General features: G+C 41.1%; 4 protein-coding genes across 4 annotated transcripts in view; 1 reads left to right on the top strand and 3 right to left on the bottom strand.

Annotated features, from left to right (window-relative positions):
• C1d (C1D nuclear receptor corepressor) overlaps positions 1-12,149 on the bottom strand; it is a 12,359-nt gene extending 210 nt beyond the window's left edge. The window contains exons 1-5 of the mRNA XM_051200577.1: positions 12,128-12,149; positions 5,174-5,320; positions 4,043-4,109; positions 3,683-3,738; positions 1-1,328 (exon numbers count right to left, since the gene is read on the bottom strand). The exon at positions 1-1,328 is cut by the window's left edge and continues 210 nt beyond it. Of these exons, the coding sequence (XP_051056534.1) occupies positions 1,164-1,328; positions 3,683-3,738; positions 4,043-4,109; positions 5,174-5,311 (426 nt within the window). The 5' untranslated portion in view covers positions 5,312-5,320; positions 12,128-12,149 and the 3' untranslated portion in view covers positions 1-1,163. The remainder of the gene's footprint in view (positions 1,329-3,682; positions 3,739-4,042; positions 4,110-5,173; positions 5,321-12,127) is intronic.
• A 17,648-nt stretch (positions 12,150-29,797) lies between these two features.
• On the bottom strand, positions 29,798-52,795 carry Dnaaf10 (dynein axonemal assembly factor 10). The gene is made up of 8 exons (XM_051200579.1): positions 52,505-52,795; positions 47,707-47,807; positions 46,145-46,275; positions 44,386-44,487; positions 41,058-41,173; positions 39,914-40,048; positions 34,307-34,404; positions 29,798-30,913 (listed from the first exon to the last, which is right to left on the bottom strand). Exons 1-8 carry the CDS (start codon positions 52,685-52,687, stop codon positions 30,706-30,708), a joined length of 1,074 nt encoding a protein of 357 aa, XP_051056536.1. The 5' UTR covers positions 52,688-52,795; the 3' UTR covers positions 29,798-30,705.
• A 307-nt stretch (positions 52,796-53,102) lies between these two features.
• On the top strand, positions 53,103-61,888 carry Pno1 (partner of NOB1 homolog). Its single transcript, XM_051200574.1, has 7 exons — positions 53,103-53,340; positions 53,460-53,609; positions 55,457-55,540; positions 55,709-55,769; positions 55,954-56,071; positions 60,632-60,702; positions 61,188-61,888. The coding sequence occupies exons 1-7, from the start codon at positions 53,137-53,139 to the stop codon at positions 61,253-61,255; spliced, it is 756 nt and encodes a 251-aa protein (XP_051056531.1). The 5' UTR covers positions 53,103-53,136; the 3' UTR covers positions 61,256-61,888.
• Positions 61,889-65,746: 3,858 nt separating this feature from the next.
• Ppp3r1 (protein phosphatase 3 regulatory subunit B, alpha) lies at positions 65,747-106,775 on the bottom strand. The gene is made up of 6 exons (XM_051200647.1): positions 106,515-106,775; positions 84,990-85,029; positions 73,892-74,068; positions 72,915-72,974; positions 72,356-72,540; positions 65,747-67,840 (listed from the first exon to the last, which is right to left on the bottom strand). The coding sequence occupies exons 1-6, from the start codon at positions 106,515-106,517 to the stop codon at positions 67,793-67,795; spliced, it is 513 nt and encodes a 170-aa protein (XP_051056604.1). The 5' UTR covers positions 106,518-106,775; the 3' UTR covers positions 65,747-67,792.
• Between the last annotated feature and the right edge of the window lie 37,404 nt (positions 106,776-144,179).

The raw sequence follows: 144,179 nt of genomic DNA, 5'->3' as shown, positions 1-144,179 counted from the left end.
TACTTTAAAACTAGCTAGAAATTCAGGAGAATTAAAATGGCAAAGAGTGAAATAACTACAAATGTTCATAAATGTTTTTGCACTTCAAAAAATATCTGGTACCAGAGCTAAGAGATTTTTCTGCATCTATAATTTTAACACGCCTTACAAAGCCCATTATAACTTAAGACCTTTTCAAAATCTGCTACCATGAATCAAAAAAAAATTCATATATTCAAAGTTAGTTGTGAGACATTAACCACAGACAATTTCAACAACTCTTATTCTGGAAAATTAAAGAACTTAGCTATAGTTGGGATTCCTACACATGATGATGGGGGCTGAGAGCAGCAAGGCTATATGGGCTCAGTCACCAAAAGGGCTTAATAATATTCCATAAACAAGTATTCTGGAAAAATATGTCAGAATATAAATACAATGTGATTCCTCCTGTGCCCAAGGGACAGTATTTAATAAAGAAAGTTGGTCATAAGTGCACATGGCCTAGGGTAAGGATCCTGCCTTCCTCATCTAGAGAATATGTTTACTTTCTCTGTGGATAGCAAGAAACGAGTGAGTTACACAGCTACAACCTTGATTAGGGGGGAATCAAGCCAAAGCCAGCCAGGACATACAGCCCTATTGCCTATCAGTGGTGATGAGAATATTTTATTTTAAATGGAACATGATGAATTAAAGTACAGCCTTAAGGTTATCAATTTTGCACTTTGAATATCAAGGAAGCAATTACTCCAAAAATCACAGAAACATGTTGAACTAACTAAACAGAAAAACAAAATGGGTATTTAAGTTATCGCATTTATCGTCATTAGTAAAAACAGATGTCCTTATAACTCCAGTCTACAGACAGCACACTTCATAATATCATTACTCATTTAAAGCACTACAAATGTTTACAAAGAACATTTGGATTTCACAATTGCTTATAGAATACCTTACAATATTAAAAACATCATGATGCTTTATAGGAAAAATCAATAAAGACAACGTAATCTTTCTCAGCAAAAAAAAAAAAAAATTCAGTATCACAAGTTTAATGTGTAAATTTATACATGAATTCAAAAAGGAATCCATTTAAACCTTGCATTGCCACATAACTACCTACTTTGTAAATTGATAAAAACGATGTACTTTTTTAAAACATGTACATCAGAACCAGAAGGTTAGTGTTTACTTTTTCCTTTATTAGCAATGTTTGGTGTGTTTTTCTGTTTGGGTTCCCAGAGCGCGTTTTTGACAAATCTCGAGGCAGCGCCTCTGTCCAGCTTGGCAGCCTTTTTCTTGTCTGTAATTTCTTTGACTCTGTTCATGTAAACTCTGATTCTTTCCTTAGAGATAAAAAGAAAGAAAAATAAAAGGCAATCACTTCCTGAGCTGTTTGCTATTGCTGGGTTTTATCAAGCTCTTTCTCAGTGAAATGAACAGTGAGTATTTGTTGTCCACTAAGTTCACTGTACTAGTGAGAGCACATGAACAGGACAAACACGCCCCATGCGCTCTTGGAGCTCACAGTCTAGGGGAAAGACGTACTTTAAACTCCCTTCAGTGGACAGGGGGGATGCATCCAGCACTTGGAGGGCAGAGGCAGGAGGATTAAGACATCAAGATTAGCAAATCTGAGACCAGCTTGGGCTCCACAAGACCCTGTCTGAAAACAGCAACAAAGATCTAAACATTTTAAAAGTGTTCTAAACTCTTCCAGAGAAAGGCTCACACTCGGGTATCACTATAGCAATAAACAATAAATTAAATTCTCCCATTATTTTTCTAAACAGAAAAGAGGTAAGGCAGTATTTATATCTATTTTATGCTACTGTCTAGTGAGTGTCACAATTAAAATAGAATGAAATAGGAGATCTTTTATTCAATTCCATAATTTTGACTGGTAAGTAATGTGAAGTTTTCTAATAAAATATACAGACTTTAAAAGTAAGAAACATAGTAGGTTTCTGGACCACTTTAAATCTCCTGAGAATATTGCTTGGAATAAATAAATCTTATACTTCAAATGGTAAAATAAAGTTGATGAAAACCATAAAATATAATAAATGGCTAATCACCATTCAAAAACAAGTTTCAATGAAATAAAATAGGTACATGAACATACACAGTAAAATACAGAACCTTACAAGTATTTCATTATCAAAACTGGGAAATTGCTCAAAGTCCTCTACTGGTTCCTTATTCAATCGTGTAAAAGCTACAACCCTTACAAAAACTGCACCCAGGTCTGCTCTGGGACCCTCCCCCTACCTATTGTCCTGCCTACAAACATTCATCCACTTACTCCCTACCTTCTAGTCTGTTCAACTTTGTGCTGTGTTTATTTTACGATGGTTACTATGTGTTTCCCTTCATTGTGTGTGTGGCATGTGTCACATTCCTCTGTGGCATCATCTCACTTGAAAATGATGCCTAGCTTAGTAGGCCCTCGAATATCGCTGGATGAATAAGGTGACTATTCTCCCACTTGTGATGTGGATGATGAATAGCACACAGATTTCCTCTAATTCTGTGATCAATTATAATGTCTGTTGCAAGGTCACAAAAGGGTAATAGACTTAAGAATGTTTTTTATTTGCCAATCCTTATCCAGAAAATTAATGTACTCTCCATAAAGTAGATTCTGAAGGAGAACGAAGACAAATGGTCTATCCTTTTACAAACTCAATATTGAGTACTGTAAATAACTGTGTTGAAAAATAATTTCATAAAAGGAGACTATTAGGAAGCTAGAAAGACAACCTGTATTTCTTAAAGTCAGTATCACAGGGCAAATAAAATCTATAGATATTCCTTTATGCCTTTTTCTTAAAATTATTTCACAACTGCTACATTTAAGTATAAATTTACTTTTTCCTCAGGAACCATAAAAGGAGAAAATATCCTGGTCTATACATTTTTTTTTAATGAAGATAAGAGGCCTGAATTACTCATTTTATTTTTAAGTAAATTGCCTATGTGCTTTACCAAGATGTAAATAACACACTCATTGGCTACTATAAGACTTAAAAAGACAAGGATACAATGTCAAGTGTGTTTTGCATATACATACACATATTTTATGTGCATAAAGAACAAATTCATTAAAATTCTTATTCATAAAGCCAAGTCAGTAAGGTAAGTCTGATTTCTATTTTTCTCCTTCGAATTGGATGATTTGATTTAATATTTGAAGTCAGCAAAAACTCCAAGATATTAGATCTTATTTAGTGTACTTATACATCTAAATGGAATACAGAGACAAACCCAGAAGATTTACTACAGGTTGTAAATATGTCACTGATGCGGAATTACTGGACAGTATACATATAGCTGGTGCCAAAAAAGCTTTTAGCTTTGTTGCTGAACTGAATTCTTTACTGCTGAGAAAATGAGTTAATGGAGGAATTGAAAAGGTAGGAGAGAATTTCCCCATCTTTGCTAGTAAATCAACTGGAATACACTTTTAAGAATTGTCTAAGAGTTTTTTTTTTTTTTTTTTTTTTCCTTAAGTAGCCCTGGAGATGAATAAAATTTTAAGAATTTATAGGAAAAATAATATGAAAGTTATAAATAATTACTAGAATTATGCCACTCTGCTCTAATTCTGATCTCCCTAACCAGTGTGATAATGGCCATATGACTGAGACTGTAGAGTTACAGCAGACCTATAAACAGGCATAAATCACAGATGTCTTACCAATTCTTGTTTCACTGGATGCTCCTTAGGGTTAACTCCTTGAGTTGCCAAATAAACTGTGGGAGAAAGAGCTGCATTAAATAAAATGGTATATATAATAGTAAGTGTTACAATAAAAGAAACCCCAGTTATTCCAAGAAGGAAAGTTGCACAGCTAATTCAATTTCAAATTATATAACTTCTATAAAATATTAAGTTTGTGTGTAGCTCACAGGCATCCTACAGTCTCACATTTTAAAAAAAATTGACTAATAAAATTACTATAAAGGATAATTCTATGTTAATTGCTATCTCTTAAAAAACAAATCACCTTTGACACAATAATATACTTTCTAATGAACTACAAACTAACATACTTACCCCAAAACATTGAATTTAATGTGTATGCAGAAACTAAATCCACCTTTGCTTGCTCCAGTGGGTCCAACTAGTAAAACAGAAAGAGACAAGAAGATGGAACACACGCACTTTGAACACCAACAGACAACATTTCTAACTTTCCCAACCACAAAGTATCAAAGGCATGTGTTTCTCACTTCCTATACCAATAATAAAAGAATCTAGAAATAATTTATACCAAAGTGTTTTCCAAACCAGTGATTCTTTTTTGGTTATTTCTGAGATTGTATTTTAATTACGGAACTTCTCCCTTTCCCTTCTTCCCTCAAACTCTGCTGATAACCCACCCTGTCTCCTACACATTCATGGACGAACCTTTTCATTAGTCGCATACTTGCATGTATTTGTATGTACATACAGATACCCAAGTATAACCACTGGGGGTTTTTTGTTTTTCTGTTTTGTTTTTGGCTTTTTGTTTTGATTTTGCTAAAAATTTTCCCTGCAAAGTATTATTTTGGGTTAAACAAAGAATTTTTACAGTCTGAGGAAAATTCTTCTAAATAATATCAATTTCAGAGTTATAATCTGGGCTCTATGCCAAAAGTCATTATCTAACATAAGCATTATACAGGATTCACTTATATATAAGAAGCAGAACAAGATGCATAGGCAATACCAAAGACAGGAGAAACAATTTCATTACTGTCTTTGCACTGCAGATAACTGATAATATCACTATAATATCTAAAAGACCAAAGATTGTCTCAAAAAAGAATGCTATGAGTGTCCTTGCTTTTCAAAATCAAGTTTCCAATGCAAAAGCTTTGTAGGATGTTCTGGCTAAATGTACCCTAAGACTTCCACACCTGAAACTGCAGCAGGAAGACAGACAGTGCTAATGAACTCTTTCTGTCACAAGCTTCTGTCTTTGAAATTCATCTGCAGATAACAGATTCTAAAATACCTTCTGCTCCCGGATCCTGGTGGCTCACACCTTTAATCCCAGCACTTGGGAGGCAATGGCAGGAGGATCTCTGTGAGTTCAAGGCCAGCCTGGTCTACAGAGTGAGTTCCAGAACAGCCAGGGCTATACAGTGAAATCCTGTCTCAAAACAACAACAACAAAAAACAAAAACAAAACAGAAATACCTTCTGCAACAACTCATTTCTAGAAACAGACATCATGGTCTTCAACATGTCATCCACAGCACCCAGGGAGCTCTCCAAGGCTGATAAAGATTCATGAATTTCTACAGGATAGTCTTCATTCATTTCTTCACCTGCCATTTCAATCAACTGGAAAAAAAAAAAATTCTCAGAATTCATATTTGAGACAGAGCTTTAGAAAGAAAATGGAAAGTATATTTACTTTTGGGTAAGGTTAGTAAGTGAATCTTACCGGACAGTTGTGGTGCACACCTTTAGTCTCAGCGCTTGGGAGGCAGAGGCAGGTGGATCTCTGTGAGTTCGAGGCCAGTCTGGTCTACAAAACGAGTTCCAGGACAGGCTCCAAAGCTATACAAAGAAACCCTATCTGGGGGAAAAAGAAAAAAAAGTAAAGAAAAAACAAGTGAATTTTAGCACGAAATCCTAGAACAGCCACCTTCCAGCATCTCTTCTAAAATGCACTTCCTTCCTAGGAAAGGGGAAAGAATCTGTCCAAGCCACACATCAAAAGCTCCTAATACCACATATCAATAAGCAAAACTTGTGTTCATCCAGATTCAGTGGCACATGCACTTGAGAAGCAGAGGTTATGGATTAGGAGATGCAGGACACTCTCAGCTACAGGTAAGTTCTAAGTTCAAGGTCAGCCTCCACTACATGAAACTCCATCTCAGAAATAAATGAGAAAAACAACTACATTTTTGGAAAAGCATTCTATTGAAGACAATTAAAAAAAAACTGATTAAGTCTGATAAACAAATCCTCTAATGTATGCTGAAAAAAAAAAATCAACAAAGTGAGTTTTTCTGAAACTTTTAGATATTATTTAGATTTTTAGAACTTAGTGTGACATTTTGACAGTTCATTGTATTAAACTTAAGAAACAAATCCTAGATATGAAGAGTCTTTATCCACTATCACTTCTCAAGTTCATGTGTGTATTTATAGTCCTTAAGCATCTTAACAGCTGAATGCCGAGATTTCAGTACTGCCCACTTGAACACTGATCTGTTACCTTGGGAGGAAAAAAAAAATCACTAAATCTCTCTGGGCTTCAAATTTTTCACTCATAAAATAATTGGTCTAATTATCTGTAGAGTTCATTATCATAAAATTATGGTAGTTTTCCTGTATGTGAAATGATATTATAGATGTATAATGTCTGTCATTTAAGGATATATACTGAAGTACACAGTGATAAAAATCATGAATTTGCTTTTTACAGAGTAGCCTTCATAAACTAAAGAGAAAAGAACAGTTAGACAGCAGTTAAGTCCCATATTGAGTCTTTGAATAGACTCAGTTCATGAACTGGAGGAAAAGGAAGTGTAACCTAGAAGGTTTACACAGCTATTGCAGGAGAGAAGGAAAGGGTAGGAGGTGCTCACCACACAGCTGCACAACAACATCCATAAATCTAACACTGACAACAAAGGCTGACATTTCAGATCATTTGATTACGTTACAGAATGTCTTTAAGACACTCTAATTTCAGTGGGCAGAGCGGGGTAGCTGCTTGGGAATTGCACAAAGGGCCCTAAGAATGCTAAGTATACACCCCACCTCTAAGCTACACCTCCAACCTCAAAATATCACAATTCCTTCTATGTTTATCTAACTCTTTAAAACATATCTATGTGAAAACACATAGATCAGGTCTAAATTCAAATAAAACACTAAGGCAATATACCTGCAGCACAAAGGGAAACAAAGCGTCTGCAAATCAATTTAACAAACAAGCAGAAAGTACACACAACCCCAAAGAAAGAAGACAAAGAAGCCAGCGGCTCACAAAGGAAGCCAGATGACTATTAAACAAAGGAAACTGTTCAGCTTCACCAAGGAAACAAGAACAAGATGCCACTTTTCATGTGCCAAACCACATGTAATGTACGCAAAGGTGGCCCCAAACAGGTCCTTTTCAGCATTAGCAGTTTGATTTAATTAAGCATCTTTTGGATTTGATGCTCCATTTCAAAATCATATGTTTATGTTCTTTGGCCCAGTAAATTTACTTCTCAGAAACGTACATTTAATTGAAATAGCAAAACCTAAGAAGTTTAAGAAACCCTACCTTTAAGAGATAAGACCTGACTGGCAGTTTTGTGGCCATAGTTGGGGGTGGAGTTCAGGATGATTGGGGACTTTGGTGGCTTTTTCTCCCCCTTTACCTTGGCCTCTCCCTGTCACACACAAGAGCAGCAAGGAAAACTAGCCATGGTCTGAAACCTCCAAAACTATGATCCCAATAAGCCTTTCTTCTTTTTAAGTTTATTTCACATTTCTGTAGCAGCAACAGAAAACTAAGATACTTACACATACATGTAAGCTTTTTAAAACATACAAAATAAACTATTAACTGTAGCTCCTTCCAGGAAAGGTAAGGCAGCGGAAGTGAGGCAGCATACCTTATTACATCCTCTGAACTATGACTGTCAGAGATTTGTGTAATGTGTTATAACAAATTTACAAATGAGTTTCACATGTTTGACATTCTGAAATTGATTGGAGATGACAGATGCTACTTAGCGGCCATAGTCAAAACTTAGATTCTTTAGCCCCACTACATCCAAAGAACCAAAATGTCTTTCTTTTCCCTAGAGATGAATTTTCTAGTCAACATAAAGGTATATTCTTTCTCGATCTCATTGCCTCTTCCAGCTTGGCTTCCTGAAATGTCACCTCCCACCAGTTATCTCAAAGGTGCCTCCACAAACCTAACTTCCCTTGGTACCCACTACTAGCCAATTCTCAACCATTTACAGAGCACTCCCCACACAAGTATCCAGCACTGACAACACATCACCCTGATGCCTGGAACACACCAATGAGCGGAAACCTGCTACACTGAACTTTTGTGCTTAATGCAGATATGCCTTCATCAGCTAATCACAGAAATACAAATCACAATGACATGGGGAGATATAGGGTACCCTGACACTATGAACTAGCAGACATAACAAGGCCCGAGGAAAGAAAACCCATCTTCAAGAAAGCACTCTTCAGAGGAGTGAAGAAGACAAAAACAGCACAGGGACATGAGGGAAAGGGGAACACGGCAACACGGCAACACCTTAACTAGCTTCTGATACTCAGCCTCACTGAGCCCGCAATGGCTCCTTATCCTTTCGGGACAAAACCCACTTTTACACAACATGAAAGCAATTTCAAAGTCTGGCCCTCTCATCCCCCAATCTTAATTCCTATCTTTCCCTCACATTAACACCACATGCAGCCTCTGCTTCTATCCTTAATCTACATGAGTAAATGCCTGGAGTTCTGTCAAAGACAGAATCAGCTGTGGGTACCAGGAAAAAAGAAGACTTGCTAAAGAACCCTTCCAACAACTGGCTGGGTCAGGGTAGGCAGTCTGAGGAGTTGGGACTGGAGTGGGGGTGAATATTATTAAAATACATTGTATGCATGTGTGAAATTCTCAAAGAACTAATATATTTAAAATACAGCTGACTGGGAGGTGTCTGAGGGAAAGAAGAGAGGAGATCAGCAAGTAAAACAATGGAAGTTCTCTGCAGGTTTGTGTTTTAACAGGGCCATTCTTGCTGCTGTACAGGACAGATGAAATCTAGGAGACTAATTATGGAGGTGTTGTATTAGTTCAGATGAAATGACAGCATCAGCTATCTACTCAACTAGGCAGAAGGAACTGAAGTTGGAGAATAGCAGTTCAGTTTGGGCTGGATTTTGTAGGCAAAGGTAGCAGAATCCACTTATGGGCTAATCATGGGGTGTGTGAATAAGGAAACAAGAGTAGAGCTGTTACTACCCAAGACATGAACTGACATGATGGTGCACACTTACAATTCCAGCTCTTGGCGATCTGAGGCAAAAGGATCGATCCTGAGTTTAATGCCAGCTAGGCTATATAGTGAAGCCCTGTTATAAACAAACAAGCAAACAAACACACACAAAATCTCCCCCAAAACAAGATGGGCAGGCTTGTGGGAGTGGAAGAGTGTTCAGATGTTTGCTCAGAGTCATCAAATCGAAGTGCAGAGTGGGAAGCGTAAGTACAAGAAGTCTAGAGTTCAAGGAGTAAAAAATTGGAAATTATCAATAAACAGATGGTATTTAAAGTCATAAGATGGGAACCAGTCATTACAGGAATAAATGAAGACATAAAAAAAGAAGCTGGCAGGCAGGTGTTGGTGGAGCACAACTTTGATCCCAGCACTAGGGAGGCAAAGGCAGCCGGATCTCTGTGAGTTTGAGGCCAGCCCGGTCTACAGAATGAGTTCCAGGACACTCCCTGTCTCGAAAAACGAAGGAGGAGGAGGAAGAAAAGAGGAAGAGGAAGAGGAGGAGAAAGAGAAGAAGGAGAAGAAGTAGTAGTTGGCACAAGGCAAGAGTCCTGAGGCACTACATATTGTGTAATTTACCCCCAAGACCACAAGAGTCATTTGAATCTATACTGATACTGCTCATCATGAGCACCAAAACACATTCACTAGCCCAGAAAAGTGTACAGCTTCTACACACACACACACACACACACACACACACACACACACACGAACGACAGTTAACTGGGACCCAAGTCTGGAGAATCTTACTTAATATGTCACATTTGGAACTTACAGATATTAATAGTTACTACATCAAGCCAGGAGAAAAATATATGGTAACTAATATTCGGGAGCTATTTCCATCTCTAGCAATTAAGAGTTCCACACAGTTAGCACAGTAGTGAGAGAAAGAAAATCCGACATATACTTAATTGCTTTTTGAACAAGAGAGCAATGTGAAGATTTGGCACCATAATTCTATTCCTATAATTATGTTTTCTACTGCATTATCTTAGAAAATAATGGTGTAATGTATATGTAAGTTCTCAATAAATACTACTGTCTTGGTCGAACAGTCATTTTATTACTGTTGCCTGAAACTTTCAGTAAAATCTGAGAATATATAAGGCTTCCTTTTCAAAAGTGTATTAACCTCTAAATACACATCACAGCAGTTAGAGAAATGGCTAAGTAGATAAAGCACCTGCCCCCACCCTAAACTTGAGAACTAGAACTCACATCTCCTGTACCCTCATAAAATATAGGGCAAGTATGGAAGGGGCCCAACACTCAGAAGGCAGAAACAGGGAATCACCAGCAGCCTAGGTAGACTGGCTAAAGTTAGTGAGTCTCAGGTTCAATGAGAAACAATATGGAGCGCCACTCAATAAACAAAGTGGAGAATGATGGAGGAAGACGTCATCTTTGACCTCCACATACAAACACATGCACATGCACTTGTATATGAGAAAACACACACAAAAAAAGAAAGTCCAAAAGTCCAGTAATAAAAGTACATAAATGACAAGGCTAGAGACGATGGCTCAGCAGTTAACAGCACTTTATCTTCCAGAGAACCCAAGTCCGGTTTCAAGCAGCCAGATTAGGAAGCTCACAACCCCCTGTAACTCCAGCTCCATGGGATCTAACCTTTTTTACTGGTCTCTGCTGGCACCCACATACATGTGGCATACATACAGAAAGAGGCATGAGCACATACACATAAAGAGAAATAGTTTAAATATATATATTACAAGGGGTCACATTGGAATCAACTTCTATTCAATGCTTACTTCAACGAGTTTTCAAAATTAAGAGTTAGGAAGCCACAAGGACTACTTTCTTCAAAGCATGGGACTTGTTGATTGCAATTACCGCTAAAGAAGTGATGATAATAAGGATATGATGGAGGTTAAGTAAATAATATCAGCATAACTCTTCAAGCTGTACTCTATTAGTAGAACACTCAAAACATTAGCTAATAATTTAGTTATTGTTTAGTGAACATGAAAATAACCGGAAGTCTAACCTATGCATAATATTTAAAGCCACATACAAAGGGTTAAATGCTTGGAAACAATAGCTGCTATTACTGACATAGCAGTTTAAAAATTTATTTAAAAAAATGAGAAAATTGTGTCGCTATAGGTAGTAGAAAACATCTATAACATCTCTGATTCGAAGAATTTCTATTAGTTTTTAAAAAAAAGAGAACCATTCGCATTGTCATCTTATCTGATAACAAAACAATACGGCCTGTCAATTTCACCAACCACGAGTAGTTTTCTAAAGTTTAATAAGGCTTGGCTGTTATTTATAAATAAAAAGTATATGGTTGATATTTAGTTCAGTGTACACTTAGCCTAAACTGTTAATGACTAGACCACAAACATCTCACCAGGGCAAATACACATTTTCCAAGCCAAAATAGTGCTCATCAAATTTTAAGTCATTAAACCTATCTTCTAACAGAAATTTGAGTCGTACTGAAGTTTTCCCAGATCATAAAGAAAAATTAATTTATTGGCATTATCAGGGAGACAACAGCAGGGAGTCTTGGCCGGCATGGTGGCGCATGCTTAATCCTAGCACTTGGGAGGCACAGAGAGGCGGGCCTCTGAGTTCGAGGCCAGCCTGGTCAACAAAGAGAATTCCAGGACACCCAGAGCTACACAGAAACCCACTCTCGGAAAATAAATAAATAAAATAAAATAAAGGACGCCGTTATCTCAAGTGAGCTAACACTGCCACCGCAAGCACTCCGATCTTGGGCACAACAGTAAGGACTGCATGAAAAAAAAATTACTCTTTCCACCTTCCATCTTGGCCTTAATCCGTTTAGATTTGAAATCAGCCAGACACAGATGGCGTTAGGCTTTCACTCGTCGCTTTTCAACCTTTGAAAAGCAACATTAAAAATCGAAGCAAAAATGACAGAGAGAGAAACCAGGGGGGAGCAAGGCAGAGCCTGAGAGCCGCCACTGACAGGCCAAGGGGACCGCCGGGACCAGCTAGCGGCACCGGGCCCCGCTGGCTACCCCTAGTCGGGCACTGGATGGACGCGATCCCGGGACGCGGGAAAGGGACCGCGACAGGAGCACGACAATCACCCGGACCCAGCTTTGCACTGTACCTCAGCACCGCGGACACCCGTATCCAGGACAGACGTCGCACGGTGATGACGACACGACACGCCTCCGCCTGCCACGCGTACGTCGCTCTGGGTCCCGCGCGTGCGTAGTTGGGTCCCGTGGCTCGTCCGGCTGCTCGCCCGCTGCTGTCCCATCCTAATGGTAAAGGCTGAGGTTCTTAGAGCCTCGGCCCGGTGGGGAGCGAGGAAGGACCCCTGGCGTCTTGTTTAGATTAGGCTCCTGCCCTCATCCACACGCAAGTTGAGTGTTCCCTACAGCTTTGTTCAGGTCTTTCCCTTGACAGAAACTGGGTCCAGAGCTCAGGTTCAGCTTTTGAAGGGTTCCCCTAGACAAGGGCCTGCTGCACCTCTGCCAGCCGCCAGGCCAAGGGTTGCTTATGAAAGTACAGTAAAACAAATTTTAAGTGGGGGTGTAACATATGCAAAGTTTTACTACTTTATTTCTGTTTTGAACCGGTCTCAGATAATGTGCGCCCCTCTCCTCACCCCCACCCCACTCCCCAATACGTCAGTGTGCTATGCTGGATACTTGACACAAGCTAAAGTGATCTAAGAGGAGAGAACTTCGATTTAAAATATGCCTCCAGTGTGGTGGTGCACGCTTTTAATCCCAGCACTGGGGAAGAGGCAGGCAGCTCTTTATGAGTTCTGATTTACAGAGTATGTTCCAGGACAGCCAGAGCTGTTACACAGAGAAGAGAAACCCTATCTCAAAGACCACAACCCTGCTGAGTCATCTCTTGTTCCTCTCAGTTTAAACATTCATCTAAGATAAAACACCTAATACTCTGTTTTCAAAATTGATTATTAATATCCAGACAGATCTAGACAGTTGTCAGTTCCAACAATTTATCCTTTAACACTACCTTTTAAAGTTACTGATTTTCTTTTAATCACCACTAAGTTACTTGGGTTTTTTTTTTTTTTTTTTTGGTTTGTTTTTGTTTGTTTTTGTTTTGTTTTGTTTTTTTCCAGACAGGATTTCTCTGTGTAGCGCTAGCTGTCTTGGAACTCACACTATAGACCAGTCTGGTCTTGAACGCAGAGATATGCCTGCATGTCTCCTAAGTGCTGTGATCAAGTATGTGCTAATACTACCTGACTAATTACAGATTTTACACGTTGCTGGGGTCAGTTTCCTGCCATGAAATTATCTCAGACTATTATTAGAAAAAGCTATGTCATTTTTGTAAAGCCTTTCTATTTTTGTTAAACTTGTAATCTGAGTACAGTAATTTGGCTTTGTGGTGGTTTAAAAAAGCAATAGCGTAGGCTAATATACCAAGGAGTAGCACCATTTCAAAGGATTAAAATTAGGAGGTATGGCCTTGTTGGAGAAAGTGTGTTAATAGAGGTAGGCTCCGAGGTTTCAAAAGCCCATGCCAAGCCCAAAGTCTCGTCTCAGTCAGTCTCAGTCAGTCTCAGTCAGTCTCTTCTCTCTCTCTCTCTCTCTCTCTCTCTCTCTCTCTCTCTCTCTTTCCCATGTCTGTCTAAAAACTGTAAGCAAGTCCCCAATTAAATGCTTATAAAGTAAGAGTTGCCTTGGTTATGTCTCTTCACAGCAATAGAACAGTGCCTACGACAGACTTCCAGAACTAAAGTAATTTGTTTTCTGGATTCTGAGCCACACACACGCATTGCTCCTCAAATCAAGGGCAATAGGGCAATCACAGGGAATGCTTACCATTCATCTGCCAGCCCTTTACTCACCACTCCCTCCTCGCCCCTAACAATGCTGGAAAGAGAAACTTCTCACCCACTTCCTTCCTGTCCTATAACTATTCCTATAACTTGTAAGTGAACAGCAAGCTCAGGTTGCTACACAAACCTCCTATGCAGGTTTTCCCCATGTTTCCTCCTTGCTGACATTACAATTAAAGAATTGCACTGCATACGACTGATACATAATTCATACAACAGGAGACTGACCACATGAGTTCAATGTCCAAACTAATATATAGCCTGTTGATGTCGCGCCACCAGTGTTGTAGCACATGAGAAACTGGAGTGAAAGTTTCTAAATTCCATTCCCAATGTCTAGAACACCAGTAAGATCAACAATTAATAAATGGGAACTCATGAAACTGAACGGCTTCTGCACAAGAAAAGACACTGTCATTCTGACAAAGCAGCAGCCTACAGAATAGGAAAAGATTTTCACCAACTACACACCTGATAGAGGGCTAATATTTAAAAACTAGATGTCAAGAAAACAAGTAACCCAATTAAAACATTAGGTACAGGTCTAAAACAGAATTCCCAAAGGAAGAACCTGAAATGGCTGAGAAACACTTAAATGTTCAACATCCTTAGCCATTGGGATTCAAAACAGAACTACTCTGAGATTTCCTCTTATAGCTGTCAGAATGGCTAAGATCAATGAAACATGTGACAATGCATGCTGGCAAGGATGTGGAGTAAGGGGAACACTCATCCATGCTGGTGGGAGTGCAAACCTGTGTCAAGTTCCTCAGGAAGATGAGATTTGATCTACCTCAAGATTCAGCTATGCCATGTGTATTAGTTAGGGTTTCTCTATAGTAATGACATTTATGGAGTAAATATATGTATATATGCATATATGTGGTTATATGATTGTTACAGGCTATGGTCCAGCTAATCCAACAATGTTTGCCTATGAATGAAATATGCAAGAATCAATTGTTGTTCAGTCCAGGAGGCTGGATGTCTCACCTGGCTGTCACTATACACTAGGATCTCAAAGCAGTGGGCTCTAATGCCAGTAGGCTAGCCACTGAAGGCAAGAACAAGCAAAGAAGAAATTTTCTTCTTCCATGCCCTTATATAGGCTCTAGCTTGAATTCTAATTGGTCTTAATAATAAAAATCCAGAATCAGATACAAGGATTAATGCTGAAAGAACAGAAGAGAGTATCCAGCCATTAGTTCTTACCTCTACTGAATCCTCAGACCAGAAGGGTGATCTTATCCCTATGAATCCTCAGACTGAATGCCTGACCCTGTCTCCAAGAATCAGACTGAATGCAATGAGCTCCTGTCTCCTCCTGCCTTATATTCCTCTTTCAGCCCAGCCATATCACTTGTTTCCACCTCCCCGGTGCTTGGATTAAAGGCTTGTGACTCCCAAGTACTGGGATCAAAGATGTGAGCCACCACTGCCTCCATTTGTTTCTCTTTTAGACTGGATCGATCTCATGTACCCTTGGGTGGCCTTGAACTCAAAGACATCTGCCTGCCTCTAGCTCTCTAGTGCTGGGAATAAAGGTGTGTGCCACCACTGCCTGGACTCTATAACTAACTAGTTGCTAGCTCCCTACTCTGATCTTCAGGCAAGCTTTATTTGTTAAAGCACTCACAAAGTATTAAGATAATAGGCTGCCAGCAGAAGGTGTGGTCCAGATTAAAGGTGTATCTTACCACTTCAAAAGATCTGGATTAAAGGTTTAATTCCCAGTCTTAAAAGGTCCCCAATTATAAATGGGCCTTCCCATTTCAAATGATTTAATTAAGAAAAAAAACCTAGATGGGTGTGGTGGCACATGCCTTTAATCCCAGCACTTGGGAGACACAGGCAGGCAGATCCCTTAGTTTGAGGCCATCCTGCAGAATGAGTTCAGGACAGCCAAAGCTACACAGAGAAACCCTGTCTTGAGAAGAAAAGAGAAGAGAAGAATGTGGTATATTTGCATAATGGATTATTACTCAGCAGTTAAAAATGAAACCATGAAATTTGCAGATAAATGGTACTAGAGAAAAATTATCCTGAATGATGTATCCCAGACCCAGAAAGATAAACATGGTATGTATCCCCTTATGTATGGACATCGGCTGTAAAGTCAAGGGTAACCAAGCTACAATCCACAGAATCACAGAAGGTAGGTAAACAGTATGGGACTAAGAAGGACAGATAGGTCTTGTTAGGAAAGGGAAATAAAATAGATAGTTATGGATGGGGGTTGGGGTTGGGGGTTGGAATGGGAGCATCGAGTGGGGGGGGGTGAGATGGGAAGGAATGAAGGGATACAAGGAGAGATGGCCAAAATGAAGGGCCATTAGAGGGGTATTGTGGAAACTTAATACAGTGAAAGCTTCCTAAAACATATACATATATTGTAAGACCCTAATTTCGGGGTCCTGATGGGCCGATGGCCCGATGGGAGAGCCCTGCGACACAAACACCAAAACCAGGAGCTGCAACAAGTAAGAGGTGTTTATTGAATGAATGCACACTCAGGTGTCAGCAATATTGGGGAAAGCCACACACCCCTCAAAGGGTTCAGGCTCTTTTTATAGAGAATAACCACAAATCAGCATACATGCATGGGGCACAAGGTGATTGATTACAAAGCATGATCTCATGTTTGAGAGATCACCCAGGTGTGACCTATTTTTCTTCAAAGGAAAAAGGAAAACCACAGAATGTACCTTGGAAAGTCCCAAGACTGTCCGTTGGTCAGGTGTGACTCAGACAGGGCTGCTCATCTGGAACCATTTGTTCCAGGGTGGGGGCCTATTTTCTTGTTGTGGGCCAAGACCTGTGAGAAACTTCTTATCCCTTTTTTTTTTTTTCTTTGCAAACTAAAGTCTTTCATACTCTGGCTTTCTCTTGGCTGTACATTTAGACCCTTCAGTTATTCCACAAAGGTTTGATGATTCAGTAACTGGCCCTATTTAACAAAATCAACCTAGCATTAACCATTAACCCCATCACCATAGAAACCTTTCTTGGTTTCATAATTCCTGATCTTTCCACCCATGTCAACATTCATTCTTTGTGATTTTCTATATTCTGCTTACAAGAACTATTCTTCTTACCTCCCCTGCCCCTTTCCTGCATCCTTGCTCTGCAAACTAAAGTCTTTCCAAAAGGAATCCCATGGGAATCCCTAAGCAACCCAGGATGTTTTCAAGACTATAGCCTGCTCTCCACAAACTGATGCCAAGGCCCCATTGCTGAAAATGACACTTACATAACTCACTGAACATGAAGAAGTCAAACTGGTGCCTATGTAGAGCCTTCATCATGTGTTCTAGTGTCTTTGGTACAGGAAGGTACTCTACACACTACCAAAAAAAAAGAGAAATGAAAACACAACCCAGCCGCAAACCCTTGGATCGACAATGGTGTCCTGCCTGTAAGACATGTTGATACAATGGTGGCACAAACTGTGCAAGTAACCAACCAATATCTGATGTGACTTAAGGCTCACCCATGAGAGAGAAACTGTATCCAACCCTGCTTGGATGACCAAAACTACTGGTCTTTACAAAATAAAGTAGCAGGCCAGGTAGTGGTGCTACACACCTTTAATCCGCATTCAGGAGGTACAGGCAAGCAGATCTCTGTGAGTTCAAGGCCAGCTTGGTCTACAAATTGAGTTTTAGTACAACCAATTCTGTTACACAGAGAAACTCTCTCTCTCAAAACACACACACACACACAAAGTAGCCTTTAAATGACTCCTAATGACATTGTGCTATACTCAGAGATCAGTGCCTTGCTCAGCCACTGTCAGAGAAACATTCACCTGCAGCAGATAGGAACAAATACAGATGTTAGTATTCAGGCATCTATACTGGCCTGCCTTTGGGGTTCTGACAGGATATGTCCTCAGCTGCAGCCACTAAGAGCACCACCTGTGCACATCCACTGTTCCCTTTTAAAAGGGCCCTGCCCACCTCCCACCTTTCTCTCTTTCTCTCCCCATCTGTCTGTTTCTTTCTCTCTTTCTCTCTAATTCTCTGCCTATCTCTGTCTCCCCACCACAACCTCTTTTCTGCTGCCCCTGTCCCCATAGGCCAGTTTCCTCTCCCTGCTTCCCTCCTTTTCCCATTCCCTTTCCCCCAATTAAAAAAAATCAAAAACAAAAACAAAACCCTCCCCATGAGCTCTGTTGCATGGAGCCTTTCTCTTGAGTGCTGCTTGTTAAATTACAATGACAGAGACCAAAGCCAAATATTATGCAGAGAATAGATCTTGGAACACTCAGCCCTAAACAGGACATCTTTATCAAATCCTTCCCCTCATTGTTCAAGGAATCCTGAAGAAGAGAAGGCAAAAAGAGTCCTTAACCTTGGAGCTAAATACATCCCTATTCCCAAAGCTCAGGGATCATCATGGAAGAGGGGATGGAACCCTTTTAAGAGCCATAGGCAGTGGATGGCTACAATGAAATAGTGTTGTCTCCATGTGAAAGGCAGTTGCATATGAACTCACAGCGACTGTGACCAAAATGCATGATTCTTTTTCAAGATCAAGCAAAATAAAACCACAGTGAGGGAGAAGGGTCATAGAATTACACCCCTAAGGAGGGAGTTATGGGCAACTTATGGCTGTGGGAAGGGGAAGATCATTTTCTTCAGGTACATGGCTCCTAGAGCTTCTTCAGAAGATGGCCTATTCTCGACCACATGTGGGCAGCACCAATTACGATTTGTGGTTTTAAGAATAAAAGCCCAAGAAATTGGGAGGGAACAGAAGTGAGGGGAAAGATATTGAAGGGATGGAGATGGGGAGTGGAATTCATCAAAACATAAAATGCATGTAAGAAACTCTTACTTAATTTTATAACTTTTTAAGTGTTAGTTTTAGTTTTATTTGTATAAGTGTTTTGCCTGTGTGTTTGTGTACCACATACATGCTCGGTGCCAACAAAAACTAGAAGGGGGCATTGGTTGCCCTGTACCTTGAGTTACAGGTGGTTGTGAACTGCCATGGGGGTACTGGAAATCAAACCCAGATATTTTGCAAGAGTAGCAAGTGCTCTTAACCTCTAGAAATCTCCTTAGAATCATGTCTAAAATTTTTAAATGATAAAAAGAAAAACAACCATTAAAAATTAAATATTTTTTATTTTAAAGAAATTGATTTGATGGCCTAAGAAGACTGTTCAGTTGGTAACATGCTTGTAGCCAAATTAAGGACCTAAGTTTCAATATCTGGCACCTGCATGAAACCCCAGGCACAGGGACTCATGCCTGTAATCTCAGCACAGACATGGAGATGGGCTCCTTGGATTTAATGGTCAGCCACTCTAGTCAATCAGTGAACTCTAATTCTCTGAGGGTCCTTACTTCTAGTAATAAGATGTGGAGGACTGCCATGCAGATCTTGTGGGAAGGTTCCTACCCAACAACATCCAAAAACAAGACAAAACAAACAAAAAATTTGTTGACATAATGAAATAAATATATGCATTAATTGGAACGAGCACTTCCACTTCAGATAGGTCTGTACAATCTTTGCAAACCTGTCATCTCCAGTCAAGACCAATGTGAATGTGCTGAATTGATGCTAAAGAATAAAAACTGAAACTCTTCATTCCAGAAACTGAAGACTGATTGTCATCAACAGAGTGAACAACGTGTGCTGTGCAGCTGCATACACTGTGCCTGAGCCTGCAAAATCAGGCCCCAATTCAGTCTGAGGATTTGGCAGCCCGGCCCCTGCATGCACTCTGAGATTTTGTAGAGGTAATAAGTCTCTAGTGGTTGGCTGCTCTGCCTCTCTGAACTTTCAGCTTTCCCCCTCTATCCTCCATCTTTGATCCCTGGTTCTATTTAATAAGACTAACTAGAATTACACCTCACATGTGGTTGGCGCTCATGTTGGAAGCCCTGTGCTAAGGTCCTCCCAAGACTAGGAAGACAAAATAAGGAGGGCAGCCTTATTTCATTCCTGTGTCCTCAGTCTCTAGCTTAGTCAGCGTTCTATTGCTGCGAAGAGACACCATAACCACTGCAACTCTCATAAAAGAAAGCATTTAATTGGGGTGGCTTACAGTTTCAGAGGTTCTACAACAAGATTTGCAAGTTTGAGAGTTCTACAACCATATTTGCAAGCAGGAGAGAGGGAGAGAGGGAGGGAGAAAGAAAGGGAGTAAGGGAAGGAGAGAGAGGGGGAGGGGAGAGAGAGAGGGAGAGACAGAGAGCACTACTGGACACTGGACGTGGCTTGGGCTTTTGAAAGCTCAAAACCCATTTCTAGTGACATACTTCCTCCAGGACCTGTGGTGGTTTGAATAAGAATGCCCCTCAAAAGCTCATAAATTTGAATGCTTGGTCACCAGGGTGTGGCACTATTAGAAGGTATGGCCTTGTTGGAGTAGGTGTGGCATCTGATGGCTGTATTGGGCAATGGTACTCACAGACACATGCACATACTTAGAAATTCTTTTCTTTAATGTATTTAAATGTTTTAAAATTAAAAACACTGAAGTCAGTTGATATTGTTTAACTGTATTGTAAGTTTGTTCTGTATCTCAAAAGTTCCACATTTTCTCTGTACGTTCGTGTTTTATTTTAGTGTTGCCGTATGGTAGGAATCACTTAATTTGGTCTGTGAAGTACTGAAAACACTGTCGTTACATTGGCTCAGCCTCTCCAGTAGGATCCTTATTGCTTATAGGAAAGAGGAAAGAAAAGCAGAAACATGAAATGAAAAGCATCTGTGAGCTGCTATCAGAACTGGATTTTGTCTTCGGGCAGCTGCTTTCCTGATGCCAAGGCTGTAGGCTGCTCTCACGGTGAGCACTGAGTTTCCTGGAGACATGTGAACTCTGGATGCCATACTTTTTAGAAGACCCTGTGAAACTATCTCGAAGTGCCATAGCACCTCCCCTACATAAACCTCTGAGGACACTTGTCTGAACCATGAATCATCTTAATGGAAGAGACTCTTATCCAGTCTCTATAGGGACATGCTAACACCCCTCTCCCTCATGACTTGACCCCTCTGTGGGATCTTTGGCTTCAGTAACCTAAACAGAAAAAAAAATGGGCAAGAGAGAGAGAGAGGGAGGAAAGGAGAGAGAGAGAGAGAGAGAGAGAGAGAGAAAGAGAGAGAGAGAGAGAGAGAGAGAGAGAGAGAGAGAGCGCACTACTCTGCCCTCACTGAGAAGACCTGGAGGCTTCATTCAGGTTCCAAGTGCTTTAGTAGATTACGGCTACCAAGGCTCCTGGATCTGCCTTCTTAGAGCACAGCACAGTGATAGCTTGGGAGTACAGAGTCCTCTTCGCTGGGCCTTTGTTCTGGAACCTTACTTTAGTCAGCAGTGGGTCTAACCAAGAGTTAACAGGATCCAAACCTCCTTATTACAAGCACAGTCACTCTCTGAGTGTGAATGTTTATCTCCTGCCAGATAAGGGATCAGTAGATCCTTATCTGTGGCCGGAGAGCCAGCGGCTCTGCTGCTGTTGCTGCCTGGCTTATTCACTCCCCTTACGGCCAGGGAGCTGGCATAGCTTATGCACCTTTCTCAGGTTCTACCTACCCAAACCAAGAGGTTCCTAGTGTCTCCGAGGGCAGAAGCACATCTCAAAACAATGCAGACTTTCAGGGAGGTCACAAGATTTAGGTCCCGGTCTGTCTCCAGACACATGAATTGGAAGCAGGGTCTCTGAGGCATCTTCCAGAGCTGACATCCCCCTGGCTTTGAAAGCTGAGGTGTGATAAAGAAGGGACAGTGAAGAAGACAATGAACAGAAATGAGTGCCTCTGGCTTCCTGTGGGACGGTGAACTGTGTCATTTTACTACAAGGTTATCCACAGCACCGCAGGCCAACTTGGGGGCTTTATTCAAGCTCGCTAAAGGATAATGGCTTTCTCCCATGTAAATCTGAGGCAAGGAAGGTGGGGAGAAATCTGGGTGTCATCCAGGAAGGTTAACGGATGGCGTGAAGAAATCTTTAATTGAGGGCACCACTAAAATCAGAACTTCCAAGCAAGTAAGTGGTGGGAGGTGAAGGAATATGACATTTATTTTGTAAAATAGCTAACTGCTTTTAAAAGCAAAGCCAAGTCATTTCCCTGGAAAGAAACCATTCCTGGTGGAAGTAATCAGATCAGCTCTCTGGTGCAATGATGTGAATTTTGTCCTCTAGTCTCTCGTTGCATCAAAACAGGACAGATGCTCTGTACAAAGTGGGTTTTTTCATGCATTTACATTTTGGAGAGAGATTATTCCTAAGATAATGTATTTCTTGGGGTTCAGTTTGACTTGGGTGCTTTCTGAGAATTAAACTGCAGATTTTCCCAGCTAGTTTGAAAAGGCTAAAAATCATTTTCTTTTTGTAATCAGAGGTCTGCAATGCAAATATTGTCCACGAGGGGGCAGTGCACTCTGGGTATTCAGTTAAACTAGAGCTTGGGATTTGCAAAGCCCATCTCTAGGGCAAAAGTCACCAGTACACACATGGTGAAAGGTCTTACTTAACACATCAACATTACTGAACTTCATTGTCTTTTGGATTATCCTAAGGGTGGGGGTGGGGAATAAGACAGATTTCTCTTTCATTGCTCTTAGACCTTCACAAGCAAAAAAAAAAAAAAAAAAAAAAAATCTTGTAGAGATGCAAAATGTACCCACTAAAGTCACCAACAGCAATGATTTCAGGCAGGTGTTAGGAGACTCTGGGACAGGAATGCTCTACTGTTGGTTTAAGTTTCTTTTGCACGTTTATGGAGAGCTCAGAAGCACTGCGTTCCTCCCATGCTTTGTACCTGCTTCGGACTGCCCTAGTTGCAACAAGCACTTAGGGGTTGGAAGAAATTATAAAGTAAATGTGAATTTTCAAGGGAAAAAACTTCAGGTTAGAAGATGAAGTTTCTTTTCATATTTCTACTGATATGCACAAAATAGAATGTATATGCTCTGAAATGGAAGAAATAAAAGCATGGAGCATTTGTGTCTTGTCTGTACTGGAATAACGGAAGGGTGATGAAGGAATACTGGGTACTTACTCCCAGATGATGACAAAGACCAAGGGAGCACTGAGTACCAAACCCCAGATGATGGGAAAGATGAAACAAACAGCACTGGATACCAAGCCCTAGATAGTGTCTATAAAAGCATGAGTTGTTCACACCCTAATTTTTGTTCCTTGGTTGAACTCAGCACGAAGACCATGTTTGATTGTCTGGCTTATTTTAGCAGGATATGTTTGCAACTGTCTGGCATCTCCTGATATCCCCTACCCCACCTGCCTCAGCATCAGAACTCCTGGCTGTCTGCTTACTGTTTGATTATGCACCATCCTATCCCATCCTATCACTGATTTGAATGCCTACTTCCCCAGCCAGTGGCACCAAGCTGAAAGCTCAGAACCTTTAGGGGGTGAGGCTTAGCTTGTGGGCTTTTTGTTTGTTTGTTTTTGTTTGTTGTTTGTTTGCTTTCTTGTTTAGGGCCCAACACCCAGCTCCCAAATAAATACATAGGTACTTATTCTTGCTTACAAATGCCTGGTCTCAGCTTGGCTTATTTGTAGCCAGCTTTTCTTAACTTAAAATAATCCCATCTACCTTTGCCTCTGGACTTTTATCTTTCTCTGTTTCTGTATATATTTTCTTTCCTTTTTACTCCATGGCTGGTTGTGTGGCTGGGTGACTGGCCCCTGGCATCTCTCTCCTCCTTTTCTCCCTCCTTCCTCTTCTCCTACTTCTGTTTATTCTCTCTGCCTGCAAGCCCCACCCATTTCTCTCTCCTCCCTGGTGATTGGCCTTTCAGCTTTTTATTAGGCCAATCAGGTGTTTTAGACAGGCAAAGTAGCATAGCTTCACAGAGTTGGACAAATGCAACATAAAATAATACAACACATCTTTGCATCATTAAACAAATATTCCATGGCATAAATGAAGGCAACACATCTTAAATGAATATTCCAGAACACTAGCTGATGGGAGATGGGAGTAGCAGTAAGCCTTGAAAGATTTTATATCTGGCTGGTGGCTCTGGTCCCTCTCTGGTTCCTGGACTGCTTCCATGTAAGCAGCCTCTCCCACATGTTCCTGCTGCCACAGAATGTTGCCGCTCTGCCAGGTCTTCTCCAGCAAGGTATTCTAATACCCTCTGAAGCCACGAGGCGAACTATGTCCTTTGTCCAGTCCAGCCAACTTGTCTGGAGGGGTGTGGCTTAAGGAAAGAAATAGCCAAGAAACAGAAGATAGAGTTGGGAGGGCATTCAGTGAATACTGTGATCAGCCCCAAGTTTACTACTCAAAGTGTTATATACCTCACTCAAAAGGGGGGGGGGGGAGGCAAAAGACTTCTTTACCATGATAAAAGGAACAAATAAATGGAATTACCTCCTTAATGCCCAAAACATCAAATAACCACACCCTAAACCAAATATCCCCTTGCTTAGGTAAGACACCCATTGACCACACCTCAGGCAAAACATCCTCCAGTAGCCACACCTTAGGCCAAACATCCTGTCTTTTAACCTTGAAGGAACAAGGATAGACTCAAACTCTCTGACCTTATATCAAGATGGAATGGAGCCACAGTAAGGATTCAGGCATTTCGCTGCCCTACTTACCCCCCCCCCCAGGTCACCTGGCAGAATGTACTCAGGCAGGACTCTGGTCAGCCCAAGGTTCCATGAGTACTAGTCTGCAGGCAGGTGTAAAGAACCCCTTTAAAAGTCAGACCCCTGCTACTTACCTCTCTTCCTCTCTCTGTCTCTCTCTCTCTCTTGCTTTCAGTTGGCCACCAGCTACCTTCTTCTCTTCCCTCTCTCCTCTTTTGTTTCAGGTTCCTCTATGTCTCTTCCCTTCTCCCTCACTCCCCTTTCTAAATAAATTCCTCATTGAAGCTCTATCTGCCTGGCATGTTATTCCCTCTGCCTTGCTGCCTCGGTCACCCTCACCTGCTATGGAACTTGCTATGCTCTCCCACGGGGTCCCTTACCTTGGGACCCCACTCACTTGGGACCCTCACCTAGGGTCCTCACCCCCACCCCCTCTCAGCCTTTTATTATTATAACTGGAACAAAAGAACAACAGCCACTCCTGTGGTCCTCTATGATCCTTCCTCTCTTGAGCTTTGTCTACCAGGCAGAATGAATACAACAGCATGTGCATAAGACCATTATTGTACAAATGGATCTGTTTTAGTCTCATTGCAGTGTATGTGGCGCTATGACCAATATGAAAGCAGAGAGACAGTCTTTCAAACAGCAAGGAGTCTTTATCCTTATTTTTCTATTTTGTTGATGGGGTGGGTGTGGGCATGACGATGGAAGTCTCGGTGCTGTGTTAGGCAGTTAAAGTGAAAAACACATAATGAAAATGGTGAAGAAATGAGGGAGAGGAGTTGTCATGGCAGCCAAAGTACATGCCAAGCTCTGTGACAAGAGTGAGGAAAATCTATAATTTGGTTCTCAATTATTTACAGCTGAATGTGATTATGATGGTTGAGCATGGTATCAACTTAACTGGAAGTGGATCAACCAAGGGCCATTCCTTGGGACCCCTGCAAGGGCTGACTGAGGGTGAAGTTCCTTAAGAGTGGGCATCAGCTCTGGTACAAAGGGCCTGAAGGAGGAGCAGTTCTGTTTCTCACCGGCCACCTTCACTTCCTGCTAGCACATGCATCTACTCTGCGGTCGCTGCTGCCACTGTCATCAGGGCCCAGCTTCTTTAGCCTTCAAACATGGACAGAAGACCAGGGATGTCCTGGAAATCCTTCCAGATAAGGACTGCAGAGGCAGAACTGAGTAGTCTAGGCTCTTAGCCTCTCCAGCATGAGAGTAGCCATTGTTAGACTACCCAGCCCCACTGTATAAGCCAATCTAACAAATCCTCTTTGGAATGTACCATCAATTCTCTTCCTCTAAAGAACCCTTGTGCAGTAATCCTAGTGAGTAGAGATACCTTGAGAAAACAGGACAGATCTTTTTAATGGCTTGTTTTGTCATTTCATCATCTTTCTCCTTCACTCTATGTGGAAGCCCTGATGAGCTGTCTGGTTTTGAAGTGGCTAAGTTGGGATGTTCTACAAAGTTCAATTGTCCAACAATCTTTTAATGACTGCCCTATCACAGTTGTGTAAAGACAGCTGCATTTGGTCAGATACTTGGCTATAGCTATTTCTAAGTTTTTCTTAAGAGCAAAGGTAGTGTTTACGTTAAACCTTTCTTTATAATTTGTGAACAAAAATAAAACCCCACCGCTTCATTTATGTTGACATTTGATGAAAATAAGAACCAATAGCCAGGGCACTGCAAGGATGCCCTGCATCTATGCTGTCTAGGCTGTTCTTGGTAACAAGTTTTTCTCTGATGATGGGTTGAGGACAAACAGGTCCTCTTATCTCCAGACCAGTGGTTCTCAACCTGTGGATCCCAATCCCTTTAGAAATCAAATGACCCTTTCATGGGGTCACATATCATAAATCTTGCATATCAGATATTTACATTATGATTCACAACAGCAGCAAAATTAGTTATGAAGTAGCAATAAATAACTTAATGGTCGGGGTCAGCACAACAGGAGGAACTGTATTAAAGGGCTTAGGAAGGAGGAGAACCACTGCTCCAGACCCTATACAGTGACACAGATCACGGAGTCCATAGAGGAGATGGGGGTGGGTGCACTGTCAAAGAATTTCTCAATATTCAGGGGTGTGTAGTGAGATAGTCCTTCTGTGGCACTGACCACGCCCATTGGGGGGTGGAGCCATGGGCGGAGTGACCTGTGGAAGGATGTTGGAGGGAGAGCCAGGAAAAGCTCTCTTGCTGGCGGGACTCGGACAGGAGAGGATCGGGTTGAACTTCCTGGTGTTCATCTGTCTAGGTTGTAAGTTATTTCTCCTTGAATAAACATCTATTCAGCCTATTTGTTTATCCTGATCCTTATTTAACCGCGTTAGGGGTGCAATGTGCACAAGGGTCAGGACTACTGCCAAGAGGTCCTAGCTGGTCTGAGAGCAACATGAGGCCAAGTCCTCAGGTCTTTGAGGATTAGTGTCAATCTCTACCCTGTCTCACTGGGACTGCTGCTATGACCTAACTGGGAGAATTCTGTGCAAAGCAGCCCTGGCAGTCTAGTGTCAGGATTCATGCAGTGACTCTACCCAACACAACGAGTGATCAGCCATCCAGGGTGAGGCTTCCTGGGCAAAAAGAACCAGTGGGGCTCTTCAAAAGCATTGCTAAAGACTAACAGCCTCCACCTTTTCTTTAACTAGCCATGGTTCCTGATTACAGAATGCAGATTATAGTATGCATGCATAAGCCAGGTTTATCTTACAGGAGTCACTTACTCCAGAGTGCAATCTGGTGATCAAAGAGAAAAGGATCGAGGTCCTAGCCCCCACAGCATAACTCACTACTACAGCTGGCAGTCTCTCTGCTAAGTGTCTAATTCTAAAGAAGCCAACAGACTTGCAATAAAATGCATATAGCATCTTAGGGCCTCCCTGTTTCAACATGAGGCCTTTCAGCTTTACTGATGTCTGGACAAATTATTTCTTTTTTTTATTATTATTATTTTATTTTATTTTATATAACAAAGTCCAATTAAATGAAAACAAACATTTATACACAATATTAGACAAATTATTTCTAACCACTGTCAACATCTGTCTCTAATTTCAAACACAGGAAACCTTCCATACCGTTACACACCATATTGTACAGTGGCATGCACAAGAGGGTGTACCTGTTGTCAAAGAAAATCATTTGGAACTTTTAAGGCTCATTCCGTGTTACATATGTTCCACTTGGGACATTTGTATCTCTGGTTCAGGGCTGGAAAGACATAACTTCTTGGCATTTTCAAACATATGGACTAGGGTGAGTCTCATGACTCTTTTTGGTTCATTTGAAAGCAGTCCTGACAATTGTCATCCTCACAACTGTACCCCAAAGACAGTTTATTAAAAGACATTACTGCAAAAACAGTGGAACAGTAGAAATCGTGCATCACTAATTGTTTTAGTCACTATTCTACCGCTGTGAAGTGACACCATGACCACAGCAACTCCTAAGAGAGGGCATTTGATTGTGAGGTCCAGTCCATTACCATCATGGTAGCAGGCATGGTGCTGGAGAAGTAGCTGAGAGCAGGAGGGAGAAGAGGGAGGGAGGAGAGAGAAACTGAGCTTGGGAAATGCATTTGGAAACTTCAAAGCCCAACCTCAGTGACACACTTCCTCCAACAGGACACACCTACTCCAACAGGGCCACACCTCCTAATCCTTTCAGTTTCACTTCCTTCTAAGCATTCACAATGGGGGCCGTTCTTATTCAAACCATCACATTAACAGTTACATTTTAATGTATTTGTGTATGAGTGCATATCATGTGTGTGGGTGCTTGTAAAGCCTAGAGGTGTTGGATTCCCTGGAGCTGGAGTTACAGGAGGTTGTAAACTGCCTGACATGTGTGCTAGAATCAAACTCTGGAGGAGCAAATCAGCCGAGAGCCATCCCTTCATCACCAACATGCTATTCACAGAGGACAATATTGCAACAATGGACACCAATGACTCTGAATTGAAAAGGAATTTAGAAAACACTAAGACAATTTAAAAAAAAAAATAGATCAGGAGTTCAAGGCCAATCTGGGTTCAAAATGTTTAAACAAGTCTTGTGATGGCACTGCACATCTTTAATCTCACTACTCAGGAGACAGAGGCAGGCCAGTCTCTGGCAGATCAGCATCAGAGTGAGTTCCAGTACTGCCAGGGCTACACAGAAAAATTGTCTGGAAAAAACTAAGGAAGGATGGAAGGAGGGAGGAGGGATGGAGAAAGGGAGGAAATATGACGGTAGTACTAACTATACCAAGTTATTTTTGCCCATTTCCTCAAGACTGCATAATAAACATATACAAATTATAATAAAATTAATATCTATTTTAGTGCATACTGAACATGTATGAAACCTTAGGAACAATGTCTGGTACACACACATACACATACACCAATTGATAAGAAAATATGTTATCTATGTCATTGGTGACATTTTTCCTCCTCTATGGTACAAGATAAATTCTACAGCTGATGACATCTTAGATTTAAAGAAATATATATATATTGTTCTACTTAAACTTTTCTATATTATTAATAACAAATATTCTAAGGTATATTTTCATATATTTTCCTTTTTTTCCCTTTGAACATGGGGGGGGGGGATAATCCAAGCAGCCTTTTTATGTTTTTCAAGACAGAGTTTCCTCTGTAGCCTTGGACCTTGTCCTGGAATTCTCTCTGTTGACCACAATAGTCCCTTAACTCACAGAGGCCGCCTGTCTCTGCCTCCTAAGTGGTGGGATTAAAGGCATGCACCACCACCACCCAGCCAACCAGCCTTTTTTTTTATTATTATTATTTTATTTTATATAACAAAGTACAATTAAATGAAAACATTTATACACAATATTTGGGAATTTGGGCCTTGTTCTTTCCAAACTACTTCCTGCTCCAACCAGCCTTTTTAAAGGTTAATTTTATTTTTACTTTGATATTATACTCACTACCATGTTCCTTTTGTATTTGTATGTGTGCATTCATGTATGTGCGCTTATGCCTTCGAATCTGCCAGAGGCCAAGGCTGAGTGTCTATCTCTTTTCTTGTTTTTTTAGACAAAAGTCCTCAGAATTCAGGTGTGCATCCTTGCACATCAAGCACTTAGCCCACAGAGTCACCTCCCCAGGCCCCAGTAGCTCTGTCTTATGAGTTTTGTGTATTATGAATGCTGTAGGAGGCTCTGTTTTGGACAGAGCTGGGGGACACAGGTTTAATGAACGTCATTCCTCCTGAAGCTCAGCTTATGATGTGGGACACAGTCACGAACAGCGACCTTAGGGTACGAACTGAGAACTCAGAAAGGGGAAAACAAAGCAAACAGTCTGGCTCTCTCACTACTGTGAAAAGAATCAAAGCTTCCACAGACTGGAAAAACTTGTTTATTTAAAAAATATATTTTAAAGGTTTAAAAAAGCACTCCAATCTTCAACCGCTCATCGCAAAAAACAAACCAAGTCCCACTAACTCAACAGCTGTGTCTGAGTAAGAGAGAGATGGTTGTAAGTCACAGTATTTTACCAGCTACACTGCTGAAACGGTCTGCAGTCTGTCCAGTCAAACAGTGTTTTCAGTACTTACAGACCAAATTAAGTGATTCCTACAATACGGAAACACTAAAATAAAACACAAATGTACAGAGAAAACATGGAACTTTTGAGATACAGAACAAACTAAAATACAGTTAAATAGCTACTGACTTTGGTTGTTTTTAATTTTTTTAAAAATTTAAATACAAATTTTTAAAAATCTCTTAAGTGTGTGCATGTGTCTATGAGTACCACTGCCTGTTACAGCCAGAAAATGGCATCCGATGGCCGGCAGCTGGAGTTACAGGGCATGGGAAGCCACCCGATATGGATGCCGAGACCCAAGCCTGGGTCTTCTGTAAGGGCACCAGGCACTCCCATCACCGAGTCATCTCTGTAGTGCCATCTCCAACTGACTACACGGCCCAAGCTAGGCTTGAACTTAGGGACTAAACTCATCCTCCTGCCCTGCCTGTGAAGTAGCTGGGACCAAGAACAAATACCACAGCACCTGGCCCAACAGTTTTTAGTAGAAATATGGGAAAGGAACCAAGCCGGCCCTGTGTGTGGGTGGCACCTTCACGTGCAGCAGCAGGACAGTTGGGCCACCAAACACCCAGGGAAGCTGGACGCTGACTGGCATTGTGCCATCGGCTGTCATTCATCACCAAATCCAATGTCTTCAATGAGGCCAGAGGATGCAGAACATAGTTCAAATTGTGTGTCAAGTTCAAAGCGTTCGGTCAAATGGTCTGGAGCTTGGTAACAATCAGCACGCGCACCGTCTGGTCAAAGGAGCTACAGATGCAGAGCCCCCTTTTGTCAGGACTCCAGTCTAAACTGGAGATGGGCTGAGTAGACAAGGTCACATTCTGCAGGAGGCTGACGGAACCCGCGACTCCCATCTCTACTCCCTCGGAATCCTTCTTTGACCGATGAGCAGGGTACTCACTGAAAACAAGATCAAAGTGGTGAGAGAGCAATGCCGGCGTTCACTGTTTTATTTTCATATCGAAGCTTCAATAGCGTTCTGTTTCTCAACTGACTGCAGAACCAGCACTTACGACTTTCCAATGCTGACCTATGTGAGTTACCACACGGCCTCAACCTGAGCCCTCAGCCGGCACACCTCAGGCAGTGAGTGCTTTTCCTGAAGACTTCAACACAGCACCTCTGCCCAGCACCTGCCTGTGCTTCGTAAACACTGTAGTTGGGACTGATGTGGTGCTCTCTGCAATCTTTTACTGTAATTCTTTCCTAAATTTGGATTGCTAGATATCATGGGCAATATGTGCATAAGGGAAAATCTGTGAGAAGCATTTACAAAAGCTCATTTAAGGATTGTTACCACACGCTGATCCCAGAGTCCACCATTCAGACCTAGCCTGAAAACCTTGTCTGTGCTATCACTATGGGAATGCCACTGAGGAGATTTTAAAACCACTGCATTCACAAACTAGAAAGCAATCTTGAGAATATATGGGGGGGGGGGGTTTCCCAGCAAATAAGTAAATCAACTTTTTTGTTGTTGTTCTTGTTGTTTTTCAAAATAGGGTTTCTCTGTATTGCTTTTGAGGCTGTCCTGGAACTTGCTTTGTAGACCAGGGTGGCCTCGAACTTACAGAGATCCGCCTGCCTCTGCCTCTTGAGTACTGAGATTAAACAGAGGCACTCGCCACCACAGCCCTGCTATAAAACAAACGTTTAAGCTAGGAAGAGGGAAAGGCTAACAACTAAATAATATGTGACGTAGATCTGAAAGGTGGAAAAATAAAGAAATAACCTTCTCTATAGACAAGCTCTCAGGCTCCAGGGCAGGGTTTCTAACCTTCCTGACCCTACAACCCTTTAATACAGTTCCTCTTGTTGTGGTGACCCCAATCATAAAATGACTTCTGTTGCTATTTCATAACTCTAATTTTGCTACTGTTATGAATCATAATGCAAATATCTGATATGTGACCCCTACAAAAGGTGCAGCTCTTCACAGAACCCCTCAGAACCCACTGCGTATCAATTATGACATTTTGTGAATGCAAAAGCCCAGCAAGAAAACAAACAAAAAATCCAGACCCAGAGTTTAAGACACAAAGGGATCAGACACAGGAGAAGTGGAGGAGAAAAGATGGTAGAAAATACCTCCTCTTCCTTTTAGACCCAACAAATTATTTTACTTAAAAGGATCAAAATGAAGAAAAAAAAAAAAAAAAAAAAAAAAAAGAAAGAAAATGTCCACACACACCCTTAACTAAATACTTTCCTACTTTCCCCCACATTTCTTAGCAAAGCTGGCAGTTACTTAGTATTAAAACCTACGGGCCACATGTGGTCATACACACCTTTAATCCCAGCACTAAGAGACAGAAGCAGGTGGATCCATTTACATAGCCAGTTGCAGGGCAGCCAGGGCTACATAATGGGACCCCCATCTTTAAAACAAAACAAAACAAAAACAAAACAAAACAAAAAAACAAAAACAAAACAAAACAAAAAAAAAAAAACAAAAAACAAAAAACAAAAAAAAAAAAAAAAAAAAACAAAGCATAACTGGTTCTAAAATCTTTCCATTATCTGTTATCTTACAAAGTCTGAAAACTCATCTGCATTCCTCTCTAGGGATGCCTGGCAAGTGCTGCGTGAAGCTTACAGTTTGACTACACTATCAAGGCAGAGTGCTGAGTGGGAACCAAGCTCAAGTGCGTTTTATGATGACAGTCACCTGAAGAGAAACTCCTGGAACCAGGGAGATCCCTCTGTGGATAAAGCACTTCCTCCAGGGACATGCGTGCTGGGGTCTGGGTCTCAGGAACCACGTGAAAGCACAGGCTGCCTCGGTGCCACCTGTGACCTCAGCCCTTGGGAGGCCGGCAAATGGCCTGGCCACAATCAGGGCGATCCCAGTTCAACAAATCAAGTGAGGCTGATCAAGAATGAGACCTGATGGTGGCCTTGGGCCTCCATTTGGACACACAGTGGTTAATTTTAGGGGAAAGAAAGCCAAGAAAAAAAAAAAACTTCAAATGCCTAAGTGAATACAGACTAAGCCTTATTAACGTGAAGTTAAAAAAAAGAAAAATCTAGCTGCCACCATGCCCACGTATGGAAAACTGTTACTGGCCCCTTCAGCAGTCTCAAGAACTGGGAACTCAAGGAAACGGGCACAGCTTAGCTAATGAGACCTATGCAACCTAACCATGAAAGAATGAAGGGTGAAGTTTCCAGGATCAAACAGTCTATCTACCCAGCATCATCCAAACACCCCAAACATGTCCACTGCTTTTTACTGACAGAAAGCACACTATTTAACGAAACAAGGATGGATGGAGTGCATTAAATTCCACTGATGGTTGTGTCCATCAAAAGGAATCACAAACTCGTTAGTCAATGGCTTCAATTCTCTAACAAGTCCTACCCTACTGCAGCCCTGCATTTCAGCTTCTAAAAGCAGCTTGGAGAAGGGTTGTTTTTTTTTCTATACAGTAGTAACCAAACTTGAATTCTGAAGTGTCCTTCAGTTGTGAATGTAACATTTTCTGAGCAATGCTTAGGGGTTTTAGTTGTTGCTAACAAAGTTTCCAAACGTTCAGTGTATACAAGACCCATGAAACTGGCAGCTAAGCTAGCACCCAGTGCCCTAGGAAACACACACGGTGACAGCTTCTGCAGTAACTCACCCTGCCCAGGAGTACAGAAAGGAAACTCAGTGCTGAGCGAGCGAAGCTTCATCTGCAGGAATCAGGAGCCTCTGGCTGCTTTCAGTTCTACCACAAGGATTTTAACAAACTACCAAACCCAAGCAAAGTATCCCTTTCCCCCACATCCACAGGTAATGTTCTAACGACTAGTAGTATTTAACAAATCAAATTTAAAAACAAAAGCTAGCAAAAGCTATTCCCCACTATCACCCTTCTCCTTTCTTCCTTTTATTTATTTGAGACAGACCCTTACTCTGTAGCCTAGGCTGACCCGGGACTCACTGTGGAGTCCACGCTGGCCTGAAACTCAAGGCAATCCTGGCTCTATTTTCTGAGTGCTGGGATTGTAGGCATGAACACATCCACCGACAATTTCAAATTTATGGGGAGGGGGAGAACCCCTACTCTTCCTATGTAGCTCTCTCACACAAAGGCATTAAGTATGATAAGTATATTTACTGTGTCAGAAAAGGGTGAATTTTTATTAAATGTAAAATACATAAGTAAAAGAAAATATTTAGGAAGCCAGTTACATAATAGCACTGAAAATGAAAATCATACTGAAATGAATTAAACTGAGTATTGAAGGAGAAATAGAAAGGTTCATGGACTCATATGTCACACCCACAAGTAACTTAAGAGGACTTACTACTTCCAGAGGTGAAGACCGCCAGCGCCTCCTGCTGTCAGAAAGAGTTCTCTGTTCTGAGGCAGGTGTCGAACCTGCCATATGGTGGATTTATGGGCCTGCTCAGACAAGACACACATAATGGTTAGAGATGAAACTGCAGCCCTGGAGAGAAACCTCGAAAACAAAGAGCGGTAAGCACCTTTACTTTGGCTGTTAGCAAAGAACGTCTATGGCCGCTTTAACTGAAGGCGGTCTTGCAGAGAATAGTCTAAGGTGGCAGTGGGCTCCTCGGGGCTTTTCTATCAAATCATCAGGCATTACCTGATAAGCCTGCTTGGGTAAGTGACCTGAACCTTCTCCTTTGCAGCTTCCAATATCCGTTCCTTTGTCTGTTTTCAGTGTTTTAACTATAATACGTGATGAGAGTCTCTCTTCTCATCCTCTGTTTGCTGTTCTCCAGGCTTCTTGGACCTGGCTGGGGACCTCTTTTCTAGACACATTTCAGTGGAAATGTGTCTTTGGTACAGTAATTTCTTTCTCCTATTCTCTTAATTCCATGATCTGGTCTTTTCATGGTATCCCAGAGCATCTCATGATATATACATACAGACACACAGGCACATACACACACACAGTTTATTTATTGTTGATCTTTACTAAATGACCCAATTCCTCTACCTGATTTTCTCTCTGATTTTCACCAGATCCATTGTGTGCTGAGGCTTTCATTGAGTTTTTAATTTGGCTTATTAATTGTTTTATTTCCAATATCATTTCAGTTTGGCTTTCCTTCAGCAATTCTCTTTACTGAAATATCCCCATTTATAAACAATCCTAGATTTAAAAGACCCTAAAGACTCTACCAGAAAATCCATAAACTTAATAAAAACACTTTCAGCAAAGTAACAGGATATAAAATCAACACATAAACTTCTACACCCTTTCAATTTCTAATAATGGTCTTTCAAAAAAGAAATTGGGGCAGGAGGAGAGAATCCTGTTCACAGGAGATAGTCTAAAAGACCTGGGAATAAACATGACCAAGAAAGTGAAGAACCTCTGCGGTGAGAACAAGACTTTGAAGAGAATACTAAGGATGGAAGGACTTTCCATGCTCAGACTGACAGAACTGTTACAGTAATGGCTACATTATGGAGGGCTACACACATTCAAAAACCTCTCCCATCAAATTGAAACCATTCTTCCCAGAACTACAAAAAACAACCCCAAAAATCAATGTAAGCACAAAATAACTTGCATAGTCAAAACAGGAAGAGTATGGCTGGGCATGGTAGTATACTCCTTTAGTCCCAACACCTGAGAGTGACAATGAGAGGCAAAGGCAAAGGGGCAGAGGGACAGAAAGGCAGGGGCAGAGATGCACAGAGGCAGAGGGGCAGAGATGCACAGAGGCAGGAGGATCTTTGTGTGTTCAAGGCCAGCCCTGTCTACATAGTAAGCTCCAAGACAATCAGGACTGTATAGAGATTACCTTGTCTCAAACAAACAAACAAACAAACAAACAAACAAACTCAGAGTAATGCTGGGTATTATAGGTGCAAACTGAGCCATTCTATACCTGAGGCGTCAGGAGCTGCACAATGCTAGAAGAAAATCAGACACACAGATGGATGAAATACAATAGTGGTAAAAGTGACGTCAAAAGCACATGGGGACACATGAACACACACACACACACACACACACACACACATACACACCTTCTTCAGCAAACAGAGCTAGAAAAACATGGTATGAACACATGTTTTTTAGATTCATATCTCTCATCCTGTGCAAAATCAATTAAAAATGGACCAAAGACCTTAATATAAGAACAGAAACTATGAAACTGCTGAAGGAAATAGAAATACTAAGCAAACAGCTGATGATATGGGTATAAGCAAAGACTCTGAAAAGGTCTCACTCTAATAGCATAGACCATTACCTCAGGAATTGACAACAAGAACACTTGCTGTTAAAAAGCCTCCACATAGCAATGGAGACCAGTCAGAGTAAAGGGAGGGCTTACAGAACAGGAATTCATATTTGCAAAGAACTGTATAATATTAAGCAATAAAGCAAAAAGTCATTCCATGGACAGATCGAATGGTCAATGTTTTCAAAAGGAGAAAAGCAAATGGCAAGAAATCCTTGAACTGTGTTTAGCAAACTCAGTCACAGAGACCATCATGAAGAAAACAAAGTAACCAACCTCTTTCTGACTGGGTTGAAGACCTGCTTCACCAGATGGGACCCACACCTGGCACCATGAAAGGGACCAAAAACCTGTGGCCACACAGGTCACAGGCCCTAGGGGAGAAGCTACTACTATTAGTCTGTTAAAAGGACATAGCATTTAAATGACTCATTCTGAACCCATAGATCTCAGCCCTCATCAGAGAAGCTTTTTCTTGCCGTAGATGGCAGTTAACACAGAGCCCTACAACTGGCAACTTGTGGAGTGCCCATGCTGCCTTCAAAGCTCAGAATCTTCCTCTAAGAGGCAGAAAGTCTTTGGCAGCCAGAGATGGTGGATGGCTTCTAAGAAACAGTGTTTCCTGGACACAACCGGGCAGACATACATACAAATATCCACATCAGCTATGAGAGCATGCACACATGACCTGTATAAGCTCCAGACAGACAAAAATCCCAGCATGGGCTCAGGGGCAGGTGGGCAGGAAGTCCCACCCTACATAGAGTTACTGGTGTCTGATAGCTGCTAGATGAGGGAGAGTTAGCTTTCTTTAATGATGTGACCTCTAGTGAGGTGACACACTCTAGGGCCTCCACATAGCTCCCATGCTCAGGAGTGTTTGGACTGCTGAGCTGTGGTGGTGCACACCTTTGATCCCAACACTCAAGAGGCAGGCAGATCTCTGTGAGTTCGAGGCCAGCCTGGTCAACAGAGTGAGTTCCAGGGCAGCCAAGGCAACTCAGAGAAATCTTGTCTCCAAAAAAAAAAAAAAAAAAAAAAAAAAAAGACAGACAGACAGACAGAAAGAAAGAAAGAAAGAGAACAGTTAGACAACACAAGCTGAGCTCAATGGATGTTTCAATGAGGTAAGTAGGGAAAAGAAAACAAGAACAAGAAAGTGGGCAGATAGACAAGGAGATGGAGGATGAAGGAGGAGTTGAGGGAAAGCGAACATGATCAAAACATACTGCATGGAATTTTCAGTTAATAAAAATATTATGAGAAAAAGAAAACAAACAACAAATGATGACAGGGACGTGAAGAAAGAGGAGCCCTGGCTGCTGGTGGCAGTGTAACAAGGTACAGTGGAGATTTCTTAAGGTAGAATCACTGTGTGACCCAGCCATACCATTCCTGGAAACAGACCCAGAGACTCTATGTCAACACAGTACACACACAATTACACACCCGCTCCTATTACAAACTAGCCACACAGCTGAGGAATAGAACCAGTCTAAACATCTATCAGTAGATGAATAGGTAGAAAAAATAATGTACACACATACAATGGAATTTTATTTCATCATTAAAAAGACAAATACTGAATGTTTTCCCTCAAATGCAAACTCTAGGATTAAACTGATATGTCTGTGTAGACCATGCAAGCTGGAAGTTTAGTGTGAGGGGAAGGAAGGGTTGTTAATGATCAAGTAAGAAAGAAAAAGTGAGTGTCATGGACTACACAGGACATAAATGCAGAAGAGGGGAGAATTTGATAGGGAAAAGGAGGTAGGCCAGACAGAGGTAAGCAAGGACATGCAGAAGACACTGGGGGAGTGGGCTGAATAACAGCAATGCATAAGGACATACTCTTCAATACGCTATATCTATTTTGTAACGAATACCTTTCATATTAGAATGGCTTTTGATATATTTTTGTCATCATTTAACTGTGTTAACATTCCATATATATATACATATATATATATGGAATATTAGGAAAATAAAGATAGGCAAGTGGAAAAGACTAACAGTTTATTGGTACCTCACTCACACCAGCAAATTCAGTCTGGTTCACCTTGGGGGGGGGAGGGGCGGGTCATGAGGAGTGAGAGCTGAGCGAGGGAGGAGATCCAGGGAAGCAGGAAGAAACAGGAGAAGGCGACTGCTTTGTAGAAGCAGTGAAGCAGCTGTGTGAGCTAAGCCATTTCACATCTTAGTGACTACTAACCTTGACACTTAATTTTCAATTATGTGTACATGGGGTGTGTGTGTGTGTGTGTGTGTGTGTGTGTGTGTGTGTGTGTGTGTGTGTGTGTGTGTGTCTCCTAGGGAGTCTGTGCATGCGTGCAGTGCCTGAAGAGGTCAGAAGATGGCATCAGATCCCCTCGACTTGGAGCTACAGGGCGTTTGTAAGCAGCCTGGCATGGATGCTGGGAACCTGACTCAAGTCTTCTGGAAGAGCAGTGAGTGTTCTTAATTGCTGAGCTATCTCTCCAGTCCTGAATGATTCCTCTTGTTTCAATATTCATTTGAGAGCATTACCATTAACATATTAAAACATGAATCTCAAAATATACACTTTAAGTGAATGAGAAGCCCCAAGTGATAAGGTTCATACTAGCCAAATGAACTTGGGAGAATGCTACTGTATACAGATAAGAAGTGGCTTGCAAGCAAAATACGGAACAATTTAAAAACAGTAGATTGTAAAATATATTAACTATGTTCTAAAATGACAATGGCAAAATAGGATTACACTTTGTAGTTACCTTGTTACGAATTTAGTTCATCTGACTAGCAATTTATGTTTTATAATACTAACTACTGTATTATAACATGACACAAGAGTACAAAGGAGGAAGTTCTGTGAAATTCAACAGCATCCACAGTGGAGGAAGGAATCACACAGCATCCACAATGAGGGGTAGCAGAAAAGGAATAAAATCCCAGGGTATCTACAGTGAGGGTAGCAGGAAAGTGAATAAAGTCCCAGGGCACCCATAGAGAGGGAAAGAATAGGAAGTAACTTCTTATTTCCTGAATAAACTGCACATTTGACTCTTATGGGAATAACCAACCGACCTTTAGCTGCTTTCCCTCTTATGTTTGCAGAGAGAGGGCCACATTCCTCATCTGTCTCTTCCACGTGTCAGGATGCTAACATAGAATTTATGTAGCTGCTTTATTCTAGACATCTCCTCTTTTTTGTGACAGGTTACTTTCCTTTTGTTTTTCTTCCTTATTTATTTTTCTAATGTTGTAAATCAAAAGCCCTTCCCACTTCTCTCAAGTAGAAGCCAAAGTATAAACAACAGAACATTCTTGAATATCTGTTACCTCTTAACCACATTAACCAGTATTTTAAAATAAGTTCACTTAATAAAACATCAGAATATAAGATAAAATTGAATGAAATATATAGTGAAAATGTTATTTCTAGAAAGTACACTACTAGTTATTAATAAGTGTATATTTATTAGAAATCAGGCTGGCATTTCCTGATCAAATTCTTGGCATCAGCAAGGTTTCTTTAACTAAAAAATAAGATTCCTTGCTAATCAAGATAGTTACTGTAATCAAAAAGTATAAGCTGGCAACCTTGGGAAAAGTAACCTGCCCAAAAACACCTAGGATCCCATAAGCACGTGACAGAGGGTGCCTGGTGCTCACTCTCCCCATCACCCTCTTCACAGAGTCTCATTTACCTTTTCTGTAACGGAAGCAAAGCCTTTGGTGGGATGCTGTGTTCTCATGTCAAAGACGTGGAACTTGCCTTCCAGAGATGTAGCTACTAACTTATTCATACTTATGTCCTTTCTGTCAAACTCCAAGCCACACACCTGAAAGCGGAAAATACATGTTATTGATAGGTTCTTTCTCTACTTTTTTTTTCTAAAGATTTATTTACTTTTTTTGTGCATTGGTATGTTTTGCCTGTGTGTATGTTTGTGAGAGGCTGTCAGATGCCCTGGAACTGGAGTTATAGACAGCTGTGAGCTGCCATGTGGGTTCTGGGAATTGAACCTGAGTCCTCTTAAACACGGAGCCATCTCTCAAGGCCCTACCTTTTAAAAACTGTGTACGGGTGTTTTGCCTGCTTTCATATATGCACACCAGGTGTACACGTGGTACCCAGAGAGGTGAGAAGAGAGGATCAGAATCCCTGGAATTGGAGCTACTAGTAGTTCTGAGCCATCATGTGGTTTCAGGAATCAAACTCCACCCTCTGAAGAGCAGTTAGCGCTCTTGACCACTGAGCCATTTCTCCAGATCTTGTTGGCTCTTTTAAGTTATCTGAATGGCTTAAAATGGTAAGACCGTGCACTTGAATAGCCATTAAACCTTTTGAATCAATATAGCCAAGTATATTTTCTGTTAATTTGATCAACAAAACCATCTTGGTTCCTGAGCTCAGTAGAAGATCACAATGCAATGTACAGGTAGGTAAGTCAAGGTTACCTTTAGAAACCAGAAAGGAATTAAATTCTTTAACAAAGCTGCACAGCTTGAGAACCAAAGCCCAATGGCTCTTGGTGAAACTTTCCCTATTCTGTTTATTTGCTCATTTTGATATCCTCTGTGTGGTCCCCGTGGTCCTCAGATGGACTGTACACTCCACTGACCCCACAGGCACTGTGCAAACCATATCTGAATATGAGATCACTTTCTTAAGACAGGATACATGGCCGCAATTAGATTCAAGATAGTTTGGCCCCAGAAGTTTAACTTTTGGCAGAAGACTGAGAGACATGGGTTAAGAGAAGGGGTCTGAGAACTTCGTAGTGGCTAGACGTAGACAGTAGACACAAACATCTCAGAGAAGCTGGACAGCACAGAAATGCACATTACCCCATTTTTAATGTTTGTCTCCCACCGCAGTGACATGTTTCTGAGATCAAATAGCTTGATATCCCCATTGTCATAGCCAGCACAAACAACACGTTCTTCTTGATTGTAAGCATTGCCTGGAAATCAAGATACATTTCAGGTCTTCACAAATCCAAAAACTGTTACACATATAACTTGGGACAGATCTAAATTTTAAAAATTATACTGGGGATAACTCCATTCATCAATCCTAACAGGTGATGAGGACTATTCATTTATTTATTTATGGAGGACTATTCATTAAAAAAAATGCTTACTTGGTGCCGGGTGTTGGTGGCGTACATCTTTAATCCCAACACTCGGGAGGCAGAGGAAGGCAGATCTCTGTAAGATTAAAGCCAACCTGGTCTAAAGAGTGAGTTCCAGGACAGGCTCCAAAGCAATACAGAGAAACCCTGTCTCAAAAAACCAAAAGATAGATAGATAAATAAATAAATAAATAAATAAATAAAATGCTTACTTGAAATTCTATGGCAAAAGTCTACTTGAAAGTGTTTACGGGATTCTAAGTAGAAAGGAAATTCTCTCTCAGGCTGGAAATATAGTTCAAGGCTTGTCTAGCAGGTGCAAAGCCCTATGAGTCATTACATACCTGCAAAGACAGACCAGCTATCGTTCACAGATAGTAGGGCCTGGGAAGATATATATACTTAATCTTTTTCATTCCTTGGTAGTAATGATGTATGGATGTAAATACTTTTTTTTTAAATTATTTTGCAGAATATTTTTCTGGTTATTTTATCTTTGCAGGAAACTTAGTAATCAATTAGAGTGCACCTTTAGTGGTATAGATAACCATATCTGGAGTTTAGAATGTGAAGTTAACTTCAGCATGCTTAGTTCCAGGACGGTTTTCCTACATAGCTCTTACCGAATAAAAAAATGTGTGGGAAGAGGAAGGTCCTATCAGTGTGGGAGGTTATCTGGATGCCTGACCCCAAAGTCTTCGATCTCAACTCCCTCCAGCTTCCTACTTATAAACTAAAGGCCTGCATTTCCACTGTGAGCTCTTTTTGTTTTTTGAAATTCCTAATATTGTATTGCACATTACTATTGTTTTATCATAATTAGGGAGGTACTGAACATTTCAAGGAGATGAATTACATGGCAGACATTTATTTGCACAGCTTTGGTACAGCAAATGAATTTATAGGGGTCAAAAGCCTGGGGACGAATCTACCCACACTTTGTTTTGTTTGAGATTGGCATATGACAATTCTATGGTCGAGAAGGTAGAAACTTAAATATACATATATGCCATGGGGCCAAATAGATCATACCAAGTTCCTTGCAAATGATGACAATTTTGTGGGAAAGCCTTTCTTTGACTTTGGCATGAAGCCAAAGAAACTTCCAGAAACATCCTCACTGATCAATTTTGTTACTGCAGATTATTATTTCCTTCACATGCAGTTTAAAACTGTTCCTGACTTGATGTATGCAAATATATTCTTTTTTATTAATTTATATTTTACATTCCAATTTTAGCTCCCCCTCCCTTCTCTCCTCCTGCTCCTCCCCCAACCTCCTACTGTGAGCTCTTGATGGTACCACTATCTTGCTCTTGCTATGTCCCAAACCGACCTCACCATCTTCCCTTACCACTCAGAATGCTTGTGCAACTTTTCAATGAGCAAGGTCTTTCCCTCCATGACCAGTCCCAAAAGGTCATCATCTTGGACAGAATCCTTTTCCTTGTTCCTCATTTTATGGACACAGAATTGCAAATCCTATTTATTCAGTACCTATCATATGAACCATTTTTACTGCTCCAAACCTTCTTTACCTGCCTAAACCTCTGAACTCACTCCCACTATGCCTTTCACCACCCCTTACTGTCATCACCAGGGACATCTGCAAGCTCAGACCAGATCTCACTGTGTCCAGACAGACCTTCCTTCCAAGGCCGACCACTACCTCCAGTCCACTCAGACACCTGTGGCTATGTAACAGTGGCTAGAGCCATCTCTGTGGTCACTTCTCCATCACCCCCTTCTGATGCACTTTGCAGTTATTCCCTATGCTGAAATTTCTCTCCCAATTTTAGCAAAGGAAACCCCTCCCTCTGTCTCTCTACATGGACAGATGCCTCTTGTGATGTTCTATTACTTCTGTTTTATCTGTAAGGAAACTGAATGTAGCCCTTCTTCACTAAACCAAATGCTTGAGGGCTCAAATGTGACTCAGTTTCATTATTGCATGACCACAGTAGTTATTATTTGGGTCCAGAAGTTTAAGGCCAGCTGGAGTAACATAGTGAGATCTTGTCTCAAAACAACAAAACAAATAAGAACAAAAAGCTCACAAAGCCAGGTATGGTGGTGGCACATGACTTAATCCCAGCATTTGAAAGGCAGGGGTAGGAAGATCTCTGTCACTTTGAGGCCAGCTTGGTCAAAAAGGAAACACACGTTTAAAATTAAATATATGCCTGCATATGCCTGCAATTGCAACTAGCCTGGGATCTTTTATAGTCAAAGGCAAGCACCAAAACTGACAAGATCAATACGCATTATAAGTAATAAAGGGTCACAGTTATGAGACTTAACAAGAAATAATTATGTAATGGCACAACTATTTTCTAGAAGTAAATACACTATGTAAAATGTAATATGAGGTTTCTTAGGTTATCATTTGCATTTGAGGCTTCACTTAGCCTTATTAATAGCATTTTGTACCAACAGGTCAATAATATCAATTAAACAAAAACCTATCATAACATTAGTAAATATTTTCAACATTCCATAATCTATGCAAATTTTAAAACAGTGGTTCTCAACCTTCCTAATGCTGTGACCCTCTAATATTGTTCTTCATATTATAGTAAACCTTAGCCGCAAAGTCATTTTCATTGCTACTTTGTAACTGGAATTCTGTACTGTTATGAATCGTAATGTAAATAAATATCTGTGTTTTCTGATGGTCTTAGGAGACCCCTGTAAAAGTGTCATTTAGACACCTCAGAGGAATTGTGACCCACAGGTTGAGAACTGCTGTTTTAAGAGCTTTAGTGGTATTACCTCAAAGGCTCCTTGACACTATTAAGCAAATTTTATTAGTGCCACTGTGTAAATACAATAATCAAGAAACATTAAAGTTTGGTGACTTTCTCTAAGCCACACAATAAATAGAACAGCAACAATGCAAACCCTAGTCTACATCTGATGTTAGCTACTATGATTCTTGCCAGGATAACCTCTCAGAATAATCTATAGAACAGACTACCAGAGACTATGGGGAATTTCCTAAAACACAAACTTCAGATGCAATTATTTCTTCAGTAACTTACCAAATGCCACAGTCCAACAATCTCTCTTGTTTTCTCCTTGTGCAGGTTCCATGTTAGCAACAGGATCATCTTTTTGTCTTGGGTCCCACACCTTTACAGTGCCTGTCATGAAGAAAAGGGAGTTGGCAAAGTTCAATAGTGGCTGATCACATTTCCTGTTTGCATTCTCTGTACCAAAGTGTCATGTGTCAATAGTGATGTTACGACATTTGAAAACTATTTCATGTTTTTTTTTTTTTTTTTTACTTCAAACTGGTTAAGCTGTACTTGATTGCAGCTATAACCCATATGCTATATAAAAAATGATTTCTAAATTAATAGCTACACAGAGAAAATCCAACAAGTGTTCCTAGGCTACCTGTAAGTTATGATTGACAAGGCAAAGATAAGTGTATAATTCAAAACATGCCTTATTTTCTTGGGTAGCACTCAAAGTAATGTATGTATTTAGAAGCCGGACGTGTCATTTTAGCTTTATGTTTTCCTTATTACACATATAAGCATTGACATTTTTCTTAGTAAGAATAAGCACTGTTATGACATTTTTATATGGAGTTTTAGAATGTCATGTCAGTGGCAGTTCGTGGCAGTGTGACCAGCATGTGTGAGGTCCCAGGATCACTTGCTCGCATCAGAAGAAACACCACCACCCATTTCACATGTGATTAAACTTAACTTTCTATCACAAAAGACTGAGGAGGGAACTTTTAAATAAAATTAGCCTAAATTTAATTTTAACCCTCTTATGGCAATTGATATCATAGGATTACTACTAGTGTCACTGCCTAGAATCAACATAAATGCATGAAATGAGATGGCTAAAAGCATACATCTGAGCAAGAACAGGGACTCCCTGAAAGAGAAAAGAAACTAAGACTTCTCTCCAGGGATAGAGACAGTCATTAAAAAGGCTCTCTCCTTCATGGAGACGACTCCCACAAATCTGACAGAGATTACCACTCAGCTACAGGGTTTACACAAACTGTTAAAATCTATAGTAAGTTTTCCACACTTGAATTAGCAAAGAACATAAAGACAATTAATAATACAAAATTAAGTCTTTTGCTTGTTTTTCAAAACAGGGTTTCTCTGTGTAGCTTTGGAGCCTGTCCTGGAACTCTTTCTGTAGACCAGGCTGGCCTTGAACTCACAGAGATCCAACTGCCTCTGCTTCTGCCTCTTGGGTGCTGGAGTTAAAGGTGTATGTCGCCACTACTGGTTGAAAAAATAATTTCTAACATATCACTGCTTTGGAGTAACTATTAGAAAATTATATCTCATTTTTATTTTAAAATAATACTTTTAAAGAGACCGATACATCTCCATGTGAAGTCACAAGGCCTGGCGCCTTTTGGGAGTCACTGAGACCTGGTCTGCTACTCACTATAGTTGAAGCTAAGCTGATGTCTGGGCATCTCTGCAGTTGACTGCTTTTTACAAAGAGAAGGGAAAGCTGCCACCCATAGCACATCGTTGGCTGCTTCAGAAGCCTGTAGAGACATTCGAAGTCTTTCAATGTCAGTTCATTATTGGTTGCTGAACTAACCCCATACTAAAATACTCAGTGCTGACTCACATGAAAACACACAAGCCTGAAACAAACAAAGGATGTGCAATAAAACTTGTTTTTTGAAATGCAGATGCACAAATGGTAGATGCAGAATGAGGTAACCAAAGAAGATCTCATGTGGAGAGGACAACCCATCGCACAGAAGTTTCCATTAGATGTCTGTTTGATATTTAAAATATACTGACTCACCATCCCGGCTGCCGGTCACAATTTCAGGCGCTCCTTCCCCAATTCCAAGTCCACCTATACCATCTATAGTGTTTATAATTTCCTTGTGGCCCTTTACAGAATACACTGGCATCTCTGGAGCTTCCAAATTCCTAAGCACAAAAACATAATTATTTATCACATGTGGCCTAAAAATCAGTTCAGAACAAAATAAATAAAAAAAAAAAAATTCAAAATTGATCAAAGACTTTAACCTAAGACAGACACTCTGAAAATGCTAGAAGAAAACATAAGTAAAACACTGGGTGATACAAGCAAGGGCAAGAATTCTCTGAAAAGGACGTCAATAGCACAGGAAATAAACCCAGGAAACGGACCCATCAAGACACAAATGGATAATGTTATATACAATTAAAGTTTATTCAGCCATGAAGAAAAGTGTAATCTTGACATATTTTAAGAACGTGAACAGAAGTGGAAGCCATTATGTTAAGCAAAGTAAGCCAGAATCAGGAAAACAAATGTCATGTTCCCTCTTATACATGGAAAATAAATTTAAAATTATACACACATACCCACATGTACATGTGTGTGTGTGTATATATATATGTATGTATGTATGTATGTATGTATGTCATTAAACTGTAAAGGCTGTCCAGTAAGATGGCTCGGCAGATAAAGGCACTTGCCACCTGACAGCCTGCACTGATTCCCACATCATTTAAGTATAAGAGAAAACAGACACCCAGACACTGACATCCAATAAAATTCTAAACAAAACAAAACTTGAAAGGGGATAAGAAGGGAGGAAGTGGGCAATGGAATATATATGTATATATAATAATGTATCTAGCCAGGAGTGTTAGGGAACACATTTAATCCAACACTCAGAAGGCAGAGGCACTCAGATCTCTGTTAGAGGACAGCCTGGTCTACATTGCAAGGTTGGGGCAGCCAGGGCTATATAGAGAGACCTTGCCTCAAAACAAACATATAAACAAAAACGAATGGACCTGTATCTGAAAGGAAGAGGCCCGCTATCAGGGAGCAGGGACCCAGGGGCAGGTTGTAGGAGAAGAAAACAAATAAGAACAAAACATATTGTTATATACACATGAAAATGAAGCAATGACAATCTACCACTCTACATGATGAACCCCCAAAATAATAAAAAGTAAATAAAATACAGAAGACACTGGCCTCTCTTTCGACTTCTCTGAAACTCTATGACAAAGTATGTGAAAGGGGTGAATGAATGTGAATTTAATAGCTAAGCAGTTAAGATCAAGGAGAAACTATACCAATTTCGTTTTGATGTTACAACTCTAAAGTGGGTAAACCGTGAATTTAACTAAACAGTAGCACAATCTAAGTGATAAAAAGTCTTACCAGGCTGGGTGTGGCAGCCCACTGCGCTAATCCCATCACTAGGAGGCAGAGGCAGGCAGACGCCTAGTCTAGTCAACACAGTCAACATAGTGAGCTCCAGTCAGGCCAGTGCTACAAGGTGAAGCCCATTACAAAAACAAACAAGCCCATGGAAGAGAAACTTATCCCACTGGTGTACTGCTTTATAATCTTACCATATATGAAGATTTCCATCAAAATCTCCAGTAGCTAAGTACCTCTGCTGCAAAGATGCAGCGCCAAATGTTCCACATTTAATGGGCTTAGCTTTTTCAATCTGGACAGAAAGGAGAGAGGACATTTTATTCACGAAAGCAGTTATTCATAACCACAAAGTCTATAGAGCTTTTCTGGGGGTGGGGGAAGGGTAAATACATTACATATAAAAGCACTTAAGCCAGGTTGTAGTGGCACATACCTTTAATCCCATCACTCAGGAGGCAGGGGCAGGTGGATCTCTGTGGAGGCCAGAGCGAGTGTCAAGATCAGCTCCAAAACTACACAGAAACACCCTGCCTCCATAAACAAACAAACAGACAAACAGAAAGAAAAAGGCACCCAAAACATTTTCTGATAAAAATTATTGTATTCTTTCTTTAGTCAAGTTTATATAATGTAAAAAGCATATCACTACCAAAAAGAAAAGTTTTGTCTTGAGACAGGGCCTTACTATGTAGCCTTGGCTGGCTTTGAACTTGGAGGTCCTAGGTCACTACCTTCTGAGTGCCAGGATTAAAGGCAGGCACCACCACATCTAGCTGTTTTTCTTTTGGATTGGGAATGGAGTCTATTTATTTCTATGTGTACAGGAGTTTTGTCTTTACGTGTGTCCATGCACCATGTGTATGCAGTGCCCTCAGAAGCCGGAAGTTACATGTTTACAGATGTGCCTGGCTTTTTATACAGTCACTGCAGATTAAAACTCATGACCTCACGTCTGTACAAGTACTCCCTAAGCATACACGCAGTCCCAGGGATACCATTTCAAAATGAGAAGTGATGGCTCTTACTCATAACCAAGCGTCGGGCAGACTTCAAGCTCTTTTCCCTAAGGAATGCTGCCTTCAGACCAGTATGTGATTCCAACAAACATTTCATTACACAGACCCATTGTGCAAGTCTGAGTCAATAGAAGAATCAAAAAAAAAAAAAAAAAAAATTCTAAGCCTAGAAAAGTGAACAAAATGGTGAAGGAATGAATGAAAACTAATTTCAGATTAACTCCCATTCTTTTTTTTTTTTTTTTTTTTTTTCAAGATAAATACATACTTTCCTCGGGGTTTCTGTATCCAAAACAAAACAAAACAAAACTTAAGTATTACTAGTTTATTGTTCAAGAATTAAACTCAAAAAACGCTTTGCTCAGGAGGCTGAGCTCTGTTGTACCTGGACTTCAGAGACCAGTCATGTTTCCTCAGCTCTTATTTACAGAAATCAGTAAGCAAGGGGACACTGAACACACAGATTCATACAGCACACAAGAGGACTCACTTTCCAACACTGTTAAATATTGTTTTCCTATGGAAAGTTGAGTAGAATTCAGTGGTAACTTTGATAGAATACTAATTGGTTAAAAATAAAATAACCATCTATTTGGTTAAAATTATTTTCCACAAAAATCAGCATATAAAACTGATAAATGTATGATACTGAGCATGACCATCAATAATAGCTTACTTGGCCTAGTTTTTTATATTCTTTGCCAGAAGTATATGTTAGCATGACTAAAGAAGTCCATGATCAATAACTGCCACAGAGCTATTTTCGTTCTGCCTGTGGGCGGGTCTACTGCAGCTTGTCAGTATTTCCTCCTCCACATCCTGGCACTACTTAATTAACATTGAAAGATTTAGTCAGGCTAATGTTAACAAGCAGTGAAATCAGTAGCTCAGGCAATAAAACACCATAACTCCACTAGCTCACTACCAACTTTCAACCAGGATTTGGTTTTTTTTTCCCCCTTCAGGGCTCTCTCTGTCATACATTACCTGTGTGTACATTAGAAAAGTTGAAGTCTCATATAAGAAGGATGAAGGAACACTTGGCTAGACACTGTTAGGTGGCCCAACAAAGTATTCAGCTAAGGAAGGAAGCCCCCCCCCCATCCATTTATTTATTTAAATGTTCTGTATGGGTATTTTGCCTGTGCATTAGAAGCACGATTGGTGTGAAGGAAACTAGAAGAGACCTCAGCGCCCCCAGAACTGTAGTTAGACAGACAGTTGTGAGCTGCTATCTGGGTGCTGGGAATCAAACCTGGGTCATCTGGAAGAGAAGCCAGTGTGCTCAACCACTGAATCACCTCCCTAGCCTCCTACCCACCCTTTTCACTTATTTAATTTTTGTTTTTTGAGACAGGATCTCACTATGCAGCCCTGGCTGTTCTGGAACTCACTATGTAGACCAGTCTGTTCTCAAACTTTTAGAGATCTTCTTGCCTCTGCCTCCCAAGTATTAATGATGTGTGCCAAACTGCTCAGGTTTCTGTGCTCCATTTGTATCCAATCCTTTAGCAATAAGATGAAGCCCAAGAGAGCAAATAGCCAACTTGCTCCTTTTACATGTATCTTGGGTGCATAGGCTTTACAGAAAGTCTTGCACTAATTCAACGTAACAAAATGAGTAAGTCATCCACGAGGTCCAACAGTTCTCAGCGATGGTGCTCACTAAACTCAACCAGCAGAAGTTCACATTGCTAGGTAGGAACAAGGCATAGATATTTTAAAACCTACATAGCTCTCCCTAGTAACCAAACATGGACACAGGACAGCCACTGGTCATGCATTCAACCTGCTAGCTTTTCTGCAGCACCCAAACAAATGTAACATTAAGTTCTGAAAGGCACCTTGTTTCTAAGGTTTTACATGCTTTTTAGAAAGAACTGTTCAATTCAAATACCTGTGGTTCTGTTTTGGCAGAGCACCTCTACAGGAGTCTCAGAAACTCATGGAATGAAGAGGATTCAAAACAGAAGTTGTTACTCCTGGGGTTCAGATCATATGTGATTCTCTCTCTCTCTCTCTCTCTAAGCCCTACCTATATTTTCTAAATATTCTCTAATTTTGCTAGAATTCTTCAGAAATTAAAAGAGAAGAACTATTTCACTTGGAGTAACTATTACTGAAATGTATACATGTATCAACGCTTGGGAAAACAAAACACAAGTGTAGACATGCTTCCAGCTCAGTACTGACCTGCATTTGCTCTGAACGTCCCACTTCAGTCTGTTATGCCAATGTTTCCCATGTCCAGAGTCCTTACCCTACACCAGTATTTAAAACTCCCAAGTTCATTCATTTCCTACTCTTTTAATAAATACTCGCTGAGTGGCTGGTCCTTACAAATCACCAGGAGACACTGTCCTTGGTGTCCAACTTGCAATCTACAGAAATCTGAATCTGTTTATTTCTGGCACAAAAGGTCAGTATTGTAAGAGTGCAGATCACAGCATCTGAACTGGCCACTGGAACAGCAACAGGTGTCTGTGAGTTACGTGATGAACACTGCAAGAGAGAAAAGACCAAGCCATGTCTAGATTCTCCAAGCTGAATGCCTGGCTAGAGTAGGAACTAAATCTGAAAACAGACTCTCAGCAAGGCTCAAGAGATGGCACTTCATATATATCTTCTCATGCAAGTTTATTTGTCCAATATCTGCCATAAACTCACCTACTTGAAGCCAATTCTTCACATACTTACCAACCCTCAACAACTCAAAGAGACTGGTCATTTGTTTCAGCCAACCCAAATCAAAACATGTTTAAAAACTGTAAGTAACTATAAAACTGTTAGCCACAGCTCAGCACCATAGCACATGGGCTGTAATCCCAGCCCACTGTTGGGGGCTGGCATGAAATTTATGAACTTGAGGCCAATCAGATAGCACAGAGAATACCCATCTCAAAAAAGAAAATGAAATGTTAATTATTTTCATCATTTTGTAATTGGCTCACTGGCAGCCTTTTGCAAAACCTGTAAATCTGGTCTTGCATCATCCTCCTAAAAGTTCATCAGTCTTGTCCTTTTTTTTTTTTTTTTTTTTTTTTTTTTTTTCTGTTTCAGAGGAAAAGGAAGAATAAATCTGTTAAATGTCTTAGAGGCCTTGCAAAGGTCTCTACTTACCCCTCTTGTATGTGTATGATCTTTCTTAGTGGGTTTTGTGATTGTTCAGACAGGATCTCAAACAGAAATTCTCCGGCTTCTACCTCCTGAGTACTGGGATTATTAAAGGCTTCTACCTCCTGAGTGCTGGGATTAAAGGTGTGCACCACCACTTCCAGTGTGTGTTTTTGTTTTTTAAAGATAATAAACTACCTCCCACCACTACCGAAGAGCTTTCTCATGCCGTTTCTTCTAGAAATTTCATGCTCTACTCTGACTTTGCCCTAGTTAGTTTCTGTTAGCCCTAAATCTGTTGTTTTTACTCTCATTGAACTGTGTATTAGAAAACTTATTTTGATTTACATCTATGCGTTCTTGGTTTGCCTGTTTAACTGTATCCCCAACAGAAAGTAAAATCCATAAAATCCATGAGATTGAGCTTCACATCCCTGGGACATTCAAGTGATACTTCTAGAAAGAATAGGGTATTTAGTTATCTCTACAAACTTCGTTGTTAGGTGTCTTGGTGCCTCCTTGACTCTGCTTGCATGAAATGTGCATTATTGCATATACGCGCTAGCAGAATACAGCAATTGCAAACAGCCTAAAAGGTCCTCGAACGTAAACATAGAATCTGAACTTCGCTTCCCAGAAACCTTGCAACGTAATGCACCAAGGATGGCGGGAGAAGGGGCTGGCAGTGTGAGCCAAGGTACTAGTTCCCCAGTGAGATTGTGGGATGCCAAAGTTTTAAGTACGAAGTATCTCTCAGTCTGTAATCTCCTTTCTGGTCCTGTTGCAGCAAGGCTGTGGCAAAGAGTGATGCAGACCCCAGAACACGCACGCCCAAACAGCAGTCCAATCCTGCACCCACCTCCCGCAGCAGTTTCAGGTCCCCGCGTTGGATCTCGTACACCTGGATAACGCCCGTGCCCCGAGCGAAGTTGCCCATCGTGACGAACTTGGCACTGCAGGGCACCCATTTGCAGTCGAACACCGTGTAATTGAGGCCCTTCTGAATATGGACAATGATCTGAGGCTTCTCAAACGTGGACATGGTGCAGATGCAGGCAAACGCTAACCTGGAAACCAGACTGCAAACATCGCAGGGGCAGTTTGTCCCTCCCTAGCCGCACTCTACCCGGACGCTCTAGTAAGTTGGGCTTGGGTGCCTCTGATAATGCCGGATGAGCTGCTGAGACCGCACCAGCTGCTTCTCCACACACGGCACAAGCTGACTTAATGATCTTACCACGACGTTTTCACACAGACACATTAGAGGCTGAGAATGATTCAGCTGTGAGCGCGTGGAAGTATGGCGACCCAAACAATCAGGCATATCGTAGGGCAGCCATTCGGACACGCGGACCAATCCCGCCTCAGGCCCCCGGGCAATAGGCCCCGCCTCAGGAAAGGGGCGGTGCCTGCACGTTGATTGGTGGAGGCTTGCGCGTGCGCAGTACGACCGCGCACGTGTTCAGCTGGTTGGGTTCTCCCGGTTCGAACATGGCCGAGATGGAGACGCAAAACACCGGCACGGAGGACGGCTTCACTCCTGTCACGCACAGAGGCGGCCGGCGGGCGAAGAAGCGACAGGCAGAGCAGCCGTCAGCGCCGGGACAGGACGGAGACGCCAGCCGCATGGACACGGAGGAGGCGCGGCCGGCGAAGAGGCCGGTCTTCCCGCCGCTGTCGGGCGAGCAGCTCCTGGTGGGAACCGAGGCGGGACGGGGTGGGGCCGGGCGTCCAGGTGAAGGATCCGTCCTGGTTTTAAGTCTCGGCTGGCAAGTCTCCAGTCACCCCCTGAATGTGTGTGTGCTTTGTTGCAGACTGGGAAAGAAGAAACAAGGAAAATCCCGGTCCCCTCTAACAGATACACACCGTTAAAAGAAAACTGGATGAAGATATTTACTCCGATCGTAGAACACTTGGGACTTCAGATACGCTTTAACCTGAAGTCAAGGAATGTGGAAATCAGGGTGAGCAGAAGGGTAGCTATTTCGCAGCCTACTGAGTTTTCTCCTTCAGAACTGAAAACAAATGAATGTATTTCCCTTCATAGAGCTTATTCTAGTAAGTGGCTTTCTTCAGGGTTTTAATATAGATATACCTATCTATATTCAGCGTAGGTATTGATTGCATTCCTAAATTGGCTCTGAGATCACGCCAGCATATTGTTTATCCTGTGACTGCCTTCTATAATGCGTCTATAATTGATTGATGAGAGGTGGACAATGGTACATGGATGTACATTAATAAGTGGTAACTGCAGGTACCCACTTACAGTGTTAATCCTGTAAATTTTAATGATACTCTTGTTCGAGGAAATACACATTCTTAATGTATTTTTTCTCATTAAATCACTCCTTCAGTAGACCTTCTTGCAAAATTAATTTTCCCAGGTCACAGTGCTTCTATTTGATATTCTATCATCCCCAGCATTTCAAAGGATAAAAGCCAGATGCTTGACTGAGCCCTGCCTTTTGAGTAGGAGACCGAGTCATGATTGTTTCTCCCCGTTTTTCCCTGCTGGTACTTTTGCTGGTTTTGCTCTCTGAAGAAGACTGTTTTCTCCATTCTCTTTCTGCTTCCATTCCAGACAGCTTTCAGAGTCTAGCTCAAGCACGATCTCTTCGGAAGTTTATACATTTCTGTTGTGCTTAGCTACCTTGTCTATTGCAGGATCATTAGCTGGTATTCTCAGTATGTGTTGATGATGCTGCATACAGATGCATAGTGTATTAGCTTGAAGTAGATGTCATTAGGTTGTTAAGATATGATATAGTTCACAACACCTCCCCCCCCCCCCCAAGCTCCCAGGTATGCCAAGAGTCAATCAATCTAGTAATTGAATTGTAGTGCTAGAAGGGACCGTTTAGGATATTGTAGGCTGGCATGTTAGAAAATTTTTGGGACTTGCCAAAAGCCACATACACAGTGGGACCCAGAGTCAAGAGTTCTGTTGTTTGCTTGTCTTTTTGTTTGTTTATTCACTCATTTTTTTGAGGCTATGTTTTGATATGTATCCCTGACTGGCCTGGAACTCAAAGAGGTCTGCAAGGTCTGGGCTTAAAGGCATATGTCCCCCTACACTGCTGTGTTATGTTGTTAAATGTTAAAATCCTGTTAATACAATCCTGTGTGCTTTTAAGTTTATCAAAGATGTGGTCTTTTCAGATGGATTGCAAATTTGTGTGGGAGACCAGAATGAATATTCTAGAAATTAGACTGTGTTTGGGTTTTTAGTACCTTAATTTCTTCACGTATAAGTGTTTATATTACAAAACATTCAGTTGTTGTCAAGGTGAAGCATAGAGCTAGATGTGTAAAGCATATTATTTACAGTGGTGGGTGTTCCATGAGTAACAGCTATTTCTGTAGTTCAAGAAATGACTTGGAGACAGGATTCCTATTTAAGGCTGTTCCTGATTTCCTCATTACCAGGCATGTAAATAGTCAGAACTGGAGTTGTTGATTTGGGAAGCAACAGCGTATAAGTGGTCCTTTAAGACAGAACTTTAGGTCAGGGCTCTTTGGGGAAGTCTTCCTTGATGGAGAAGAGGACAGAATGGGTGTGAGCCCTTGAGGTATGCTAGAGGTGTTGCCACTAACCTAGACCAGTCATAGAATGTTTCCTCATTTGAGGGGTTTGCCTAGGTTTGCCCAGATTTGGAGGAGGAAGGTTCTCTTGTACAAATTAAAGAGAACACTTATCCCACTTACTAGATCTTACTAGATTGAGGGACAGTGGTTTAGAATATAATTTCTAGTAATTTAATAGAATACTTTCTTTTTCATCCCCTCCATACCTGTTACCTCTTTTCAGACTTGCAAAGACACCAAGGATGTCAGTTCCCTGACAAAAGCAGCCGACTTTGTGAAAGCCTTTGTTCTCGGGTTTCAGGTGGAGGTGAGTGTTCTCACATCGAAACACATAGTGTGGACATTCCAATAGATAGGATCATTTTCCAAACCTTTGAGTCTTGTCATTGTAGTGTCTGAACTTTAGTTGCAAAAATGCTGTCTCTGTCAGGTGTCTACTGAAAAGGCCTTGATGGTGTTTACTTTTGTTTCATAGGATGCACTTGCCCTTATCAGGTTGGATGACCTCTTCCTAGAGTCTTTTGAAATAACCGACGGTGAGAGAAGCATGTGGTAGTCTTGTGTGAACAGTTGGCCTTTGTTTCTGGTTGCATTGTGTTGTGACTGTGGTTTTCTGATAGCTTCAATTGAGCTGTATTACTAACACTTCATAAATGTGTATTTAGTGTTGTTTAGTAGAAAAACTCAAGCTAGCCACCTGATGTTGTCTTTCTTCTTTAGTTAAGCCCCTAAAAGGAGATCACCTGTCAAGGGCAATAGGAAGAATTGCTGGCAAAGGAGGAAAAACCAAATTTACCATAGAGAATGTGACTCGGACACGGATTGTTTTAGCAGATGTGTAAGTATCTTGTCTTGAAAATTTTCATGATTTATAATTGATCTTATTAGTTTCAAAAAAGTCATAGCTGTTATACTTTTTGTAATTTTTTTTCTTTTTTTCAGTATGGGAGATTGAACCTAGGACTTTGCGCATTAATAGTTGTGTTTAGCCCACATTGGGTCTTTGTAGGTATGTGATTCTAGGTGAATAGCCACCAACCTTGAAAGGATAATGAGTTAGTCAAGGGAATTTCAATAATGATAGTTTTTGTTTGTTTTCCCCCTCAGAATAAAAAAACAAATTTAGATTCACTATTAAAATGATTCAAGGGAAGCTTTACATTTTATCTCAAGCAAATCGATTAAATCATTAAGAGAAGTACAAATACTGGGTGTTTGCTATGCCAGTGTGAGGCTTTCCTTTAGAATATATATCTGTATTTCATGTAGGAGTACACACATACCTTTCATAATAGGAAGGTGAATATTGCATATTGAGTAAAAAAAAAAAAAGCCGTCAGACAGTTCCATGTGACTATAAATAAGATGATGCAGGCTTAGGGTGAGGATGAGGTTCTGGATGCAGAGCTGGGAGTATCCATCTTAAGAAGGGCATTAGAGGGAGGAGGGAAGGGGAGTGGGGGAGAATGTATAGCTCAATAAAAGAAGTTTTAAGGGGGGGATTAGAGCGCTGGATATGAATAGGAGTGCCTCTCTGAGGGCAGAGCTGTTCTGTTCCCATATTGGTGTTAAACAGGTAGATGTCTCAGGGCATGACTATGAACTTAGCAAGTAGCAGCTGACAGGATAAGGATTTCATTTTATACTATTTTGCTCTAAACATTGTTTAGACTACATTAATGTAGGCATTCTTTATATTTAAGGGCAACTATTGTATTATATTGGTGGCTCTACTTAAAGCTCCCTCTCTCCCCCCTCTCTCTATATATAGATAGATAGATAGATAGATAGATAGATAGATATAGATATAGATATAGATTAGATATAGATATAGATATAGATATAGATATAGATATATAGATATAGATATTCAACTTTTGTGTGGATTGAGCCTTAAGAGTCTGAAACCTGGGGGTTTTGTGGTTTTTTGCTTTTTGTTTTTCCTACTGGAAATTTCAAAATGGCTGAACCTTGCCTAAAAGTTTTTGTTAGTTGAGAAAACAAAAGCTATAACTTACTTGCTAATGAACTTGATGAACTTGTAACTAGTTACTAATTAACTTTATAAACTGCAAGTTTAACTGTCTTAAAAATTTCTGTAAATGTTGTTTAAAAGGGGGTATTTTGGACACAGTTTCCATCAGTAAAATTCCCCTGTCAGTGCAATGGGTTATTCAGCATGGCAGCCCGTTAGCCCTGCCACACCCATAGTGCCCATCATCACAGTTCTCTTGCAGCATTTAAATCAGTCCTTCACCCGCTCTAGTCCCAGTCAGCGACTGTTCTGTTTCCTATCACTGGTTTTGCCATTTTCAGAAACTCTAATGGATGCCCAGTGTGTATTCATTTAGTATATTATTGCTTTGAGCTTCTTTGCTTGGTTGGTACAACAGTATTTCCCCTCGCCTCCCCTTTTTTGTCTTTTAAATAGCCAAATAACATTCTAATTACAGTTGTTCATTTTGGAGCCATTATGACCAATGCTGCTGTAAAAGTACTTTTTATGTCTTTTGTTTAATTTTGAATTAAATTTAAGATGTAACAATAATTTTTTGTTGTTGCACTTAGAAAATTTTTGAAATTGTAATATAATTACATTTCTCCTTTTCTACCAAATTCTATTGTATACCCTTCTTTTTCAAACTCATGGCCCTTATTTTTAATTAGTTGTTATTGCCTGCATATATGTATATACATATACATTCCTAAATATAAACTGCTCAGTCTGCTTAATGTTACTTGTATGTGTATTTTCAGAGCTGACCATTTAGTATTGGAATACCAATTGTTGTCTCCTCCCTAGGGAAGATTATTTTTCCTGTTCCCAGTATCCCTGTTGCTTGTTCTTTTTATAGTGTTGAGGCCTCTTGGGCTCTTCCCCATCTACTTTGGCATGTCTGTTGGTTTTGTTCTTGTTCAGCTCGTGATTGGGCAGTCATGGTGAGGCTTTATGAGTGTTGTTTCTGATGTTAGTAGACACAGTCTCACAGCAAACCTCTGCTCCTCTAGCTCTGGCAGCCTTACTACCTTCTTTTCCAAATGTTCCGTGAGCCTTGCGGGTGGGAGGTTTGTAGATGCATCCATTGGAACTGGGCTCCACAGCTCTACATATGCATAGGTTGTGGTTTTCTGTAGTGGTCTCTGTCCATTGCAGAGAGAACTTTCCTTTATGAGGGGTGATGACTACACTTACCAGGCTAGACCTAGAGGAGCATACCTGGTATTTTTATGAAGTTGCTAATAACTTGACAATACAGAGAATAATGTGAGCAAGATACAAAATTAAGGACAGTTTTCTGTCTAGATGTATTTAAAATACCAAAGGGGAGAGAATATTGCTTATGTTTAATGACACTTTCATGCATCTAAGCATACACATAGTAGCACCTGCCTCGTTTGTGCTGGAATTTTGACTGGCTTGATCATGTGCCGGTTTTATGCAGGCAGCCACAGCTGTTTTGAGTTCATGAGTACAACTGCCCTGCCATATCCAGAAAACACTGCTTTGCAGCAGGCCTTCCCAGACTCTAGCTTTTATATCCTTTCTGCCCCCTCTTCCTTGATGCTCTGAAAGTCATGTGGGGGAGGGCAAGTGATGCAGATGCCTCATTTAGGGCTGAGCATTGTGCAGTGGCTCATTCTCTACACTCGACCAACTCTTGAGTCTTTGCTGTCCCCTGCAAAAAGAAGCCTCTCTGAGGAGGACTGAGTGCTGAATTGAGCTGTCGATATATAGATAAGTATCCAGAAGGTGGTTTGTTGCTACTTAGGAAAATTATAGTAGTAGGTTCTTCCTGTGTGACCCCCTACCCTCCAGCAGGTTCTTATTCAAATTTACCGTACTAGGTTTGAATTCTATCTGTGGAGTGAACCTTAAAACCAGTCAGAAAGCGGTTACTTACTCCATAAAATGGATGACACCAATTTATTAGTGAGCCCACCTTGCCAGCTTGGGTTATTATTGTAAGATAGTAGGCTTCACATCTGAGTTAAATCTGTGACTCTCTTCCCTTGGCAGCCTGTGTGTGTAGCATCTTTTATCACTATAAAGGCTAACAAGTAGAGGGAAGCTTCTAAGTAATACCAGCTCGATTTCTCTGTGTCTTCAGTAATAGGCTATTACAATCAAATCTGGTAGTTGACCAACAACACTGTCAGTAGCCTGTATAGTTTGGGGGGAATATAGCACCCCAGCCAACAACTCAAAGGTCAGTATCCTACATTTAGCCTTGGGCTTTTTATGTGAAAGTTTTTTGGAGTCAGGGAAGCATTATATCCCCCAAATATAAAATAATGTCTCATTTAATATATGTAAATATAGAAGCATTAAGTTTTTCATAGGTTGGTAATTTGAAATTGAAAGAAGATGTATGTAGTAAGTGTTACAGTTCTGGGCATGTTTCAAGCAGCTAAATGGTCTAAGCTTTCGTAATTTCTGTGTCCTTTCTATGTGGTGTCCTCTGTCTTTCCCAGCCTCAATGCTCAGGATGAATTCCAAGGCCTCAAGCTAGGCAGAGTTTGTGCTTCTGAGCTCCAGCCCTAAGTTTCCCGGTTACTTGAAAGTTTGTTCCTTTGTAAACAGCAGGAATAATGTCTACCTGGGAATGGTCCTTTAAGGACTGCATGAGTAAATATGGAGGACTCACTAGATGAGAGCAACTATTGGGCAGTAGTCTTTATTGTTTTGTTTGCATTTGTGTGGGTCATGTGCCATAGCACCTGAATGTAGGGCAAAGGACAACCTGTGGGTGTTAGTCCTCTCCTTTCCGGCAAGTGGGCCTCAGGGATCAAAATCAGGTTGTCAGGCTGGGTGGCAAGTACCTTTACATACTGAACCATCTCTCCCTGCCTGTGACCAGGAATGTGGAAATGGTGCACATGCCTGTAATCTCAGCCCTCAGGAGGCAAGTAGGAGGATCACTGTGTATTTAGACCAGACTGGGTAACACTGCAAAACTGCCAAGAAAAAGAAAGGAATTTAAAATTTGTTGTTGTTTTTTTCCTTCCAGTTTTTTGAGACAGGTTATCTTCTGTGGCTTTGGAAGCTGTCCTGGAACTGGCTCTTATAGGCCTCGAACTCACAGAGATCCACCTGCCTCTGCCTCTAGAGTGCTGGGATTAAAGGCGTGCACCACTACAACCCGGCTAAAATTTGTTCTTAATTATTTGTCTTTTTGGTAATTTTTTTTTTTGAGGTGGGGTGGGGGATATATATGTAATTCCTATACCACAAGTCACTCATTTTCGAAATGATTTTATAAGATTTAGAAAGTTGTAGGCCATCACCCAGGTCCCTCAGTTTCTAATATAGATCTGTTGTCATTCCCAGAGTTTTAGTTCCCTGGTTTTGGCATAAACATGCCTTTCATGGCTAACCTTACTCATTTATCTCTTTCAGGAAAGTTCACATTCTCGGCTCTTTCCAGAACATCAAGATGGCAAGGACTGCCATCTGCAACCTCATCCTAGGTAATAGCAGTTTATGTCAGAGGGATTCAGGGCACATTTACAAAGCTGCTTTCATATTGTTAACGATACCCAACAGAAGTTGAAGAGTTGGCAAAGGGAAAAACAGTAATATTTTACTTAGATTCCATTTGTTAGAGAAGAGAAAGGGTTTATTGGGTAATACCATAAAATCTCTGTTGCTTTCCCTAAGGAGTACACAGACAAACCATTCCAAAATAAGAGAACATTTTAGGTTCTATAGAATGGGGACTGTTGAACACATGCAGTCAACTTGATTTAATTGGATCTAGTTCTAGAGTCATTGCATCTTTCTCAGAGGACTGAGGGGGGGTGGGTTTCACTGGTGTTCAGGGCTGGCTGGCTTCTTTGTGAAATACTGTTTTCACAACTCTGATTTCTCTTAGGAATGCAAAGTATTTGTTTTCTATGTAGTTCTTCATGTTTGAATATATTTGTATATGTAAGCTGCTTTTTTTCTTAAACAGGAAATCCTCCATCAAAGGTTTATGGCAATATCCGAGCTGTGGCCAGCAGATCAGCAGACCGGTTCTGATTCCCCTCCAACCTTTAAGATGTTTTCATAAAACCATGGGAAGATTTCCCAGCCGACTACAGCTCAGGATTTTTTGTTTTTTTAGGTCTCAGCCCAAGCAGGAACAGAAGGGGATGGTTTAATAGGACTTGTACTCTACTGCTTCTAGAATAATTTAAATATGAAAATGAAATACTGTTAATACTTAACACATTGCGTGTAAATTGCTTTTTCACTTTAAATCACATGGGACAGACTCACAGTTTAAAATCTTGCCATTTAGAGGCAACTTCTTAAGACAGATTTGTAACTAAACTTGTGAGCATTTTTTTAATTAAAATCTCTGAAGACCTGTGAATCACAGTTCTTGGTACAGGGCACTGTGACTGCTTCAGGGTTGGGTCATAACAGTAGTCTGCACTATTGAACCTTATGTGTTCATCTTCCACTCAGTGTATTTTATGAAATGAAAGCCCTGCATCACAAGGCTAATGAATTACTTTTCAAATAAGTAATGAAAGTAAAACAGCTTTCCCAAGAAAATTATGTTTTCCAAACAGTATATTCTTGTAACTCGTGTCTGTGTATATGAATTTGCTTATTTCTTATATTGTTTAGAACCTATTTCATTAAATATGAGATTTAGATACTACAGTCTCTTTTGTTTCTCAAAGGCCTTTACCAAAATATTGTGATGATTGGAGTATCAGGAAATTCATGCAATACCTAAACAAAGTAGTAGCTTCAAATTTTTAACTTTTTAAAATTTGCTATATCTAGACATGTGCATTATATATGCGCCTGATATCCTCAGAATAGGGAATCTGATCCCTTAAACTGGAATAAACAGATAAGGTTGAGTCACCATGTTTTCTGGGACCAAGACTGAAAGTTCACCACTGAGCAGGCTCTAGTAAAGATGGTGTGGGTGTTTGAAGGGTCACTTTATAGCCCTGGCTAGCCTTGAACCCAAAGAAATCTCCCTGCTTCTGCCTCCTGAGTGCTGCAATTCAAGGTGTACACCACCACACCCAGAATAAATTTTAGTTTTATTTATGTGAACTTTGTGTGCAGGTGCATGTGCTTGAGCAAACATGATCCTGTCGTGTGAATAAGCGTTCCCCTTAGCTATACTTACAGATGGTTGTAAGCCTGATGTGGGTGCTAGGCATGGGAATGAAACTCCAATCCTCTGGAAGAGCAGCAAGTACATTTAACCATCGAGCCATCTCTCTAGCTCCTCTTGATTTTTGAGACAGGATATGTAGCTAGTCCAAGCTGACCTGTAACTCACCGTCTAGTCCTGCTTGCCTCAAACTTAGGAGTCTACTGCCTCAACATACCATGGTTACAAGTGTGCCATCATGCCCTGCTTAGTAGTATTTTTGTTAAGCTTGGGTTCCCTCTTATCAGTGGGAAGTGCTTTCCTAGCTGCTTTGTACCTTGGGCGTGCTCTCTGGAGTGTTCCACCAGAGGAGAGTGTTCATTATCAAACCTCATTAAAAGGAGGAATTTATTGTGAATTCTTTATTCTGGAATGCATAGAGCACTTAGGAGGTACAGATCCACTCTCACTGTGCCCAATGAGGGAATTAAAAATTGTAATGACAGCTACCACATGCCTTTCTGGGAAATGATGTCTATGGTTCTAATGCCTTTTTAAGTGTCTTAAGTGACCCATGACTAAGGGATAACAGTGTTTGGGGTTTAATTTGAAGAAATGGAAGCAGATTTAAGAACATAATTTTTACCTGAGAAAGTTTGAGATTCTATGTTAAAGTGTTTGTTTTCCTACTTCCAAGTACTACTCTGCATTCAAAAGGGCGACAATACTAGAGAGTAACTCTTAGGATATGAATAAAACAAAGAGAGGGGGTGAGAGGGGAGCATTTTGCTGGTAGTTAAATCTTAACAACCTGGACCAAATTTCTCTCTTAACATTTCCGGTGTGGGTGTACTACAGCCCACCTGAAACCTCAGTGTGTCTGTGGCACTGCCCTGCCATTGGACTCACCTGTTAACTGTAAGGCCAACTGGTCTTTTTGATACTCTAACTCTATTTTAGTTACTAACACATTGGGTTAAAAGAGAAGTGAATTTTCTTAGTAAACTAGGTTTCTATGGTACAACTTGGGGATTCTTACACATTCCACAAGATTTGGGCCTGTGCCTGGCTAGCACTAGTCTAAAGGTGAAAGTTAATGATTGTTGAGCATGTGGGGCTAGTCCAAGAGCGGAATTATGAGTGGAGCAACACACTTCTGATACATTATAGCCACTCTGAAATGCAAAGGACCTGTCACTCACAAAGTACTTGTCTTGTGTAAGCACTGTATTGGACTAAAGTAACCACAATCTCCAGGAACTTTTAAAGAACTCAAGCCATTAGGATTGGTTAGCTGATAGGAAAGGGAAAGGTCACAGGATTCAGAGTTCTAATCAACGTGAATCTAGAGTGGGGAGTTTGAAGACTTATGAATACCTCAAGACATGAACTTGAACACCATTTTCTTTGTACACCCTGAGAACTATCCAGAAAGAAAACCTTTTTTACCATCTTGTCTACATCATTCATTCTAAAACATTGTACACATTAAAAAGTTCTTTTTGAGGGCTAGATAGATAGATGGCTCAGCCGTTATAAGCACTGACTGCTCTTCCAGAGGACCCAGGTTCAATTCCTAGTACCCACATGGCAGCTCATGCTTGTTTTATAACTCCAGTTTCAGGAGACCATAGCAAAACACCAATGCACATAAAATTAAAAAAAAAAAAAAAAACCTCTTTTTGGAAATACAGCTTTCCATGTTAACTAGATTACAACTTAGTAGCTATTTAATGTGAAGCCACATTCTGTCTTCTGAACCCCTGTACAAATTTTTAACACTAATTCAATTTTTTTTCCTGTTGTCCTTGGCACAAACCATTTTGCATTTGTCTCTAGGAATTTTATTATCCCATCAACTTATCCATGTTAGAGATGGGTGTTGGGATATTTCCCCCTCCTTTGGATAGTGTTTATATGTTGTTTACCCATCCATCTCCATAATACTTGGACTGCTTTTAGTCTTTAGCTGTTGTAATGCTGCCATGAACTGAGTCCCTGTGTGCTCACTAGTAGCAAATGAGGTGGCCAATACTGATACTATTTTTTTTTCCTTTGGGTGGGCAAGGAAGTACAATAGCAACAGCCTAATGCTTATAAAGTGGATCTCTCTGTGACTTGCATTTCCTTAATGACAGTGATATTGGGCATCATTTTCCTGTGCTTCATGGCCACCTGTGTCTCTCCTCTGTCTATTCAAGTCCTTTATATTTTAATGAGGTTTCATTGCTGTTGTGTTAAGGTTTGATTATTAATCACTTTTTTCCCAAATGAGTAAGTATTTTCTCTCTCTTTTTTTTTTTTTTTTAAAGTTTCCATTTCATTCTGAATAGTCATTTTCTTAGGTGCTTTCTCTTTGGATCCTCTACAGGAGCCCACAATTCAATGCACATGATCTTGAAACCTGTGATTACATAGTATGTATGTTCTGGGTATAAATATACCCAACATCCCACAACTCATTTGGGCAAGCAACATCATTTACCTGCCATGAATATCTCAACCTTGTTACAGTGCTGAACACACAAGAATTCTGCAGTAGTTTCAAAAATAGGTCAGGCATGGTGGTGCAGGCTTTTAATCCATCCCAACACGGGAGGCAGAGGCAAGGGAATCTCTTAAGTTCTAGGCCAGCCTGGTCTACAAAACAACTTCCGGGGCAGCCAGAACTACAGAGAAAACAAATCTCAAAAACAGTCACTTATAAAATTGTAACCTAGGTGGTGATTCATGTCTGTGATCCCAGTACTCTGAAGCTGAGGCAGGAAGATTACAAAAAGTCAAGCCCAGCCTGGTTGAGGGAAAACTTACCAAGAAAAATGAATTACAACCTGTATTATCCAGGAGTCACATACTGGTTGTTTCCTGAATTATCAAACACTGAAACCCTGGTGATACTCTGAAAACTAAAGTGTCTTTACACAAGTAAACCACTATTGTGTAAAAGCACTTTTTAAATCTATAACCAAGGAAGACAAAATATACTCGGAAGAGGAGGCTACTGAATAAAGGAAAGACTGGGTAAAAGAGAACCAAGAGTACTTCCATTTTATAGCAGGAGAGTCAGAAAAGCCTCTTTTGACCCAACACACACACACACACACACACACACACAGGTGAACCAAGTGCTAAAGGCATTACTGGGTATAGGATTGGCATAAAAGTCAGAGACAAAAGCAAACAAAACTCCAAAGGCACTGTAGTAGGCCCAGGTCAGAGGACTGTGTGGCCAAAAATGTAAGTGGAGTCACGGTGCTTTTAACATCAGCTTTTTTGTTTTTCCAAGTATTTCACTTGTAGCTTCTGATTCAAAACAATGAAACAATTTATCAAAGTTTATAAACAATAAAGCATGGAGAGGACTATCAATTACAGTAGTGCATCAAAGATGACAGAATACATCTAAGCAAGTTTCCAATATTTTATTTTATTACTCATACAGTATGAAGTTCTCTAAAGATTTCACAACATGATGTGTATCATGCAGAAGAAAATTTAAAACATTCAACATAAACCATGCCCTCCCCACCTCCCTCACACAAACTAAAAAAAGAAAACCCCCATTCCCCAGTAAGGAAATAGTTCGCACTATTTTTTTCCCACAACGCCAGCCAAGATATGCACAAGCAAGAGATATAGAAAGCATTTGCTAAAATATTTGTAACAAATAATTATGTACAAAAAAATTCACAAAAGACTAGTTCCCTCTTGAAGCAGAGCACATGGCAGTTGACACTGGAACAGATCAAGCCACTGGCTGGGATTGTAAGCCACGTACTGACCCAGAGGAAGAAAAGTACTTACATGTAGTGGAGATTTTCATTTTGAATATTAACATTTCCAAAGTTTGGCAACATCATCTTTTAAAATTATGCAAATTATGTAAACAAGAGGTACATTTTAAATTGATCTACATGCAAAACTCCATGTCATGCAAAGACACCAAGCACCGGGATTTTTCTCTCACAGACAGAGCCCATGGTGTGCAGCACTCAGTTGAAGGAACAGCGGTGGCAGGCAGGTGTGCTCAATTTAATATTCTTTTACCCTGATTCAACCCACCCTTTACCATTCGTGATTACAAAACCAATTTTAATAGAAAAACTACATAGGGGAGACTATCATATAAAACTAACCAGAATGTTTTACTTCCAGCCAATAGTACCTTCGCAGAAAAGGGAAGGGATAATGTCAAATAGTAGAACATGACATACTTTTATGTCACACAAATTTATTAAGTCATTATCCTTATCACTAACCACGTGGGCAAAACAACAAGAATCCATCATGTGCTATCTTGCCTTCTGGCAAAGAAACTTGAAAAGTATAAATATAAACAAAATTGCTCTCCTATGCATATAGATTAGCAAGATTTTCCCATTTTTTTTTTAATCACAAACAGGATTTTACATAAATATGTGCTCATTATAGTTTTTTAGATTACCTGATACGTCTTTTGAAATGCAGAAGGGAAATCCATGGTTCACACACAGTCATAACAAAGTACTTAATTGTGTGTAATGAATCAAGGATATTCTAAGTCATTACATGACTACTTTGGGTTTTCTTCACTAAATAATTTATTTAAAAAGTCATGACTGCCTCAGAAAACTCCTGTTATAAAATCACAATTGCTAATTACATTTACTCAGGGACACTTAATAAAAATAACAGTGACTATAAAGTATCAGCCTGAAGCAGCCATAGCATATGCAGTTCTTCTATGGACACAAGAACCCACTCTTGGCAACAGCACTGAACTAGACCTCCAACGATATGGATTAAACGCCGCTCAGCAATAAGACACAGTCCCTGGAATATATTCAGAGATATAAATAAAGTTACAGACTTGTTACAAAAATGTAATTCAGGTAAATAATAGGGCATTAACAAATGCTTTATCAATCTCTCAAAGGAGAAAGCACAGAGAAAGGAAATAGCTGGCCTAATACCTGGCGCAAATTGTACAATCTTCTATCTACATATAAAACTGTGTGAAATAAAAGTAAGGATGTTTTATGTTCTGCTTGGCACTTTTTGTACTCTAACATTTTGTTTCTGAATCAAGTATATTAAATTAAAGCCAACCTACTAAATATATAGAAAGCTACATATATCTATATATAAATATTTACATATGTATATATAGATACTTTCTTGTTATAAAAGATGAAGAAAAATAAATTAAAAAGCCAACCCCTTCCCTTTCTCCACCATACTGATATGCTCTTTTCCTGTTGCTGTCCTTCAAACCTTAAAGTGCTACACGGAGTTATTGAGAGAGTAGGAGTTCAATAACACTTAGTTGGCTTCATGAGGCTCATGTTGGAAAATGTGGCTTCACAGAGAAAAATACTTCCATTTAAATACACAGAGAGCATTGCTGGACGTCTTGAGCAGATCTTCAGAGATGGAGAAGAAAGCAAAAGTGTTGGGTGGTATTCTTCAGAGAGTCACACATCTACCACCATCTTTTTGTGGATATCTAGGCCACCTACAACCTGCAACAGACAAAAACAAGTTTTTAATAAGGAAATTATCTATCTGTCCTGGTTTTTTTTTTTTTTTTTTTTTTTTGTCAACTCGGATTTGAGTCATCTAGAAAGAGGAAGCTTCACTGAGAAAATGCCTCCATCAGACTGCCTATTGACTGGCAAGTCTGTGGGACATTCTTGATTAATGATTGACGGGGGGGGGGGGGACACGACTGGCCCATTGTGAATGGAGCTATCCATCCCTAGGCAGGTAGGTGCAGGTCACAAATGCTGGCTTATTATTTAGGTGCTGGGATCTGAATGGAAACCCTCATGCTTTACCCAGTCTTTTTGACTTATTTTATAGCACAGCACCCGCTAGCAGTTTCAGAGTAAAGATGGACCCAAATGTATCTTTACTGTTTTGGTTTAAGCCATATTCTTCACCCATAAAACAACGCTATCCAGTTTTCTCTAATTCTGAGAAATACAATGTCATTGTGACCATGACTCTTTGTACGAAGGCCCTCAATGATGCCTCTGCCCTACTAGCCTAGGTCTTGTTACTCTGCAGACTGATTTCCATGCTCTACTGCTTTAACTTAGTATGCTATTACTCACTGAATCACATCAGGAAATGTGTGACCTTTGATTATGATGGTTCCACTTTTTTTTTCCTGTTTCTTTCTGGGACTGCTAGCACTCTTAAGGATTTCCATAATCTTGTACATATTACAAGGTTTCTTGTTTCCAGGATTCAATGTATCACTGAGGTCTGATTTCTATTTTGTTCTTTAACAGTGTTCTTGTGGGGTTTAGTGGCCATTATTCCAAACAATTTGTATAGGTTTGTATTCATTTCTGTGTTCCATGGTAGAGGTTTCTTCCCATGTTCGAGACTCTTAAGCCTCTGTGTATATGAGGCTGACAACTGAGAAAACCAGGTGACAGGGTCAGGCCCATTTCTTTCATGGATAAGACATATCCTGTCCACTTCCTACCCCCACTACTCCTTCCTACCATCTGCCTGGAGATCTGACAGTAGGTGTCAGGGAAGGTTCCAGAAGACTGTAACATGGTAATGTGCAATCATGCTTATCTTCACTTGAGTACAAGCAACAAAGATGCTATTGAAGAGAAGAGCTCTGCCCAACTGAGGGTTCCCTGCTCCTCAGAAGCAACTATCTACAAGACTGCTACCCCAGACCAGCTCAGAGGCTGATACATCTGGTACGGTGGGTCAGGCTCCACTTCAATGTGAAAGATCTGGTCAGTTTTAGAGGTTTGAAAGATGCAAGATGGGGAAACTGTAGCATAGCAAACTTTGAGTCCCCGCTGAGACCTTGGGAAATTATTGCCTAAAGGTGAATCCTAGATTTCAATAGACAGCCCAGAATGTTAGGCCAGGACTGTGAAGTTCTGTCAAGGAGAGCTGTAGGGGTGGCATGAGGGTGGTTCAAGAGAAGGGCTATGTGTGCTGCACATAGACAGTACTATCTCTGGGAAGATGGGCCTGGGCTGTCTAAGAAAAGGAGCTGAAAAGAAGGGTGAAGAAAGATAAAAAACAATGTGTCCTCCCCCCACCACAGTCTCAGCTTCAGACCCTGCCTTGGCTTCTGTGCTCCTCATACAAACTAACAACACCCAAGAAAGAATCTCGACTAAGGCTACCCCTTCATCACACTGGCTGGCCTGTGGGGTGTGTTCTTGATTCCCATTGATGCCGGAGGGCCCGCACACTGTGCGGCAGTGCCACCCCCACCCGCTGCATCAGGGGGTTCTGGTTGTGTAGGAAAGCAAGCTGAGCAAGTCCCAGGGAACACCAGGGAACACCAGGGAACAGTGCTCTTCCATGGTCTCTGTTGGAGTTCCTGCCCTGGATTCCTTTAATGATGGGCTACAGTGTGGAAGTATGAGGTAAATAAGTCCTTTCTTGTTCTACCTGGTTCTGTTTGGTATCTTATCACAGGATACACAAACTAAATCTAGACCTGCTTCTGTCAGTGATTAACTGTAACTTTTCCTCCCCTAAGCTGCCTTTGATCAACAACAGGAAGCAAGCTAGAAGACTGCTCCAGCTGTAAGAGGGTGGTAAGCTCTGGTCCTTACAGAAGCCCTCTACAAAGGATCCCCTCATTAAGGCCGACAGTGTCCTAGTCACCCAGCCTTGTCTGTCTTTCCTTCTGACTTGTAATGTCACAGTAACTTTAAAATGATGTTTTTGGGTGTTAAGCTGGTAACTGGTGAAGCTATGCTGTTAGCCTGAATGAAGATGGGCTTCTGGGCGTGCCTCTGGGAGACTACCCTGATAGCACTAGTAGAGTGAGAAGACTGACCCCATGGTGGAGAGCCCTTCTCTGGCTTGGATCCTAGCCTGTAAGGGCAAAGAGGAAGTGAGCAGAAGCTGCATCATCATCCTCTTCCGATCTGTGGTGACATGTGACCAGGTACTCTGACACCACGCTGCTCTACCTCCCCCACCATGGCAGACTTGAACTATGAGCCAGAATAAATCCCACTCTTTGCTTATTTCTGTTAGACTTTGACTCCAACAAAATAAGGCCATATGCATATATTACACAGTATTTTAAGTCACGGGTGTGCCTCTCACTTTTAGTAAACTTAGCTTTAAGCACAAAATATTTTATTACATTTTAGACTGTATTGGTTATTTATTCTTTTAAAATCAATATGACACAAGCTAGAGTCATCAAGGGAAAAGGAACCTCAACTGGGCAAGACTGTGGCGTTTCCTTGACTGATAAGTGATATGAAAGATATGTGGGTTGCACAACTATCAAACTGGCTTGTCGTTGAATAGTTTAATTTTGTCTCTGTCTTTGTGTATGTGTCCGTCCCTCCCCGGGAAGGTGAAAGGAGAGATTGAGAGGATCAGTTCTCCCCTCCCAACAAATAGGTCACCAAGAGATCAGGTTAGCAACAGGCCTGTTAGCCAGCATCTTTAACCACTGAGCCACTGATACATTCCTTTGGGATTTAAATTTAAAACTGGAGTGGAAGACCTTCCTAGGTAAGTATCTACCAGTGACTAACAAAGTTTTCAAAAATGTATTTCTTTGCCTCTTCTATATTCTCTACCTTTAGTTTGTAATTAAAAACATTTTGTGCTAGGGACAGTGGTAGAGAAAACAAGCCGCAGGAAAGCTAAGTGGCACCAAATCCCTGGATCCAGTAACAAAAGGTTCTGCCTCGAGTTAAGTTTCTTATAACTCGAAGTCACTGTGAGACTCCACTCCACACAGAGCCTTTGTGCCAGAACAGAAGTGCTCATTCATCAACCGCTTGGAAGAGAAGGGCATAAGCCACTGGGCAAAGTTGAGGATGTACAGAGTTCTTTCCCCATCTCTATGGTCCTCAAGACAGTTTCTGGTGTTGCTAGCTAAAATTCATGAACAAGGGACTGTTTTTCAACTTTAAATATGTAATCAATTTTCTTCTCTTTAAATATGTAATCAAATTTTATTTTATGTTCATTAGTGTTCAGCCTGCATGTATGGCTGTCAGAAGCCCTAGAACTGGAGTTACAGTCAGGAGTAAGCTACCATGTGGGTGCTGGGAATTGAATCTGGGTCCTCTGGAAGCTCAGCCAGTGCTCGTAACTGCTGAGTCATCTCTCCAGTCCCATCACCAAAGCATTTTCAAACATGTTTTTGTTGTGGTTACTTACAATACTGGGTAGGTACTTACTTGGGGTCACATGCATGGTGACAGGCACGTGCTCCCCAATTGACTTTATTCTCAGCTCAATGGGTTACTTTTATAGAAACCTTAAAAATAGATCCCACTTACAATTTCTAGGGGCTATCAATAAGTTACTGGCAGCATAGGAAGAATGCTATGTTGGTATAAAAAGCTTTCATGCAAGCATGAGGGCCTGTGTTATAGTCCACATAAAAAAGCTGGAGGTGGTAGCATGCATTTGGTGTTTTGGATCTTGGGGGGGGGGGTTGCAGAGGGGTGGAGGGTAGAGTCCAATATATGGTTTCGTTGTATAGCCCTGCCTGTTCTGGAAATTGCTCTGTGGACCAGGATGGACTCAAACTCACAGAGATCAACCCGCCTCTGCCTCCCAAGCACTGAGATTAAAGGCTGGTGCCACCACTGCCAGGCTGGTAGCATGCATTTGTAATACCAGCACTGTGGGAAGACAGGAGGTCCCTGGGGCTTGCTGGCCAGCTAGCCTAGCAGAAATAGTGAGCTTCAGTTTCAGTGGGAGGAGTCCTAAAGATAAGGTCAATGTACAACGCCGACACTTGGCACTGACCTCCAGCCTCCATGCATATACATCTACCCACAGCACTACCATTCCTGTAGTATTTTATCAGAGACAGTTTATGAATACTAATTCTTGACAATAGTATCTCTTAATTAGCTGTTAAAACAGCATATTCCGAAACTTGAATGTGAGGCAACCACACAAAACAGAATTTCAAATCAAAATATGCTTACAAAATTGTCTAGTAAACTGTCCTTAAAAGGCTTTAAAACATACTTAACAGAAGAATCAGCCTTTTCACTTACAGCGCAGAATTCCTCAAAGGATATTCTTCCATCTCCATCCTTATCTGCATTTATTATGGTTTTGTCTACAATCTGCTGTAACTGTGTATCTTTCAGATTGTTCCCCACCATCATCTTCAACACCTGGAAGAGCTCCCCATTGGAAATATAGCCATCTTTATCCATGTCATAGATACGGAAAGCAACTAAAAAAAGGGAGGGGGGAGTGTCAGTGCAATTAAAGCAAACACAAATACTTTAAATGAAAAGCAATATTACCAAATATCTAGAACTGACTATGAAGGTAACATTTTAAAAACACAGCTACATACACAGGTTGACTTAGCATTAACTGAGTAGAGTGTAGCTACCCAGATAAAATAACCAATACAACCTACAGCAGGTGATATGCATGTTCTCAGCTATACCACTAAAACCAGCACATTACTCCAATACACTAGCTGCAAGCATCACAAGTGCTCTTCTTCAGAATGTAAAACTCCTATGACTAAGAAATGAGACTTCAAATATCTTTAGAGGTCTAAAAGGCAAGAGTGGTAGTTTAAGGGAAAATACTTACACCTCAACTTCTGCTCCTTATCGCCTTTGACACTGAATTGAGAGACTCCTTCAATGAATTCTAAATAAAAATGAAAAAAAGTGTACAAACCACAACTTTAATTGTTTTTATAAAGAAAAGCATCATTCAAATTCTTCTATAACACATTAAAAAAATGCTAAACAGAAACCCTGTCTTCAAAAACCAAAACAAGAAAACAGTAGTGCCAAAAATCAGCAACAATTGTAAAGCCTCCAAACACGAGATTTCATTTTATTCATTTGAACTTTTAACTTTTGAGTTCAAGGTTAATCAATCTGAAGGCCCATGAGCCACTGACACTCTAAAATACTCCTTAAGGATATTTATTTAGACAGTTTTCTTCAGACCATGACAAGGAAAAGATTGTACAATATTTTAGCAAAACAAAACGCACTTGGGTTTCCATCCCAAAACATGTAAATTCACTGTTAGAAAGTTCTAGAAAAATAACTTACTATCTGGTAAACAATGATTCATAGGCAAACAAAACAAGAACACTGAAAATTCTAGTTAAATGTGTATTTAAAAGTGAAAGACCAAATGTAAAATGACACCAGTCCATCAATATAAGTGCACAAAAGATTTCTTGGTGTCGGGATGAAATAAAGAAGGCATGGGCAACTAAAACTGAGCAGTTCAGGTCTCATTTTTTAAAAAGAAGGCAAGGAAAAAGAAAAATTTTAATATTGTTAAGTTGTCCTTAGTGAACATGACTTTCTTAAAACAGAGGAAGTACCAAATGTCCCTTTTTGTGGCAGATTAGACTCTGCCACAAAGTAAAAGGATAATTAAACCTATGTAACAGATTTTCAAGTTTTAGCATAAACTTTAATTATAAAATCACCAAAACTAGAGATTCTTGAAAAATAAAAAAAACAACAACAAAAACAAATCTAGTTTCATTCTTATGTAGGATGCACTAAGACTAACTTTAAAAACAAAATGGCCTTCATTACCTTTGAAGTCTACTTCTCCGTTCCCATCAGTGTCGAATATGTCTATTACCCGTTGTACTAAAGGGTTCTGTTGTAACTCAGGCAGAGACATGAACTCTTCCACACTCAAAGAACCAGAATTGTCCAAATCAAGCTTCTTGAACCTCTTTCCTAGCCTTTTGATTTCATCAGCATCAACTAAAAGCAAACCAAAAAGGAGTAAGATTTTAACTTCCAATTTGATCTAAGAATCTGTAAGCACAACAAATGTTTTCACTTGGTTCCATTTCTGTTTGCTCCTGCTATAACCTAATGGTTGCTAGGCAGCCAGCTATCCCAGGGTGACAATGCTTTCCCAAGCTGACCATGGAGGTATGTGATATAGGCTGAATCTATTTCTGCTCTGTACCATGGCACCTTTATTTTCATTTAAAAAGTATAATTTATGTTTAATAACTCATGATTAAAAATTCCAAAGTTTCCCACCCATTTTACCCAGCAACATCCAGTTCCTTTTGGGGGAGTTTATGTGGGTTTCTTGAATATTCTTTCAGGGTTTTAAATACTCTCCAAGTATGAGCAACTACGATATTGCTTTTACTTCTCTCATCAAAACTCAATTTTCAGTACTTCTAAAGAAAAGCAGAAGGTAGAGAGATGGTCCAATACTTAAAAGCACTGGCTGCTAGCACTTCCTGAGGACCCAGGTTCAATTACCAGTCCCCACACAGCAGTTCACAAGCCATCTGTAACTCCAGTTCTAGGATCTGATGCCCTGTGCTGGTCTCTGTGAGTTGCAGGAACTTAAGTGGTGCATACACATCCATGTATCCAAAACATGCATACACATAAAATTTAGAAAAGAAAAGCAGATGTCAAAGTGCCTTCTAAATATCTATGTTTATGACATATATACATGATAGTCATTTAAATGTACATTTAAAATATAAAAACATTAAAATGGATACCTCAAAAATTATCTGTGGTACTAAAGTGAAGACCACATAGTCACAGAATGGCACTGTTGTTCATCACAGTTCAAAAGGGGGAGAGGAATGTCTGTAAAACGTAACTTTATGGATTTATGGAGATTTCCCCCAGTAGGGATCCTTTAAGACTTACAGATGGGATAAAATACCAACCAACTCATAGGAATGTACACAATACATCAAATCTAGCAGACATCACAGATTAGCCTCATCTAATATACAGACATCGACAACTGAGCAAAACCACTTAACTCTCCCAGCCTGTTTTGTGATAAAGCGTGGAACATATTAAATTATGTTAAGGCCCCTGCAAAGAAGCACATTGCAGAACATAGTGTTCACCATGGGAGCTGGGAGTTCAAGCTCATTGCATTGCCCAGCATTCTTCAGAGGAGAGAATGAGAATGTGTGTGTGTGTGTGTGTGTGTGTGTGTGTGTGTGTGTGTGTGTGTGTGTGTGTGTGTGAATCAATCTATCTTACTTGTCCAGGAAGACCAAAACTCATTTCAAAAGTGTGGCATCTGCCCCTAATTACCTAGTATAAAGCAGACTTGGAAGGGTGGAGGGACAAAAAAAGAAAAAAGTGTTTGAAGTCAAGATCAGAGAACACAAACTTCAAAAAAAAAGGAAACGTAGAACTTAGTGCACTGCTCAAGGGAGTGAGTGTGGCTGCCATCCCCGAGGCACTGCCTCCCACTGTCTGCAGTGGACAAGATGTGCTGGAAGGTAAAACATCAGGGGTTCACTTTTTGAAATGCCAATATTTTTACCAATCTACCATTCACGAAGACAGCTCCAGAACAGTTCAAACTCATCCTGTTCCCACCACTCAGTGTTTGGCAGTCACAGATCAGTCCTTTGCCTAAGTACTGAGGCATACACTCCCACATCTGACACTTTTCACCAGATTCCACACCTCTTTTTAAAAAGTTAAGAAAAAACGTCTTCAATCTTTTATGTTTTTCACTGTTTTCAACAAACTGTAAGCATGTGTTTTTCCACTTCTTTGAAGGACAGCTGGAAGAGATTATCTTTTCCTTCAAAACAGCAGGATTTTTTTCTGAGGGAAAGCCTCATGATGTAGCCTTGGCTGGCCTGGAACTTGCTATGCAGACGAGGCTACTGCAGAGCTCAGAGTTCTGCCTAGCTCTGCCTCCTGAGTACAGGTCATCTTTTCTTTACAGCCAAATAAGCTTATCCATTAAATTTAAACTATGTGAACTCTTGAAATGGCCTAAAGAAATGCCACACATATGCTGAAGAGTTCTTCAAAGGAATTAATCACAATTTCATGATTATGTACTTTCAGTATATTCCGAACACAGTCTAAATTATCTTAGGCCTTGGTTTCCTTAAAAACTTTAACCTTTTACCTCTGTACCTGACCTAACACCCTACTGACCATTAGGCTTGGGGTTCACTAACTTAGCAGACCACTGGTTTCCAGGGACCCAAAAGCGAAGAATGTCAGTGGATTGCATCTGAACCTACAGCAAAGGTTTCTCACTTCACTATAACCCACCTATCACATATTCTCATCAACACATTTCTTTAAATACATTAGTTGTATCTGTAACTTCCGCTTATTCTGCAGCCATCAAGAAAGAACTTAATGGTGACTGTGTTATTCAGTATAAACCCACTTCTCTGTTCCTGAACTATAGCCAGTTGTATTTGTGTAGAGATTAAGCTATATTCCCACTGGAGTCAGAGCTGTGATTTACATTGAGTGTTTCTGTAGTCCCACAGTGACTCAAAAGATCATCTACTTTCGCAAAGAGTCACTCACTAGTCAGCCCCTAGTACCATGCATGCACCCAGCGCTCTGCCGCTTTCCCAGGTAAACTAGGGTTCTTCCTGTGGCCCGGATGCCCTCTGTGGTCAACAGTCTGGCATGTTATTCTAAACAGGTTGTTAGCTGACCCTCATTTTAGGGTGTTAGTCACAGGGTGTCATCTTCCTGTCTTTTCTCCTACCACTCTTCTAGCTTAGCATTTGTTTGTCTCTTTTGCTTCCTGTGACCTGGCAACTTCTAATATAGAAATTTTCTGAGCAACTGGCATAGAAACATAAGGAGAAAGATATTATTCCAGTCCTACAGGGTGCAAATGTCAAGGGGAACTTCCTAGGACATTCAATGGCCTCAAAGTGAAGCCCTGAGGCAGCATACTTCCTACCTAAATTGAAAACAACATCCATGTGTGCCAGGAAGATACACTTAAGGGTAATCTTATAGATATTGGGCTGCTTCTTGACATCCCAACATTATGAGATAAAACTTCTGGTATACCGTGGGAAGAACTAAATACTTCAGGGTGAGAGCAAAGAAATCACTCTTGTTAGCAGCACAGAAATATAATCCAAATAATCCCATCAGCTCACATGAACAGCTGTAATTTTTTATGAAATAAGGAGGGGGAGTCTAAAATAGGAAACCAAACTTCAGTAGAAGCAGCATTTGCTGGGAGGGAAAGCTAATTAGTAGCTGACTTTATTATATTTTATAGTTATTGTGCCTGGGAAGTTGCAAGTATTTGGGGAAAAGGGGGATAGTTGATACCCCTGAGGGTCTATTCATTTATTTCTTATATACTACAAGTTCCTACTGTAGGCAACCAAAAGATGAAAAATAGCTAATCTAATAGGAGTTTAAAAGCAACCCAAGAAATGAAGAAAGTACTAGTTTAAAAGAAACTCAAGTGTTTTAGAGAATGATCAAACTTGAGGAGGAAAGAAACCTTAAGAGCCCTGCTGGCACTGAAGTGGACCCCAGCTCAATGGGCCCCTCTTCTCTGCCCTCTGGCTTTGCCACATCACTCTTTCCTCCCTTCTTTAGGAATCCCCAAGAAGAGAAAATGTTCCGAATCAAAGAAGACACTAAGACATCCTCTGGGACAGATTAATGAAAGAGGAGATCTGATACAACCTCTATTGCCCTGGACAAAAACCTTGCTGGAAACTCCCTCAATTGGATCTGGACGCTTTAAGATCTGCTAAGGAATGTCAGGTTTCTCTGGCTTTCTTAATTAGAAATAAGAAATGTTCATTTGCTACCCAAGCCTGACATAAGAAAGATACCAGCCTAAGAGCACCACACCTCACCTTCTGATCTTATTCAGGTTAAGTTGCTCTCAGAGCCCACCAACTTTAAGATGATGATTGTGTACTGTGTTCTTAATTTCTTGATAGTTTATTCTCCTAATGCTGTTTATTTCACATAATCCCATTTATCTACTGGTCTGGCTGTCTCATGTGCTTGATTTGATGTTTGTGTGTTTATGTGTGAGACTACAATATAGCTTTTGCCTTGGTGTACTTGGTCATACTTTCTTTCACCTCACCTCCCTCCACTGCTTTTAAGAAACTGGGTTGTCCAATCCCATCCTAATCAAAGTACAGACACATAAGCTAATTTTCAAAATAATGTGGGACAAAAAAAAAATGCACAAGAGGGGCTTATGTAAGTAGCAACAAGGAAGTTTTTGGCTGGGCAAGATAACACATAGCAGGCAATCTTGATTTCACTTTTGTTAGAACATGGGCCTGCCCCTAAAAGACAGCAGTCACTTGTAGAAGGCCAAATCCTGCAGCCTGGGATCAGGCCACACCTCCCTGCAGCAAAAGCCCCCATTTAAGGTCCTAACCAGGACCTAGCTCCTCCAGGCTCTAATACTCCCCCCTCCTGCATCTCAGTTTGTCTCTCTCTTCTCCTCCCTCCTTTCTTCTCACTCTAAAGGTACTCTCTCCGTGTTTAAAAGGGAAGCTCTTTCTGTCCCTTAAGGCTCCAACATAATCAAATTTCCATTTATATTATACTATTTGTGTCAGGGTCTCCTTTTTCTTCATCCACTGTGGTTTTTGGAAGCAAATTTTGCTGCTCTTCCTTTAACATACTGAACAACTTTGTTTAGGGCCAAGGCTTCAACTTAAAAACTGTAGCATCTTGCCTGTCTCCTCTCTACTCCTTCCTGTCTTCCCTATGTTTAATTGTTGTCTGTGTATGCATGCCTTTGGGGGGTGGGGGTGGGGTCAGAGGTACGGAAGCCCTGGATCTGATTTAAAGGCAGTTGTGACTGCCTGGTTTGGATGCTGGGAATCAACTCTAGTCTTCCACAAGAGCTCTCAACTGCTAAGCTATCTCTCCAGCACAAACGAAGTGTCGTGGTCTTCTTATTTTCCTTTTTTGAGACAGATTTCCACTATATAGCACTAGCTGGCCTTTATCTCAAGAGATCCTTCTGCCTCTGCCTCCAAAACGCTGGGATTAAAGCTATAAAGCAGCACCGAGTGCTTACCTGAGAATGTTTAAGAGCCCTTAGCTAACTAACCATCACAGATCTACCTTTCAATTTTACTCTGTTCACAAACCTACTTCCACACCTTACCCTTAGAGCTCGTATTCGTAACACCCTTTTATGTTTGCAGCTCTGCCTCTTCATTCAACATTCCATGAAACTCCACTAGTTTTTACTCTACATTTCTCAATGTCTTAGCATGTTCTATTTCCCCCTGGAAACCTTCTGTTGCAAACTGAAAGAAAGCTGCTGCTGCTTTAGAGGGAGAAAATCCTATTAGAAATAATTACTCAGGACTGGGTGGGCACTCCTTTAATCCTAGCACTCAGGAGGCAGAGGCAGGCAGCTCTCTGAGTTCGAGGCCAGCCTGGTCTACAGAGTTAATTCCAGGGCAACCAAAGCTACAATGAGGAACCTTGTCTCAAAAAACAAAATGAAATTAAAATAAAGAAATAATTACTCCTACTTAGTACATTCCTGATAATTACATAATAACCACTGAATAATTTTATTGGGCAAATATTCAAATTCTTTGCAAAATCTGTTTTATTACATAAAATTTCACTGTGCCTATCATGTTCATTAGGAGCTAAATGACTAAACAGCATGGTATGAAGTCAATTTTCAAAACTTATTGAAGTTTTAACTAATTCTTTCATTAATTTTTCTAAATGTAAGCTACAATTCTCTCCTCATAAAATATTAATAGGTGCCAGTTATATAGTGGCGTACCTGGGAAGCAAAGGCTGGGATATCTTGGTGAGTCTAAGGTGAATTCGGTCTGCATAGTGAGTTCCAGGCTAGCCAAGGTTACATAGTGAGACCTTGCCTCAAAAAATTAATGGTCATCCTCTGAAGCTGGACATCTCCAGTAGATAGATGGGAGATTTATATAACATTTCAAGTACTCAGTTACAGATTTTCTACGGGAACTCCTGGAGACAAAGAGCTAAGGAGCCTGAACCAAATAATGTCATCAATTGGAAAAGGAATCCCTCAGCTTCACTGGCAAGGACCCCATCAGGAACTCACACCCACTTCTTGTGTTATAAAACTTCCGGTTTGGGCTGGCAGGATGCGTTAATGGTGGGTGTGCTTACAGCCAAGCTTAGGTTTGGTTGAGAACTGATTCTGGAGGTGTCCCTTGGACCTAACACATGTACAAACACATGAGCACACACACATGCTCATTAAGAACTAGAGTTCAGGGGCTGGGAGATGGTTGAGAGCACTCCCGGCTCTTGCAGAGAACCTGACTTCAGATTCCAGTACCCACATCCAGGTAGATAACAACTGCTTCTAATTCCAGATTCTGACCTCCCCAAACATTTGCACAGAGACATAGGCATAAACAGAATTAAAAATAAAATGGCTAGATGTTAGATATGTGTCATAAATTTAGAAAGCAAGAATTACTTATTTGGGCTTTTAGTGCTACCAGATTAAAATTCTGTAGCTACTTCAAAATTATCAAGTAACAGTCAAACAGATAAAGCCAGACATTGTCAGCCCCTCAAAAACTGGATATACTGGCAGATGATAGTAATTCCAATACCCAGATAGTCAAGGCAGGAGGATCTCAAGTTGAAGTTCAACTTTGGTTTCAGAGAAAGTTCAAGGCCAGTCTGATGAAACACACGAGACTCTGTTGTAAAAAAGTAAGCCAAGAATCGCTAAGCTAGATGTGGCGGCACACATCTATGAACAAGTGTCCATGAAAGGCTGACGCAAAGGAACTTAAACTCAAGGGCAATCTACACAGATGCAGGTCCGCAGGGTTATATAGCAAAACAAAAGTACAGGCTGGCTCCAGAACCCTGCAAAAAACCAAGGTTACACAAGAATTTAAACTGAGAAGAGTTGAACACCACGAAACCCAAGAAACAACTCATGGCAAGACAAGAGGATCAAATCCAACCGCAGAGTTACTTCTGCTGAGAACAGAAGAATGATCTGGAACCAAAGCTTCAAACTACCTTAACCTACCAATCCAATTCCAGAGATTACCCCCACCCTTTTCCTGAGAAGCACTCTTTCACATGAGAGACCTGGTCACCACTAGGCCTTAAAACAAGAATTACCAAGTCTTTCTTTTAGTTCTCTGATACTGAGTTCTCAGCCCACCACATGGACTCAGGTTCTTCATTCCTGATGCCAATGTTTCATATTTGGTGTTACTAATGTTTTCTCTTAGAGAGCACTTTATGTGCCAAAAGAAACTCACTGCACACACCATCAGTCTGTGTTCTTTCCTATAGTGGGGCCAGGGCCTTCCTTACTCCTCACCTAGCCAGGTCAGTCACTGCTCCATTCCCCTGGGAGTGCACAACTCACAAACACCTTCCCTCAAACTACTGTGCTCCCAGGGTTCTACTACAGACAACTCAAATGAGTTAGCTGACAGACCACAGGCTTTTGTTTTTCTAGACAGCTTCATTTCATATATTCTAGACTGGCCCCCAACTCATGACAATCCTCCTTCCTCAGCCTCCAAATGCCGAATTACAGATGTATGCCACCATACCTAGGTCTAGGGCATTGATTTTTAACGATAGAAGACAAAGGGGAAGGAAAGGGAGAGAAGGTGGGAGAAGAAAAGAGAAGTGTAGAGGGACTGCATTAAACTTTTAAAACACTTATAAGCCACACTATCAAATCAAGTATTGCCTAGCCTAAAAATCAGGATGCTACAAACTTAATGTTAAGCTTATGGATCCAGAATGGTGCAAAAACACAACAGTACAAATCACACCAGAATCCTCCAGTAAAAACAGAACAAGCCCCAGGTCATTTTACTTTCCAAACCTCACACAACCCTATCTGTAGCAGAAACGAAGGGCACTGAGAACTCTGGCTGCCAAAGACTCTGATACGTACTTGCTAATTTTAAAGTTTCTAAATACCATGGCATGGTCAGAATTACGCTAACCAATGCTGATAATGTAAACTGAAACTCTACTTTCCACATTAACAGACCTACTGTAACTGGCAAACAGCATACCAGTTATGGTGTTTACGAAAGGGATTACAAAAAAAAAAAAAAAAAACCAAACTACCAACGCCAAATGCAACTGAGGGAACAATGTTGTTCACACACAACAGAAATCACAATGAGAAGATTGGGAGAGCAGATGCATAAACAGTAGGGCAGATGGACTCACATAATGGAACTGTAATGTACAGAAACAGTATGAAGGGGCTGGAGAGATGGTTCAGAGGTTGAGAGCACTGACTGTTCTTCCAGAGATCCTGAATTCAACTCCCAGCAACGACACGGTGGCTCACAACCATCTGTAATGAGATCTGATGCCCTCTTCTGGAGTTCAGTCAGTATACTATATACATAATAAATAAATCTTTCTTTAAAAAAGAAACAGTCTAAAAAATTTAAAAAACAAAACAGTATGACAAAGCACATGATGGTTTTTACTTCTAAATATTACATTATCCACGAAATAGATGGTAAGGAGAATGTTATACTACACATAAAATATTTTTGAAGATTTCATTTCTAAGCCCAAGGATTAACAGCAGAGACAGAAGCTGTGGAGGGAAATCTCAAGTATCTTAAAGGCCATCAACACGAACAGAGCTTCCAGAAAGCAGCCTATTCTTGGGTCACAACCAGCACTGTGGTCAGACAGAAATGATCTAAGTAGCTCCAAACTTTTTACTACAACATATTGTTCAAGTAAACCAATTAACATCCAGTCCTTCAAACAGTAAGCTTCCACCTAACGTACGTGTGTGTGTGTGTGTGTGTGTGTGTGTGTGTATTACGACCTGGGCTAGCAACATGGCTCTGAAGGTAAAGGGGCTTGAAGAGACCTGGGCTCAATCCCTGGAACTCCCATAAAGACAGGAGAGAACTGCCTCCAGAGTCGTCTTCTAACTTCCACACATGCATACTGTATACACACAAGACTAAAATAGCCAGGCATGGCCCCACAGGCTTACAGGCTTGGTCACACTATTTGAAAGGATTAGGAGGCATGGCCTTGTTGGAGAAAGTATTTCACTACAGTGATGGGCTTTGAGGTTTCAGAAAGCCAAGCCAAGTCCAGGGCTCTTTTGCTCCAGCTGACTGTGGATCTGGATGCAGAACACCCAGCCACTTAGCCAACAATGTGTGCTTGCACACACCATGCTCCCCCTCCATGATAATGTACTAAACCTCTGAAACTGTAAGTGAGCCCCAAGGAAATGCTTTCTTTTCTAAGAGTTGCTATGGCTATGGTGTCTCTTCACAACAGCAGAACACTGTCTAGTGTATGTTTTTAAACCCAGCACTCAGGAGCAAAGGCAAGCAGATCTCTGTGAGTTCAAGATCAGCCTGTTCTACATTAAAAGTTCCAGACTAGCCAGGACTACACATGAGAGCCTGTCCCATGAATAAACAAAAAAAAAAAAAAAAAAAAAAAAAGACGAGACTACAGTGAGAACCTGTCCCATGAATGAATGAATGAATGAATGAATGAATGAATGAATGAATGGGGCTACAAAGTAAGAGCCTATCCCATGAATGAATGAAACAAACAACAGTAGAGCTACACAGTGAGTACCTATCTCATAAACAAATACATGAATGAATAAATAGGGCTGCATAGTGAGAACCTGTCCCACAAACAAACAAGTAGGGCTACACAGTGAGAATCTATACCATTCATAAGTAAGTAAGTCTGTACAGTGAGAACCTGTCAAATAAACAAATGACCAAATCCGAGCGGTGAGAGCCCATCAAATAAATAAGTAAATAAATGAAGCCACAAAATAAGAGCCTGTCAAATAACTTAATGAATAAATAATAAACAAATAAGTAGACACATGGTGAGAGCCTGCTAGATACAGATAGATTATAGGTGATTAAATAGAGCAAGCTGTGAGAAACTGTCCCATAGACAGACAGACAAGGCTGCACAGTGAGAATTTGTCTCATAGATAAATATGTAAGAACGAAGGGGCTGCCAAAATTGCTCAGCAGGTAAAGGTGCTTGTTGTCACACCTAATAATATACCTCTAATTGGATCCTTTAGACCAGTAAGGTGCAAAGAATAAAACCAACCCCCACAGGTTGTCTGATCTCCACATGTATGTAAAAGGAAAATGCAATTGTTTTAAAAGTCCCCAAACTTATAAACATTTTCATTATCTGAAGAAGGCTTTGACAACTGCCTTTCACTCTAGAAATCTGCTATTCTTCAGATAGTCACCCGCCCCATTCCATCCAGATGTAAAACACTATCTAACACATCTGTTTCTCCTTCCTGAACGGACAGAAGGAGCTACTCTCCAGTCCATGTGATAGCTAATTGGACTATGTGACAAGTTCTAGCCTACAAAATACCAGCTTTCATAGTCTTGCAATCCCATTTCCCAAATGACTTTGGGAATACTGGGTACAGCTATTAACATTACAAAACAAAGGAGTCCAGACCCAGATCCTTAGATGAACAAACAGAAAAAAAACAGACCCCCCCAAAAAAAACAAAACAAAACAAAAAAAAAAAACCCACCATCACAGATTCACTTTGAAACTGCAAAGAACCCTCTGTGAACTTAGGTCAAAGTGATTTGTTGGTTTATAAGCTATATTTACAATACTGTGCAGATATTAATTGTAAAATATCTTTTGTTTTAATTCCCTACTCTGGTAATGAAACGAGTGTCTGATGATGTGTTCTCCATTTTAAATGTGGGCTACATTTTATATAAAGTAAGTACACACCATAGAGATATAAAACACACTCACACACACACTCTCTCTCAAATATATATACACACACACACACATATGCAAGCAAAACAAATGGTCACTGCCATTATATTCAACTTACAGTGTGAGCACATTTCCAAAGGGTAACTCGCCTCATTTCCCTGGGGGGAGGAAGAAAGAATCCATTAGTTATGAGATACACCCAAATGTCATTAGAATATTAAACAACTTTTTTTAATGTAACAGGTAAATGAGCCCTAAACTTATGTTTGGAATTACAGACTATACTTTTTAACAGATAAGAAAACATATTAAGCAATATGGTAGACAAAGAGTAAGTTCTCATTAAGACTTATACAAGCATTTGATTAAAATATAGTTCAAGTATTTTAATACCATAAACATAATACACACAAACCTCCATATTAGAGACCGTCAATGCACTCATTTGTCCAGCTGGATGAACTAAGTTTGTTTTATTGTTTTTTTCTGAGACACTGTTCCAAGGCTCAGGCCAGCTTGAACTCCTGAATCTCCTGCCTCAGTCCCAGTACTGAGATTATAGGCCTGTGCCAACACATCAGGCTAATGAACTTATTCTGATAAAAAGCTCAGAGTGAAAAAATTCCTGCCATTTCTGCTTATTTAAAGTTAATGAAACTGCAAAATGAACCATTACAAAGAAAAACCTTGCATAAAAAACTATACACATTTAATAAAACATAATTTTCCAAATTCTGTACAACTGAAATATTAGTGAGATGCTAACAGGGACATGAAGCTCGATATAAAAAATAGCCAGCCATTTAAAACTACTTCCAAGTATTTCCTCATGTAAGAAGTCACCCTGTCCCTTACTTTATGTATTTTCCCCGTATTAGAGGGAGAAAAGGGCTCTTAAAAAAAACAGGCCTGAGTTTCCTAAAGCTAATCTGTTTTAAACTTACACAGTAAGAAAGCCTGCAGAATTCAAGCACTGTACAATGATCAAGTTATTCCCAAGACAACTTGATGATAAAGTCCTTAAATCCCTTTGCTTGATGTACAAGATGAATTGTATGTTTAGCTTTTTTGGACAGTCTTACTATGCAATACTGTCTTGTGCCGAATACATACAGGAATTAAAAGTGTGACTCACTACAGCCAGCATTACAATAATCATAAACCAAAGGAAATCAATAATATCTGCCTCCAAGGAGTAATGTCCCGCCAAGTCTGAGACTAGTATAGAACAGTACATCAGGAAAATGCATGGAGCAGTACGTACTTCAGAGATGATCAGCGATCACTGACAGAAAAGGGTCAGGGTCTGCCCTGCAGTACAGACAAATTTCAGCCAGAGAAGGAAGATCCAGAGACCTGGATCCAGCAACCTGGGATCCATAGCAAGCTCCCCTCATCTTCAGCTACATTACAGGAACATACACCCAAAGCCAAGGAAAGAACTTGCAAAGGACTAAACCTCTGGTGCTCCCAAAACTGGGAATGTGCCATGATGCCAAGAAGGATGGGCAGATCCCAAGACACAGGGAACCTAGGATCAATCTTCAGGATGTCTGCATTAGCCATGAATTAAAAGGCTGTTCTAAGCTTACCCTAAAGAAGGATTTTTAAAATCAAGGCTGAAACCAGTAAGCTAATTCAAAGTGATTAGAGAATGGGATAAATCAAGCAAGTACTCTAAAGGAACAAAATCCAGCAAATAAATATATAAATCATAAAATTCCACGTCTGACAATGAAGAAAGGCATCATGTTACAACGTGAATAAAACATGTTTTTTTTTTTTTAAGCCATGCAGAAAAGACCGTAATTCTATCCTATCACCCAATTTGTAAGAAATACCATAAGGTAAACAAATCTATATTATAGTCTCCATTCTCCTATGATACGTATCATAAATATCAGCAATAAAAATAAACCAGGCATAGTGGTGCACATCTGTGATCCAGCAGTCAGGAGATAAAGGCAGAAGGGAAATCAAAGGTGATCCCCATTGAGTCTGTGAGCTCAAGGGTAGCCTGGATAACACAAGACTGTCCTTTTCTGGGGTGGGGGTTATCTCAATATATGTCCGCCCCTCCTTTTTTGTCAACTTGACACAAACCTACAGTCCATCTGGAAAAAAAGAACCCAACTGAGAAAACATCTCCATCAGACAGCTTGTAGGCAAGTCTATTGGGCATTTTCTTGATCAGTAACTGATGTGAGGGTCTAGCCCACTGAGGGCAATGCCAGTCCTGCCTGCATGGGTGGTCCTGGGGTAAAGAATGCAGATGAGCAAGCCATGAAGAGAAGCCTAAGCATTATTCCTCCATGTTCTCTGCTTTAGTTTCTGCTTTCAGGTTCCTAATTTGAGTTCCTGTCCTGACTTGTTTTAACAATGGACTGATCTGGAAGTGTAAGCAAAATAAACCCTTTCCTCTCCAAGTTGCTTTTGGTCATGGTGTTTGATCATAGTAACAGAAACCCTAAAACAGTACTATTTAAACAAACAAACACACAAACCAATCCCCTGGAACAGAGGCTGGTTTTGTCTTCTTCAGTCCTTTCAGCTGAACAGTTCCTCATTCTACTTATGTTTTTCTACTTCTTCACTGACCTTTTGACCCTCAGCATGTTTGCCTTCACCTCCTCTGAAGGTGGCAATGCCTTCTCCAGTTCCCAGGGGCAGAGATAACAAAGGGTCTGATCCTCAGCAAGCATGGTGGCAAAGGCCTGAAATCTACCACTTGGGAACTGGAGAGTGAGTTCAGAAACTCACAGCCTGAAATACATGAATCTAAAATAAAAGCACTTTGTTTCCTCACCAGGGGCAGGGTGTCTCTCCTTTTGGGTGTTTAGTGGGTAAACCTTGGGGGAAGTTATTTTCAGACTAGGTAAATACCTAAACTACTACTTAGACTTCATACACTTACTTTAACAACTACATACAATATCTGAGTCAACTGTATTGTGTTCATCACCTCTGTAGCAGATTTTAAAATGGTCACAAAATTGTGTATTATTCTCCAATTACTTTTAAAAGAATTTGATGTAAAACTAAGATACGATTACAATTAATTCTGTAATTAGGTTATAAATTATTGCAGAGTCTTCTATTTTTCACCTTGCATACTTTGCTCATGTGGCAAGGAAATGAAGGGGTCTTCAACCAACAGCCAAGGAACCAACTGCTCACAGCCAACTGGTATAGGTAAGAATCTTTTAACCAAACCTTCATGAGACTCTATGCCCCAGACACCTTGATTCCAACTTTCTGAGACACACTGAAGCAAGGCTAAGCACAGCAGACACCGAAATTATAAATGTGTGGTATTTTTAGCCACTGATGCTTTTGAGTAAGAGTAACTTATATAACTGTCATGTGGCAATTTTCTAATTTTATCAATTCTTCTAACATGACTTGTTTTCTATTAAGGATTTTCCTTTTTCTTTCTTGAGACAGGGTCTCACTGTGTAGCCCAAGCTGGTCTGGAACTCACTCTGTAGTCCAGGTAAACCTTGAATTCAGAGATCCACTTGCCTCTGCTGCCAAATGCTATAAATAAAGGCATGCAAAACCATGCTTGGCATGGACTTGTGGATTTCATGAAACTGAGCTATAATCATTTATCAATATTATTGGATCTAATGCTTAATTAAATCACTTCAAACTCCACGGAGTTGGCTCCTGGGTCCTTCTGCACATTTTATACTTTGTATCACATTATACTTTCAGTCCCAGGGCCAGGAATCAATGGTTTTTCTCCAAGAAACTAGCCTCCTTTCGGGAGAACCACTTTTAAGTATCTGATTTATCCATACTTTAAGTTTTTATACAACGATTAATCCCTAGCATACCTGATTCTTCTTTCATGGTACTACCTGAGTGTATGTAATTTCTACTATGAAAATTTACAACTGATTCAACTTAAGTAATAATAATGTACATTTTTTTTCTGTATGTAAAGACAAGAGTCTAGTATTATCCTCTTTAAAAGAACACTTGTAAGGAAAACTGCATACATATAATGCAATGTGGTAGGCATGAAAAGTACAAACTGTGTGTGTTCTCAATACTGTTCCCCCAACATACACCTTCAGTGTATGTGTGTGCGTGTGTGTGTGCATGCTTGCAAATGTCTAAGAACTTACAGAACCTAGGCTCAGAGAAAAGACTATCAATAAAGATAAAACTTTACAACTTTGAAAATTGAAATTATCAACACATACATGGTAACTTACCCCCACCCAAAGGACAAAAATCCAAGCTTAGTGGACAGGGAATTTGCCTGTGGTTCCTGTACCCAGGAAGCTGAGTCAAAAGGATCACTCAGGCCTATTATTTAAGCTGGCCTAAGAAACAGAGCTGAGACAGTTTTTCAAAACAAAAAGGGGAGGAAGGTTAAGCACAGTGGCACACAACTTATCTCCAGCAACAGAAAGACAGAGGCAGTTGTATCTCTGTGAGTTTGCGAGTGGCCTGTCACAAGTTCCAGAACAGCTAGGGCTACACAGTGAGACTCCATCTCAAAATAGTAACAATAAAGTAAAAGTAAAACTGAAACATAAATAAAAAATAATGGCAACCAAAATGTAAAGAATTTGAAAGAGGGTTTGTCTATTGCAAAGCAACTAAACGAGAAAAAGAAAATAAAAGAAATAGAAGATGAGAGTTTTGACTTATAGCTATAATCCTAGCATGCCAGCAACTTGGAAGAGAGAGCCAGCAGTTCAAGGGCAACCTCACCTATATTAGACTATTTCAAAAAAAAAAAAAAAAAAAACCTAAACCAACTGAACATGGTCCTATGGTAAAGGTTTTAATAGTCTACCATGGCTGCATCATAATCTACATTATTCTGTAATATTTTCTTAGAACATGTGTTTATACATTCTACTGATATATAATCTATTACAAGGAACCATATAATAGGATTATAAATAAGTAAGGAAAAATGTTTATTTAGGAAGAGGTTAAAGGTATAACAGGGATAATAATTCCCAATTTCTTTTCATTGTAGATTTTCTATGAATCATATAAGAACAGCACAAATTGAATTTGATCAGTAATCAGATACTATACTGATTGCTAGACAACAAGAAATAACCCACATTATCCAATCCCTCTTCCCTGCCTAGTGCCTTTAAAATGACCTTAGGAGATTAAATTTTCAATATGGCTTGCTGACCAAGTCTAACATAATCATGTTTACCTTTGTAAAAACGTATATGGATGTTTTGCCTGCAAATATGCCTGTGTTCTAATTGCATGTCTGGTATCCTCAGAGAACAAAAGAGGACATAGCTTCCCCGGTCTGGAGTCACAGTTGTTAACTGTAATGTGGGTGCTAGGAATCAAATCTAAGTTCGTTGATGAAGCAGTAAGAGCCTCTAACCTCTGAGCCTCTCCTCCAGTCCTTACATGCTTTCTTATTTATTAGCCATACAGAGACATGTTTCTACATCATTCTGTTAGAGAATATCAGTACACTTCAAGTTCCTCAGTTGCAAATGCCTGCTTTGTTCACTATGTTCTTTAGTGCAGGATATAGAACATATTCTAACCCCTGAAATATGCCTTCATAAATATGAAGTCAAAATCTCAACTGCCAAACCATTGTGGATGAACTTTCAACCATCCACTGACAAACAGGTCTTTCCTCTCTTGTGTCAACCCTCAATTTGTTCAGGAAATGAGACCTCAACCCTGAACAAACTCAAAAGGGAGGTGTGGAACTATATCCAAAATGGTGTTTTACAAAGCAAACAGTATACTACAGGCAACTGCTACACAAGACTTAAGTGACAGGATTTAAGAATACAATCCAAACATATAAGTTACACAGTGAATATTGTAAGATACAGCAAAAGCTTTTATATAAGGAAGCCTTCCACGTTCACACAGACACAACCTGCTGGCCCTCCCATGTGATGTATCCTAACAATGGTGTTGCTCTTCACAGGAAATGCTAAAGTCCTAAAATTCTTCTGATGCCTCAAATATATTAACTGAAAATTTAATTACCTCTAAATTGGAACTAAATGAACGCATTTTAAAAGTAGAATAATGAGCTAATAGACCTAAGAAACACCCTAGAAGTTAACTGAAAAAGAGTGAGACACCATTTATGTTGCTGGATCCTAGCTGAGAGACCCCACATTCATACTCTCACACCCCTTCAAAAGTAGGCAGGGTAACAAGCTTAAGCAGCAAATGCAAACAGATACAAACAAAAATCTGAACTAATTTTGATGCTAATAAAACCATAATGCCAATATTCCTTGGTTTGTTGGCACAAAATATAAAGGGAAAACACTTCCAAATTAATTTCACAAAAACGAGTACCATCCCCAAACCAAATTTTAAAAAAACCCCAGAAAACCACAGGTCCATTTCCCTGAAGAACAGAGATGCAAAGATTCTCAACAAAATATTTGCAAACTGAGTACAGGAATACATTAAAATGATCATTCATCATGACCAAGTGGACTTCATCCTGGAAATGAAAGGTTGGTTCAACAGATGCAAATCAGCAAATGTAATACAACATACAGTTAGAACCGTTACCACATAACCATCACAATGGATGCACAAAAGATACTGGACAAACTTTAACGATGGTCATGACAAAAAGTCCTGAAGACATGAGGAATAGATGGACACACCTCAAAATAACAAAGGATCTTTACAACAAGTCAATGGCTGATACTGTATTAAATGGAGAACTAAGAGATTTCCTTCAAAACCAGGAACAGAGATGTCCACTCACCCCGCCCCCCGTTACTCAGTAAAGTACCTAAAACCTTAACTACAGCAACAAGGAGGAGAAAGATATAAAACGAAATGTCCCTATTTGTAGATGAAGTAATTCTGTTAAGACCTTATAGATCCAACAAAATCTCAGAACACTTTCAGTAAAGTTTCAAAACACAAAAATCAATATGTAAGTCAGCAGCTTTCAAATATACAAGCAATAAACTCACAGAGAAAGAATTTAGAAAAAAATATTCCTAATAGCCCCCCCCCCATACATCCAAAATAAAGTACCCAGGGATAAACCTAACCAAGGAAGTGAAAAGGTTCAATATACTGAAAAAGAAAACAAGACAACACAGTGGACAACAGAGAGAACTTCCTTGCCCCTGGATTGACAGACTCCATACAGCCAGCCCAATGTAAATAATCCAGTCACAATGCAATGGTCATCAAAATGCCAATGTCACTATTCAGAGTACTAGAAAAAAAAAAAGAAAAAAAAAAAAAGCCAAGAACTCGTGAAGCGCTAGAGAAGACTGTGAATAGCCAAAACAACTCTAACAAAAACAGCACGCAAACTAAACGAGAGTTACTTAAAGTCACAAAGAAAGCCTGATAGTGGCATAAAAGCAGACAGATCAATGCACCAGAATACAGGGCTCTAAAAGAAACAAAGCTATGGCTACCTAATTGTTGAGAAAGGTGTCAAAATATGCAGTGGGAAAAAAGACTATTCAACAAACGGTGCTGTAAACTGACTATCCAAACAGAAGAATGAAATTAGGTAGTGTCTTTCACCCACTCAATGTGGTTCAAAGACCCTAACCCTAACCCTAACCCAGACCTGAAACACGGACATGGCTAATAGGACACACAGGGAATGCCCTTCAAAATACAGGGTTAGGCAAAAACTTCCCAACAGCAAAGGAACTAGCCATAGGAATCAGCAGAAGAAACTCCATGAAAGTCTAAGGACTAAAGAAACTAACAGCAGAGTACACAATAACAGGACAGAAGAGCATCAGTAACTACACTCCAGGCAAACAGCTAATATACAGACTTTTATAAGAGCCACAAAAATTAAATACCAAATCATCAATGGACTTATTAAAAGAATAAACACACCCCCTAAAAAAGCCCACAAAGAAAACCCAACATCCCTATTCATCTGGTAAATGTGAACTAAAATCACTCTGAGGGTACCACCTCATCCTGTTACAAATAGCTTGCATCAAGAAACCTAACTAAAAATGTTGTCAAGGAACCCTTATTCACCCTTATCCACTGCTGGCAGAGTGCAAACCAGTACAACATTAGGGAGGTCAGTATGAAAGCCGCTCAAAAAATTAAAAACAGAACTATCGAATGACCCAGAAAACAATTCCTTAGCATATCCCCAAAGGCATCCCTACACTATCACAGAGATACTTGTGCATTCATGCTAGAAGGTCCATCACAGATGAATGGACAAGGAAAATGTGACATACTTTCATATATTTGTATATTTACTTACATCTATGTAATTAATATATTATACTAAAATAAAATGATATTTTTCAGGAAAATGAATGGATCAAAAATTATATTTAATACTAACCAAGGCAACTGCAGTTCAGAAAGACAAATGGCACGTTATCTCTCATGCCGATTCTAGTCTGTAAAGCATACATGGATATGGGGGTAAAGTCTAAAAAAACTAGAAAAGAGATAAAGAGAGGGTAAAACCAGGCAAGGAGGAAGCGATGGGTGGTGGGGGCAGGGTAAAGAGACACATGAGATACAAAAGACTAAAAGTGATTGGGAGGGGAGGGTACAGGAGATATGGATAGAGGTAAGAGAAGTGGGGGAGGTGAAGGAGAAAGAAGAATCACTAAAGCAGTTTGAAAATAGCATCATGATATTTAAGACGTTGTATGCTAACTTTTGATGGGAGATGCCATTATGTATATGTTTCTCATATACTGGTTAATGAATAAAGCACTGTTGGCCAATAGGAAAGGAAGATAGGAGGGACTAGGAGACAAGGAGGAAAGAGGAAGGAATGAGGAGGAGTCAAGATGGAGAGTCTGGAGAAAGCAGAATGCCAGCCGGCTCCCCGGTAAGAGAAGGCCACGTGGAAATACTAGATTAATAGAAATGGGCTAATATTTAAGACAGAGCTAGCCAATAAGAAACAAGTAACTAACTGGCCAACAAAATTATATCTATTACAGCGTCTCTGTGTGTTATTTGGGGCTGGTGCCGCGGTGGGTTCAGACCGGCAGCAGGTGGAAAAACCTTACTCCTTACAAACTTTAATAATAAAAATCTCAGCTCTGTTCCAATATATCACAAAACACAAGTTTATATGCAGGATACAAGAGAAACACGAAGCTATTCAAGCATTTTCAGGACACATACCCAAGGAGCTAAGCTGGCATAGCTGAATGTCTAATACAATGGTCACAACCACACAAGCATGGCCACAGACAGCATGAGCTAGCTGAGGGAAGGGGACAAAATGAGTGAAAAATGACATGAAACTGTATTATCTAACAACTTCCTGTAGGCTGCTTTACTAACTTGGTACTAGACTCTAATTTTATGTAAACCACACATATATCAAATCCCACGTTAGAAATTTTCTTCAATTAGAAATGATCTTCAGTTATTACAAATGAAAAAACTGAAGTCCTAGTCAAAGGCCAAGTGTCGAGAAACCACACTGACTAATGGCCACAAGAGCTGAAGTGCAAAGACAGGAAAGCCAAAGAACACCAAAGCTCGGGGGCTACTACAATCAAGGGACAGCTGACGCCAGAAGGACACTGCAAGGTAGGCACTTAAATTCTGAATGAAAACTTGTGATATCCAGAAGGCAGAAGATAAAAAGGAATTAGAAGAAAAAGAAAGTACAGTCCAATAGAAGAAATTATTTTGTAGGAGAAGGAAGAATCATCTATCAGCCAACAAACTATGGCCCAAGTCAAATTGGGCCTAACACCAGCTTTTTATTCACACATCATGAATAAGAGGAGGGAGGAAAGGCCCAATCAATAATATAAAAAGTGGCATATCCAATATAACAAAACTGTTCAACAATAAAGAGAAATACACTGGTTGTTTTTTTGAGGCGGTCTTGATCAAGTTGGCCTCAAATCCACAAACCTGACCAGCCTCCTAAGAGCTAAGATAACAGACATGCACCGCCATGTCCAGCCATTGTACTGATTCATGGAACACAGATTCACCATAAGAACACTTCTAAGAAACATAAGAATAACATACATAAAATGGAATTTACAGACCACACTGTAATTCTATGTTTAATATCTAATATACTGTTTTCCAACTATAACATTTACACTCTCACCATGCCTAGCATTTTAGTGATAAGGCTGACCACAGGGGAATGGACAGTCATATGCCAGAGAGGAAGGAAATACAGCAAGACACAGAAGGCCAGAGACAGTTTTCATTGCTTATAAGCTCATTAGTAATCAGAAGATTCATTCAGAACATCAAGTACAGCATTAAAGAAGTCACTGTCAATGTTGGTTCAATTAAATCCCTGTTCATCAGCTGTTTCTAGACTGTTCAGAAAGAGAAAAATTAGTTTAAATAAAAATAATCACTATTTGAGATTCCTAAAAACTGAAAAAAAATTTACTACTTAAAATAAAAATAAGACTCTTATATATAACTCCCAATTTCAATATGCGATATTTAAGCAGAGTACTTCTCTAACTTTCAGAATCAACAGTGCTTTCCTCTGGGGCACACTTTGACAATGTACTGAATACACACTTTGAGGGCTATGTAATTGTCTGTGGGAACTCAGTGGTTCTCACAAAATGTCACTGGTACAAAATTAATGAGACAAAGAGGAAGGCAAACCAGATAGGGGAAAAGATTACAAGCAAAGCACTGAAAACTGAAAAGGAATGGGGTATTTGAGAAGTAGCCTGATTTGATTAAAGAACCAGAATGACAAGAAATTGTGGCTCAGGGCAAAGGAGTTTAAAGTGTACATCTAGAAAAGGCAGCTGTTAACTTTTAATTGAAAGTACAAAGGCATCAGCTGTTCTTTGCAGAACAGAACTAGTGGTAACATGGTAGGAAGAATGAAGAAGCTAAAGGTAAAAAACTTAAAGGCACTGCATTGGTTTCAGAAATAGTATACAAGAGGGAACTGTGACTGTGCCAATGGATAAAAGATTTAAGAGGCACTTAACAGATCTAAATTATAGGATACTTCGTTATTATAATGTATTTATACTTCTCACCCCACCACCCAAAAGCCTTCATGTTCTTAACACCATACATTAGAACTGGGCATTGGTGGCTGGCATACACCTTTAATCCTGGCACCGGGGAGGCAGATTTCTGTAAGTTCTAGGCCACCTTGGTCTACAGAGCAAGTTCCAGGACAGCCTCCAAAGCAATGCAGAGGAACCCTGTCTCAAAAAACAAAAACAAACAAAACTATTCATTAGAAATAATATGGTCTATCTTTAATCCTAGCATACTGGGTAGGCTGAGGTAGGCATATCTCTGAGTTCAAGGTCAGCCTGGTCTACAGAGTGAGTTCTAGGACAGCCAGGGCTACACAGAGAAACCCTGTGTCAAAAATGAAAGAAAATAAGAGGGAAAGGGAAGGAGGAGAAGGGAAAGAGAAAGTAACGAGAAGGGAGAAAGCAAGCGAGAGAACGAACGGATGAACATGGTCTAGTTGAGGTTGTAGCTCATCCAGAGTGCTTGCCTAGCATGTGTAGTACTTGGTTTAGTGCCCAGCACCTGAGAAGGGAAGGGCAGGCTTGGCTTAAGAAAAATAGTCTTTAGTGCACACACTCAAAACCTTTGATTCTATAGCTAAAGTAGTAATAAAAACACAAATCCAAACATAGTCACAGTTGTCTGGATAATAAATCCAATAGCTTTGTGAAGGCACAGATGAGTAACTGAAGATGAGAGGACTACCTCAGCTAAGTATAGAAACATGGAATAGACCTGCAATGTCTACAAGAATTGTGCAATCAATTCTTCTGACACAGAGGAATGACTAAACTGAGTCATAAGAAAGAACACAGACTAAATACTCTTTTTCTGCACTGGACATGGTACCACATTCTTTTGCAGTTTGTGGTCAGCTGCCACTACTTGGTGGGGAAAAAAAGATTAATTTTTATACTGATAATGCCACTTATTTCCTTGTCTACAGACAGTACTAAGCCAATCTGTGTTCCAAAAATAAGTACTATGTGAACTAAACATGAGTGACTTGCCTAAAAACTTAGAATGTAATAAAGTGGACAAAAAAGTATGAACAGACCATTTCCAATTAAGAGCGATAATCTCGAATAAGGAAAACAAACAAACAAACAAACAGAAAATAGTTACGGAGTCCTTAGATTATGTTAAAGATTTTTCTCTTTATAATACATGGGACTTTAAAATGAAAACGTGATATAAAAGGGTCTTGGACCAATTGCAGAGGAGAGGCTAGAAACAAATACTAACCTTGGGCAGGGACAACAACCAGGAAAAGTAGTCACAGAAGCCACGAGAAAACAGAACTCTTAAGTTTCCAGGAAGGTCCAACAGTATAAAGAGGAATGAATAGCCAAATATATTAGATGACTCCCTATTAGATTTCCAGACAATGTGTACTGACACAACAGGACACGGTGCTTTCTTTTCTAGACAAAGGCTAACCTGCTCATGACATTTATTCAGGATCACAACACTAAAAAACAAACAAACCAAACAAAACAAAAAGCCATTCTAGACCAGCACTACCTAAGAAAAACTTCTGCACTGTAGAACACTGTGGTTTAAAGATCCCTCCTAAACCTGGCTGAAACTGTCATTGTAGTATTATAAAGGACTGTAAAAAGTTACTAGATGTGAAGCCTGCCTTCATGAATGGGTTAACCTCATTACTGTAGGTGAAGGCTCAGGAGGGAGCTATAAGAAAAGCCCAGAACTGTTCGGTGATTAAGTGGTCCTAACCACAATGTGGGTGGAAATACGCAAAGTTAGCCGGGGGAGATGGCTCAACTGTTCAACATGCCTGTACTGACAGACCCAAGTTCAGTTCCCAGCAACAACAGATGGCTCACATCCCAGCCTAGGGGAACTAAGGCCTCCTTCTGGCCTTAAAAAAAAAAAAAAAAAAAAAATTTAAAAAAGAAATGCATCCAGTTAAAGCTATTCTGGTGAGGTCTGAAATACAAAGGAAACCGGAGCCAACGGCCACCTTTGTTACAAGGAACACATAAACGTTCTAAGATTTCACGGAATCTGGACAGAATTGAAATGTAATAAACTAGGCCATTTGGAAGACATAGCGAAGCCACAAAGCTTGAAATGGGAATGCCTATTCTGCAGGTCCTGCCACTGTGTTTTAGAAGAGTAACTCAATTTCACTGTTCAGAGAGGAATTTAACTTGGTTTGGGATGAGTGGTGGGCTCAATCTCACACAGGATTCAAGTGAGGCTCCAGATTTGGACTTCTGAGATGATGCTAACAGATTAGGGCTCCTAAGACTAGAAGGGTGAATGAATCTGAGGACAGAAGTGGGGCAGAACGTTAGGGAGCAGGTGACCTCCTGAGAAGGCTCTTGTGTTGAAATTTAACCATCAAATTAGTGTGTTGCCGTTTCAAAGTACAGCCTCTGGGAAATCATGAGAGCATAGGCTGGCAGCTTTATAGGAGGAAGAGGCCTCAGCCTGCATACTCCCTCCCTCCTGTGATGCCTTCTACCACATGGACACAAACAACTGTGGCAGGCTTCTCTTCACAAATCACTCAGCCTCACTAAGACACAACAAATTGGCAGCCACACTGAGCTCCTGTAACCCCACTGCTACAACTCAGGAACTGAAACCAGGGAACTGAAAGATTAAAAAGTGAGGTGAGTGAAGTAAGAAGCAGAAAAGAGGTAAAGACAGGGCAGCAAGCAGAAGCACAGCTAACATATACCACTATACCTGATAAATTCAGTAGCAACTGGACATGAAGAATCACATCAAGCTTACATGTCCCCTATCACCCATTTTAAGTTATTTTTCATCAAACGTTCTCCCCCTTTTAGGACAAGATCTCTCTATATAACATTTTAGCCTAGAACTCATTCTGTAGAGCAGGCTGGCCTTGAACTCAGAGATCTGCCTGCCTGTCTCCTGAGTGCTGGGATTAAAGGAGTGTGCCTAGCTTCTAATCTTTCTTAGTGAGTGTTATCAAAAGAAAAACATATGAAGCCCTATTCCTCAGTAGTATATCCACTGACAGATGCCTCTCATATGCTTGTGCAGGCAACCCTACGTAAACGTAGTGGAGGAAAAGGCAAGGATGGAGTAGGAGTGAGGGAAAGAGGCTTGTTATGAAGAAGGGGCTTGGTATGAGGGAGACAGGAATAAGGGAGGGTAATGGAGGAATATAAAAGTATGGATGCATAAAACTGAACAAATAAATAAAAGCAGCAGGCATTTAATATTTCAAAACAGTATTATAAATATTACCAAATAATAACACTGGAGATAAAACAGGCACCTGGGCAAACTAAGTTTGAGGACAGGTCTGGCACCCCCCCCATAAATCCCAGCGGGGAGCTGACCCCTAAAAGGCACTCAAATGTGTGCTTGAACTTGACAGACACATCACCTACCCCAGACACCAAAGCAGGATTTACTAGTACCCAGTTAGTATTCAGGCCTCTGTACTGGCCTGTCCTTGGGGTTCTGACAGGATATGCTACCAAGAGCACCATCTGTGCATATTCACTGTGTTCCCTTTTAAAAGGGCCCTGCCCACCTCCCATCCTTCTTTCTCTCCCTCTGTCCACCCTTCTTTCCTCTCTCCTGCTGCTCCTGTTCCCAGAGGCTGGTCCCCCCCCCCACCTCCCCTATTAAAAACAGAAACAAAAAAACCCTCTGCTTGAACCCTGTCCCAGAGTGTCTTTCTCGCTTGCACTGCTTTTCTTAAATTACAACACCCAGCTCCTCTCTTCTCCCTACATGTATACACTAATCCTGCCTTTCCATTTGCATTATCACCACATTCTTTCCAGTCCTTAACCTATGTTGGCTAGTTTTACGACAGTTTGGTAACGCTGGAGTCATCTGAGAGGAGGGAGTCTCAATTGAAAAAAATGACTGAAGATGAGGCTGTATGTAAGCAAGCCTGTAGACATTTTCTCAATTACTGAGAGATGTGGAAGGGCCCAGTCCACTCTGAGTGTTGTCACTCCTGGGCTGCTGGTCCCCGGTTCTATAAGGAAGTAGGCTGAACCATCCACAGGGGGCAAGTCAATAAGCAGCACCCTCCATGGCCTCTGCATCAGCTCCTGCCTCCAGGTTCCTGCCCTGCTTGAGTTCCTGCCCCAACTTTCTTCATGGATGAATAGTGATGCAGAAGGGTAAGCCTCCCCAGGTTGACTTTTTGCCTCAGTGTTTCATCACACCATGAGACTTCTCAAATGAATTACTATAATTACTTTGATGTCATTTTACACTTATTACTTATTTTGGTTGCATGAAATATCTTTGTAATACTGGCTCACATATTTCACTCATCTTAGCCAATTCTCTTCCCCTTTCTCCCAAACTTCTAACTGTCATGCAATATGTATGTATACAGTCATCTGAACCAGTGAATCTCAACCTGTGTGTCAGGACCCCTTTTGGGTCGAATGACCCTTTCACAGAGGTGGCAAATCAGGAATTAACATTATGGTTCATAAAAGTAGTAAACTTATGGTTATAAAGTAGCAACAAAATAATTTTATGATTGGGGTCACCACATGAGGAACTGTATAAAGGATCTACAATATGGCTGAGAACCACTGATTTAAACCTTTTTTCCATGTATGAAACATACTTGTCTAAGACTAGCTGTCAGTTTAACATGACAAGCTCCAAGTCTACCCACGTCCCTGCAAATAACCCAACCCTGTTCTCCTTTCTGGCTGAGAAGAACTTCGCTGTGCTTGTATATGTCACATCTGTACTCATTCACAGCTGATGAGCACACAGGCAGGTGCCACATCTGACTACTGTGAAAATGTTGCCTTAGATTCTGCCATGTACACACTCAAGAGCAGCATATGTACCTGGATCTCATTCATGGTAGCTCACATGTGTGTGCTCACACTACAGGTGTACATGATGTCATGCACACGTGGGGGTCAGAGGACAACTGTGAGGAGCTGGCTCTCTCACCAGGAATGAACTCAGATGTCAGGCTCTACTTCTAACTTTTCTGAACAACCTCCAGATTGACTTCCAGTGGCTGCTCCAGTTTTATGTACCTATTTAATTAATCCCCATGTCTACATTACCTATTAAAATAACTAAACTGCAAAACAATCTCTCTTTAAAATGTCATTCTAGGGCTGGGGAGATGGCTCAGGTTAACAGCACTGGTTGCTCTTGCAGGGGATCTGGGTTCAATTTTCAGCAAACACATTGCAGCTCACAACTGTCTATAACTCCAGGGGCCCTGACACCCTCAAAAAGATATATGTATCAATGCATACAAAATGGCAGTTCCAAACTGTCTGTAACTCCAGCTCCAGGGGTCCTGACACCCTCAAAAAGACATGCACACAAACAAAATATCAATGCACATAAGATAAAAAAGAAAATGACATGCAAATACCTCTAAAGATCTAGTATTAATTTTTCTCACATTTCTCTCCCATCCCTTACTCTACAGCCATGTTTCTCAACTTTCCATGGATTTAACTGACTGATAAACCTACTGTACATAAGCTGAAAGTATCATAAATCTCAAAAACACATTTAACAATCTAATCTATTGAACACCCAACCTTGCCTACCTACAGCCAAGCAAAAACCACAGAGTCTATTTCAAAATAAAGAGAAACGTCTAGCGTAATTTGTTGAATACTATATATGAAGTGAAAACAATTGTTACAGTTTACTGTATGCTTAATGAAAAAGTGTGGTATCTACTAAACAAATTATCTTCCTAAAAATTAAAAAATCCTTAGCGAAACCAATGCTAGGCTCCATCTACATTTTTCACCCTTGACCCGTTTTCTATGTTCATGCCTCTGACTGGGAACACAGCTTCCTATGCAGGGTGACTGACAGCTCAATCCTTTTAGGACAGTCTTCCCGGGAGGCTAAGTGATCCTCAGCTCAATCTGAATTATGTTCCCACACACACACACACACTCTTACAGCACCCTAAGTTACATTTGTTGAAAGCACACACCATACTCCACAGTCGGCTTACCCACCTTGACTTTGCTTAGAGATAATAATCACGCCTTCAACATTGACATTGTTAGTGCTAAGTGGATTATCAGACCCAGCAACAATTCAGCTAAGTAACAGTCTCTAAGCAGTGGCTCTTAAATTTTAGCATCCAGATCACCTGAAGACCTATAAAAGCAAAAAATGCTTGGCTCCTGGCCAGGCTGTTCTAGGGTAGAACACACCAAGCTTTCAAATGATAGTAACCTTGCTGGTCTCAGAACCACATTAGAGAATCACTATTCTAAATGCACACATACCCTCTTCCCACCTTCAGTCTTTTAAAGACCTTCATCTCCTCCTAGGTGCCCTCACAACTCTCTTCTGCAGGCCTACTACTCTTTTCAGACCTAGAACAATCCTCTACTTCACAGAGCCTTTCTAATTTCCAATTCATTGTTCTTTGCTTAATTTCTGTCAGGCTTTGCTTATATTATTCACAACATACATCACGTGTTATTTCACAACCACTGACTGACACTTCTCTTGTTTCCTACTTACACGAGGCAAGAAAACTTACTTCAGTATCTTTACATCAAAGAGGACAGTAAGCAGTGACCAACAGTTTACAAATATTCTTTGGTATGAACAAGTCCCTGTTGCTTTACCCAGACAACAGTCAGCCTTGCTTTACTTCTCCTAGCCCAACTTGACACGCTCATCCTACCCTGTCTGCAACAGGTGAGTTTTAGCTGGCTTGTGTATCTCACAGCCTCATGATTTTAAGTTTCTCAACCAATATGGGACACACTAAGAGGAGACACTGTCTACTCCAAACTTAGATCAATTTAAACTCTATTGGCAATAAAATAAGTTTTCTCTCTCTCTCTCTCTCTCTCTCTCTCTCTCTCTCTCTCTCTCTCTCTCTCTCTCTCTCACACACACACACACACACACACAGAGTTCCTGAAAATGGAAACTAAGTAAAAAGCTAAAATTAAGTAATAAGTCTTTCTGAAATTTAAAATGGTCTTACAACTTAAGCCAATGCTCATATACACACCCACAACAAAATCTATATACTATAGCACATAGCACCCATTTTGTTTATTTGTGTGTATGGGGGGGGTGGCAGTTGCATTGCCAGTCCAAACTGACATTGGTCTTATGTTTCCTAGTTAACAAGAGGCAAGAAAACTCATTTTAATATCTTCTGCAATTGTCTGTTGCCAGACAAGTTCCAGTTACCAGTTCTCTCATACCATGCGGTTATGAGAACAAACTAAGGACCAAACTCAGGTCATCAGGCATCAAGCTTGTGTGTGTGTGGAGGGGGGGCACCTTTACCCACCCGGATTTCTCAGCAGCCCAAATCCAACAAAGATACAAACCACCTGAATTCAGGAACAATTCCAGGCTGTTCCGTACTCAGAGATCTTATAGTACACCCAGCCTACATCGTTCTCAGTGCTTAACAGCTTTAAATTCAAATACAGCGAGGGCAGGGACAGACTGTGTGACTCATGGGGCAAATGGAGTTAGCTATAGCCCAACTGCCTGGAACTTGCTAGGTCTGACCTCCAATTAATGACAGCCATAATATTAAAAATCTGCCTCCCAAGTGCTGAAGTTATAGGTGTGGGCCACCACCACACCAGGCTTAAATTATCGGCTTTTAAAGCAGCACATAATACACTTGCCCGAAACAAACGAACTTCAGAGGGCTGGGGAACAGCCAATAAGCTGCTTAGCCCACAAGCCTGGGGGTCCCGAGTTCTGGTCTCCCCAGCAATGGCATAAAAAGCCGGGGGGGGGGGGGAGGGCAGAAGACACCTGTAATGCCAGAGCTGGGGACACAGGGACAGGGGTCCCTGGAGTTCACTGGCCAGCACAGATCAACCATGAAGTCCCAGGTTCAGTGAGAGAGCCTGTCTGGGAAAAAGAAGGTGGTAAACACCTGGGGGAGGCACTCCAGCCTGCACAAGCATGAGAGCAGGTATACGTGCATCCAAGTGCACAAACATGCACACATTAAATTCCGTAAGAAATCCAAACTCTGTGCTTTCTAATGTAATCAGTGGCAACAAATTAAAACTATAAGAACCATTATGAAAATGTAACAATTCCATGGTACCACTAAGACTTCACAGAGATTTTCTGAAGGTAATGAATTTTTCCAGAAATGTAGGCTCCACTTGAAAAATTAACCAGATCACTGTGAAGTCTCGCATTTTCAGTTAATCAGTGTACCATATGGCCAAATCAAGTTATGCACATGGTTTTGCTATTTCCAAACCAATACTATGCGGATCACACCAAGACAGCCCTATGTTAGGACAGAACTGGGTGGAGAACAAGGCAAATGCCAACTAGAAAAGTTTTAAAGGAAGCTGAAGAGGCCAGGAAAACACTGACCTGGAAGACATTATACAGTGCACCTTCAAATATTGTAAATGACTAGAAAACAGAGTCACAAGAAGATTAGGAACCTAAGAGAGAGAGAGAACAAGCAACACAAGACCTAAATTTAATCTCAGTACCAGCAATACGAGAACTGGAGAGAAGGCTCAGTGCTTGAGTACACAGCACACTAGCAGAGAAACCAGCTTCAGTTCCCAGCACCCACACGGGAGAGCACAATGCCTGTATCTCAGAATCCAGGGGATCTGGCAGCATATTCCCGTCTGCTGCAACACCTACTCCTTCCCCACATATACAGCGAAAATTAAAAATAGTATTTAAAAAAAAAAATCACCGCAGTGGGCAATCATCGTCAAATAAATGTGTAAAATTCCACTAAGCCCCCAAAGCCACAGGGTGAGGTGGTTCATGCCTTTACCTGCTGGGGCATCATGTCAACCCCCAGGCCATGTTGTATTTTTTAGCTTTAGTCACTCTGTTGCTACAATATACCCCAATTTGGCAGCTTTGTCTGTGCTACAAACTATAAACCACATAACTGCCTTAAGGCGCCCATCTGAAGTAGGAGAGAGAAGGGAAGAGGCCTACTTTGAACAAGTTGGTCTTTTCATCTGTTACTCGGGCACAGGGTGATAGTACACAACTGAGACAGGAGACTGAAGCCGGCCAGCAATGAGCTCCGGGCCAGCCTCGGCTACAGAGAAAAACAGACTCAAACAAAAATTATTAAGAGCAATTCCTAACTTCAAACTACTACGAGTATTATGAACAGATACTGATCTTTCTAAATGCTTTGCAGTGGTCTGAAAAAGCCTAAGTTTTGTAACCTTCAAAGACCCAAGTCATCGAAACAGCTTCCCAAATTAAGAAAAAAAAAACTATTCTACATACCAAATCATGAATCAGTCATTAAAACTGCTCCTAGCATGGGTCTTAGCGATGCCAGTAAGCCCCACACTTTAAATAAAAGCTGACTTACTTCACTATCTTCACTTCATTTTCTCTCATCTCAACCCCCTAATTGATTTTCAATTGCAATAACAATCTCTTCTCTAATCCACATTTGAAGCATTTAAATCTTACACACAGAGGACTGTGTTGTACAATTAAAAGGTGCAAGTGCCCCAAAATCAGTCTGAAAGCCTTTGATAAGTACTCAAGGGCTTTTACACAAAGTGTTGCAATCCAATGTCGTGTTTGAATAACTGACACATACGCGCAGAGCGGCTATGTTTTTCTATGAACACAATTCTTGACTGCAAAGAGGAAACAACAGGGGCCAAGTGGAGCTACAGAACCAGTAAGGTAACAAGCTAAAGGCGTCACAGATTTCTTGGCTATGGTGACAGGCAGGAGGCACACCCCTAGCGTCAGCCAGAAACACTACATGGTGAATTCCACCTAGGGATTAATGTGAAAGTAAGGAAAGGAAAATTTAAATCGCCATGGTTTAAAAACGACTACCCCCAAGCACAGGACAAGTAGAGTAACAAAACAAAAATAAATACTAAGAAAACACTGACAAACCAGTGTAAGTATTTCTCCAGAGCCGAGCTGCCCCGTGTCTCAACGAATATACACGCTGGCCCTTTCATGGTCACCAATGCAGAGAAAAGCAGCCGCGATAGCAAGCCCCTTAAGGTGACAAACAGCAGGGAGATAAATACGAAAACGAGCGAAGGCAAGAAAGTGGAAGGATCCCTGCCAAGGCTCATTGCTGGAAAACGCAGAGTGAGTGGGAGGAAGCACAACTCTGGAGAAGTGGGTCTTACATAAAGCGCCATTTGCCGCACACTATCATTTCCACGGGAATGCAGAATCCCCAACCTGGAAACCGATCTGGGGGCGGAAAGTGGGCTCCACGTGGAGGAGGGTAGGGCGGGGGCAGCCCCGCGGGGTAGGGGTTCAGCGGAGGCCGAGCGAGGCGGCGGGGCTGGGTGGCTCCGAGGCCCACGGGCTTAAGAGCCCGGGGGTGGCGGCGCTGTGGGCGATGAGGCCCGGGGGCGGCGAGACTCCGGGCGCGCGGAGGCCCTGGGGCTGGCCGGAGGCGCGGAGACTAGCGCTTGCGGGGCTGTGGGGGAGCGCGGAGGCCTGGCGGCGAGCAGGCTGGGGGGCTTGCCAGGGCCTCGCAGTTTGCAGAGGCCCGGGAGCGCGCAGAGCCGGGGGGCGCGCAGGCGGCCGTGGACCTCGAGTTTTTATCCGCAGCCGCCAGGCCTTTGGAATTTTCTACCGAGGACGCCCCGGGCCCCTCCCTCGTCCAACCCGCGAGCCGAGGTCTCACCATCTTGCTCGGCGGGCGGCGGGCGGGCGGCGGCTATAGGTTCCGCGGAACGCGGCGACGGCGGCTGGCTGTCCGGCGCCGGACGGGGTGCAACGGGGCCTGGACCCGGAGCGAGGCGGGCGGAGTCCCGGTTGGAGAGGCGTCGGAGGGTGGAGAGGGTTGCAGCCTCACGCACACCGACGGTCCCGACTCGCTGCAGCGGCTCGCGCTGACCGCAACCTCAAGGCACGGAACAGGGCGCGCAGAGGGCGGAGCGAGCGCGGGGCGGGGAGGGGCGGGGCCTGCGGGAGGCCGACATCCGGGAACCCGCTCCCGGCCGTGCTCACGCTCGCCAACCGGAGTGCGCCTAGAGCTCCGCGCTACGCCCCGGACAGCGCCTTTTGCGTACGGTGCGCCGGGACGGGGGGCAGGCGTCTTGACGTCGGCGGAGGCGCGCTTCCTGCGATGTGACTGAAGGGAGGCGGCAGGAGGGAGGCTCCTGGGAGGAGGAAATGGGGCGGGTAGCTGGGCATGGCACAGAATTGCTCGGCTCTTCTGGACCCTGTGACGCTGTGGCGAGGCATGGGCAAGACCACACTGCAGACAGGAGCGCGGTTAGAAAAATAGGACAACCAACGCTAACTGCACCTTGAGCCCCGGGGAGCCGCAGACAAGAGTGGAGAGGGGGCTTGCCACTCCACCAAACACCTCCTCCAGGCGGCCCTTGAGCTGGTGCAGAAGCATTTAAGACAGATTGCCCACTTGCCCATGCAGTAAGGGTACGTCCGTAATGGTGGCAGTTACCTCACTATAGAAGTAACACCACAGTAGGTAATGAAATCCACGGATAGAAGTTACTTAAAAAAAAAAAAAAAAGTTGGCAGGAGAGGTGTCATAAGGATAACATGTTTATGTTGCAGTTATATTAATTGTTAGCCACTTGTTGAACGGTTAGAAACCTAAGGTCGCCGGACAGTGGTGGCGCAGGCCTTTAGTTCCAGCACTCGGGAGGCAGAGGCAGGCGGATCTCTGTGAGTTCGAGGCCATTCTGGTCTACAGAGTGAGTTCCAGAACAGCCAAAGCTACACAGAGAAACCCTGTCTCAGGGTGGGAAGGGGGAAGAATGAAACTTAAGGTCAGAGCAGAGTCTGGCGGTGGTAGCCCAAGCCTTTAATCCCAGCAGAGTAAGGTTAAGATATGCCTTTCTCTTAACTCCTTCGCCTTCTGTGAAGGTGATTGGTTTTGATTATTGTTAAGCCTTGCTCTACATTGTACGAGCAGCTTTTGACTCCGTTTTGAGGATGGGGAGTGCCTGCACCAGGATGGACACATGAATGTGCCCAGCCCTACTCATACAACACTGGCAAATAAATGGCTTATAGCTTGGAATAGAAAGGAACTTATCAGGGTAAACTGAAACTGTAACAGCACATGGGATTGTTACAATCTTATCAGAAAACCCTGCACAAGAACTTAACTGGACACATTAAACAAACCAAGAAAGAGTGCAACCTCCTCATTTGGACTCCTAGTGCTGTAATGCAACCACCCCCACACAAATCTGTCATCTGACCATCCTGGGGCTGGGGCTGATAGGCAAAGAACTTACTGTCCCTGAAGCTTCAACTCAGCTGAGTCATCACTGTTGATAAGGTTTACTCAACCCTAACTGACCATCTTTCTGTTCTCCCATCTGGACCGTCCACCCTGTCCCTTCATATGGGCCTAGATCTGGCTTTGTCCTCTCCAGCTGAACTCACCCCTTTAGCTTCCCATTTAAACCAATGACACTCCTAGCAGCCGGCTCGGACATCATCTCTAAAGCTCAGGTGTTTATTTTACCATCCAAACAAACTACATTTCTATCATGCCAATTAAACCCTTTGAACTCTGTTGGTGCCCATTGGTCTTTGCAGACATTGTTTAATCGATGTATATACAGATATATTTATTGTATGATCTGAGAGTAGAAGAAGGTAAGATTAAAAGATAAGGCTGTGTTTGCCTTAGCCAGGGTTACCAAGGAAAACATGAATATTTGGCAAATAGCTACTATTGAGACCACAAAACCTTGTGAAATTTTGCTATTCAACAAATGAAGACCTTATGGAAAGACACAAACGTTTTTTGTCTATGTTTCTGGCATAGTGCACTCATGCTACAGCATACAGACATTGGCAGCTTTGGGGATACTTGTGGAAGTATTCCTCTGTCATAATCAGCTTGGACCAAATCTCCTGTGGCTCTAGTGACACTAATTTCAAGGGGGGAAAAAAAGTATATCACAATTGTTCCTCCTTAATATTTAAAATGCCATCTGCAAAGGAGGAAAATTGAGGTAGCAGTGAAGGTTATTTCTTCCTGTTACAGCATGAGTAATGAATATTTATAGATTTATGTTTTTTCTTTAGTTATTTATAATCTACTCTGTTACATGATTTTTAAATTTATCAATTATTACTATGTTGTAAAAAGAAAGGGACCTGAGTTGACCTCTGGCCCTGGGTGGAGGCCTAACAGTCTAAACAGCCATGGGATTACTATGTATCAGAGGTTTGCTTATAATGAACAAAGACATACTATTGTCCCCTTCTTTGAGAGTTAATCAAAATAGGTTAGTCAACTATTTGGGCACAAAAATGCTCCTTGGGAAGCTGCCTGCTTCAGCAACTTTAAAGAACACAATTCACCTGAAATTGTGCTAATCACAAGGACAGCAGACAGGAATAGGTTAGGTAGCTTAGAGTAAGAGGACCCCAAAATGAACAATTTTCCCCTAGGTTAGAATCCAGAATAGTCCTTGACCTTATCCTAGCTGGAGGCCAAAAAAATAACTGAAGTATTTCTGGGCTACAAATCCCTGGTCTGGTTCCTAAATGATGTTAGGGTTACTCCCAGTGTGGGTGTGTTTACAGTAGCCATGAAGGTATTTGAAGCTTTTGATCCCTCTGCAGTTTCTCTGCTAACATTAGGAAGATAAACATCAAGTTTGTCACTCCTTGAGGCCTGACCAAAAGAATAGAACACCTCAGGCCTTGAGTGGGAGACTAGACATTCTGATCTGCTCTAGAGATTAGAACATTTCATACTATTATCTCTTACTTAAGAGTTAATCCTTCTGGGCCTGTCAAACCTAGCCAAGAGGCCATCCCTCCAGAAAGCTGCTTCACTTAGAGTCATGTTAAAGAGACAGAAAAGGCAATTACCCTCTGAATGAAATAATGTACTTTTTTTTTTCTTCCTAGAAACCCTACCTCAAAGAGTCCCTTATAGAGCTGCCACCATGCAGCTCTAAGACTGTCCAGTTTCCCAAGTCCTAATTTGGAAAAGCACAACTTTTCCCTCTTCTCCTTGATTTCTCTTGCACTTGGGATTTCCTTTTCATGAAGCTACCCTTCTTTTGCCATGTGGCTGCTTGCTGACCTGCCATACCTAACCAAAAGGCTCTCTTCCTCCTCACTAGCTCCCTCCCCTCTTTATGGTGATTTGCATGAGAATGGCCTCCGTAGGTTCATATATTTGAATGTTCAGATATTTGAGCAACACTACTTGTCAAAGTATGTGAGACCTCACTGGGGGGAAGTGGGTCACTGGGGGTGGGCTTTGAAATTTCAAAAGCCCAAGCCACTTAGGGGCTCACTGAGACTGAAGTGGCAATCACGGGGCCTTTATGGGTCTGGGCTAAGGCCTCTGCTCTGTTATGGCTGTTAGCTCGGTTTTCTTGTGGGACTCCCAACAGTGGGAGTGATGGAGGGGGGATCCTGGACTCTTTTGCCTGCTCTTGGGACACTTTTTTCTCCTACTGGATTTCTTTGTCCAGCCTTTGTGTGAGGATTTGTGATTTGTCTTGTGTGGTACCTTGTTATGTTGTGTTCTGTTAGTAACTCTGGGAGGTCTGCTCTTTTCTGAAAGGAAATGGAGGAGTGGATCTGAGGGAGGAAGGAGGAGAGGGACCTAGTAGAGGGGAGGGACTTGGAGGAGTTGGAGGAGGGCAAGTTGCTAAAGGGATGTAATGTATGAGAGAAGAATTAAAAAAATAAAATAAAAGCCCAAGCCAGTCCCAATGGCTCTCTCTCACTTCCTGCTGTTTGTAGATCCCTACATAAAACTCTCAGCTACCTCTCCAGCACTGGGTCTGCCTGCATGCCATGCTTCCTACCTGATGATAATGGACTAAACCTCTTAAACTATAAATAAACCCTAATTAAATACCTTTTTAAAATAAGAATTGCTGTGGGCATGTGTCTCCACAGCAATAGGGCACCGACTACGGCAGAAGTTGATACCAGGAGTGGGGTATTGTTGTGATGGGGCTGACCATGCTGCTTGTTGGCAGGATGTGCACTTCAGGGCTTTGGACAAGAAAAGCAGTTGAATGTTTTAAGCAGAGTTTAATGCATGGTTTTGTTAGGAGTGTGGGAGATAGTGGTGCTATGGGTCAGCAATGCAGGTTATGACGGACTGGCTTAAGAGGGTTTGGAGGGGGAAAATATTAGTAAGTGTTGCCTGCTGTTTTGGGGAAATAAAAAATGTGGCTGCTTTCTGCCGTTGTCGAGAAAATCTGCCTGAGACTAAAGTGAAGAATTTTGGATTAATGGTATTAGCAGAGGAAATTTCAAGACACCCTAGTGTTGACTGTGTTATGTGGTTACTAGAGGCCAGCCTTGTGCAAATCTATAATGAAAAGGAGTAAGCTGAGAAAGGAAAAGTATAGACCTACAGTTTGAGGAGGAAGGGAACACCGGGAACTGTAATGCAGCTAAGTCCAGTGCTCAAAGAGATAAAAAGTTTAAAGACAAGTCTGATGCTAAATGGAATAAAGGGAATGGTGACCTCATGACAAGACCCCAACCAGTTAAGCTTCCAACCTGTAAAAAAGAATTAAAGAAAAGCATAGGCAGTGAAGGAAGCCAACAACAGAAAGCGGATGCAAATACATTTGAATTAGGGGACCAAGTTCCAGCTCCAATTAGCAGAAGAACTTGGTAGCTTCCATCATGTGGTTCTGGATTTACTGTCAAGAATACAAGAGAGCTGTTGTGGAATGTCCCTACACAACTAAGGAAAGCTGCTGAGGTCAGGTGTCTGGGATGTCCCTTCATGAAGGCTCAGAGAGGCCATTGCATGAAGCTGTGAAGTTGAAACCTGGATGTCGTACAAGAACCCAAGGTGTTGGAGATGCCAGAGGCATGGGTTACCTGCCAAAGGAGACCCGCTAACAGAGGCATGGGACCAGCCCAAGAGAGGGAAGTGTGTGGCAGTCGACACAGCTAAAAGGAGTCGGAGGACTGAAGAACATTTTGATATCAGGCACAGACATAGAGTTTGGAGCTTGCCCAGTTGGTTTTGGACTTGCTTTGGTCCTCACTCTGCTCCCTTTCCTCCCTTTTGTAATGGTAATGTGTATCCTCTGTCACTGTTTGTTGAAAGTATGTGATTAGTTTTTCATTTTAATTTTACAGGGGATTACAGTTAAGAGATTGGTGTGAGTCTCAGAAGAGACTGTGAACTTTGGGCTTTTCAACAATGTTGACACTGTTGCAGACTATGAGGACCTTTGATGTTAGAGTGAGTGAGATTTTACATTATGATGGCTACCAGTCTATGTGGGCCAGGGAGTGGGGTGTGGTGGTTTGAATAAGAACTGTTCCGGAAAGCTCATCGAGCTAGCCCACAAGCTTCCAGGGATTTCCCTCTCTCTGACTCCCACCCCACTGTAGAGCAGAGTACAGGTGAGGTTTGAACTTAAGTCTTCAGGCTTGTTCCAAAGTGATTTACCTATTGAGCTATGTCCCCAGCCCCGTCTTAAAATCCTTTTATCTACAAGACTATTAACATGCGAAGGGGACAGGGTGTTCCCCAGTGACAGTTTGATAAAATGACATTTTAAAGCAGTCTGTTAGCATCCCATTATGAGAACTTTAATCATTTCTATGTGCTATTTTTCTATGCGTCATGTCAGCAGTGGCAGGGATGGAGGCACAGCTCCACTCTTTCAAGGCATAAAGATAGTCTGCTTATTGCTTCCTGATTTCCCTGCCGGCTTCCCCCTGTTCAGAACTCATATTCCTTTAGCTTTGGGTATACTCCATAAAATGCAGGCATGTAGAATCTCTGGCATATCAGAAATAATTATTTTTAACCCACTGAGAGATAAATCCAAAATACATGTCTCAAAACCAGGAGTTTCTCTCCATGGCTAAAACCAAGTAACTACATTAAGTATTCATTCTCTCCCTTTCCCTTTCAATTAAGTTTTGGTGTGGTGCTAAGGACAGAGGCAAACCAAATGTCGCTAACAAATGTTGTGATGGTTAATGTTGATTACCAACTTGACAGGATCTAGAATCAACTGGGCCATAAGCCCATAAGCACACTTATGGGGCATAACCAAGATTACACTAGCTTCTCACCATGTCTGTGAAGGCTAATCTTGGTGTTAGGGTAACTGAAGTGTGAAGATGCATCCTAAAAGAGGAAGGCATCATTCCCTGGGCTGTGTAGTGGGCTAGATAAAGAAAAGAGAACTAGCTGGTCACCAGCACCACCCTCTGCTGCCTGACTGCATGCCATGTGACCAGCCACTTCAAGAGGAGCTGGAATGATGACTCAGCAGCTAAGACATCTGCAGCTCTTCCAGAAGACCTGGGGAGACCCAGGGAACCGATACCCTCTTTTGGTCTCCATGGGTGCCAGATACATATGTGGTACACAAGCATATATGTAGACATAACTTTTATACATATAAAATAAACAAAAACATTTAAAAAATAAAAGATGACCCAAACTACTGACACCACTAAGAAAAAGAAGAATTTTGATTATTGTTGAGAAGAGGTGAGTCTGAATGCAAGTGAAGATGTAACATTTCGAGCTGGACATATAGTAAATACAAATTATAAAACTTCAGAGTGCTAAAAGTCCTAGGTTTAATCCCTAGCACTAAAAAGAAAAAGTACAGCTTGAGTTGATAAGAAAACCCAAGTAGAAGCTGGAAGTAATTTTAGGAGACATAGAGATGTTATAGTCAACTTCAAGATAAGTTTGAACTCCCCTTTAATCCCAGCACTTGTGAGGCAGAGGCAGGTGGAGCTCTGTGAGCTTGAGGCTAGCCTGGTCTGCAGAGCAAGTTCCAGGACAGCCAGGGATGCACAAAGAAACTCTGTCTCCAAAAGACAAAAGATTGGTTGGAACTGAATATTAATATTAACTTCCACTCCTTATTTAGTGATGGAAAAAAGAATTCAAAGATATGATTAGTATCAAAAAAGAAGTAAAATTACAGGAAAAGAAATCATTAAGAGACAAGGAGATAGGGACTGGAGAGATGGATCAGTGGTTAAGATCACTGTCTGCTCTTCCAGAGAAACCAGGCTTAATTCCCAGCACCCACGAAGCAGTTTACAACTGTCTGTAACTCCAGTTCCAGGAGATCTGATACCTTTACATAACAAAAAGAGGATTCTGGAGAGATGATAGTACAGTTAACCCACACTGTTCTTATGGAGGATCTGAGTTACATTCCTAGCATTACATTGGCAGTATCATGACCAACTGTAATCCCCTTTCCAGGGCACCTGTACTCATGTGCACAACTGCTTCCATACAAATCTACATGATTAAAAAGTAATCAAAATAATGGTGACACATGCCTTTAATCCCAGCACTTGGGAGGCAGAGGCTAGCAGATCTCTGTGAGTCTGAGACCAGCCTGGTCTTCAAAGTGAGTTCCAGGACAGACTTCAAAGCAACACAGAGAAACTCTGTCAAGAAAAACCAAAAAAAAAAAAAAAAAAAAAAAAAAAAAAAAGGAAAGAAGGAGGGAGGGAGGTACGGAAGGAGGAAGGGAGGAAAGACGGAAAGAAGGAAGGAGAGAAATATTTATAGCCATATTTGACTATAAGCAACATCAAATTTCGATGTCTCCACAATTACCTTTAAATAGTTAAAAATGTCACAATGTGATGTGGTTTGTTTTTTGTTGTTTGTTTTTTGAGGCATGCTTTCTTTATTATCTTTACTTTTTCAACAGCATACTAATAGCCTGCAAGTCCACTTATGCCTGCAGGGCTCATCAGTGCTGTTTATCTATATGGAGTACCTGAGTTATAGAAGAAACAACTCTTCCTGTCCTTTAAGGTATCCTGGCAGATTATTCCTCCCAAATAGTCATCTTTGTTCATGATCTTACTGAACTAGAAACTCTTGTAATACAAAGAAAAACAATAGTGAACTAGAACCATTTGCTGGGAATGGCTATTGTGCAGTGTTGCTGACAGATTTAAAGGCAACATCAACTACTCCTCCTAAATAAAACACATGTCCCAGTCCAAGAACCCCATATTTAATAATATCTTTGTACCTTTCTGCGACCAAAAGCCAGGCTATAAAATGCCCTTGAAAATGGATACTTAGATTGCCGAAAACGCCATTTGCTTTTTTTCTCAAAATCCTTTTCTTTGGTGAAGAAATAGCTACTTTCCTGCTCCATGGTTTGGTTGTGGGAGGGTTCCATGGTGCCGGAAATAGCAGAAGAAGTGGGGTGTTTCCTCTACTCAGCAACAAAGCATTCTAAGGATTCTAAATTCCACCTGAAACTCATTGTTCCATAGAAACCATGTACCAATGCTGTCTCACAAACAGTGGCATTCCTACAAAAGTCTACTTGAGGGCTGACAGTCTATTTATTTGCTAATGGAAATTTGATAGAAGAAAATGATACTCTTAAAATATTTGTGAATTAGCTGGGCATGGTGGCACACACCTTTACTCTACCCAAGAGGTAGATGCAGGTGGATATATGTGAGTTCAAGACCAGCTTTGTCTACATGGAGAGTTCCAGGTCAGCCATAGTGAGACCTTGTCTGAAATAAATACAAAATAAAATTTGTGAATTTGATGTGGGTATGATGGTACATGTCTGTAATCCCAGCATTTGGGAAGTAGAGGCAGGAAGATTAGGAGTTTAAGGTCATCGGAAACAATGGCTGGCCAGCATGTGCTACATGAAATCCTAAACAGCAATAGCAAAAGTTTATGAATTAATATAGTAAATATATCTAAATGAAAAAAAAAGAAATGAAAAGGAAAGACCATGACAGCTCCTAGGTATGGTGGAGGAGAAAATATATTATAGATATGTGGGAGAAAATAGTCAGAAGCAGAGATATCTGGGAGAGTCCAGGATAGATATGACCACACTGAGCTGGGCCATTGGGAGAGGTGGAGGGGGAGGAGAGAGGAGAGAGGAGAACCAGGTGCAGCAGTCAGGAAAGGAACTGTCTCACTGGGTGTAGCTTGAGCAAAGGAGATCTCAAATCCCACCCCCCACAGTGACACACTTCCTCCAACAAGCCCAAAGCCACACCTCCTAATAGTTCCACTCCCTATGGGGACCATTTTCTTTCAGACCACCACAGCAACTTAAGGGTGGAGACAGTTTATTGTGGCTCAACTAGAGGTACACTTCACAAGGGCAGGGAAGCCAAGTGTTCCTTCCACCTCAGCCCTACGTACCCCAGACCAGAGATGTGTGCCACTGTGCCTGGCTATACCCTTGAAATGGCTCAAGAGAAATTCTTTTTTCTGTAAACAGGTTTTGTTGGGGGCTATTTTACAACAGCAACTTTAAAAGTCACTAAAACAGAAAACCAGTACTGAATAGTGTCTCTGTTATGCTAAACATGACCATGTGACTCTTGGGCCTATTTGTAGGTGGAGTGTGTAAAAGAGTTGGGGACATTGGTGTAGAAAAACCCTAGCATGCTTAAGCAGAACTAACTAAATCATTTTGATGGGAGCTTGGGAGACAAGAATGCAGAGAGAAATTCAGATGGCAGAGGCCTGTGAGGTTTCAGAGGGGAACAAGGATGCCATGAGGGACCAGGGTAGGGGTCATTCATGAGAAAGGTTAGTCAGGAATCCACTTTCATCCTTTTCATTCTGTGTCCTGAGAACAAGTTAAGTTGTTACAAAGTAACAGACTAACTTATTTGACAGGAATGCTCCATCTAGGCTTTTGCAGAGAAAGTGACTGTAATTGCTAAAGAAATCGGTACTGCTGAAGTAAAAACACCTTCTTCACACTGGGAAATGGGAAAGACATCCTAAGGCAAATTCCCATGCGTTGGAGGCTCCGTTTCCTTCAAATAAAATCCAACTAAAGAGGTTCATGCCTCTTGAAGACTACTTCCCAGGGAAGTGTTTCCAAAGGATTGGCACATAAAAGTTCATACAGCTGGTGTTCAAAGAAAACAGACTAGCTATATCTTGATCTGGACATATAACATGGCTGTGCCATCCGTGTGATACTGGTTTTGCAGTATGCAACATTTTCAGAATGTAACTGAAGCAGGCAATGTGTGTCAGGGATGGAGGCATTGTGTGAAGTTGTGAAGGTAAATCTTAAGTTGCAATGGACATCCAGAGATACCAGGACCAGAGATGCCGGGACCAGAGAACATCCACTGATGGAAGCTACAGACATGAAGTGGAGCTGGCCTAATGGAGAAACTTCATATGGTGCAGTCTGCGGAGCTAGAGGGCTGAGGCTACCTAAACCATTTGGAGCCCAGCCAGTTTTATCATGAGTTCCAGATGCTAGACACAGTGCCGCAGAATTTAGTGTTTCTCCTGATGGACTTTTTTTGTCTTTCTTTATCCCAATTATTCTTGTTTTTGGTTGTGAGCCTACTAGCCTTTAACGGCTGAGCCATCTCTCCAGCCCTATCCCAATTATTCATGCTGTGCCTCTATTCTTTCATTTTAGAATGGGACTGTCTGTTGTGAACCATTTACCTCAGTAGTATATAATTTGCTCTTTATTTTATAGGAGCTCACAAAAAGATTAATTTGAGTGACAGATGAGATTGGACTTTTGGACTTTCATACTGTTGAAATTGTTAAAAATTTATGGAGACTTTTGAAGTTGTATTATATTTTGCATTATGAAATAAACAAAACTTTGGCAGAAAAGGCTGGAAGGTTAAAGTGATATGTTTAGGATGGCAAGATAACTCAGTGGATCAAGGCACTTACTGCCAAGACTGACACCCTGAGTTCAATACCAGAAATCCAAGTGGTAGAAGGAGTGAACACACACACACACACACACACACACACACACACACACACACACACACAGAGAGAGAGAGAGAGAGAGAGAGAGAGAGAGAGAGAGAGAGAGAAATTAAAATATCCCAGTACCCCAGAGACAGAAGCAGGTGGATCTCTCTGTGAGTTTGAACTAGCCTGGTTCTACAAGACAGCTAGTGGCTTTGTAGAGAGACTGTCTCAATAAGAAGCAAACAAATAATAACACTTAAAATAATGATCAAAGAGGGTGGTGGTTTGAGTGTCATTATTGGACAAGGAGAGAAGTTAAGAGGGTTAGTTTCAGTTATGAACTTGAGGAAATCTAGAATCTGTGCTGCTGTGCTGCTAGATGTGCTTGTGAGGATTCTCTTCTAGGAAGCCCTACCTACTATATACGGTAGTATCCCTGAATTGGGATATTAGACTCCATAGGATAGAGAAAGATGGGAAGCCCTACCTACTGTAGATGGTAACATCCCTCAGCTGGGATGTTAGGTCCATAGACAAGAGAAAGATGGGAAGTCCTACCTACTGTAGACGGTAGCATCCCTGAGCTGGGATGCTAGACTCCCTAGGAAAAGGAAAGTAAGCTGAGGACATTCATTGGCCTCTGCTCCCTTAAATACTTTTTAAAAAATTTTACACATTATATTGTGATCATAGTCTTTCCTCTCCCCCAGCTGCTTTCTGCTTCTTAATTATGGATGCAGTGTGATTAGATGCTTCAAGCTCCTGCTTGATTTCCCCAGCATGATAAGAGTGTACAGACCTGGAAATGTGGATCTAAATGAATTGTTTCTTTAAGTTGCCTTTGTCAGAGTATTTCATCATAGCAAAACAAAACAAAACACAAATAAAAAGTAATTTAGTCAGCTCCTTTTTAGTTTTTAGGCTTTACCCATCATAAGTCCGGAAGTGGACTGAGGCTGTAAACTTTAAAACCTGTCCCAAATGATGTACTTCTTCCAGCCAAGCTATACTTCCTGCAGTCCCCGGTCTTCCCCAGACAGCACCACCAGCCAGGGACCAAGTGCTTAGACACATGAGCTTATAAGGTGGAGGGCATTTCTCATTCAAAGCGCATATCCACATTTAACTCCTCTCCCCGTGTGTGTGTGTGTGTGTGTGTGTGTGTGTGTGTGTGTGTGTGTGTGAAAACAATCTAAGATGTGCATGTGAGAGAGAACATGTTGCTTTTGTCTTCTGTGCTTGTGTTACATTGCTTAATGTAATTTCCTGATACATCTGTTTTCCTGCGTTTTTCATTTTTTTTAACTGCTGAGTAAAATTCCTTTATGTATATACCACTTTAAAAATTTTCCATCCATCTATTGGGCATCTGGGAAGGTTGCATTTCTGTGCTGTGTTGAATCGAGCAGCAATACATGGATGTGCTACTATCTCTGTGGTAGGATATAGAGACCTTTGTGTATGTGCTGGATAGTGGAATAATTGGGTTATGTGGTATTTCTATTTTTAATTTTTTGAGAGACCAAAACCAAAACAAGCCTGGATCCCACAAAGCACGGAAAATGGCAAAGAGAGTGGATTTACCCAAGAGAAAGAGGATGGTTTTATTTGGACATGGCCAACCACAGGAAGTATTGCATGTGATTGTACTATCTGCAGTGCTGGGTGAACCTTTAGTTAGGACTGAGAAAGACGCTGAATAAAACAAAAAGTATGAATACTTAGTGCTCGCCACAGTACATCACAATCTGCTATTTGTTGTGCTATGTTATGAAACAAACAACTGAGAAATACAGAACCCAGAACCCTGTGATTCTTATTTGAACACAAGTATAACTCGTTTTTTTAGACTTTTTCTAAATTATGTGGCAACACAAGGCATTCTGAATGGTACAGTCTAAAGTGAGGTGGCATAAAACAAAACCTGTCTTAGTTGAATTTAAGTCACACTTAAATTTGTAAATATTGAAGGTTTAAGGGGTAATCTCTGTGTAGAATAAGGCCTCTTATCCATAAGGTTATAAGAGCTGATGGGGGATTAGAAAAAGGGCACATTATTAGGTGATGCTTGTGTGTGTGTGTGTGTGTGTGTGTGTGTGTGTAACATGATAGAGGACAACCTTGAGTGCCAATCGTGAACTCTTTCTACAGTCTTTTAGACAGAGTCTCTCTCAGGCCTGCAGATCACCAATTAGGCTAGACTAACTAGTCTCCAAATGGAGGAGAGGGAGGGGCTTCCACTATTATTCAAGAGGCAACAGGCAACCAATCAGTCATTAACAGGCCATTTGGAGTCAAGACTGAAGGGAGTCAAAGAAGAGCCGCAGAGGCTCAGAGAAGTTCAGACACACTTGGGAGACAACCCTAGCAACCTCCAGCTGTTTTGCTGTGACTTGCCCTGCACCTTGCTGTGGTGATACTCCACCTGGACAACATCCCTGACTTGGTTCCTGCTGCAATTAGTGGCCTGTGACACTGTACCAGGAAGCACATAAAGCTATCCTCATATAGAAATGCTAAGAATGCAAAACCCCAGAACCCACTGTACAGCTTCAAAGAAAGAAACATAAATCTGTAACCAAACTCTCTTGAAGCATCCTGGGCCTAAGGACATCAAGATTTGAGCTTTCTCGGGTGGAGTGGGCTTCTCACCACCTTGTTTCTAGGCATTCTCGTGTTGGCTGCCTGAGACCTTCCAGTTCCTTGGCACTAGCAATATGCCAGTTTGCCCATTGACAGAATAAAGCCATATCCACATTCCTCACCTTCCAAAAGAAGGAGAAGGGAGGAAGGGAGGAGGAGAATGTGTCTGGTCTTTCTTGTCAGACTTTTTCTTGGGGAGCGCCAGCTCCCAAATGATGAAATGGGAGATGTATTGTTAATTATGAAAGCTTGGCCTTTAGCTTAGACTTGTTCTCAGCTAGCTCTTATACTTAATTAACCTGTTTCTATTAGTCTAGTTTTGCCACATGGCTTTTTACCTCCCTTTCATTCTGTGTTTCTAATTCCCTCCATGTCTTGCTGGCATCTGTTGCCTCTCTTTTACCAAGTTCCAGTTCTCTCTCTGCCTGGAAGTCCTGCCTATTCTCTCCTGCCTATTCAGCTGTTTATTAAACCGATTAGCAGGTACCTTAGGCAGAGGCATATTTTCACAATGTACAAAAAGACTATCCCACAATAAGTGGAGGAGGAAGGTGCGAAATGGTGGGAGGAAGTAAAGGAAGGAAGCAGGAAGAAAGGGAACAAAGCAACCAATGGTCCAGCTTCATTGCCTTTTTATATAAAAAATCAGGTCATGGACACACATTCATAGCCACAGACCCACCATTCTCTCATTTAGCATGTTTTGGGCTGCATATAGAAATAGCAGACATACAGTTCTTTGTTGTTTCCTAACCTAGTATCTCTCTTCATTAGGTTATTCCACATATTGTTGGTAACCACACACATTCTTCAAGTTGAATTTTGTTTATATAATATAGTAAGTAAATGAATCTAAGATACATCAGAAGCAGATGGGTAAGAATGTAGAACCCTGGGATGGCCTCACCCTCACTAAATAGCTGAGGATGACCTTGAACTAAGGATCCTTCTGTCTCTGTCCCCTAAGCACTGAAATCATAGGCACGTGTTGCTATGTCTGATCTAGGAAAGTTAATTTTAAAACTATCTTTAAAAAATAAATTTTACTATAGACATGCTATACTATTTCACACTTGGAAGGTTTTTTTGTTTGTTTTTGTTCTTTTTTTGTTTTGTTTTGGTTTTTTGACAGTCTCATGTAGCCCACAGGAGACTTTAAACATGCTATATAGCCAAGTATGGCCTTGAATTCCTGACCCTCCCACCTAATTTCTCAAGTACTGGATTGTAGGTAAGAACTACCCTGTTCAGCTGCAGTTTGGATGTGTATGAAATTGGGGAAGCATACGATGTGTATCTGAGGAAGAAATACTTGTGCTCTGGTGTGAGCATGTGTTTGAAGACAGAGGCCAGCCTCGGGTGTTATTCCTCTTCAGGCACCGTCCACCTTATGTTTAGAAATGAGTCTCCCAGTGGCTTGGAGCCCACCAATGAGACTGGCAGGCATGTACAATGGTTATAAGCATGCACCATCACCCCTGGCTTTTATTTTCTATTGTTTTTCCAAACATAGTATTTTTGATTGATTATTTAGGAATTTCACATAATGCACTCCCCACCCACCTCTGGGATGCCCTCTCAAAATAACAAGTCCAATTTGTATTGCCCATACACTCACCGGAGGGAGCATGGTCAAACCTCCAGTGGCAAGCCCCTTGAAGAAAACTGAGTCCTCCCCCATCACACCCCTGCTAGTAACCATCAATTGTGGAGAGCTATACATTGAGTACCATCATCACATTTTTAAACAGTTCTCTGCCTTGGCTTCCTGTCTAGGCTGTTACTTTTGGGGGTTGGGTGGGATGGGGATAGAGGTTGTCACCTTAGCCTTCTACGACTTTCTCAACAGAGTCTACAGTCATCAATACCACTGCAAAGGTAGCTACCTTGCCCTTTATAGTGTGTGAGAGCATGGATCATGGACTTACACATGGTTTCTGGCGACAGCGTGGATCATTGACATCCACACGGCCTCCGGCATCGGCACATGCCAGAGACCACAGCATGATCTTCTGTGGCCATCAGACACGGCCCTCTGCTACAGCATGGGCCACAGACACCCTTAGGTGCAATACCAGCCATGGACAACCACATGCCTGCCTCATGGCAGCAGGACCCACGGACAACATCATGGCTTCAGACAGCAGCACAGACCAAAGACATCTGCCTTGCCTTCAGTGGTAACATGGCCATGGACATCAACAGACAGCAGGACTACAGACACCAATATGGCCCTTGGTAGCAGCACAGACCATGAACATCAAATGGCCTCAGGTGGCAGCAGAGGCTGTTCCCCTCAACAAGGCTCCCATGGCGGCATGGTCCTCGGGCATCAACATGGCTTCAGGTGATGCCACAAACCACTATATCCACCTGGCCTTTGATGGTAGAATGGGCCATGAACATAAACACAGCCTCTGGCTGAAGCAGGACCACAGCCCTGAAATGGCCTCAGGCCGTGGTACAGGCCACATATCAACATGGCCTCTGGCAGCAACAAGGACCACAGAGATTATCATGGATTTCTGCGGAAGCACAGAGTACACGCATTCACCTTCTCTCTACAGTGATAGCAGGGGCCTAGGACATCGACATGGCTTCCAGTGGCAGCCCAGACCACAGACATCCATGTGAACCTTGGGCTTCCACATGTCCTGGGGCAATAGTAGGGATCATGGATACTGACATGGCCTGTGGGGCAGGGAACACGAACTGTGGAGGTCTTTCCGGGAGGCCCAATCCAGAAAATGGACTGTTCGTCATGTCCAGCCTGTTCTCCCATCCGCCTCAGCCTTCTCTTGCACTCGTCCGCCTCCGGTCTCTGCCTCCTCACTCCCCCACCTGCACCTCTTTCTGTCCCTCATCTGTCCCACCTTTCTATGGAATATTTGTTCGCTGCGGTGGCTTTGGAAACTGGAGTGTGTCACACATAGCCCAAACAGTATTATATGCACACATTCATTGCAATTAGTCGTTGGTCTTGTTCAAGGTTTCCAGTTTCCATTACACCATAAATCCTGGACCACTGCAGAGACTCCTCTCAGGTAGCCTGCTGTTGCGCAGAGTCAGAGTGATCTTGCTGGCAGGCAGGGCGCCCAGAGGCCACTTCCAGTCAAACTTCAGGCTGAACACTGCCTGCCCTGTCCTTTGGTCAGCTGCTCTGAGCCTCACCAGCCTCAACCTTTGTGGTTGTAGCCTACAGGCAGCATCCCGTCCCTGTCCCAGTCTCCAAGCAAGGCTAGCAGTGCTGGTGGACCTAAGAGCGGCGCTCTTCAGTAATGACATCTGCTCCTGCAGCCCTAGCTTTTCCATGTGCTCCAGCAGCTCATAGATGGAGTAGATGTTGGAGTGGACCTACTCAAAGCACTGCATCTGGGTCTGTATGGCAGCCGAGTTGGTCCATCCCCAGAGTTACATGAAATGGCGAATGACAGGTGCATATCTATAATCCTGAGACCCTGGAGGTAGAGGCAGACTGATCACTAGTTAAAAGACATCCTCAGGTCCATATCTAACTAGAGGCCAGCAGGCACTGAGAGGGACCTGTTTAGAACCGGCCAGCCTTGGGTGATGGGACCTGTCTAGAACCAAGCTGATCTGAGATTTTCCGAGGCCCTGGTGGAAGGACAAAGGTAACCTAGTTCTATGTTCTTGCCCAGGGGCAGACTTAGCAAGGTCCATTCTGGGCTGGGGCCATAGCCATGAAGAAGCAAGGTTTCAGTTCCTGGGAACTTGGCTTCCCCCACACCTGAAGAGAGTGAAGTTACAAGTCTCAAGGCTGCTATGTGCTAGGTCTGTGGCACACCTGAGATACCGTATGTTCCCCTGGCCCAGCATTGCTTGATTAGCTTCCTTATGACGTTATCACACTGTATGATAGTTTTCTGATGACTCTGTCTCATATCCCAACCCCCAAGTAGTATACAAGATGCCATATTTCTTAATAAATTTGCTTGGAATAAGCCATCGGCTTGTGCCAGACCCCTGGTCTCAACTTTTCTATATTCTTTGTCTTCTTATCCTCAATCCTCCACCCAGGTAAGGTATCCAATTTCAAAAAGAAAAAAACAAGTTCATAAATAGTGGGTGTCTTAGTTAGCGTTTTTACTGCTGTGAAGAAACACCGTGACCACGGCAGCTCTTATAAAGGCAAATGTTTAACTGGGTGGGGCTGGCTTATAGCTCAGAGGCTTAGTCCATTATTGTCATGCAGCATGCAGGCAGATGTGGAATTGGAGAGATGACTGTGAGTTCTGCATCCCGATGAGCAGGCAGCAGGAAGAGAGAACGACACAAGGCCTGGCCTGAGCTTCTGAAACTTCAAAGCCCAGCCCCCATGACACACTTCCTCCAATCATGTCACTGTCACTCCCTATGAGTCTGTGGGGCCATCTTCATTCAAGCCACCACAGTGTGTGAAGATCTCTCCTAAGCATCTTTAAATCTGGATTTGATATTTTAATATTCATTCTCAAACCTGATTTTTCTTGTTCAGCTTTCCCAAATGTGTTTCAAATAATATCAATTATTTAGTCAAGATGAAAGTGACTGTCCTTAGGGCTTCTTGGCAAAGCAGTCAACATGTGTTGTACATGTGGAGGGTTATTATCATGTGGAGGGTTATTAATCATATTAATCACATCCAAGCTTTATCCTGTGAAATTCTCAGCCCTTTCAGGTACACAAATAAAGCATCTCAGCAGGCCAGCAGTATATAAATGTTGTTAGTGGGAATTTGAATTTTGAAATGGCTTAAAAATAATGACACAGCTGGGTATAGTGGCACATGTATGCATCCCAGACTTGGGAGGTAGAAGCAGGAGGATCATGAGTTCAAGGCCATTCTTAGCTACACAGCAATTTTGAAGAAAGCCTGGACTACACAAGACCCTGTCTCACAAAACAAAGAGAAAAACCAAAATCACATTCCCCTTGTGGGGTGCCTTTTTCTCATCTTTAGGAATGAAAGACCCCCACTATGCTTATTGCCTGTTTAAATTGCTCTTGCTAATTTGCCAAGGTCAAGTTATGAGAAAAGTACAGGAGGGAACCAGGTGCTGCTCTCATCCAACGCCAACCAGATATCTGTGGTCTGCAGCTTGGACCAAAGCAAGGTCAGCAGGACAGTGTCCAGTATGCTGAGATAGTCATAACTGAATTCTTTGTATTCTTTGTGCCCAACCCGAATAACCAACTGTCCTTGGTTAACTACAACTGCTACATTTAGATGAAACAATGAAATCCCTGTAACCATGCTTCTGATTCTGTAAGCCTGCTTCTTGCCACCCCAACCCTATATAAACTGCCTGAGCTTTAACCTCAGCACGCTCAGTCCCCCGAAAGACTGAAGCGTCCACAGGTACCTGTGTAAACAATAAACAACCTCTTGCAGGATGACAGACAGACTGGGTGAAAGCTAGGCATCGCCAGTTCCGCTCACAGGTGCTCCTCAGCTCAGGAAACTCTCCAGGCAGAGTCAGGGGTGAGCGCTCATTACCGGCCTCCTTGCTTCCCTCAGAAATTCTCATCTTAATCTGCTACATCATGGGGACCAGTATCCTAGAGGCTGAACCTTCACTTTCAAATATAATTACATGAAAATAAAAGTTAGGGAGAAATCTAGGAGATCTGTGGACATAACAACAACCCCAGGGCATAGAACAGTTCCAGAATGTGACAATGGTCATGAATTTACTCCAGAGCTGAAAAGGGCCACTGAATATACCCAAACCAATCATTGTTGTGAATCATCTAAAGTACAGAACCACAAGCTCCTTTCCATAGACTCAGAGAAGGCAATGAGACAGACTCCAACATCTCTTCACATTAAACTTTCTGAAGAAGCTCAGAACAGAAGGAATGTGTCTCAACATAGTAAATGCTATATACAACAAACATCCAGCCAGCATCATGGTGATGTGATATTCTAAAAATACCTCTTATATTCTGAGACTGGAACTTTTGCTGAACCTCTCAGCCAAAGTTAATAATACATCTTGAAGCAGTTTAAGGCTTCAGACTGCACTTCTCCTGTGGACTCAGCCTGTTTGTTTAACCTCTCTTTAAGAGAACAATGTAACAATAAACTTTACTTGCCTGGGGTTTCCCGTATAATCAGCTTTTACAACCTAAGATTATGCATTGCTGTAGTCTTAAACTATAGACTCTTCCATGCCCTGATCAGGTAATGTGCATCTCTCATTTGCTGAAAGCAGCAAATATAGAAATTGGAGGCAACTTTCTAAAACTCTACCATAAAGGTTGAAAGAAACCAGTTAAGGATTATTAGTTCATAAGTAATAATGTTTGTGTCTGGGCCAGTTGCGATCAGTTGGAGCCAATGACTTGATCCCTTGTGAAACCCTGTTAAAGATTTCTGTGAAGCAGTTCATTCCTTCCCCTAGGTGATGCCCTCTGTGCTGCTCAATAAAGACAGAGCAAACCGGACACACACAGAGAACACTACTAGTTCAATCCTATACTGGTGAGCAATGGTTTCCCAGGAAGTTAAGAATCATTAAATGAAAACCTCAGTGCCAGACATGGTTACTCATGAAGGACCCCAGAGGCCTACCAAACAGCTCAGCCTATTTTATTGCTCATACCTGTAAACCATAATTAGTAAGATTCAATTGCTGTGGACACAACACATTGGCCACAGGACATAGAGAAACCAAACTGCAGCGAGTCTGAGAACTTCCTTTCTGTTAGCTGAATTGCACAGTTCTAGAAGGTGCCATGTAGGCCACTGGAGGAGAAAAATCACTAATGAGTTATTATTATCCCATGGCAAAGCCTAAATGCTATAATACTGACCTTCTAGGCAAGATATGCCCAGTGGTACAGTAGTGGCATGACAGTTATAGGTGTAATAACCACCTATTGAATTGCAGGGGCACTCCACAGGAGGAAATTGTGCTTGGTGTTATAAACCTGCTCAAAAGTCCATGACTAGGGAGGTCATTGGACCTGGGAGGGAAATCCATCACTACTGTCTTGTTAAATAGACATGCTGTCAAACTGCCTTCTAATCTTTATGCTTATACACATAGATTAGTACTGCCCTCAGTGTTAGCCAGAGAAGTGTCTCTGTGTAGTGACCAGAAGTGAATGCAGAGACTCATAACTGGTCAAAGCATCGAGAATAAGTTATTAATAAAGACTTAGTCCTAACTGAGCTATACATCACATCTACCCCCATCTCCACCCCACCACAAAGCTCAGGGAACATCATGGAATTGGAGGTAGAAACAATGTTAAGAGCCTGAGAGTGGGGAGACGTGCTATGAAATGCTGCCCTCTGGGCACAGCCTAGCTAGTGAACCCACAAACTCACTGCAGCTATGGTTAGCTGCACAAGATTAAACCATCAAGATCAGTCAACATTCTAACAGGAAGTGCTAATTAGACTCTGTAGGTTCCATCAGCAAACAAATAACAACAAAACAAAAAGGAAAACAAAGTAGGAAGAGGAATTTTGGGGGCTCCTGAGGAAAGTGGGATGGGATGAGTTTGGGGTGGATATAATCAAAATACATTATTTATAGGTATGAAATTGTCAACTTTTAAGAGATATTTTATTTAAAAACTTACAAAGCCAAGTAACTTTATAAAGTAAAAATCCATAGCAAATACCCCTAAATCACAGATTACTTGTGTCACTGGATGTAAGATAAAGCCTTCGAAGACTGCATTCAAGAAAGCCTTTTGGGATTTCAAAGGAGTCTTATTTCCACTCTGATGTATTTAATAGAACCCTTCCTAGAACATTTTGTTTTAAAAGAAGAAAAGCCATTATTAGATTAGACTCTGGTGTTTGAACATGGCATAGAAATAATTTACCAGGCTCAGACTGTTAGAGAAGTAAGGATGTATGGGAGCTTGAAAATGTTCAAAAATAATAATTGTATGTGTGCATGTATGTATGTGTGTGTGTGTGTGTTTCTGTGTGTATACAGTAGGGCACACACTAGTGTATGTGTGGATTTGATCCCTAGCACCATGAAGAGACAGAGAACATGCTAAAATGCCATGTAATCACTGGAGGAATTTAAAAGCTTTGTTGTCTTTATTTACTTAATGTGCATGTCAAAAAATTAATTTAAAAATCAAAATGCAATATAACTAACCAATCTGGAAATTAATCTCTCTGTGATGGAATTAAATGTGTGTGTGTTTTAATTTTAGAATATTTATTTTTAGCATTATGTGTATAAGTGTTTTGTGTGAATGTATGTCCATGCACTATAAGGGTGCCTGGAGAAAGAGAACTTCAGAAGAGGTGTCTGGCCTGGACTTAATGGGTGGTTGTGAGCCACCATGTAGGTTTTGGGAATTGAACCTCAGGTCCTTTGCAAAAACAACAAATGCTCTTAACTGCTGAATCATCTCTTCTGCCTTTAAGTGTGTTTTAATTGTGGATTGTGGTTAAATGATTAATCACTGTTAGAAATAAGTGGTGTGTGTGTGTGTGTGTGTGTGTGTGTGTGTGTGTGTGTGTGTGTGTGTGGTGGGGGGTGTCTCAGAAAAATGCTCACATGACTCAAAACAAAATTGCCTCTGCAGGAGGGTGTTGAGCCTTACATGTAGTTTTAGAGAGTGCCAGGCCCAGCTAAAGAAGTCCCACTGGGTATTTATTCTTAATACACAGGGGATTCTGTTCCTGGTTCTGGGTGCTCAGGTCTCAGCCTTACGTTCTCATGCTGTCTGCAAAAACAAAAACAAACCCTTTTAAAGTGGCACAATTTTTCAGTAAGGTATAATTTTTGAGAACAAGATACAACCTTGAGCACTTATTTTGATCTTAGATACATGTTAGTTTATGAGCTTGTCCAGAGTCCACAGTCCCCAAGATGACAGTCCCTTGCTGGAAACTGTAAACCCAAGAAAGCAGATTGTGACTGGCTGTATTGAAGCCTTTATTGTACATTTTGAAAGCTTAACCACCTTGAAAGAAAAGACAGCACATCTTACACATGTTTCCCTTAAACACCAATATAAAAAGTCTTCTAGCTTGCCAGCAGCCACAGTAATTACTGTGGGACACCAGCAGAAGGTGGCATTGGAATCAACACATACAAGTGAACATTAACTCACCCACGTTTTTTCTGCCTACTACCCCATTCTGCTCCTGAACTACACCCCCATGTGTCCTGTGCATGCTGAGCTCTGTTTAAAACCAGGGCGGGTTCTGTGTGTGGGAAAGCAGCTACCTTGCATAGAAAGCATATGGCCAGGAGTACAGAGGATGCTGAAAAGTCATTACACACTTGTACTCGTTTCATGGGGCACTCAGCCAACAACAAATCCTAGAACCTGCATTTGTTTTCACATTTAGTTCCTTTCCATTGTTTTCAACCTTCTTTCACCAAAAAAAAGAAAGAAAGAAAGAGAGAGAGAGAGAGAGAGAGAGAGAGAGAGAGAAGAGAAAAGAAAGGAACAGAAAAGAAAAGAAAAGAAAAGAAAAGAAAAGAGGAGGAATGCAAAGAAGGCAGAGGGTTGGGGAAAGAGTAAACCTCTAGGAAGTTTTCAGGCTCCACAGGGAAACAGCAGTACAAACCCACAGATGCAGAACCGTGAAACAATAGAGCTGCTTGTTTACAAGTGAGAGATTCAATTATGTAACTAGGTAAAGTAAGGAACTCTAGTGATTCTATTCGCAGTGGGAAAGCTATGCTTTTGAATTAGTCAAGAAGCTTCATCTCTGGAATAGGTTTATATAAACCTTTATTTTCAGTTGCTTATAAATTTAGTTTATTATGTTCGCATATCAAAAATAGCATTTCAGGGTCTGTGACATGACTTAGCAGGTGAAGGCACTTGTTGCCAAGCCTGACAGACTGAATTATATCCTAGGGACACAGGCTCCCACAAGTTGTCCTTTGACCCTCACATGTGTGGACCCATCCACATGTGCACACCCACACAATGTTAAAAATTAAAATTAGTGTTTGCATATAAATAATAATTCCTCATTCTTTATTATGAACATTAGATAGCCTAAATGGTCTCTTATGGTGGGAGTTTTTCCATCAGCATGCACTTACATGGAATAGCCTTTTTATCTGTTGCCCTATAATTTCTCTGGTTTACAGGGAAGGAATGTGTAATGTAACCAATGGGTCATGTCTAACTCTCCACTATTTACCCCACAAATTCTTCTTTTATTATTAGTTTATTTAAAATTTTAAGTTCTAGAACTCTATTGTATTTATAAAAAATAAAATATTCTATGTAAATAGAATATTGTAAAGGTTTTATTTTATTTTATGAAGGTGTGTGTGTGTGTGTGTGTGTGTGTGTGTGTACATACCAAGGTATTTGTGAGGAGGTCAGAGGACAACTTGATGAAGTCAGTTTTCTTCATAAGGGTCCCAGGGATGGAACTCATGTCATCAGTCTTGGAAGCAGGTGTCTGTCTTAGAGTCTCTACTGCTGTAATAAAGCACCTCTACCACAAGCAATTTGAGGAGGAAAGGGTCTATTTCATGTTACAAATCTCAGTTCACAGTCCATCACTGAAGGAACTCAGGGAAGGAACAGAAGCAGAGGCCATGAAGGAATGCTACCTACTGCCTTGTCTCTCATGGCTCATTCAGCATGCTTTCTTATATAATTTAGGACCACCTGCCCAGGGGTGGCACCGCCCACAGTGCACTGGGCCTCGAACATCAGTTACTAATCAAGTAAATGCCCACAGACTTGCCTCCAGACAAATCTTATTTTCCTCAATGAAGATTCCCTCTTCCCTGGTATGCCTAGGTTTGTGTCAAGTTGACAGTGTGCTTCTTTTTCCTGAGCCATCTCTCTGGCCCATAGATCTTTTTAGATAGAATTAATGTAAAACTTTCAACTCTAGAGGCTAGAGAGATGGCTCAGTGGCCAAGAGCAACTGCTACTCCTAGGCAGGACCTGGGTTCAGTTCTCAGCATACACATGGTGGCTCACAACCTTCTGTAGCCCCAGTTCTAGGAGTCTTCTTCTGGACTTTGTGGGCACCAGGCACAAATGTGCTACACAGACATACATGCAAGGAAAGCAACCATACACATGAAATAACTTTATTGAAATAACTTTAAAAAATGTAAATGTCTATTCTAAAGGGAAAGGGATGGAAAAAATATAATCCATAATTTGGACTACACTACATTATAGTTACTTAGCAACACACTTAACAAATGTTTTCTTATATTTTTACTACTTGCACTTATATTTAATACTGCATAAATATGTTTTCCTGAAATGTAAATGGCAATAAAGTCTGAAATAATAATCAATATTTATTTTTTCATTACTTACTTAATGGAGGGGGTCTCATGTCACAGCACATATGTGTGAAGGTCAGAAGACAGGGGTCATTTCTCTCTTTCTACCAAGCAGGTCTCAGGGATCAAATTCAGGTCACTAGGCACAATGGCAAGCACAAATCCTTTTATTTTTCTTTTCTCTCCCTTGTCTCTTTTTCTTTTCAGTGCTTTGTATTGAACTCAGTGCTGAACCCAGGGCCTTGTGTATGCTAGGCAAGCATTCTACCATTGAACCACATCCTATCCTGTATTTTATCTCTTATTTTTAGACAGGATCTTATAAAGTTGACCAGGGGAGCCATGAACTTGCAATTTTCCTTCCTCAGTTTCTCAAGTAGCAGAGGCTTGCCTTAATCAATGCACCAGGCCTGGGGCACTTAACTAATTTTTAATAACAAACTAAACCCAAATTGAAGCAGAAAAACCAGTGAGTTCATGGGACAATCTTTTGTCGTCTAGTTAACCTGTTATTCAATTGGGTCGTTTGTCTTGTGTGTGACTCCCTAGGGAGTAATCCCAAGGGAATTGTTGGAGAATTATTATGTTTTTCATCAGGCAGACAAAAGCTCTGAATTCGGTCCCCTGGGAAACTTCACAGGGTGTTTTCTGCTAATGGTGCTAAAGCCTCATGACCAGGAGTGAGCTTCCCAGCTGGGACACAAGTCCCAGAGGCCTAGCCAGCTCTTGTACCTGCTATTTCATAATAGACCCTGCCTGAGTATAGGGATTAAATTCCAAGTTAATCTTACAAGGCATGCAAAAGAAAAATAGCTTTCAATTTTTTGTTATTGCCAAAAAGCAGGCTATTTTGTGCTGTTACTCCCTTTTACAAGTTAAAGACAGGGTTGAACCAATTCATTGTCTAGAAAAAAAATGTAGTATAATCAAGTGCAATAAAAGCCCCATCCTCAGGAAGACTAAGCTCAATTCATTGTGTATTTCCAGTCTAACAGCATCTTGTACCTCTGTGTTGGGAGGTTTGATATTTACCAGCACAGGTCAGTGTTATGAACTAGCTAAGTGATCTTCATCATTGAACAGCTAGTGAATGATAAACAATCAATATTCAGGACAAAGGGAGCCATCAGCTTTATTGGGTCAGATTTATTTGAATTTGCTATTCAAATTCTTGAGTCTGTCTATACTTTAAAGCCAAACTGTTTCAAAAAATAGGCAATTTACATAAAGGTTAAACGCATGAAGTAAATCTTATACATCTATACTGTGAATTGGAATAATTATTAAAAAGCAAAAATTTCTAGGCATGCCAGCCCTTGAAGGCAGAGAGGAAGCTCACCATGGAGGCTAGTCAGCTCTACATTATACATAATTGCTAGCTTCGAGAGAACCTGTATATTGAAGAAAATACAAAACATGGTTTGGGAATCTAGCTACATTAGCCAAGCATGTATGTATAAGGCCTAAGGTTCAATTTCTAACACTTGAAAAAAAATTGTACTATAGGATAGAGCAATGCTTGCTTATAAAAAACTTTTAAATTGTCATTATAATGTTTTCTGACTAGTTGCCCCAAGACATAAGGAAGCATATCATTGTCACTTAAAGTGATAATCAGAATTACAATAATACTTTATCAGTAATATTTAATTTAAATATTAAGGTTACTCATTTGAGGTGTTCTTAAGTATACAACCCGGAACTCACTCTGTAAACCAGTCTAGCCTGGAATTCAAGAGAGGAACTCAGAGCCACTTGTCTTTCTCTGCCTGCCTGTGCTGGGATTAGAGGCTCAGTTCACCACTGCCCAGCAGGAAAACATTCTTGTATGTCATACTACTTGAAGTACAAAAAAATATGATGCATTTACTTATTAAGTTGAAAAAACAAAAGGCTTCCATATAAATTCCAAATTATATATCACTTGAGGATCTTAATGGAACACACAATTAATGCTAATTAATTTTCCAACACCCCTGTGGTAAAAGCCATTTTGTCCTTCCTCCCCCTTTAATAGGCAAGGAGGCCAAGCAGTGCCCCCAGGGATGTGTTGAAGAAATTGTGTAGCCAGAAATGGGGACCCAGGAGGTTGGAGCATGAAGCCTATATTATCTATAATCTGAAGTAGAGTCCATTCCTCAGGTGTAAACTTTTTGATTTTCTTTGCTTGGTGGATTTGGAGAGGAAATGAATTGTCTGTACTACCGGGACTCCCCCTAATGTCATCTGTTCATCGACTGAACCCAGAGTCGCAACTTTAGCTTTAGAGGCAAACTTCAGTCCCTCAGATGTGAACTTACTCAGGTAGATTAAAATGGAATCGAATAAGAACAGGGATTGAAATCAAAATGGAAAAATGCAATAGACTTCCCTGCTTGGTAGACAAGTCTTTCACCCATTTACGATTTCATACACATATGCACACTTACACACTACACACACACTACACGCTCACACAGTACATGCTCACACAGTACACGCTCACACACTGCACACACACCCTACACACACATTATGTACTCACACACTACACACACACTACACACACATTGCACACGCATACACTGCAACTCACACACTACATACACACTGCACACTCACACACTACACACTCACACACTGCACACTCACACACTACACACACACCACACACACTGCACACTCGCACACTGCACACTCACACACTACACACACACTGCATACTCACACACTACACACACACACTGTACACTCACACACTGCACTTACACACTGCACACTCACACACTACACACACTGCACACTCACACACTACACACACACACTGTACACTCACACACTGCACACTTACACACTGCACACTCACACACTACACACACTGCACACTCACTTAATGCACACACATTATATACTCACACACTACATACTCGCACACTACACATGTACTGCACACTCATACACTACACACACAACATACTCACACACTACATACTCACACACATGCATGCTCACACACTACGCACTCACACACTAAACACACTACACCACTCAGATACTACACACTCACACACATGCATGGTCACACATTGCATGCTCGCACACTATACACTCACACTACACACACACTACACATGCTACACACTCACAAACCACACACACACTACACACTCATACAGTATACACACACCTTTTCTAACATTTTACTTTTTGAAAGGGTATGTGTGTATGTGGTATATGTGGTGTATGTGGTGGTGTGTGTGTAGTATGCATGTGTGGTGTTTGTGTGTCTGTGTGTGTGGTGTAGGTGGTGTGGTATATGTGGTGTGTGTGGGGGGAGGGTGTAGGTGGTGTGTATGTGGTGTGTGTGTGTGTGTGTGTGTGGAGTAGGTGGTGTGGTGTGTGTGGTGTGCATGTATGTGGTGTGTGTGTGTGTGTGTGTGTGTGTGTGGTACCTTTAGAAGCCAGAGGGGTCAGATCACCTTGAGGCTGGAGTTACGGTTGGTTGTGAGTGAACTGATATGGGTGCTGCGAACCAAACTTGAGTCCTCTACAAGTTAACTACCCGCTCTTGAGTCATCTCTCTGCCAACCCCCTCCTTTTGTGGTGCCTTTTTGGCAATTGAACACAGAGCCTCATGCATATTGGGCAAGCACTGTACTGCTGGGATATTTTCCACGCCCATACCATTATTCCATTTTTATGTATTATTATTGTGTATATATGATGTGTATGTGTGGACACACACATGTCATGACATGTATGTAGAGGTCAAAGGGTAGCTTTGTGGAGTTAGCTCTCTCCTTCCACCTTTACATGGGTTTGAAGGACTGGATTTAGGTTATTAGGCTCGCACAGCAAGCACAGTACCTGGAGGGCAATCTCCTGGTCCGACTTTTAGTTTTCTGTCCTAACAGTTAGCTCTTAAAGTAATTTCTTTCTCTTATCCACAATAAAAACACCCCCCTCCAAATCATGGAGCCGCCATTTTGCTGGTTTCTTTACTGTACTCAACACACACACACACACACACACACACACACACACACACTTACCAGGCTAGTATAATTTATAATTTAAAAAGAAGATTGTTTCAAAACCCAGTATAATCCACATTGATCTAAATTTCAGTAAAATTATTGCTTTTTGGTTGCACCAGGTTTCCATCCCCAACCCCCCTGTCCAGACCCTCTACCCCATCCAATGGTGATGATGTCTATTCACAGTGAGACTCAAACATCCCCTCCTTGAGCCCTCCTTGTTACTTAGCCTCGCTGGGTTTGCGCCGCCCCCGCCCCCAGCAGTGGAGGAGTGCTCCCCTTGCTTCACATCCTCACTAGCATGAGTTGTCATCAGTGGTTCTGACCTTAGCCATTCTGACAGGTGTAAGATGGACTCAGTGTTTTGATTTGCGTTTCCCTGATGGCTAAGTATGTTGAACATTTCTTTAAGTGTTTCTCAGAGACTCAAGATTCCTCTGTTGAAAATTCTTTATTTGTACCTGTACCCCATTTTTAATTGGCTTACTTGGTTTATTGATGTTCAGTTTCTTGAGCTCTTTATATGTTTGGATATCAGCACTCTGGGGTTGGCGAAGATCATTTTTTTTCTGTAGGCTGCTGTTTTGTCCTTTTGACAGTGTCCTTTGCCTTATAGAAGCTTTTTACTTTCATGAGTTCCCTTTTGTTAATTGTTGACCTTAGTGTCTGCTCAATTGGTGTTATATTCAGGAAGTTGCCTCCTCTGCCAATGTATTCAAGGCCATTCTCCATTTATCAGTGTATCTGAGGTCTTTGATCTGCTTGAACTTGAGTTTTGTGAAGAGTGATAGATATGGACCTATTTGCCTTCTACATGCAGATAGCCATTTAGACCAGCACCATTTGTTGGAGATGTTTTCTTTTTCCATTGTTTAATTTTGACTTTTTGGCTTCTTTGTCAAAAATCAAGGGTCTGTAGGTGTATGGATTTCCTTCTGGGTCATTGATTCGGTTCCATTAATCAACCTATCTGTTTTTATGCCAATACCACGGTTTTTTATTACTATTGCTCTGTAGTACAGCTTGAAATCAGGGATTTTTTTCTTCTTTTTTTGGTACTGGATTGTTTTATGTATCCTGGGATTTTTATGGGTATTGTGTTGAATCTTTAGATTGCTTTTTTAAGATGGACAAAAAATATGACTTTTTAAAACCAAGAATAAATGCTAGAAGCTGCTTAACTACCAGTATTAGGTAGGATGAAAGAACACCATGGCTTACATTTTATTCCCCCCATAACAGATTGCTATATTGATTTAGCTATACCCATACAAGTTTTCCTATCATTCTTTTGGGGTTATGATAAAACAACATCCTGAAATTGTTGACTATGAGACAGAAAAACACATTTATGTTTGGTTTTACGATATAGACTTCACACTTGAGGTTTTCCCATCAGTATATCACTGAAAATACACTTTGCCAGGCCATTTCCAGCAGAATATTTATGGATAACTTAAGTGTCACTCCTCAGAGCAGAGTATGTCATGCCAGGAGCTTAGAAAGGAGGGTAAAATTGAAAGTTAGTGGCTTCCAGGTGAAACACACACACACACACACACACACACACACACACACTTTCTTTTAAAGACGAGCTGCCCACCTCCTTCTCTGCTTCCCAGCCCCGCTGTAAGAGAGCACATGTTAGCAACCATCTTTGCGGCTCTTTCTGAGACTGTGTTTTTTCCCCTGTTTCTAGGTTAAAGTTAAATAACTCCCGAGATTTCAATTTCCCAAAGAGGAAGAAAATGTTGAAATGCTTTGTGTTATTTCTAGAGCCAGGATTTAAGGTCAAAACTATGGAAAAGGCAATCAATCCCAGGTTGAGTTCTTTGTTTTGTAGGTTAATACTGGTGAAGAAGGAGTATGTAGCTTATGTGCTTTTTGTTTTGTTTTGTTTTTTATTGTTTTAGGATGACAAAGATGTAGCCAGTTTATTCTGAGGCTGTAAGTTTTTGTGTATCAGCTCTATTCCCTTCTGCTTATGCTCTTACAGAGATTTCAGACCAAATGAAAGGAGACTTATGTAACTATTAATCATACTGTTACTGGAGTTGTTTGGGTCAGAGCCTGGGCCCTGGCAACCATAATAAGCTAGGTTCAGCCATCCATCCTCAATAGGCCAATTAAAGAGACAGAGTAGTAATGAAAAAGTAAATTTATTCAAGGAGGCCATAGTAGGAAGAAGAACAAAGAGGATCAGTGACACCTTCATGTGTATTTCCAGGTTGCTTACACCAGATTAGATTTAAATATAAGTGGCGAGAGGTGTGTGTAGCTAAATGGTCCTGATGAAGGTGTGGTCATGTCTGTTGTTGTCTCAGGCCCAGTCTCTCCCGCTGTCTGAAAGTTGTCACAATGATGTGAAATCTCTTTGTTGGAGTCCAGCCCCATCTGGATGGTCCTAGGCCCATCCTTTTCCTTTTCTTACTAGGCGGCTCCTGGGTGAGATCCCAGTTTTTTGGGGCTTATTGTTCTGAAACTCCATACCCGATGGGAAAAGTGCAAGTGTTTGTTAGAGCATCCTCATTGTTGTTGCTGCACTTAAGGTATTATTTCCAACTCTATTTCTTTGTGAGGAGTAACTTGTGCATTCCAATAAGGCCATCCTCCTCACCCCTCCTCCTCCTCCTCCTCATTATTATTATTATTATTATTATTATTATTATTATTAACTTGGTGGTGCTGGAGATTGAATCCAGCAAACTTAGTATATACTTACAAATGTGCTACAGCTTCAGCCCCAGTAATGTCCTTCACACACAGTAATTAGTGTTTAAAAACATGCTAGTTGCCATTGCTGCTGCCAATAGATATCTCTGTAACAGGGCTAAAGGCCATTAAAATAGGCTTTAGGAGTATTGCCAGGTTAGCATTTTTTTAATCACTATGTTTTGCAGACCTTTCTAAGCCAAGAGATACATGCAATTAAGAACCTAATTTTAAAAATTGGGCAAGATATTGTTTCATTAAGCAGTCCTTTGCCCCTCTGGGGCTTATTAAGTCCTGTATAAACAAGACTGCCTCTTACCCTGGCTGATTTGGCTTTGATACGCACCTCTCAGGCAACTGTAGCCAGCCTTCTAGAACTGGCTGGTCTAGAACATTGTGTCATTCAGAGTTTAGGGCTTTTTTTTTCACACCTGTTTGCAATTCCACTTTATGATAAGAAGATCTGTTACTCATGAAATCAAATGAAGACAAATTAGAACACAAACATTCAGACACAGACAGTAGTGTTCGGTTGTTGACACAATTTTTAAAGCAGGACAGGAGGATTGGGTACTGTACATTTACTAACACAAGTTGCGTGAAATGTGCACAAGGAAAAGAAAAACAACATGTAGACAGATCTCTTCATCTCTTTCACAAGGCTGTAATGGATCCCAGGTCCAGCACTGAACACAGAAGAAACACTTTTTAAGGTATTTTAGATAACATGTGCACAAGTAATACATGTTGGTATTTTTTGGCTAAAATTCTCATTCCAGTAGCAGCATTTGTCCTAACATGGAGGAGGGTGGTACCACGAGGCAAAAATGTGTTTCATTTGGCCTCATGAATTTATGCTTGGGCTAATCATAAGTGTATAGAGTTTTCTGTATGTTCGTGGGTAATGCCCATTACTGTTAACAAGAGATAACCACATATGTAGAAAACATACCCTTTAGAACTAACTTGGACCTTGGGGATGAAAATATGTCCCTTGCTAATAGATGATGAAAATTATAATCTTGAGTTTGGTCTCTGCTGACCTGACATCATTGAATTTGGAGTAGCAGAGCCAGGTTCATCTAGAGGTAGTAGAGGGAAAGAAGGTTTTGGGGGAAAAAAGTGTGTGTGTGTGTGTGTGTGTGTGTGTGTGTGTGTGTGTGTGTGTGTGAAGTTAGCCCTTTAAATTGCCACTGAATTCTGTGCCTAATTATATGAAGTGTCTTAGTTCAAAGTTTCTAGCACAGAATGTTTGTGATTTATTTATCCTTGTTTACTATTTTCAGCTCCCCACTGTTGATTAGCTTTTTTTATTTTTTTTAAAAACATTTGTTTTATTTTTATGTGTAAATGTGTGTGTGTACATTTGTGTACCACACGCATGCAGAAGCCCACAGAGGTCAGAAGGGGCTGTTAGATGCCCTGAATTGGAGTTAACAGGCAGTTGTGAGCCAAGATCAGCCATGCAGATCCTCTGGAAGAGCAGCCTGTACTTTTAACAGAGTCATCTCCCCAGCCTCTGTAGCTTTTCTTGAAATAATAAAAATTCAACTCATCTGGTAAAATTAGCCTCAGTGAATATATTAATATTTAAATTTGTTTACATTTAATTTCCAGGGGAAATTAATGAGGAAAACATTATTTCTGAGGAAAATATTTAAAAAGCGAGGGAGACAGAACTTTGGCTTATATTGACATTCTGTAAACTCATGCATAGGGGCTGCAGAGATGGCCCACTGGTCAAAGGGCACAGCTGCTCTTCCATGGGACCCTAGTTCAACTCCCCAAACCACATGACTGTTCATAGTTCTGTAACTCCATTTCCAAGGGATCTGAAGCCTTATTCTGACCTCTGTAGGCACTGAGCATACATGTAACTCAGACATATATTAAGCAAAACATTCATACACACAAAATATTTTTTAACTTAAAAACCTTTAAAAAGTAAAACATGTATATAGGTTAACAGCCCACCCCCTTTTTTTCCCTTGACCTTGTCTTTTACTTTTGAAAAAGGAGAGTAGGAAAGGTTAAGGTCTTCAATAGTCCATTAAATGACATATCAAAAGGTCTTTGAACACTCAGAGCCTTTAACTATCTTTAGATTAAGAAGACACATTTTGAAACAGATAAATCTGAGCTGGGCACTTTAATCTTTTTAACTCTATACTTTCCTGTCTGTAAAACTAGAGCAATAATTATTCTTTACGGTATGATTGAAAACATCAAAGAAACAAAGCACTTAGCACAGGGCATATCAATGAACAAGAATTTGAATCGACAGTAGCTTCATTGTTATCAATTATGGATAGTGGTTGCTTACTTAAAATTTAATACCCTTTGAGTGGAATACTGACTTTTCTCTGAGATAATTGATGGCTTAACTGGGCATGCAGATGGGCAATTATTACTCTTCAAGAGACTGGTCAATCTCTTCTGGTTTAATCTAAGAACTTGACTCAATAAACTACCCAGATTGAGGTGTGTGTGTATGTGTGTGTGTGTGTGTTTGCACGCACATGTGCTTGTGCACAGAGAAAGAGGGTGAAGAATCATGGGCCATCAGAGGGTCCAGCATGCCAATGCAGCATTGAACTTGGCTTTGTGTTCCCTGTGGTGGAGCAGTTTGTGCTAGTCCAGTCTTAATTGTGTTTCAATGCGACCACAGGAAAGCTTTCATGGCATCCCTTCTACGCTAAACTAACTCTAAGACAGGGATGCTAAGGCTCTTTGTTTTACTATCAAGTATTGTTTTGGAGCAAGGAACAACATACTAGCTAGCTCAGTCCATTCAATGACATGAGGAAATAGGTCCTGCTTAGAGAGAAAATTCTCTCCAAAATGAAACCATACATGCAGCTTCATAATAGGTACATGCAGAAAGCAAGGAGATGGAAGGAACATTTTACTGTGTCCATATCAGCTGAGGTGATGAAGACACACTAGCCTGGAATGGTGAAGGTAAGTGGTCAGGAGAGGCCTAATTCTATAGTTGGAAAGTCAGCTATCAGTTGTCCTTGTGCATGTATTTAGATTGTCTTGGAATATCACATAGATGAAAAACTTCATCATGATGATGGGAGATGTCATTCTGTAAGTGTGTATCTCTTATTGGTTTATGAATAAAGCACTGTTGGCCAATAGGAAAGCAAGATAGGTGGGACTAGGAGACAAGGAGGATTCGAGGAAGTGGTAGGGAGGAGATTCAAGATGGAAGATGGAGAGAGCAGAATGCTAGCCTCTCTCTCCGGTAAGATAAGACCACATGGTAGCACTTCGATTAATAGAAATGGGTTAATATTTAAGACAGAGCTAGCCAGTAAGACACAAGTAACTGGCCAACAGCTTTATATCAAATACAATGTCTCTCTGTGTGTTATTTGGGGCTGGTGCGGTGGTAGGATCGGCTGGCAGGAAAACAACTCATAACACCATGACATTTGCAATTGAGCAATGTCAATTAGATTAATGCAGAAAGTATATTAAAATCTGGCATCTCATATCTACAGGAGAAGAAAGGGAAGTCCTGGGGCTCTCTGCTAGAAGTTCTGAAGACACACACCAGTAGAAACAGGCAAAAGCATTTGTTTCACCCTGTAATATTAAAAACTTGGACCCACATGCAGGTGTCTGAAATTAGACCCATACCTGGGTGTCATGGGTGAACAAGGGAAGCTTAAGATCCATCCATTCTCTTCTACCACTAGACCCACCTGATAGCAGTCAAGATGTGTAAGCTTCCCTTTAAAACACTGCGTTAAAAAGTATTTTTTAAAAAAATAGCAAATTACATGAAAATTTACTACTGAAAAACAACTGAGAATGTGTAAGGAACTAGAATCTACTGTAAATGCTCTTCAGTTCTCTCTCAACCGGGTTGCTCTTCTTACTAACAGTTACTGTGCTTTGTTCTTCAGTTTCTCCATCCTCAGTCTCACTCTCCGCTTAGCTGTAAAACCATAGATGGAAATAGACTACCTACTGTAGTGCCTTTAAATGTGTTTTCTGTGGGGCTAGAAAGGTTGCTCAGTGGTTTAGAACACTTGCTGCTCTTGCAGAGGACCTGGTTTCCCAGCACCCACATGATGGCTCACAACATCTGTAGTTCTAGTACCAAGAGATCTGACATCTTCTGACCTCCACAGGCACCAGGCATGTAGTCAAAACACTTATAAGCATAGTGAAAATCTAGAATTAAAGGCAAGCTGTTGTTGTCTCACAAGGAAAAGGCTGGCTAGCAATGGAGTGCCGATAAAAGGGTCATGAGAGGTCCTTTTATTTAAGCCTGTGAAGTTGACATTGAAAGGCATGAGAGTTTCCTGTGTCTAATCTACTAGCTCTAGGAAAGAGAGAGGAGACAGGAAGCATTGGGAAGAGCAGAGAGCACCTTGAAGATTTTAGGATGGTAGCACCCATTGCTAAAGTGTTTTAGATGCAGAATGCATTGATTCTGGGAGTGGCCCCCCACCGTGACTTGGGTTTGTCTCACATGTTTTAGGAGAAACTTGAGAAGGCTCCAACAGTTTTCCCAGTGAACCAATAAAGTCCCCTCTGACCCAGGAAGCCTTTATGGCAGGACCCAGAAAATTGTTTTTATATTTAGAGTTAGAGGCTCTAAGTGGGTCTCTGGAGAGAAGGGCAGGAGCATAGGAATGCAAGGCAACAGGGGAAGAAGTATGCTTAGAAGGACAGAGAAGTCAAAGGACAGGCAAACTTACAATTAATGCTTTAAATACCGTGGCTTTTAACACACTCCTGTCCCCACTATTATTGGAGAGGAGATGGAAACATAGCTCCATACCTTAATCTTTAGTAGCCTGAGGAATCCCCCTAACTTCTGGGGACTTCAACTCAGGCTAAACTAGATTTGTGGTTTTAGTGTTGAAAATATCTTTAGGACTCATTGGCATAATAGGATCTCTCAAAGCGATGAGGAATTTGGAGGCAACACTTAAATGTTTCTAAAAGAATGTTTTTTCCATCACATCAAGTTTGAATCTCAGTTAACAAAGCCATGACTTTATTGTGTGTTGAATTTGCAGAGTACAGACTTGCCCATAGCAGATATGATGGAGTTTAGAGTAAAAGGTGTTTCTTGCTTTTTAAAGGGATAAAGTAATACGGGGTGAGAACCCAACATGATTTCCATTTAGTTGAATGATGTGGGCCTTGTTTATTGTCTTCAAAACATTTCGGGAGTTGTTGCTTTTGGTGATAACTGCTTTCTGAGGAAATCGCTCGATGGTGGCTCATCTCACATTGTGTTCACACAATCTGCCTGCCTGGAAACTAAAAGGCCTGAATATCAAGAAAGAGTAGCCTGAATGATTTTAAGTCAAGACATAGTGAAACCACCAAATTAAAAACTGTCATCACTCCATGGGTAAAGACAGGTAACATATAAAGGCAGACCTATCAAAATTACACCTGACTTCTCCATGGAAGCCCTCAAGGCCAGAAGGTCCTGGATAGATGTTCTACAAGTATTAAGAGAACACGGATGCCAGCCTAGGCTACTATATCCAGCAAAACTCTCAATCACTGTAGATGGAGAAAACAAGATGTTTAATGACAAAACCAGATTTCCCAATATGTATTTACAAATCCAGCCCTACAGAAAGTATTGGAAGGAAAACTCCAACCCAAGGAAGGTAACTACACCCACAAAAATGTAGGCAACAGATAATCCAACTACACCAGAAACCAAGGGTAAAGCAGAACTAATATATTCACAATACCACTGCCAACAACAAACCTTAATCAAACAAGCATCAACAATAAATGGTCCTTACTCACCCTCAACATTAATGGTCTTAACTCACTTATAAAAAGACATAGGCTAACAGAATGAATACAAAGACACAATCCATCCTTCTGCTGCATACAAGAAACACATCTAAGCTTCAAAGATAGACATTACCTCAGGGTAAAGGGTTGGGAAAAGATCATCCAATCAAATGGAAATAAGAAGCAAGCAGGCGTAGCAA

This window comes from Phodopus roborovskii, unplaced genomic scaffold (assembly GCF_943737965.1).
Source record: "Phodopus roborovskii unplaced genomic scaffold, PHOROB, whole genome shotgun sequence".
Lineage (NCBI taxonomy): Eukaryota > Metazoa > Chordata > Mammalia > Rodentia > Cricetidae > Phodopus > Phodopus roborovskii.
The sequence above is the reverse complement of the archived record's forward strand: the minus strand, read 5'-3'. Positions and strand labels throughout refer to the sequence as shown.

Coding starts and splice junctions, on each gene's coding strand:
- Dnaaf10 (XM_051200579.1), bottom strand. CDS start 52,687: ATGTCCACGTTTGAGAAGCCTCAGATCATTGTCCATATTCAGAAGGGC. Junction 40,049..41,057: donor AGACAAACATTAAAAATGGG/GTAATGTGCATT, acceptor TTCCGCTTTCAG/GTGTGTGGCTTGGAGTTTGA. Junction 34,405..39,913: donor TTGCTTCCGTTACAGAAAAG/GTAAATGAGACT, acceptor TTGTCTGAGCAG/GCCCATAAATCCACCATATG.
- Ppp3r1 (XM_051200647.1), bottom strand. Junction 72,541..72,914: donor TAAGGAGCAGAAGTTGAGGT/GTAAGTATTTTC, acceptor CCCTTTTTTTAG/TTGCTTTCCGTATCTATGAC. Junction 67,841..72,355: donor CCTTTGAGGAATTCTGCGCT/GTAAGTGAAAAG, acceptor TGTCTGTTGCAG/GTTGTAGGTGGCCTAGATAT.
- Pno1 (XM_051200574.1), top strand. CDS start 53,137: ATGGCCGAGATGGAGACGCAAAACACCGGCACGGAGGACGGCTTCACT. Junction 55,541..55,708: donor TTCTCGGGTTTCAGGTGGAG/GTGAGTGTTCTC, acceptor TTTGTTTCATAG/GATGCACTTGCCCTTATCAG. Junction 55,770..55,953: donor GTCTTTTGAAATAACCGACG/GTGAGAGAAGCA, acceptor TTTCTTCTTTAG/TTAAGCCCCTAAAAGGAGAT.